The sequence below is a fragment of the Natator depressus genome, chromosome 6, assembly GCF_965152275.1.
Source record: "Natator depressus isolate rNatDep1 chromosome 6, rNatDep2.hap1, whole genome shotgun sequence".
NCBI lineage: Eukaryota > Metazoa > Chordata > Testudines > Cheloniidae > Natator > Natator depressus.
Genome location: NC_134239.1, coordinates 44,169,430 through 44,313,608, shown reverse-complemented (window position 1 = coordinate 44,313,608; position 144,179 = coordinate 44,169,430). Strand labels below are relative to the sequence as shown.

At 41.8% G+C, this 144,179-nt stretch overlaps 1 protein-coding gene across 1 annotated transcript; it reads right to left on the bottom strand.

The window, feature by feature from the left end:
• Positions 1-27,290: 27,290 nt before the first annotated feature.
• On the bottom strand, positions 27,291-143,889 carry CCDC34 (coiled-coil domain containing 34). The gene is made up of 9 exons (XM_074955167.1): positions 143,788-143,889; positions 143,100-143,338; positions 134,683-134,812; positions 130,868-130,975; positions 122,827-122,985; positions 120,245-120,386; positions 118,155-118,309; positions 116,169-116,273; positions 27,291-27,374 (listed from the first exon to the last, which is right to left on the bottom strand). The coding sequence occupies exons 2-9, from the start codon at positions 143,321-143,323 to the stop codon at positions 27,306-27,308; spliced, it is 1,092 nt and encodes a 363-aa protein (XP_074811268.1). The 5' UTR covers positions 143,324-143,338; positions 143,788-143,889; the 3' UTR covers positions 27,291-27,305.
• Positions 143,890-144,179: the final 290 nt, after the last annotated feature.

The following is a 144,179-nucleotide window of genomic DNA, read 5'->3' as shown; positions in this document are numbered from 1 at the left end:
TGGGATAATTCCACTGATTTCAGAGTCTGGCTCTATATGTTCTGGTTTTAGCAACTTATGCTACAAGACGTCACTCTTACAGTCTGTGGAAATTAATGAGACCAGCAGAGGTTCAAGCAGAGCATGTTTCTGCTGTATTGTTTTGCAAGTGATTTTGTGCCTCAGTTTCACAGTTGTATGCAGTTTCAGCTACACAAATACAAGTTGAAGCAGTGGGCAAATTACTAAGCAAACTGTACAAAGCCCTCTTCTTCATTTGGGATCTAGATATGCACCTAAAAGGTGCTGAGACCCTGAGCTGCATCTCACTACATTTCATGGACCACTTTCCTTTTTATACATAAGTTTCATGTTGTTATTATTCTATTAGGTTAGTTTATTATTTAAATATATAGTTTTGTGCTGTAGTACTACTGGAATGCCTCTGCCCATGTGATCTCTCACAGACTGTGCGTGCAAGGTCATGCTGAGCAGAGGACACCGTTTCAAGAACATGGAGTCACATGCTGAACCCTCATGTCTGTATGTGTCTCTGTTGCTGCTCCCAAGAACCAGCAGTAATGGTGATAATCCATCTACCCAGGAGCACTGGCATTAAAGCACCAGCTGGGACAAAGGATTCCTACCCAGAGCCCTGCTGAGCTTTAACCCTTTTGCATGTGACCAAAGCCCAGTTGCTCAGGCTTCTCTCACTGTTGCAGGACTGGGCCCAAGAAGAATAACGTAATTCCAGAACATGCCAGGCATCACTCTGGGGTAATTAATGACGACCAGGAAATTCAAGACAATTGGCAGAAATAGAAGCATGTTGCCTTTAGACTTCCTTATTGCATTAAAGGAGAGCTGATAGTAAACAAAAATGGACTAATTTAATTGTAACACTCCTGGGTATTAAGCATATTGACATACCTGGCTCTTCATAGAACCATTTTGGTACAAAAACATGCCAATGGACTGGAATGCTGGGAAGAGTGACACTGACGGTAGCTCCATTTTAGGGACTGGAACTGTCTCTTCCTGTCTACATGCAGCACTGAGCACAATGGAGATCCAGTCTCGGGTGGGGCCACTAGTATTGGCTGTAATAGAAATAGTAGGAGTTCCTGAGCAACTCACAAGAAAAAACAAACACAAACCAGACATGCCAAACCCATGGGGGGAAAAAAACAGAAATTGGGCTTGGTTTTGGCTTAATTGGCTTGTGAGTTGCTTGTTGGCTAGTTTTTGGCTTGTAGCTTGTTGGGCTTGTAGCTTGTTGCTTCTTCTTTTTTTTTTTTTTGATCAGCTCCTGGCAAGCAGGGGCAAGGGGGGGAGAGAGTCAAAAGTGCACAGTGGGCCCACCACAGTCCCAGACTGCACACCAAGAGGATCTAGTCACATAGAGTGTTGGGGGTCTTAGGGATTGGCTTGTTCTGGCCTTGTTTTAAAATGGAATTAGCTTGATTTTTATCTTATTGTGAAAGTCGGGGTGCTTATTTACCGCATGAAAGTTGGCAACTGTGCCACAAACATTTTAAAGGAGTTTAATTTTCATTTTCTATGCTGAAAAATATCCTCTAAATTATGCTTCATCTGAAGGACTTCCTCTAGAATCGAAGGTGCTTTGCTTCACTGATAATTGAGGGATTTAACAGACATGCAGAAATTTGAAGCTGAAGCCAGCAATTATCTTTCAAATTAGAAATCAAAACAAAATCAGTGCCCACAGAGTTTCTCAATACAAGGTCTAATCCAAAACCCAGTGGTGCCAATGAAGACTCCTATTAACCTGAATGGGTTTTGGATTAGACCCATAGTCCACAAAGAATGTTTCTTACCCAGTAAAATAGGCTTGACTGGCTTCTGTGTCCCTTGGTTATGAACTGTGCATGATGGGACAGGGCTTCCATCTAGTGGCTTATTGCAGGATATCTGTTTTTCAGGCAGCTCCATTGCCCTGCTTTATATAATATGAAATTCTGGTATTTTGAGAGCGCTGTGGTTGTGGTGCTACTGATTCCACAAAATAACCAAAACCAGATAACACAATAAAAGGCACATTGTCCACTGCAGAGCAAAGAAATGGCTGCTAAACTACTCATTCTGCTTTGATCGTACGAGTTGCATTAATGGCAAAGTTATCCATCTGAGTCTGGAAACAATTTGGCCTCCTCACTGAGTTTAAGCTTAAAATATGCACCACCTTTGGTTTAAGTAAGTCATCAGTTTCACTAAGCTACAATCACTTATATGGTAACTTGCATAGATTTGCTCACCCTGGGACAGAAGTGGGTTTATATTTCTTATGTTTAATAGCAACTTGGAATGTTTTTTGAATATTTATGGTTTGTATCTTTGCTATTTATAATCAAGGAAATAGGAACTGCCCCTCTAAAGTAGGGTAGAAGCATTTGAAGTGGGCCCTTATGGGGACCTCTCAGCTGTATCATGTTGAGAAATCTGCATCAGTTTGGGGCGGAAGGGACTCAGCCTGCAGAAAATTCCCTTTAAAAAGGGGCCTAACATTAATAATAAAGTTGTCCTTTAAGAAACTAAAGCCTGTACATTGCACTGTTACAGACATTTCATACACATGGAAGTGGAGGTCCAAATACATCCTAGTGCTCAATATTCATAAGGCATATCATCAATGACTCTGGGCTAGTGGAAAGATGGGTCACTGGTTAGGGTGCTTGCCTGGGTCTCAGAAAACCAGCGTTCAATTCTCTGCTTTCCCACCAGTTTGGCTAAACCTTCCTGTCCTTCATTTGTGAAATGGGGATAGTACTTTACCTGCTACCTCAAAGGGATGTTGTGGGGATAGAGATGATGGGGTACTCGGACACTATGTAATGGGGGTCAAATAATATTTAAGTTAGATCACTGCCAAAAGCAGTGACGCACAGCATTTCCCTTGGCAAAACTCCTTGACAAACCACCTCCTAACCAAACAAAGATACAACTCCTGGCCCTCATGGGCCTGAGCTTTCCAACCCTCTTTCACTTCCCCCTCAAGTTTGCCACCTTTTTTCAGAACAATAACTCCCAGGGCTTCCTCCCTCAAGTCTCCCCTCCTGCTGGGGAAACAAAACGCTAACCCTCCTTACTGCAACGTGTTCCTGATACCCCTCTCTCACCTACAGTCTCCCTCCTAACTGCCCTGAACGCCTTCCTTTAAGTCCTCCCTGAGCCTGGCACACCCTGTCCAGGTGCACCTAGGTGACAGTAATAGAGCCCCCACTTGCCCGTTAACTCATTAACCCCTTTCTCAGCCCAGAATTCCCTACCATGCCCCTCCTGGAGCAATCACACAGGACAGTGGACCAGTTCCCCTTAAAGGCCCAGTCAGCCTATGACAGAAGAGTAGTCTAATAAAGAGACTACAGCTCAGTGGTTAGAACACAGGACAGGCAGGCATATTTGTGACTTTGTCACTGACACTCTACATGACCTTGGGCATGTCACTTGATCTCTCAAGCTCATTTTCCGCATCTATTAAACAATGCTTTGAGGAGTCAAGTGTTTTTTGATTCTTGGACAAAAGGCATTATATACATGTAAAATATTATGTGCTGTTATGGTCTTCTCTTACCTTTTAATTTTAGCACAGACCATGGATACATATGAAGATGGTCCATTTGGCATGATCAATAGCCCAGTTCTCGTTGGCAGATGAAATAACACACAAGATAAAACAGTTGCCAAATCCTGTTTAGGTAGCTGATCTTTTGTATTTATCTAAAAAAAACCCATCTTAGCAAACATGCTGCCAATTTTGCTTTCATTACCAGGTCTGCTTTGTTAGGACATGATGAAGCATCTATGGTCCTCAAAAGCTGACCTATTGTCTTCATGCATTTTCATTTAGTCCATGAAAGATGCCACCAATAAATCTATGGTGGTGTTTTGAGCAAAGCAATGGTTCCGTCACCTTTGATGTGGTTGAGGAGCATGGTATTCTATGTTCTCCAGCAAGCAATTTTGGCACCAGTCAGTCTCTTGTTTAGGACAGGGAAAGAATGACCTCAGAGTTCCTGCTGCCATGCATGACCATCCTTGCTCATAAACACATTCTGCTCTGCTCTGCTCTTCCTGGAGGGAAAAAAGAGCTGTCTTGAAAAATGTTATACATCTAAGTAGCATGAGTTCATAGATTCTAAGACCAGAAGGGACCACTGTGATCATCTAGTCTGACCTCCTGTATAGCACAGGACATAGAACTTCCCCCAAAATAATTCCTAGATGATCTCTTTTAGAAAAACATCCAATCTTGATTTTAAAATTGACGGTGATCCACCATGACCGTTGGTAAATTGTTCCAATGATTAACTACGTTCAGCATTAAAATTACACCTTATTTCCAGGCTGAATTTGTCTAGCTCTAACTTCCAGCCATTGGATTGTGTTATATCTTTCTATGCTAGACTGGAGAACCCATTATTAAATATTTTTTCCAAGGGTAAGTACTTATCGACTGTAATGAAGTCACCTTAACCTTCTCTTCGTTAAGCTAAATAGATTGAGCTCCCTGAGTCTGTCACTACAAGGCATGTTTTCTAAACTTTTAATCATTCTTGTGGCTCTTCTCTGAACCCTCTCCAATTTAGCAACCTTCTTGTAGGCACCAGAACTGAACCCAGTATTCCAGCAGTGGTCTCACCAATGCCAAACACAGAGGTAAAATATCCTCACTACTCCTACTCGAGATTCCCCTGTTTATGTACCCCAAGATTGCATTAAATCTTGTAGCCTTTTATTTGATTTAAAAGTTAAAATGCGTATTGTTTGCTTGTGTCCAGTTTTCAAAGCGATCTAGATCACTCTGAATCTGTGACCCTTCATTATTTACCACTTCCCCGATTTTTGTGTTATCTGGAAACTTCAGTGATCAGTGATGGTTTTCTTCCAGGTCATTAATAAAGATGTTAAATAGTGTAGGGTCAAGAACCGGTCCCTGCGGGACCTTATTGGAAACAGACCCAGTCAGTGATGATTCTCTGTTTACAGTTACATTTTGAGAACTATCAGTCAGCCAGTTTTTAATCCATTTTACATCATTCTAATTTTTTAATCAAAAATGTCATGTAAAATGTAAAATGAGAGGTGGCTGATCTTATGCTGAGCCACTGAACCGAGGCTCAGGAAGCCAGGGTTCAATGTGCGGTTCACCACAGATTTCCTTGTGTGGGCAAGTCACTGAAGCCGCATTGGTGAGATGTGATGGGATTCTGATTCCTCACCCAGTCAGCACAACTCTTGGAAATCAGCTTTCCAGCACGAGTTTGAAATTGTCTGAGCACACGTATTCTCTAATATTTGCTTCAAATTAACCTATTTCAGTGAATATCCCTGCCAGCGAGCACATTTGCTAGGATATTTGTGGACAACCAAAGCAAAAGGAGCTGAAGCAAAGTCCATTTTTTTATCTGAGTGATAAATATGCCATAGTTTAAAAAACAACCCATGCAAAATGGAGAGGACTAGGTATCCTAATAAATAAAAGTGTTACATGAGTGTCCTCTCTGTAAACTTTTTAATGATGTTTTACTCATAATAATATAATGGAGGAGTTGTATTTTGGTTGCAGCAATCACATAGTTGGAGTACATCAGATTCTTTAAACTGATTCACAAATGTAACATTCCCACCATCTAGCCATCATTAATTCCCGTGACTTTTTCACCTATGCGCCCTCTTGTGTTTTCAGGCATGTTTAGCAAGTAGCTCTTTTGCCTTATCATCACTAGCTAGGACAGGAAGACAGACTTTCATTGCAGGAGACGGAGCTTTTTGAGTGTTAAATAATAATAATAAACAAGGCAAAAGGTCCCACCAAACAAGGAGTAGTAGCACACTTTACTGCAGCTTCAAAACAATTACCACTTGCATGGTGTTGTGCAATCATTAACTGACTGACCTTCACAATACCCCTGTCAGGTAGATAATCATCATTACATCCTTTGTACAGTTAGAAAACCAGAGATACAGGGAGGTTACAAAAATCAGGGTTAGGATTAAAATTCAGGTGTATATAGCACACAGTCCTGTGCTCAGACTTCTAGACTATATGTGCTTGAAGTAAGTAGGAAGAGACAGAGGCAGCAGCACAAATGAGCCATACCAGTGGAAAGAAAAATACAATCACTGGATATCCCAAGATTTACATGGTTCAGTTTTATATCTGCAGTGCAGGCATAATTTCAGACAGTGCTTACTGGGACCTGGATATGGCAATAATCTTGTACTTTTTAACCCAGTCCATCTAGATTCAGTCTAATAGCACTTGAGCCCAGTGCTTCACAGGAGGTTACTGATCTTCTGTTTGAACAAATGAATTGTGGTACTTTGTTTTGCGTGATTAACAATGTTTGATGTCATTTTCCTTGTTAAATATGGTTATCCCTGCAGGTATGTACTTTTTCGTATAAGTGAAACTGTATCAACACAAACTCATCTTTTTGTCTCTTAAGCTAAGACGTACACAACGCGCACACACAAAATGTTGACCACTGAAGTTTGAGAATATGAGTTTTGAGCTGAAAGGGCAACAGAAATTACCTTTTAATGTCCTTAACATTATTTGAATTGCGTAGAATGAACAACCTGATTTAACTTAGGTGTAAAAAAGTTAGTATTTCACATACAGTTATAACCCATAAACATAAGGACAACCTGGGGAATTACAGACAAGTCACCGTAACTTCAGTACCCCGAAAGATAATGGAGAAAATAATTAAGCAATCAATTTGCAAACATCTAGAAAACAATAAGTTGATAAATAACCATCAGCATGGATTTGTCGAGAACAAATCATGCCAAACCAACCAAATAGCTTTCTTTGATAGGGTAACAAAACCTTGTAGATAGGGGCGAAGAGGTAGATGTGGTATATAACTTGACTTTAATAAGGCTTTTGATATTGTCTCACATGGCCTTCCCATAAACTAACTAGGGAAATACAACCTAAATGGAGCTCCTATATGGTGGGTGCATGATTGGTTGGAAAACTGTTCCCAGAGAGTAGTTATCAATGGCTCACAGTCAAACTGGAAGGGCATAATGAGTGTGGTCCTACAGGGATCAGTTCTGGGTCCAGTTCTGTTCAATAGCTTCGTCAATTATTTAGATAAAGGTCTGGCTCAACTGGAGAAATGTTCTAAAGTAAATAGGATGAAATTCAATAAGGACAAATGCAAATCCCTCCACTTAGGAAGGAACAGTCAGTTGCACACATAGAAAATGGGAAATGACTGTCTAGGAAGGAGTACTGTGGAAAGGGATCTGGGGGGTCATAGTGGATCACACAGTAAATATGAGTCGATGGACACCATTGCAAAAAAAGCAAACCTCATTCTGTGATGTATTAGCAGGAGTGTTGTAAGCAAGACACGAGAAGTAATTCTTCCGCTCTGCTCCGCGCTGATTAGGCCTCAACTGAAGTATTGTGTCCAGTGGTGGGTGCCACATTTCAGGAAGGATGTGGACAAATTGGAGAAAGTCCAGAGAAGAGCAACAAAAATTATTAAAGGTCTAGAAAATATGACCTAAGAGGGAAGATTGAGAAAAAATGGATTTGTTTAGTCTGGAGAAGAGAAGACTGAGAGGGGACATGATAACAGTTTTCAAGTACATAAAAGGTTATTACAAGGAGGAGGGAGAAAAATTGTTCTCCTCAGCCACTGGGCATAGGACAAGAAGCAATGAGCTTAAAAATTGCAGCAAAGGCAGTTTTGGTTGGACATTAGGAAAAAACTTCCTAACTGTCAGTAATCATTTAAATTGATGGGGTAAATAGCTACTGGAAACAAACCTGGCAAGAAGAGAAAAATCAGCCTTTGCCTGAGAAATTCTTCTGTTACTAAATCGTTGTACTTCATAGTTCATAATATTATTCTGTATATATGCATTATTGAAGAAAGTTGCAATCATTCATTTTCTCCAAAAACTGCATTGCTGTTCACTAGATCTGAGCAACTTTTGGTATCTTTCCCAACTTTTGTTTGTTCCTCTTTAGCTTAAACAATTCATTTAACAGTTCTGTTTATTTAATAGGATGATTTGCTGTTATATTTTACTATTTAGTCACTGGACACATAGTCTTTGAAAAGAATGATTAAAATTTCTAAGTGTACATCTAAAAGGTCACTGTCTTGATACCTGGGCTGAGGACAGTGACTGAAGAGTGAAAGCAATGTTCTGGAACAATCAGATAAGTGAAGCAGTTTGACGTCCAAACTTACATCAAAACAATTCCTCTGATACTAGCACTTTGTACTTCAACAATATCAGTCACCGTCAGATTTCAAAATTAAACCTCACAATACCTTAATGAGGGTGGCACATTTAAGTATTATGCATATAATGCAGACAGTTATACTGTGGCAGTCAGTGGGATTTGGAGGTGTTTAGGCTCAGATACTCAAAGGTATTTAGGCACCTACCTCCCACTGAAGTCTGGACCCAAGTAATTTGCACCAGATACACACAGAATGTCAGTGGCAGAGTTTAAAATAGAACTCAGCCCTCTGGTGCCTAGTCACCTGCACTAACCCCCAAATCACACTCCCACCCTGTGACACAACACTGAATAATGTGAGTCCAGAAAGCACTCTTGTATAGAAGCAATATTTCCAGAGGTGACATTATAGTATCAGTTGCTGATGAGTGATCATGGGTGTAACGCCATTCCCATAGTACAGCCATTCTGTGGGGATTCCCCTTTAAAAAAAAAAATCTTTAAAGTCTTTAAAAGATTTTTTCCTTAGAAAAATGGTTTTACCTCAGTATTTACAGTATATACTTTAGATATAAGACAGTATTTGCCTATATACTTTAGATATAAGACTTAGTAGGGAATGATGCTAGTGCCGCAAATGCCGAGGCAGTGTTATTTGCTTATCTAAGAGAATTAGGAAGAGTTTAAGTGAGGCCACTGTATCTCCATGAAAAATAGAACATATGCTGTGATGAAGCCATTAAGCTAGTGAGAAAGCGAGCTGGGACTGCCAGAGGGCACTTGGGTGAGTTAGGTACATTAATGTCAATGCTCACGGAGGCGAACGTTCTTAGAACGTTGGCTGGCGCTGTTGCATCCTGGGCTGGAAAAATGTGCTCTTGTGTTTCGTTTTTAGAGACTCTTGTACAAGACTTCCAGATGTTTCAACTCTGGCCCCTCAGAGCGAAAACATGCTGGGCAGGAATCAATCCTTGGACTTGATTTCCAGCTTCCAGGCAATCAGATTATATTGATGAATAATGCGCCAGATGATTTGCTGTCAAGTCAAAAAAACCCAACAAAGCAGTGCATTGGCCTGTCAATTTGTTCAGTCACTGATCATATTCATATCCCATAAGCCAGAAATGAGCAGCTGTGTTTACATCCTCATAGTCTGTTGTCCCCATTCTAATTAATTCATGGCCTGTTGAGCACCCTCTGAATACAGTACAGTACCATTGAGAGGAGCATTGATACATGTCATTATAATTCAGATCCAGAATCCAGCACACAATGGACAATGAAAGAGTCCATGGGTCAAATTCAGCCCTCACTTTGGGCACAATGTTTCAATGGGAGTTAAGGGTTACTCACTGCCTCCTGGGGTTCTCAACAGCTTGCAACATCAAGCCCTCTCACTCCATGAAAACCCACTGAAATCAATGGGGTTGCACAGTGACACAGTTGGTGTAGAATTTGGCTCAAGGACTTGTTTGGATTGGAACGGATTACATTTATGCAGTACCCATCACCCTCATATCTAGGTAGCTAACAGCAACCAAAATTAAGCAAGGGGAGTTACCCAGTTCCACAGCCTAGCACATCATCCCATCAGCACTATGTCTACAATAGCTCTTGCAAAAATCACCCTATTTTTCTAAATTCAGGACAATTTTTGCCCCTTACAATGACCCTTTATTATATAACCAAATCTTCTTATGCTGAAAGCAAGCTTCTATCTGATGTGTGCTGAATTCTCCATGATGTTTTTAAATTAGAAAGCTGATACGGAGGATACTGCACTATGCTTATCAGTCAGGAAAAATATGCCTGTGATTCTCTCATCTGGCCACAGCATGGTGCTGCTGTTCATAAAAATTGCCCTGAAAAAAAATTCATCCAACAATTAGATGACCTTTGGAGATGGAAGGTTGTTCATGAGAGTTCTGGGTAGTTCTTGAGAGCTCTCATGTGATTGATAGTTACTATTTCCTACGTTTTAGACTGCGAGTTTGATCTCAGCTGTGCGTTAGGGCTTGTGATAAAATGTAAGAATGGAGACAACGGTCCTGGCTAATGTCACATAATAGTATTTTAGGTGAGATTATTAAAAAACTAAACAACTGATCTATGCTGTGGATGTGATTTTGGAATAATTATTGATAATAAGCAGGGTCAATTCAATTCCCTCTTCACCACTTGAGGGCATTCATTTCGATATTGCAGTTACTATTGCAGTTCAGTATCAGCTTAATTACGCCACAAAGGAATATTGTGGGTCTAATGTTGCACTACATTACAGCTGTGCACACAAACACCTTGGAATTCCTCCCTGAGGAATTAGGGCCCCAATTCAGCAAGGCATTTAAGCACATGCCTAACTGTAAATACATGAGTAGTCTCATGGAAATCAGCAGCATTACTCACTTGTTTACAGTCGGGCATGTGGTTAAGTAAATTGCTGAAGGTGCCCTAGGAAGAAAAGCAACATTTTCCTTCATCTTCCTCAAGATGATTAAATGTCAGCTTTCAAGCACATATTGTTTCTGAACTCTCATTTGAAAGATTATGTAATCCAAATATTCTGATGAGTTTTTTCTTACTTTGGCAAAACCAAGACATGCAGGAAACTGTTGCACTGGATCAGAAAAATGGAAGTTCAATTAAAAATAGTTTATGGAAAGCAGAAGCTAGAGAGTTTATTTTTTTCAGCTAGGAAAGGCAAGTTATATAGTTGTAGGCATTTCTATGGTGCTCACCACTGTGGCAGATGAGCACATGGTATATCTCATACAGTCTAGTATAAATCTAAAATGAGCAGATACCATGAGAGGAAAAATTGATTTGACTCAAATATTCAGAATCAGAGCAGCTTTGTGCTAAGTTGCTTATTGCTAGACAGGCTTTTCTGATGCGAAAGCAGACCAGCTGATCACACAGTCCTATTTCTTTGATACCTTTTCAGTATTCATTGTTACTATTATTTGTGTTGTGGGAGAGCCAGGGGATCCCAATGAGAGATGGTGCTAAGCGCTGCACTCAGAAAAAACAAAAAGGCAGTCCCTGCCCTGAGGAGCTTACAGTCTGAGTAACTAATCTAATCAATAACCTTTTCAGTGTAACAACTGTGCCATACCGCAGGCTGGGAGGAAGAGCAATGATGTCTATAAATCAGGGCTGGCACCTTAAATTTTCCTGTTAGTGTCTCAGGCCGTTGTCACACTGCAGCAGACAATTCTGCTAAGTGCCTTCTTTGCTGGGAACAGCTAATAGCATTTAGTTCATTTTAACAATTATTTCATGAAGCCGTTGGGTCTGCTCCTGCTTCCTTTGAAATCAGTGGTAAATCTCTCTTTAGTCTAAATTCTCTCCTGCACCAGGATACACGTGACACAGAATAGGGAGGGGGAGACATCTAGGAGCAAGCTACACCTCCCTGACATTCATGGTGCACGAGCATCATTCCTGTCCCATCTTTGTGTTAGAGCAGCTTAGGAGAGGCTGTTCTAATTTACGCTAAGTAGCTATGGTCTCTTTGGGGTCACATGCCAAATGAGAACTGGTGTAGCAGTGGTGCACTGTGCCCTGTCACCTCCAAGGTCCAAGGGCTTTTTAAAAATCTTTCAGTTCCCAAAATGATATTGGTTCTTTAAGGCCATAAAGCTGGGGGGGGGGGGCAGGGGAAGAACAGCTATAAATAAATCTAGCTATATGCACCCATTGCATAAGTAAAAGGAATATAGTTTTATAGCCATAATTGATATGTGAATATGTGAACCTCAGGCAGCCTGGCACAAAATTTAACTTCTGCAGTTAAGCACAAGACAGGGAAGGTGAAATAAACTACAGTAAAAGCAGTGTTATCCAGCACTTTACCAACCAGAAACTTCTAGAAAACAGCATTTCTGATATCCATTAAAAGTCTGGTTGGTGCCGGACTGGCAGGCTCCCTACCTGGTTCCGCATGGCTCCCTGGAAGTGGCGACATGTCCCAGCTGCTCCTAGGTGGAGGAACGGCCCTGGGGGCTCTGTGAGCTGCCCCCGCCCCACCCCGAGCCCTGGCTTCGCCTAGGAGCAGCAGGGACATGTCACCACTTGCAGGGAGCTGCCCAAGGTGAATGCTGTCCAGATCTGGCACACCAAAACCCTTCCCATGCCCCAACCCCGAGCCCTCTCCCACACCCAAATGCCCTCCCAGAGACCACACCCTGCAACCTCTCCCATGCCTCATCCCCCAGCCCTGAGCCCCCTCCCACACCCAAACTCCCTCCCTCCATTGGTAAGCGTAACTCTTCACAGGTGCCGACTTTCCAAAGTGCTGGGGGGTGCTCAACCCCGAGCTCTGCCTGAGGCCCCGCTCCCACTCCACCCCTTCCTCCAAGTCCCCACCCCACCTCGCATCTTCCCACCCCGACTCCACCACCCCCACCTCTTCCCGCCCCCGAGTGTGCTGCATCTTCGCTCCTCGACCCTCCCCCTCAGAGCCTCCTGAATCCCATGAAACAGCTGATCGCGGCGGGCAGGAGGTGTGGGGGGGGGGGGGGAAGGAGGGTGCTGATCTGCAGAGCCTGCCAGCAGGTGGGAGGCACTGGGAGGGGTGGGTGGGGGAGCTAATAGAGGGGCTGCCGGTGGATGCTCAGCCCCAGAGCACCCACGGAGTGAGTGCCTATGTAACACTTCATTAACTGGAATTTTTGACTTACCGGCACACACACACACACACACCCCCGCCCCATTCTCCCAACATGCTGGATAAAAAAGCTTTTACTGTATATAGCTTTACATTGCTTCAGCGGGTTTGGCAATCTGGCCCTCATAAGACTTTGCATCTCCTGAAAATAATGTGTAGGTACAATGATCATGCATCAACCTATTTGTTTTGTTTTATCCATCCATACGTGAACTTTTATCACGCTCCTCACTATGGTATCTGAGTGTCCTTTGGGACAAGCTTAGACTATATGGGGAGAGGAGGTATGGCATAAGATTCTGTACTGTCTTTATAGAGCAAGACTCCAAAAGCAAGACTTTTCAGAACTTTCAAAGTCACATGGCCAGCCTCCTGCCCTCAGTTAATGTGGGTACATGGAGGAGTGGAGTGGCACTGGTGTCACTGTAGTCCCCAAACCCATCCTTCCGGCATAGGTCAGGATGACTCAGGGCAAGCTACAGGGAATACATGGTAGAATGCATCTTGTGCTGCTCCAAAATAGAACAGTAGGCACCATGTTCTAAAATTCAGAGCTGCAAAGCCAAAAGGGACCATTGTGATCACCTGGTCTGACCTCGTATAAAACACAGGCCATAGAACTTCCCCGAAAATAATTCCTACAGCAGATCTTTTAGAAAAAAACCCATTCAGTCTTGATTTAAAAATTGCCATTGATGGGGAATCCACCACAACCCTTGGTAAATTGTTCCAGTGGTTAATTACTCTCAGCATGAAAAACGTATCCCTTAGTTCCTGTCTAAACTTGTCTAGCTTCAATTTCCAGCTATTGGATCATGTTATGACTTTCTCGACTAGATTGAAGAGCCCATTATTAAATATTTATTCCCCATGTAGATACTTACAGATTGTAATCAGGTCACCCCTTAACCTTCTCTTTGTTAAGGTCAATAGATAGAGCTCCCTGAATCTATTACCCTAAGGCAGGTTTTCTAATCCTTTAATCATTCTTGTGGCTCTTCTCTGAACCCTCTCCAGTTTATTGACAACCCTATTGAACTGTGGGCACTAAAACTAGACACAGTGGTTGCACCAGTGCCAGATAAAATATAAAATAACCTCTCTAGTCCTACATGAGATTTCCAAAATATGTACCACCTTCTGAAGCAAACACACTGTAGAGCTGGGGTCCAGGACACAGCACGTAATTAGCCAGGCACAGCTTCTCAAGGATATTGAGCAATGGTGGGCATGATGTCCACACTTCCCATGAGTATCCTTCCTTTCTACTTCTGCCCCCAGTACCCCATGGAACACAGGACAGATTTGGATTCTCTGGCCCTGTTCTGTTCCCATTGCATGACTTGGGTGGGACAAAGAGAACATTGACTGGCCACAAAATCCTAGTGACTAAACACAAATTTTCATACCTAGGCACATATAGGGTGACCAGATAGCAAGGGTGAAAAATCGGGATGGGGGTGGGGGGTAATAGGCACCTATATAAGACAAAGCCCCAAATATTGGGACTGTCCCTATAAAATCGGGACATCTGGTCACCTTAGGCACATATAGGCCAAGGTCCTAGTTTAAGAACACCTTAAGGCAGAGCAATATAAACCCCTCCCATCCCTAGCCATCCGGGAAACTTAGGGAATGACAAACTCTCTATCTCTCATAGCTTTCCTTGAAGCCTGTCTCCAGGATCATCAACCAGAAAAACATACACTGATGAGGACTAACTTGTAGTCAAAACATCTTTTCAGCTAATCACCTAGGGCTGTGTGAATAGAATGAGCTTTTGACTTAGAGAAAAAAAAATTATTTCATGATCGCTTTTTGAGACATTCCACCATCAAATGTTCCCTGACTCTTTGTTTTCAGGATCACAGTGGGAAATCATTCTGGCATCAAATGACAGAATTCTGTAAGAGTATTCATCCTCTCTGTTTTTTACAGACTTTTCTGCCTGGTATGTTGTGTAGTGTAAACTTACTTCACTAGTCAAGCTTAAGGGGCTCAGCAAACACTACCATCTTTTAGTCCTTCATCTGATGAGAAAGCAAAACTGTTAGACTCAGTCTATATTTTAGCTTTCTGTCTTTTCCCTTCAATTAAAGCAATGTGTCAAAGCATTTTAGAGAATTATTTATTCTCTTTTTGTAGGAATATTGATTAAGTGGTTTGAATGTTTTTTGCATTTCCTGAAAGGTCAAGAGACTGAAACACAATATTCTAAGTCTGCATTAGTCTGAATCTTGCTCTGTAAAACGAAGAGTGGCAGTTTGCAAATTCCAACCTAATTTGGAAGTCAGTGAGCACAAAACTGGGCCCATATTCTCAGTATGTGCCTTGTTCTGTGCTTAGTTTGCTAGTTTTATGCCTTCTCCCACTCCACTGACTGATAACTATGCCAATTGATAGTGAATTGTGTGTGTATTCAATAATATCAACTCATTATGGACTAAGTGGATTGATCTAATCAGAAGCATTCACAGCAGTACCTAGCCCTGGTTTGGAGGGGAAAGGGTATTGTTCGGAGAAATACAAGCATATCCTCTAATTCACTGGCATCTTCTCACTTGATACACAATCAACTAGATATACAGCATATTAGCATCTGAAAGTGGAGACCCTTGTGCCTTTACAATTGGGGCCTACATCTGGATCCAAAATTGTGATGGTGTTAGGCTCTGGGATTTTGAATAACTGTACTCAGTATAAATATTAGGGTCTGCAAAGGGATTTGTGTACACTGAATATGCAATCATTATGTATATACATGCGTCTACACACACAATATATCGTTGCAACCAAGGTGCAAAATTCTGTTGTAGTTCATCTTTTCAGACATAAAATGGCATGTACATAAGGTTTTAATAATGTTTGTTACATTTTGTGTGGGTTTTGAATAATTATATATGTTCTCTATCAAATGCTAATTACATTATTAAAATTCTTTTATTAAATTCAATTATATATATGTGTGTGTGTGTGTGTGTGTGCGCGCACGCACATGTGTATGCGCGCCAAACATAATTAAGTTAAATTAAACATTATTAAAATGTATTATAATTTCTCGTTGGCTATATTTAGTTTTAACTAAACTGGCAGCTGTTGTAATAATGAAGAATTTCTATTAACTTAAATGTAATAACTTGTTCCTTCTTCCCATTTCTCTGCAACTTGGTTAGGACCTATATTATATGACCTGGACAATAGCAATGTGTTCTTCTGTGTTAAGATAATTGTATCTGCCACAACATGTTTATTTCATCTTTTCTAAAGCACTGCCACCTTACTGGCACAGTTACAACGTATTGTAGGGGTGGATTGGTAGAGGCATTTAAATACATGTTTTAACTTAGATTTAATTGCTAATTTCAGGGAGGGTGCTTGATTTTTTCCCCCAAAGACTATATTTCATATGGTTTTCAAGCTGTTATGTTTTCTGAGGTTTTCATCCTTTTGCATCTAAGTGACTCTTTCCAATACATGATGATGACACCCTAAAATATGGAGGCTAATAAATAGTAATAATGTTATGTATATCAGTGATGGTCATACAGGACCCAGGCTCAATAAGAGCAAGGCCACAGAAAGACCTTGCTCTGTGACCCTGACAAAGTCATTTGACTGCTTTGTGCCTCAGTTTCCCTATCTATAAATTGAAGATAATATTATTTACTATACCTTACACATAGGGAGGCTTAACTAGACCCTGTCTCAGCAAAGCATTTGTGTGTGTATATATATATCTATATAGAGATATAGATATACACACACACACACACACACACACCAAGCTACCCTCCTTCTAGTACATCATTACCACAGGATATAGTCACACAATATAAAATAAAGACATAATTTACAGCAGTACATCATATGTTAAATGACATTGTATGACAACAAAATATACAGAAGTGCCTGAACAATGTACCTGAACACAGTATGGCTAAATGTTAGTTAGAAGTAGCATCAAACGTGAACTTTTCATAGTATTACTTTTCCATCCAGTACAGACTCAGCATGGGGCAACATACTTATATAAAGGAAAATAACTCAATACAGGACTACAACTAAGGCTTTGTCTACACTGGAACTTTGTCAACAAAACTTTTGTTGTTCAGGGGTGTTAAAAAAAAAAAAAAACACACACCCCCGAATGACAAAAGTTTTATGACGTAAAACACAGATGTGAACAGCGCTTTGTCCGTAGGAGCGCTCTCCTGCCCACAAAGCTGCTGCTGTTAGGGATGGAAGTTTTTTGTCAGCAGGAGAGCTCTCTCCGACAAACAGCAGTTATACTGTGCGCCTTTTAGTGGCATGGCTGTAGTGGCACAGCTGCATCGCCAAAAGGTGGGTAGCGTAGACAAAGCCTAAATGTAGTGAAACAAGAAGCTGGGCTCCTGGCCCCATGGCAGAGTCAGGGTTGCTGAGATGTGAACTAGGAACTAGTGACTGCTATAATTATTTTGCTCATTCTGACTGAAATATCTGATTTAAACCCCTTATAGTTTATTGTGAGTTGCAGGGTAGACTATACGTTATTGGAATGGCAATTTTCCCAAGGCCTTCTGTTTGACTTCTAAGACACATGGCATTAATGATCTCCATGAAGCTAAATATACATGCAAATAATGCTAAAGTGTTTGAATAAATTTCCTAGGATATTATTAATTTTAAAGGCTAAATTAAAACAGTAGGAGCAGACTCATTTGATTTATACAATGAGATATATTTATTTTGAATATCCTGTGTTCACATCTTCACATTTTTAACTGCACACAGTATAAGGAACTTTGAGTCAAAAACAACTTGCAGGTGAATTTTTCCTTCAGTTAGGAGCTGGATGGAATTCACACCTTGAGGTTTACTCTGAGTTTTGGTTTCCAAACACTCAAAAGTCTATCACAGCCACCCTGCTTTCAGGCACTGGCAAATCCCCACAACAAACTAAGGGTCAAGAGTGCAGCCAAAATATGAGCCAGACTAGTAGAGCTGACACCTGACACAATGACACATGAGGGAAAAATAGATAAGATAAGGTGCAAGATACTAGGGCTCTCATTCCTGTGGGTGGATGAGACTGAATGCATGACAAAGATGACATACTATTCATTCCAGGGCCAGGCCAAACATTGTACTGGGAACTCAGCACTCCTATATCTATAGGGCAAGGCTGACCCAAATCCCATTGACTTCAACTGAAGCTGCATTCAGTGTGCCTGGTTTACCCTGGTCTTTCACAAGGTCTACCCTTGTGCTTGTTGTTTTTAATCTTGATTTACAGAACTGCAAGCTGCATATGCATAGACAGATCACTTCACACAACACCAAAATTCAGCTCTCTCTGATGGACGTCATTTTTAGCAGTGCTAGTGATACTGAGCAACAGTTTAAGAACAGAAACTAAAGACTACTACCAATAACGTAAGGGGAGAATTTTGATACACAGAATATACTGGTCAGAATACTGAAGTACCAACCCTGCTTTGGAGTAAAAGTGGCAAGGAGTGTTCAGGACTGCCATTTTCCATCTCATCTCAGGGGCATAGGTTCCAGCATTACAGTGCCCGCTGTGGGGCCTGGGTTCAGTTCTAGTTATCCATGAAAAGTCTCAGCAAATGGATTAGCTGCAGCCCCTCAATTACTGAGGTGTGAATTTGAAAAGTAAAGGAGAAAATAGGACCAAATAAAATAAAGAGGAATAATTTAATGCAATAATATTTCATCACCCAAATCATCACTCTTGGAAGTCCTTCCCAGTCCTTTCATCTAAGATAGAGGTGTCTTCTACATATATGAATGCTAAATATAAATGATTAGAAAACCATTTGTAACTTCGAAGTGCTTTCTTAGTGATCTTTAGTCTTTTTGTAATGTTAAACTTTTGCATTAAATTCAAGATTTTATACCTTGGGACACCTTGCTAGGATGAAAACAACAAGCTATTTTAAAGTTTGATCAATTACTTTGGAAGGAAACTCATAAAACCAGATAAGTAAGTGTGCCCCAAAGCCACAAATAGCTTAGATTCCAAGCTAGGTTGGCTACAGTCCACATCTGTGATTGCCAAATTCTGGGCAGCCAGGGATGGGTCCGGTGCCTGTAAATTAGAAGAGCCCAGAGACTGTTCTACCTTACACCAGGCTGCCCATGGCCCAAGGGACTACACTGGCAGCCAGAAACTGCTAGGGCACCACTCAGCTACATCTTTTTTTCCCTAGTCTTGGGGCCAAGAGGAGTATTTACGGGGGTGCAAGTCTGCTCTTCTCTGGGCTTCCCCTTACACAAGAGAATATCTTATATTGTCAGTTAAGCAATCTCTATAGCTGCTTTGTGCTACCAAAGTGGTGTAGAGCTGAAGAGATGCCAGAACCTGCCTGGAAAGAGACATGCAAGAGACTCGGATTTTCAGAGCTGAAGGTTAAAATAAGCATGCTGTGTATTTGAGTTCAGAAGCGATACCACAGAAATTGCTCTACAAAAGTTGAAAATTACAATACAGATGCAATAATTTTGCTGGCTAGCCATATTGGTAAATTCAGTTTTTATGCATTCACTGACAGAGAAAAATCTATTAGGTTTGACCATATGAAATTTTAATAATGTCGTAGGTCAGAATGTAGCAAATCTGGTAAGATGTTCCCTTGGGTAGTTGAGAGATTAAAGGGCTGACTATCCTTTAATATTCTCCACTTCAACGTCCTCTCCCTCCCAGAAATGCACACCCAGAAACACAATCCTGTGCCACATCATTTAATTAAAGCTGGATTTTATTAGTTTTGTCAGCCACATTACTGAAGAGCTCAGCTTCATTTTCAAAGACCACATCAAACACCTCAAGGTTTAAAACGTTGGTTTTAAAGTAATTCGTCAAAAGGCAAATCGCTGTCTAAAACATATTTTTAGACAAATAAAAAAAAAAGGGCAAACACAAAATGAAATGACACGTGCTGGACAATTTCAACACAAAGACAACTGGAAATTCCATTTTAGGGCATTGGTTAAAAGCGTAGCACTGAAGCTAGAGACATTCCATGGTTTAAATTAAAGCTCTCTATGCCAAATGCTGTTCTCTGTTACATCAGGGTACGTGCAAAGTAACACCATTGACTTCAGCAGAGTTACTCCACTTTTACACCAGTTGAATTGGCCCTTACCCTTTCAAGAGAATGGAGATACTATCACTGCAGAATCTAAATGTACCGAGCAACAACTGTGTCTTTACACAGTGAACAACTGATGGCTAGGAGTAACGGCTCAACTTCTGAACATAAATAGGAATTAGTGAGGTGGGAAAGAACAAATAAACACATCACATCAGTGGAGTCCATGCCCACATGGGCAGCCACTGTCAGAGACCGGTTAGTAAAGACAAAGAAACTCAGGTATGCATGACTTCTCAGAGATGCAGTTTAGCACGATGGCCCTAAACTGACAAAAAACTGTATTGAAGGTAAGTTCTGTAACACAACAAACTAAGTATCTATAATTTGCCCTTTTCTTCTTAAAAACAAACAAACAAACAAAAAAACAAAACAAAAAACAAAAAAAAACCAAACACTCCTTCAGGCATTCTGAGTTTTCATTTTGTTTCACAATTTTTCAGCATCCACTTTCCCCTGATTGGTTTGGTTGGGTTTTCCTTGGGGATCTGGGAAAGTTCCTTTATGTCTTTCTTATTAATGCCTGATCCTAGATCATCAATATGCACCTAATACAAACTAGATGGCAACAACTGTGTGTGGTTTTTCACTTCCCTCATCCCTTCTTTTGTTATCAAGCAACATGACAGTTCCTCATTGAAACTTGAAACTCAGGCATTAGATTGCAGTGGGATAATTGACTAAGCAGAAATTCGGTAAGTACATTAGTGAACATCTCACTAACTCGAGCCCACCCTAGAGAATCAGCTACCTTATAGATACAGCAGGGTTACATTTTTCAATCAAAACTATTTTATGGAGAAAAATGGAGATTCAGCAACATTGAAACCTCATACAAATTTGTGTCAATTTTGTTAGTGTTCATTTGGGCGGGGGGGGGGGGGGACTGCAAAAAATTCTGAAAAAAAATCAAAATGTTTCATTTTGACATTTGCTAAACAAAATATTTTGATTTTCAGTTCAAAATAACTTTTGTATAAAGGGTTTCTTTAATTTTATTTTTAAAAATTCAAAAACTTTAAAAATACTCAAAATCAAACAAAACATTTCAGGCCAAAACAATTTTTTTGACTTGTTAGTTTTCTGAAAATGTTGAAAATTTTCATTTTTGGTTCAGCCTGAAATGAAGATATATATATTTTTTCAACGAACCAAAAAAATCTATTATTTACCCAGCTCTACTCTGGGTTCTTCTCAATGGAAATTATAGTTGGGGGTCTCCTTATGTCTCCTCTGCTATTCTGAGACTGTTTTGTATAAACTAAGATTCTGTATTAAGATAAAGAAATGGTAGCTTTACTGAGTGCCTCCAGTTTGGTAACTATCTACTACTAAGATTCCCCAGGAATAATTCTGCATGGCTTGAAGCCACTGAGATTACATGATGCATAAACCAGAGCAGAACGTGGAGTCTGGAAGGATAAACCTTTCTATCTCACCTGTTGAGCAGTATAACAGTTCAGGGCAACTGTACCTGTACTTCCCCTTAGTAGTCCACCAAGGACATCCACTCCCAAGCTTCTGGTTCCTCTGGCCATGGCCTCTCTTGAGTGGAGATGCATGTCTCTGCCTCCTGACAAAGGTGAACAATTCTTTGCCTTCACTTTGGTATTCCCAACAAAAGACAGACATCCCTGCCTGCTTTCTCTTCAGAGACTGCTAACAATGTAATTGCCCATAGTTCTAAGTTACCATACAGTTCTTTCTAAAAGTAAGTCATCCTTAGGGTAAAAGCATGATAGAGAAAACACTAAAAACAAGAAAAGAACCTATGCACATGCTAATTAGTGATCAGGAACAGTCAGCATGGATTCACCAAGGGAAGGTCATGCCTGACTAATCTAATCGCCTTTTATGATGAGATTACTGGTTCTGTGGATGAAGGGAAAGCAGTGGATGTATTGTTTCTTGACTTTAGCAAAGCTTTTGACACTGTCTCCCACAGTATTCTTGTCAGCAAGTTAAGGAAGTATGGGCTAGATGAATGCACTATAAGGTGGGTAGAAAGCTGGCTAGATTGTCGGGCTCAACGGGTAGTGATAAATGGCTCCATGTCTAGTTGGCAGCCGGTGTCAAGTGGAGTGCCCCAGGGGTCGGTCCTGGGGCCGGTTTTGTTCAATATCTTCATAAATGATCTGGAGGATGGTGTGGATTGCACTCTCAGCAAATTTGCAGATGATACTAAACTGGGAGGAGTGGTAGATACGCTGGAGGGGAGGGATAGGATACAGAAGGACCTAGACAAATTGGAGGATTGGGCCAAAAGAAATCTGATGAGGTTCAATAAGGATAAGTGCAGGGTCCTGCACTTAGGATGGAAGAATCCAATGCACCGCTACATACTAGGGACCGAATGGCTAGGCAGCAGTTCTGCGGAAAAGGACCTAGGGGTGACAGTGGACGAGAAGCTGGATATGAGTCAACAGTGTGCCCTTGTTGCCAAGAAGGCCAATGGCATTTTGGGATGTATAAGTAGGGGCATAGCGAGCAGATCGAGGGACGTGATCGTTCCCCTCTATTCGACACTGGTGAGGCCTCATCTGGAGTACTGTGTCCAGTTTTGGGCCCCCCACTACAAGAAGGATGTGGATAAATTGGAGAGAGTCCAGCGAAGGGCAACAAAAATTATTAGGGGTCTAGAGCACATGACTTATGAGGAGAGGCTGAGGGAGCTGGGATTGTTTAGTCTGCAGAAGAGAAGAATGAGGGGGGATTTGATAGCTGCTTTCAACTACCTGAAAGGGGGTTCCAAAGAGGATGGCTCTAGACTGTTCTCAATGGTAGCAGATGACAGAACGAGGAGTAATGGTCTCAAGTTGCAATGGGGGAGGTTTAGATTGGATATTAGGAAAAACTTTTTCACTAAGAGGGTGGTGAAACACTGGAATGCGTTACCTAGGGAGGTGGTAGAATCTCCTTCCTTAGAGGTTTTTAAGGTCAGGCTTGACAAAGCCCTGGCTGGGATGATTTAACTGGGAATTGGTCCTGCTTCGAGCAGGGGGTTGGACTAGATGACCTTCTGGGGTCCCTTCCAACCCTGATATTCTATGATTCTATGATTCTAATTAGTTTTTCCAGAGATCACCTCAACTCCAACATGGGCTCTAGCAGGTGATTAGTCCTTCAAACCCCACAAAGGGGTCTCTTCTGTGGTCACAAATTCATAAACGCCTCAGCTCAGAACCAGCACACTCATGAAAATTTATTCCCTCCTCCATACATTTCAAGGGTCTTGGAGCTGAAGTCTCCAGGAGCAGGTAATCAGTAGTTTTTCTCCCCAGGGTGTAGTTTCAAAAGACCTCCCAAGTACCTCCCAGGAAACCCATTTCACACCTATTGTCTCAAAAAGTTAATTGAAGTTCCTAACGTTTCACCAAGGTTTACATTAGTCAGTCTCCTAGACAAGTTACATACAATAACACACAAACATTTGCATTTTAATACAATGGATTCCCGAAGGTTTTAACTTTAATTCAATAAAATTTAATTTAATTCAGTACGGTTTATCAAGGATATTACAGGAAAATGCCTTATGTCACAAGCACCTTTTCTGAATCTACAGGGGCTGAAACAGGCTCTGCAACTGATCATCTCACCTCAGTTTTTCAGCTTTACAATCGAAACCTTCAGCTGGTATAGCCTGTCACACTTTATTTGTAATAGCTACCCAGATGTACACCTGCGGAAGGTCTAGTTCTACAATTCAAAGTCCTCTTGGAAGCTTTAATCTTACCACCCCACACAACCCCCTGCTCCATCAAGTGGAAAAAGTGAGTGAGGTGGAAGAGATCTAGCAGAATGAATAAGGAGGCAGTTTACAATATAACATTTATTCTGTTGAGCTATAGAAATCTCAGATTTCTGTTGTAAAGCCTCAGATTTTTGCTAGCTTGAACCCATGAAAGAGAGAAAACAAGGGAAATCTCATGCTAGTTTGAGTGAAAGTTCCCTGTGGGACTCGAGTCTGTTATTAGGAGTTTAGGAATGAGTTCAAACACGCTGCTGGGGAGTTCAGGCTTCCAGTCTCCCGTTCTTTGGCTGTCCAGGCTCCAAGCAACTCACCAGGTAGACTCCTGGGAGTAGGGATTCCAGGACTTCCAGGGTCCACAGCTTGGAGGTTCCCTTCCCCTCACAGAAAATTTCAAAACTTTTGGTTTTCATTCTAAATTGGAATGAAACCAAATTTTGAAATATTGAAATCCTCCACAAAATGGAATTACCTTTCTCTGCTCAGCTCAAGTGGCGGTCATCTGTTACTGGTCCACACCAGCAGCAAATGATTGCCACACCGGTTCAGCTGTGCTGGCTAGCCCATTGCTCAGTACCTGATTCAAAGGGAAGGGGAAGGCAGAACTAAGGCATACTTGCCTCTGCACACAAAGATCCACAGTCCAGCAGATCAGGTTGTCTTACTCTTTCTTATGTCTACTTACCTGTACATCTCACAACTGTTTCAACAGTTCTTTTAGGACCAAACCCTGAGATCCTTAGGCAAACTGATAACTAATGGCAGAGTTAAGAGAGAGGATTAGGCCCAAATGCATTCGCTCATATGTCTGTGTGATGCTGTTGTACAGATCAGTTAGCAATTATAGAAATGATCCTGTCTGTCATTCCAGACTCTGTAAGTTATTTACACAAATACACCAGTGCCTAATGATAACTCAGAAGTGACCATACAAAATGAGCCACAGTCTAAGTGGTTCATTATAAACATGATTGGCTTGTAAGGTGTCATGGGAAATCATTCCAGCTGGTTGGGAAATTAACATGATCCTAAACATATGTAGCCATTATTGATAACTGATAGATCTGATGACCAGCTTTAAACACAGCTATTGATTTTAGCTGAAGGCTCCTCACAATGAAATTTTCCCTATGGATGGTCTTCACAGGGTTGTTTGAGATGCTGTTCTCTGTGTACAGCAGGGTTAATGTTCACATTATCCGTTCAGACTGTTCGTTTTAATTGTTGTTTGCAGTGTTGTTGTAGCCCTGTTGGCCTCAGGGTATAAGTCATGGTCTGAATAGAGACACTGGAATTATGGTTAATTACAATAAGCATTAACCCCCCTTTTTTGTCCTGTGTCTGCAGAGGTGTTAATGGGCCACTTCACCTTGAATGGTCTCTTAGAATATATGTTAACTATTTATGCTAACCAATCTATTCTGTCTTGTATTTAGCCCGGACACTCAGAGTACCTTTCCCAGACCTGAAGAACTCTCTGTAGGTCAAAAGCTTGTCTCTTTAACCAACAGAAGCTGGTGCAATAAAAGCTACTACCTCACCCACCTTGTTCATTGTAATGGCAGTATAAGTAAATCCTAAAAATTCAACTTTTGCACGCAGTTACCACATTGTACCATATGAGTTAATACAATTATTTCCCATTCTACATTCACTTACATCCCAAAAATTACATTAGAAAAACATTAAGGCTGTAAAATCAAGCACTCAAAAATTAGGAAATGTGAGAATTAAGTTTTCCTCCGCAATCTTAATTTGTCTCATTAAATTATGACAGAATCTTTAATCACATGATCACATACTATTTTTCCCCAGGACCTCTGCCTCATTCAGTGCACAGGATGGTCAGTGCTCTGAATGGGCAACTATTCAATATTACTTTTTCATCCTCATCATATGTGGCCTCAGGCCTTATTTACTGCACACCATCCAAACTATGCACTGAATACAGAATTACTAAGTTCCTCTGGGCCACTTCTGTGATGCTCTCGCTATAGTATCTCAGTGATTTACAAACATTAATGAATTTATGTTCACAACACCCCACATGTGAAGTAGCATCATCTCCATTTTACACGTGAGGGACTGAGGTATAGAGATTAAGGCCAAAATTACCAACATTTTGTGTGCCCAATTTGAGATATTTAGGGCCTGATTTTTCACAGTGCTTAATGTTACACTGCACTTCAAATGTTCCAAGCACAGATCCTATTGACTTCAGTGCAGTGGGGAACGCTCAATACTTCTGTAAGTCAGATCTCAGGGTCTCAAGGTGGGTGCCCAGAAAATGAGGGGCACAATTATTGACCACCTCTGAAAACTCTGGTTTACATGACTTGCCCAGCATCACATAGGAGTTCTGTGGCAGAGGCAGGGTTAAAGTTTATTTCTCCAGGATGACTCAACTGCCTTAACCATTAGACAGTCCTTGCACTTCCTGCACTTCCCTGCCTGATTCAATTCATACTCCAACTTCTGCAACAAACTAGGTAGGGGTCTGTCACAGACTGGCTGGCCCTTTAAGTGGAGTTGGGCTCAGCCCAACCTGTGATGTACCACTTAACCCTCCCAAGCTGTCCCTGATCCAGTGACTTAATTACAATTAGTGATCCCAGCTGTGAAAGGGGGTCAGAGAAGACTACATTGGCAGGAAAGAAAACTCAGTGAGGAGGGAGACCTAGGAGAGAGGAGCAAGGGGAGTTCTTGCTTTCTGGGAAAGGCCTGGTGAAAGCAGGCTAGAAAGAGCCATAGGGAGCTGGTCAGGCACAAGTGGGACACCAAGAGACAGAGCCTGTAGGAAGATTCCTGACAGTATATCTACACTGCAATTAAACACTTGTGGCTGGCCTGTGCTAGCTGACTCGTGTTCATGGGGCTCAGGTGAGGGGCTGTTTAATTGCAGTCTAGATGATCGGGCTTGGGCTAGAGCCCAGGTTCTAGGACCCTGTGAGGTAGGAGAGTCCTGGAGCTTGGGCTGCAGCCCAAACCTGAATGTCTGCACCACGGTTAAACAGCTCCCAAGCCTGAACCCCAGGCGCTCAAGTCAGCTCATGCAGGCCAGCAGTGGGTGTTTAATGGCACTATAGAGATACAGTGAGAGAAGTTGCCAGAGTCCTGGAGGAGGGGAGACAGTGAGGAATCCTGCTAGGAGATGAGTCTTCAGGGAAGTGGCCATGAGAGGTAGCGCTCAGCCGAAGGAGCAAAGAAGAGGTCTGCAGTCCCCAGAAGTAAGGGTGAGGAGCAGAGACCTTCAGCAAAGACCAAGATGGGAAGAAGGATTTTCTGTTTGGAGGTTGGTGTGGATTCTTTTTGTTACCCTGGAAGGAGACAGAACTGGAAAGAAGTGCCCTGACTAGGGGGCTGAGCCATGGAAGAAGTAGACAGCAGGCCACCATGGGGCCAAGAAAGAGGTCAACATGGGGCACTAAAGATGTAGATACTTGCCATGCCGCCTTCTGATGCCATGGGGTGCTACAGCAGTGAGTGGAACCACTTATGGTTCCTACACAATAGCCTCCTTCACGACACAACCTTGGTCCATTCCCTGAGGGCCATCCACCCTGTGCCGCACTGAATAAAATAGGGACCCTGTGGAATAAATAGTATGTGATATTGTAATTAAAGTCTGTAACAAGAATGCTTACCCCAAGGGGGGTAAATTACAATTGCAAAGGCAACCTTAATTCTGACCTGTCCTAACTTCTGAGTGCAATGATGATGTTCTTTTAACACAGTTTGGGGGAAGTCATTTCCTGTTTCTTTTAAAAAGGAAACAGAAAAAGCAAATTCCATCATGTGGAATCATGCTGACTCCTCATATTGGTCATCACTAGTGCTGGAATCCTTAGATTCACAACACAGTCCTCTACCATGCAGATGGAATCTTCAGAGAATTTCTCTCTCAAATCTAACACATCTCTATTAAGCACATGCAAACTCAGATTTTTCACAGGCTTATGACTTGGACAACAGCAGGCACATGCTTGGAACCAGGATGACCTCCCTGACAAATTTCAAGTGCCTTCTCCAAAGCATGAAGATGCTAGAGCTTCTCAGTTGGAAGAATATTTTTAACATGGGCAAAACAACATCCTAAACTAATTCTTGGAAATTACTGAAACTTTTTAGCAGAATTTTTTTTTAAAAAAAGTTTAGCCCCAAGCAAACACCCAGCATGGAAAATTGCAGTCCAAATAGCTAAAGTCTGGCAAAATTATAAGTAACTAAACACAGGGTAGGACAATGGAACATGTCAGGCAACCTTAACTATAGGAGTTGCTACCTGCCTCACTTATCGTTTCTATAGAAATAATGCAGAATATCAGATTGAAAGTGTGTGAAGTGTAGGCAAATGTTGACTTTGCAGTGGTGACCACTTGTCCAATATTTGTCCTTCAGCTTTAATTTAATTCCTCTTTACTTAATTATTGTGATCTCTTAAACAGCCAATGATCTTTAAAACTGATGTTTATTTACAATGATTCTAATGTTAGGAAAAAATGTTTTCCTTTTTCTAGTAGTATTGTTGCTGATATAAAAGATGAAATCTGGAAATGAATTCAAAAGTGATATTGGGAAATTAATTATGACTCATAATAAAGTTGTCTTGTAATGTTTTAAATAGAGCACTCTTGTTGTTTTGTTCTCAATTTTGTTTCACATCTCGCAAACTTTTACAATCAGCCTAAGCATTTGTGGTTGATTTAATAAATTTTAGGATTGATGCTGGTGAGAAAAGTGTTTAAACTCACATTGCATAAGCTATATTGTTAAGTGTAAATCACAAATGGAATTTGTGGTTAAAAGGACAGAAACTAAAAACAAGCTGCCACTTTCCCTTTTAGAGGTGGCAGCTCTGCAGTGGTGGATAAAATGAGTCAGCTAATATATTACATATGCAAACTAAATATATACCAAATAGCACCCCTGGTTACCTGAGATACTCCCTGTATTCCCCTCTACTGAGCATACAAAATAGCTGTCCAATCAAATACAATATATAGCAAGCATTGACTTCTTAAGGGGAATTACTGTATAATTCGTAAAGCTTGTTAGGATGCTGCAGAGTGAAAGGGGCTATAGAAATTTAATATATTGTTATGGTATAATGAAAAATAAACAAAAACTGAAGCTTTCGAAACAATGGCTATCCTAAACAAATGAGCCACTGATACACCCAGAGACCCTTCACCATAGCAGTCATGTAAGACATGCACAGAGTATTTGCACTGCAGTAATATTGGTATATTCATTCAAGAATTTCAGTCATGAAGGAATTCCTGCTTTGGTCACCTTGCATTTTTAAAACAACTTGGTTTTGGGTAATTTAAGGTTCTTTATCTGATTTGGTTGCATGTATGTACACACACACACGCACGCACCCCACCCCATGCGCGCACAATTTTATGCACAATTTGAAAAACACATTCTTGGCACAGCTCATCAAAGATGCACTCCATTTTATCATAGCAGGGCATGTTCTAGCATAAATTAGGAGGGCTTGAGTTTAGGTGAGCTTTGATTTACATACAATTTGAATGGACAGAGTAAAAAGCATATACCTATTCTCTATATCTATGCATGTGTATATATGTTTTTGATTTAATTTGATGCTCAAAAAAAGTGGAAGCCTTCTGCCAGTCAGGGTGTATGCAGTCTGTATACAAACTCCTATGCATAGTTTTACCAATATACCGCAGTCCTGATCTGCAAACCACTACTCCTGCTATTGCAGTCATGGGCTTGTCATGAACAGAAACTGCAAATCATGATGAACTATGTCAAATTGTATGGTGGCCTAAATACCTGTGAGGATCTGGGCCCTAGTGCATTTGTCCCTATTTTATGTAATTATACAAAGTTTTTGCTGCTCTACCAGCCTTTTCAGCATGAGTAAGGCAAGGCTTGCATTGAACTGGTATTTCCTGCTTTGATTAGAGCATGGGTGGATTGTGTTGCTCTTGCAGTTCTCAAAGAATTAAGGAGGCCTTTAGTGAGTGCTTTAAGGAGGCCTTTACTGAGCCTCTTCCAGAAGGTATGTGCTTTCATTCTTAACAGCATCTGCCATGCAGGATCAGGTAACATGCAAAACATAGCAAGTGTGAATCAGCCATCTCACCCGGTTCTATTATCAGTGACCCTAAGGCCTTGCCTACATTAGCAGGACAGGCTGGTATTGCTATACTGTCCAATTCCCCTAGCAGAGACACACTTTATACTGGCAAAAGTATTATTTTCACAATATAGCTTAAAGCAGTTCCCTTGAACATAGTAAGCTATAGCTGCAAAAGGACTCTTTTGCGGTAAACAGCTGCACATACAAAACAGCATTTGCTGGCATAGCCTGTCAATCAGGGGGAGGGAAAAATCACCCCCCTGGCTGACATAGCTACGCCAGCAAAACTCAAGCGTAGAGCAGGCCTAACCGAACCAAAGCTATGGGAATGAGTTTGGGAGGAACTCTACCTAATTATCTGTTCTTCACGCTGCAACAGCATGTTGGATATTATCTGAGATTTGCCACTACCTGCTTTGGAAAGTCACTACTAGTGACTGGATCCCTTTATTCTGCCCTGTCTTTATGTGATTATATTTAAATGCACTCTTTTGAGCCTCGCTCTCAGATCCGTGAACCACTCCAGCCAGCTTCTATGGGAGCGGTAGACATGTATGTGAGGTCTGAACGTGGACTACTGCCTTGAAGCTGCTTTTTTTACAGTATTCGGCAAAGGTATCAATGGCTGACCATGAGCTGTCAAAATCCAGCTATCACAATTATAATGCCTCAAGAACCCGTTGTTCATTTTGCCCCTGATTGTCTATCTCAGAGTCATGTCTTTCACTTGGTGAAGGTGTTAAACTGACCTTGGCAGAGGGAAGATATAGAGAAAGAGAGTCACCTCCCTTCTATATAATCCCCCCTATATAGAATTTTTGGTTTCTTTGGTATTTATGACAGGTTTCAGAGTAGCAGCCGAGTTAGTCTGTATTCGCAAAAAGAAAAGGAGGACTTGTGGCACCTTAGAGACTAACCAATTTATTTGAGCATAAGCTTTCGGGAGATACAGCTCACTTCATCAGATGCATGCAGTGGAAAATACAGTGGGGAGATTTATATCCACAGAGAACATGAAACAATGGGTGTTATCATACACACTGTAAGGAGAGTGATCACTTATGATGAGCTAATACCAGCAGGAGAGGGGGCAGGGGAAGAAAATCTTTTGTAGTGATAATCAAGATGGGCCATTTCCAGCAGTTCATATTAGCTCATCTTAAGTGATCACTCTCCTTACAGTGTTTCATGTTCTCTGTGTATATAAATCTCCCCACTGTATTTTCCACTGAATGCATCCGATGAAGTGAGCTGTAGCTCATGAAAGCTCATGCTCAAATAAATTTATTAGTCTCTGAGGTGCCACAAGTACTCCTTTTCTTTTTGGTATTTATACGGCCCCCACTCCCACACCATGTGAGCACCTCACAATGGTCCCTGTGTAGTATGGAAGTGCAGTTCTCCTCTTGAGGCTCTTGCCCAGGGTCACACAGAAAGTCTACAGCTGAGGATAGAACTGAGGCCTGGGCTCCTGAGACCCAGGCTAGCACCCTCAATAGTGACCAATCCTTCATTTCTAATCTTTCTTTTTCATCCAACTAGCCATTTCCTCCCTCTCTTCTGTTACTACAGACTAAGGCTTGGTCTACACTTGGGCTGGGGGGAGGGAAATCGATCTAAGTTATGCAACTTCAGCTACATGCGGTAAGTTGACGGCTGATGCTCCCCCGTCGACTCCGCCTACGCCTCTCGCTCTGGTGGAGTACCAGAGTCGACGGGAGAGTGCTCAGCAGTTGATTTATCAAGTCTAGACTAGATGCGATAAACCGACCCCCACTGGATCGATCACTGCCCCTCGATCCAGCAGATAATGTAGACAAGCCCTAAGCTATAGTGCATTGCTGTGGGGAGAGAGTCACAACAGTAACTATATTTCACAACTTCTGTGGCATGGCATATCACATGCACATTTTCACTAATTTGCCATGCACTATTATGTTCCCTCACCCATTATATTGGTAATTTAAAAAACTGAAAATATGAATTTTTGCATGGTTTCCATGCAAAAGCCATCTTTGCTTAAAACAAGGGTAAAGGGTACTGCTTGCAGTTAATTTCATTCAGGAAAACCCTGGTTTTGCTCAAAACTTGCCCATTCTCATTGGAAAATGCGTCCCTTTCTTTGAAAAATGTGTGGGCCTAATGAACTCATTTTTGAGCCTAATTAACTATGAAAAACCTTGAATTTTAAGTAGTTTGCTTTTCCATCATATATATTTTTCATTCAGACACAGGTCCCAGACATTCATGGACCACAGATTCATTACAAGTAGTTTTGACCAGACCTTTTATGTTACGGTGAAAAATGTTCTACACATTAGATCTTTTAGATTTTAGATTTAGATTTTAGAGGACTTTTATTTACCACTAGGAGGTGCAGATGGTCTTTCCACCAGCCTGACAGCACCACTACTCTGCCTTAATTCTCCATTCTCTTCCCCACAGCCACTTTGCTCTTAGGTGGGAATGTTTTTCTTTTTCATTCACTGGCATTTATCTACTTATTTCCTTATTTCCACCCCCAAATCCCCCTTTGAATTTTATTTGTTTCAAAGCCATTTCCCAGCATACTCCTACCCCAACATGTGTTCCAGCTTCTAATCCTTGGATTTAGGTTTCTTAGAATCAGTGGTTGTGATATTTGCTGGGAGCTGACTCTGACCTGTTTCTTGCCTTTCTGCTGATGTCAGAGACAGATGGTATTACTTATAGATCTGAAAACTGCATGCATAATGCTATGCAAGTTGTGCTCTGAAACAGACTCACCCTCCATTGTATTTTTCTGGCAACGTTATCTTGCGGTCGGAGTTCTTCACTATCTCTTTTTGTACAGCTTGACCAAACCATAGCATCACTGTTGATGAGAGATGTGGCCAAGGCACAAAGATCAGATCTAAACATCCTTGGAATGCCTGGAACCTGTTTCTTAGAGGCATGAGCAACATTAAGGGTGTTCAGATCCAGAGTTTTGGGTCACATCCATCTCTGTTAGCAACAGAGTTCTGTTTTCTCCCTGTGTTGTACAGATACTGTTATGTTTCTTCTTTGGCTCTGGTAGCTCCATCTTTTGGTTTAAAACTTCACACTTTTTCCTACCGTAAAAGACTGATGGGCAGGTAAGAAGAAACTTGTTCGGCACAAAGAAGCATCCTCCTCCTCACTCAACCCCCTACTTGTTCACTCAGATCCAGGACTAAACCTTTTGGAAGGTTCTGAACTTTTTTTTTTTTTTAAATGTTGTGCGGTGTGTCAGGATGACAGGTTGTAAGAGATGCAAAGTTATTCTGCCTGCCTGTGCTACCCACCACGCAGAATGGGACTTATTAGCTCCACCTCAGGGGAATAAAACACTGCAGCAAAACACTACAACTGCTGTGGGCGATGCTGAGCTATAGGTGGCTACATGTCCACTTAGGCAACGAAGTCAGTTGGCCCCGGTTCCTCAACAGTGGACTGCCACAAGGCTCAGTGCTGATGCTTTTCAATGTTTACACGAGCAACATGCCTCCAATGAAATTGTGAAAATTTGCATACGCAGATGACCTTGCCCTGGCAACGCAAGCAGCCACCTTCAGCAACATCAAATCTACCTGGGAGGAATATTTTCAGAAATGGAAGCTGAAGCCAAATTCTCACAAAACAACAGTGACTGCCTTCCATCTTGATAACAGAAACTCTAAGTGCACACTGAAAGTGACCTTCTGTGGGAACACTGCGACATGACCCCACTCCCATCTATCTCGGAGTGAAGCTGGATCCCACGCTAACCATCCACGACCATCTGAAGAAGGTAGCTGCTGAGATGAAGACAACAGTCAACCTAGTTCAGAAACTGGCAAGCACAAGCTGGGGAGCATCAACATCAGTGTTACGGACATCAGAGATGGCCCTTGTGTACTCCGTAGCTAAGTACTGTGCACCCGTAAGGACCAGAAGTAGCCATACTTGACTTGTTGATGTCCAACTAAACACTCCAATGCACTGGAACACTGGAACTCTCAAGTTGACCCCCAACAACTTGGCTCCCCCATCCATTCGCCTTCAGGAACTCCAGAGAATCGTGGAAAATGAATGTCTTTCCATGTACCAGGACGTTAACAATGTCCTTCACCACCGCTTGAAGTCACGTGAGGCCTATTGGACCCTGATGAAGTTCATCAACCCTGATGAAGTTTGGAAAGCTGAATGGAGCTCACAAGAAATCACAAACAAACACCTTGTGAAAGACCCAGTGCTTCAGTTGATCCCTGGCTTCGGTCTCCCATGAAGCTCATGGGCAACCCTAAACCGTATCAGCGCAAACCATGGTAGATGTGGCTACTTGCTGCCCAATTAAAATTAAAGACGCTCCTTTGTATGACTGTGGTAATCCAGAACAGATCATGGAACACATAACTATTCAGTGCCCAATTCACAAATACGAAGGAGTCATCACAGCAATACACTCTGCTACTCCAGGCAATTATCTGCCTTAACCATCTAAATGTAAAATTAGAGTTATAGCTCTATATTTACATCAGCCATACAAAAAAGAAGAATGTGAATAAAAGATGGACAATCTCGAAACAGCAATAAAAACTGAGAAGGGAGCTCTTGCTCAAAACCTTAATAAGCATCAGCTCAGGGGTACGTTGAGGCAAAAGGTCAGTGTGTTGGAATAATAATCTCTGGACACTAACACTGTGTGTGTTCACAGAGGAATGGGGATTCAAACCATTTATATGCTGTATCTACACTTCTGGGGTTTAACTAGCAATGAAACTGGCCGTGCTGAGACTCCACAGGAAAGTGAAGTGAGCTGTAGCTCACGAAAGCTTATGCTCAAATAAATTTGTTAGTCTCTAAGGTGCCACAAGTACTCCTTTTCTTTTTACAAAAACAGGCGATCTCATGTGACTTCCACCCAAGATGGCAGAATTCTGAGTTGATCAAGCAAGCTGTTCACCAGAGCAGCTCACAAGGTCTCAGTGCTGTCAGATTTAAATTTGAACTACCTCCTAGTCTTAATCTGGATCCAAACATTGCCTCTACCTTTTTCTACCCATCACACACACACACACACACAGTTGTGCTTTTAACATATAAATACAAACACAGAGAGAGCTTTTACTGATTATGTTGGAACAACTTTAAACATTTGTTTTAGGCTTGATCTACATCTGAGCCTAAGTGCATTCTGGCTTGCAATGCAGCTACTGTGTTGATTTCATAAGTTTTAATTGTGCTTAGTTATATGCCAGTATGTGGGTGTGTGATGGAAAAGGAAGATTAGGGAGGTGAAATATTGCTTCAGTTCTGTATTTTCCTAGACTAGCACAAGGTTAGTCTGCCCCAAAAGAACTGTAGTCCTTCCCCCCCTCACCCCGCTATTGTGAAACTTAGACATACATTTTCTTTAATGTATATTAATTGGCTGAGCAAAATAAGGTCTAACACTCAACTCAATGGCATTTCTCTGTTTTGTCAGTCTGTCATGCATCCAATCAATTGCAACATTTCTAGGAACATTCTAGGCATCAATGGGCAAGAACCTGATAGATTTTGGTGCCAGCTGGAAAACCAGAACACTGAAAAACACTTATTTCCACACAGTGCCCATTTGGTGCTGCAGACAACATTGGGACATCAGAAGTAAATCAGCCAGTCATCACTCACTCACTCCAGGTTATTTGCATACTTCAATCCCATTGGTTAAAATGAGTCAGCAAATGAAACTATGAGTCAGGACTGAGGTGATTTGACAGAGTTCGGAGGATATGGGGGTTCAATACTGGAATAGCAGAGGCTGCTTCAGATCAAGAGCTGCTTCAGATCAAGGCTAAGTAGGGGTGAGGTTACAGATTTTCACTGTGGCTCCCTCCACATTATGCCTGGCTCAGGCAAGATCATTTACCTTTGCCCAGTCAAAACTATTTTAGTTAATCTAAACAGTGCCCACTTGGTACTTCAGGCAGAGAGAGTGAAGAGGAGAGACAGCCAAAGCAGACATCGGATTAGGGTGAGGGTTGCTGGAGGGACGTAGTGATGATGACTGATTTACCTGTGATGTCATTGTGCTTCTGTTTATCTCACAGACAGAAAGAAAAGAAATAAGAATGGGGGAGGGTCAGGGGAATAGGGGTGCACAAAGGAGCATGGGGGAACAGATGGGGACCATAAAGAGCTCTTGACATGGGGGTGAGAAGGGGCACCTTGGTATGGGGTGGGAGGGGTGCACACAAAGTTCTTAGCATGGGGGACGGTGAATGGGGGAGACAGAGCCTCTGATTCGATGGAGGGAGTGTGCAATTGCAGAGAGTCCCCAAAATAGAGGGCAATGGGAGGGTTGCACACAGGAAGCTTGTGGAGAAGAATGGAGGAATGCTTGTGTAAATGGAGTAACACTGTTGTAAAGCCAAGCCTGCTGTTACTACCACAGTTATTTTTAATAGTGAACTTGAATTACCAAAAGAACAACAGTCAAGCAGCTACATGTTAAATGCAATCGTTCACACCACGGAGTGATTGGAAACACAATGTTAGAGAACTTTTTTTTAAATGTGTCCCTTTAAGTCAAAAAACCAAGAACAATCACTTTATGGTGTTCCACTTGGAGGGAGCAAGGAAGGATCTGGAAAGCTGCTAGACTAGCAGGTTAACAAATGTCCTGGTGCCTTGTAACCTGGTTATACAGCATCATTACTAGTCAGGAGCTAGTAGAATTGCTAAGGATTTAAATCTGGAGCATCTTTTGTTATATCCCAATAGACTATGGGCAAGTCCTGGTGCCATTGAAGTCAAGGGGAGTTTTACCATTCACTCCAATGAAGAAACCACCCAGAAGTGGAGTGGAGCAGACCTGGTTCTATTAGCCCTAAGCCACCTACTCCCTCCTTTCATCTAGGGGTACATCAGTGGGAGGAAGGAACAAATGAGATGTGAGGGGGGGGCATGGTTAGAACACATGGCTTTCCAGCCCATCCTCATTCAACACTGCAGTCCCAATGAACCTGCTGCAGCTGGTGTAACTGATTCTAAGGCTTTGTCCAAGCTGGAAATTCTTCTTTTGTCATTCAGGGGTGTTAAAAAACACACACACACACTCCCCGAATGACAAAAGTTTTACCAACGAAAAACACCGTTGTGAGCAGCGCTTTGTCAGCAGGAGCACTCTCCTGCCAGCAAAGCTGCTGCCACTCGTGAGGGGAGGGAGGGAGTTTTTTGTCGGCAGGAAAGCTTTCTCTTGCCAACAGACAGCAGCTACACTGCACGCCTTTTAGCAGCACAGCTGTGGCGGCACAGCCGTGTTGCTAAAAGTGAGGTAGTGTAGACAAAGCCTAAGTTACTCTAGAGGCCAATTTGGTTCCCCACTATCCGGACAGATAGGGAATGCTTGGCACAGCTCAGGATTCACTCCTTTCTGTTAGTGTAACAATGTCTCAATGACAAAGTCAAAATGCTTTTAGCTAAAGAGTTTCCAGATCTGTGTTTAGGTTACAAATATGGAATTCCTAACGAAGTATGCATGTGTATACTTAACCAACACATCTGAGTGTGAGTGTATGTAACGGGGACCAGGGTGAGTAGAACAGAATGGATGCTTTTTAGCCAGAGCCACTTTGTTAAATGGAGCCAATTAGGAGAAACCCAGCACAAATCCCCATTTCTTCTCATAAAGTGGAAACAGTGTTGACATTTATCCTCCTTATCATGGTATAGTGATGATGTGCTCAGTTATCTGATTACATTGTCTTTACTTTGGGGGGAAAGAGGAGGAGTTAAAGATTGGTTGGAAAAATCTATTTGTTCTAGTGGTCTACCTGCTACGGGTGCTCCATTCCAAACCAGAAACCACATTAAGTCTTGGGAGCAACGCACGCATGTTCTCTGGAAGAAGACTGCAACAGCCAGAAAGAAGGGGGGTGATGCATAACCTGAAACAGACCTAGTTTTACAGAGAAATTCCAAGTTAGAAAGTTAATCCTTAGAAAAATATTGTACTAAATCCAAATATTAAAAGTGCTCAGAGACCACAAGGATGGGTGCAGTTTAAGAACCTGAATAGAATACAGTAGAATGTATTTGGTTCTTTTCATAACAAACAACATGTCTTTAATCACCAGCAGCTGATCAGTCAGTCTAAATAATTTAAACCACAAGACCAAAGATGATAAAACAGCACATTCTGCTGAGTCTTACATAGCAGAAAATGGCAATGGCTTTATGCCCTGATTAGACTCTGGGGCTCAGAGTCTCACTCGTGATCAGGCTCATTTGCTCCTTCACTCTATTGGGTTCCATAGGCCAGATTTTCAAAATAGCTCAGCACCCAATCACTCCCATTTCAGCCCCTCAATGAAGGGATCAGATATTAGAAGTGCTCAGCACCTAGCAGCTCCCATTGAGTTAGTCAGCAGTTCTGAATAGTGGGTGCTGATCTCTTTTGAACAATCAGCCCTAAGAGTGTATTTCCTATACAGGGATAATTTGGCCTCTTGGTTTTATTCTCATGATTTCTTTTCTTTTGATAAATTTTGATGGAAATGAGCATGCTGCAATATCGGTAACTGACTGCCGTGCATGTTTAGGGGAATAAATACAGTTAAATGGTTACTAATCACAACACAGAACAAAATACAGGGCCTTCTTGTAGGCTGGCAGCCTGTCTGAATTAACGCAGAATTAACATGTTACAATGTTAACAATTTTGTAAACAATGTCATACATGGAATTAAAGTACAGTAAATTCAGGTGGCTGGCTGAGGAAGACTCATCCTATTGAGTCATGTTAATGAGGGCTTTTAAGAAAAAGAAGCAGAGAGGAACACAAGTGAAACTAACACTCCCATACACACACTTATTTTGCAATAAATTGGTAGTTAAGAGAGGAGGGATAGCCCTGTGGTTAAGGCACAGGACTGAGGCTCAGGAAAGTGAGGATCATGGCCTGGGCTTTCTTTCTATGTGATCTTGTGAAAGCCGTTTCATCTCTCTGTGCCTCATTTCTCTATCTATGGGATAGTAATACTTCAACCGTCTATCTGTCCTGACTATTTAGGTGGTAAGCTCTTTATGGCAGAGCCTGTCTCATACCACATGATTGTACAGCACCTCGCACAATGAAGCTGTGACTGTGTTGGGGGCTCCAGGAGCTACTGTAATACAAGTCATAATAATTATAACTGGTTTGTTAGTGTCATTAAATTTCAAATCATACATTTTTACCTAATTTCTATATTACGCAAACACATAATTTTACTTTCAAAACAGGCACAGTAGGAGATTTGCTTATTGAATTTGACAAAGGCTAAAGGCACTCTCTTTTATCTTTTACGCCACACTTTTAAAATCAACACACACTCCCTTAGTTGATGTTGGGGGAGGAAAGTTCATAGCTAATTTGGGGATAAAATATTTTTCCTCCTAAAATGAATAGATATAATGAAGCCTGGGAAAAAGGCAGCTCCATCCAGAACCCCTAAAAATATCTGGCCTACTTTTTAAATAAAACATATATTTGCAAGATTTATAACTCAATAGTTGGTGGTGTTCTTGTTTTGCCTCAGGTTGAATAAACTGCAGGATCTATTTCTGGATTAATACTGAAGAGAATGCAACTGTTTTGTTATCTGAAAGCTACAATAAAAAAAAGAAATAGAAAATCAGTTCATTCCCATATATATCAAACCACGGCCTCTAGCCTTATCTTGTGTATACAAGTGATGTCATCATCAAAACTGGTCACAGGACAAGCCTCTGCCAAACATCACATTCTTTGTTCAGAGCTACACAGTGTCTAGTCTCTTGACAGCCTCACTTAGGCAACATGTACAGACAAGGTCCATGATTGGAGCACAAATGGTTCAACGGGAGTCAAGACTAAGGTAGCTGTTAAAAGGAGACTCATTCCTTTGGGTGTGCCATTTTCTCCACACAGACGTTATTTTCCCTGTAGATCTTTGTTTACCTAGAGACCAAATCACTTCAGGCTGATCAAAAAAAATGTGGCTGATTTTCAAATGATGGTAACCTGAGAAAGATCTTCAAAAATCTCTTAGTTAAAAAAAATCATCTGTTCTGTTGCTGAGAATTAGAAATCAAAAGAAATAAAACTAAATGAATAGTCACCTGTGAATAGCCAGCAGGGGCAAAACATGTCACACCTGAGCAGGGCAGCCTGTGGCTCCTCGCACCAGGTGTGTGTGTGGGGGGGTGCCATTTCCAGTGTGCACAGGGCCCCAGAACTCTTTAATCCAGCACTGCAGCCTCTGGGCACCCACTGAAGTCCATGGGATCACAAACTGCTCTGGTCAGCTTCCATTTAAAACTGGTGTGAGTGAGAGCAGAATCAGATCCATAAGATTTCAAGGTAGACCTGCCATACACACAATGTCACCGCTTGACTAACTGGTGCATTTATATACAGAGTTCTAAGCAGTGTGTTTAAAGGAGGCCTGATGAAAAGCAATAAGCAAACACTTTTCTGGTTATACTAGAAATGTTGTCCTACCAAAACCAGCATATACATGGTGTACATAGTGTTGCTAACCCTCTCCATTTTATTGTGAGTCTTGAGGTGCCTTTTTTAAAGCCCCAGCTACTGGATTCATGAGATAGCAGCTTTCATTTTTTTAAAAAGTAAGTTTCTAGTCCTCATGGTTGCAGAGAAAAGTTTGAAAACTGGACCCCAAAGTAACAAAGGTTCAAACACCAGAAGGTAAAGAAAAACCATTTTAAAATTTTCATTTAGGATTTTTGAATGCTTAGGCTTAGCAATAGTATGTATGGCTGGCTACTGCACCATGGATGTACAAACAAGGACGTGAACAAAACAGAGTTATGTTAGTTTCTGCTCCATAAGAAGCATAGAGAAAGGGGGAGATCAAACCTTAGCAAAAGGAAAGGATACAATTGGTAAGGAAAAAACACAAAGCCAGCTCTGTAGCTGGTGCAATTCACAGGAGCTATGCGAGTTCAGGGGTGCTGGAACAATTTTTATAGTGGGGGTGCTGATATACAGGGTTTAAAGTCTGGTTCAATGGCTATGATGGAAATCACTTGAAGTGGGGGATGTGGCAGCATCCTCAGCACCTCTAGTTCCAGCACCTATGTACCAGTTTACACCAGCTGACAATATGGCTCTGTTTTCAACTTTCTAAGGAAATAGGAAAGAACAGTGAGTAAAATTTACCCAACATTAAGCAATATCAAATGGACTTGATAGTGTCCAGTTGAATTGACAGATGCAACAAGTAACAGCATTGGAAAACACCACAAGAATTCAGCTGAAGATAGGGGCTGATGGGCTGTTTAGATCCTGAGCTTTTTTAGCACAACTTTTACTTCCCTCTATTAGTTAAATGCTCACAAGCAAAGAATGTTGAACACAAGAGCGGAGTCCTTAATTCATTCTTAGGTTAGCAGAAGGTCAGCTTCAGCAATTCACTTCAAATCTTGACTAGTGAAAAGCTAGTCTTGAAATCTGGTGGGTGGGGACATCAGGGCAGAGGGTTGGTGTATAGTCAGAAAAATTACATTTTATGGCCTTGTGGAGTAAGATTTATTATTTGCTCTTTCAAAGATGTGTTCTTGTCAGTGTCTTTTCGTGCTGCTGGTTTGGAACATGACCAATATAAATAACACGGGGCCAAATATAGGTCAAGGAGAAGTCATTGTTATACAAACATGTATTGCACTTTTTAGGGTGGTGGGATCACTAAAAGGCTCCTTCCTCACCCACCATTTCAGGCAGACTACTTTCATTCTAATAGCCTTAGTTTCCCCCTAGTTCCTTATGACACTCTATTACCACAGTATCTGAATGCCTCACAATCTGCAGTGTATTTATCTACGCAAGCCCCATGTACTTAGGTAGGGAAGCACTATTATCTCTTTTTACAGACAAGGAACTAAGACACAGAAAGACTAAGTGACTTGGCCAAGGTCACAGAGGAAGCCTGTGGCAGTAAAAAGAATTGAACCAAGGCCTTCCAAGTGCCAAATTCATATCCTAACCACCAATCAGCTTCTTTTGAGAGCCTCCAGCCATGGGCCATACAGCCTCTTTATGGCTGACTGCCAGCTAGGGTGGCCACTCCTTGGGACACAGGAAAGACACTAAGAATGCTCAGTACCTCCCTGACATCATCCCCAGCAGCCAGATTATCAACTATGCAGGTGGGCTATGCACAGTCTCAGGCTCTGGCCCTGGAAAGGTGCAGGATTTGGATAGTCTCATGCTGCTTATGCAACCACCTCTTGGAGCAGCGGCATGGAAAACTTCTCTCCTTCCAGATATGACCTGTCCATCAAGGCTACAGCACTAGACACTGTGGAGAACATCATGGCTGGAATTGGGCCCTATGTCTATTATTGCAGCACTACATACAGCAAGAGCAATAATCACTCACGCTTTCAGGTAGCTGGTCTGAAAGAAAGGCAGAGGGGGACAGCAAGCCTGAGGACAATAAGACAAACAGCCTGGAGAGCAAAAAACAACAAGGGAAGAATGGCAGCAAGGTAACAAAAAGAAGGGCTCTCTGCTAAAAAGGTAAATGGTAAGATAATCACATGTGTTTTCACTAAAGCTGCTAATTCACTCTTCACGTCTCCCATTCAAGTCATCAATCACAACATAACCTAAATAAAGCTCAGAGCACAGCTGCCTGCATGCCACTGTAAATGAACCTTCTGCCAATGGAACACTGCCCCGGCAAGCTGGCGTCACAGGAGGAAAAAACGTTGGCTGTCAAAATAAATTTTAATCAGGTACCACAAACCCTTTAAAAAAAAAAAGTATATGCTACTAAGTTTTAACTCACTCATTGCTAGTTAGCTGAGCTCAGTGTTTTTCTTTACTTAAAAGCACCAGAACAGGTACCAGTCTGAGCTAGATGGAGCTCTAGTGCTCTGCATAATTTGGTCAGAAATCTCATGAGAAGTCCAGCATTTCTTTAAGGGCCATGTAGGGAGAATAGTTTCTTTCTAGGTATGTCAGTACTCATGCAGGAAAACCAACAGAGGATGAGGAAATATGTTATATAACTTTTCAATCAAACCTCAGAATAGGGTCAGCTCAGGTCTCCAAACCATTCTGCCCACACCTTAGGATGATTTTTACAGATCTAATGCAAGATCTTCTTAATACCACAGTTAAGAGGCTACATAGCCTGGTGGGCTAAGCACAGGACTGGGAGCCAGGATGTTCTGATTTGTGACCCTAACTCTGCCACTGACTTGTTCTGTAACCTCAGGCAAGTTGCTTAACCTGCATCATAGAGCTAAAATTCTGACTTGGATTTTCCTTACAAACAAAAGAATAAGACTTCCCTTTACATATATACATGGGCTATCAGGCCCTTGGTGCATAGGAACAATTCTCTCACTTACTCCCTCCCCAGAACTGATGGGGCATGGATTGGTTGGGATATAGTCAGAGTGTTGCCTCCAACTCAATAAGTAAGCATAGAGGGGAACAGTAATTAGCTGCTGACATAGGCAAACAGTAAACTACCCTCACAGGAAGAACCAGGGGAGGGATAGTGACACAGAGGTGTGTGTAAAAACAGCGAGGAGTCCTTGTGGCACCTTAGAGACTAACACGTTTATTTGGGCATAAGCTTTCGTGGGCTAAAACCCACTTCATCAGATGCATGGAGTGGAAAATACAGTAGAGAGATATAAATACACAGCATATGAAAAGATGGGAGTTGCCTTACCAAGTTGGGGTCAGTGCTAATGAGCCAATTCAATTAAGGTGGAAGTGGGCTATTTTCAACAGTGGATAAGAAGGGAGGAAAAATTACTTTTGTAGTGCTAATGAGTTCAATGTAATCTAGGTGGCCCATTTCAAACAGTTGACAAGAAGGTGTGAGTAACAGCAGGGGGAAAAGTTAGTTATTGTAGTGACCCATCCACTCCCAGTCTTTATTCAGGCCTAATTTGATGGTGTCCAGTTTGCAAATTAATTCCAGTTCTGCAGTTTCTCATTGGAATCTGTTTTTGAAAGTTTTTTGTTGATGAATGTCCACTTTTAAGTCTGTTTTTGAGTGTACAGGGAGATTGAAGTGCTCTCCTACTACTTTTTGAATGTTATAATTCTTGATATCAGATTTGTGTCCATTTATTCTTTTGCGTAGAGACTGTCTGGTCTGGCCAATGTACATAGCAGAGGGGCATTGTTGGCACATGATGGTATATATCACATTGGTAGATGTGCAGGTGAATGAGCCCCTGATGGTGTAGCTGATGTGGTTAGGTCTTATGATGGTGTCCCTTGACTAGATATGCAGACAGAGCTGGCACTGGAGTTTGTTGCAGGGTTTGGTTCCTGGGTTAGTGTTCTTGTTAACTTCTTGTCAAACTGTTTGAAATGAGCCACCTAGATTACATTGAACTCATTAGCACTACTACAAAAGTGATTTTTCTTCCCTTCTTGTCAACTGTTGAGAATAGCCCACTTCCACCTTAATTGAATTGGCTCGTTAGGACTGACCCCCCACTTGGTAAGGCAACTCCCATCTTTTCATATAAGCTGTGTATTTATACCTCCCTACTGTATGTTCCACTCCATGCATCTGATGAAGCTTATGTTAGTCTCTAAGGCGCCACAAGGACTCCTCACTGTTTTTGCTGATACAGATTAACACGGCTACCACTCTGAGAGGGCTGTGTGTGATTCACAATGACTCCCAGCATCACCCCTGGGGTGCTACAGTTTAGTTACCAGCCCTTGCACAATTTAGCTCTCAGGTGTCAGACAGACATCTACCATTTAGGCAACTAGCCAGAGAATTTTATCTTGTTGTTAACTAAAAATATAAAGTCCTCTGTTAGGACAAGGAAATAGTTTAAACAAAGTAATTCAGTGACCACATATTTCTGGTGGGGGAGCCTGAATTCTATATCTTACTACCGTGTTTTGATTGCTGTCTGTAATGTATTTCAGAAATATGAAAAAATGTGATTCTTTTTAAAAATCAGCGGGTAAACAAAAGAACTTTTACTGTCAACATACTGCTTAAAGAAAGAGATCCTGGAACAGAAAAGAAGTAACCAGCATATAAGTTGGTTCCGACACTAAATAGGAGTGTGGAGGCCAACTAGTCAAACGGTACCATGGGTGAAATTTAGCATTAGTATAAGTAGTGTGATTCCTCCAAAGTTAATGGAGAGTTGCATTCACTTTACAACCAGGGCTAAAGCTGACTTGCTACCGTGCTTTTTCTTTTTCCTAGAATGCCGCGGAATGTGTATTAAAATAGCCAAATGCAGAAGCTATGCTTATGTTTATAGCCATATTGCAAATTATGGAAATTCCTCATTTCTGCCCCCCAAAATTCCTATTTGGAAGTCAGAATGAGTTCTAGGTACATGAGGAATGCAGACTTTAGAATTATGCACACATTTTCTGCCCAGATTGAGTTACCATAGTTTTGCCCAGTAAGAAGCACTACCTACCACTTATTATTATATATATTTTATATGCCTTCCCACACTTAACCCTTCATTTAATGGTAATGCTGATCACACCTTACAGGGTTTCAGATATGTTCAGGACTTCATCAACTAACTCTGGCCAGCATGATGAAGTCCTTTGATCCACAGTAGCTCTGGATCTGCAGCTTATGACTGTGGCATAGAACAGAGGGTGCTAAGCGACTCTGCCTTTCACAGAACTTTGGACTGGCACTTTGGGTATTTGAATGCAAAACCAAAACTGGCACACAGTTTTTGCATATCAGTTGAGAGATTGCTGAGATCCAAGAGTTAAAGAGGAGCAATGTAGTCCAGTGGATAGGGCCTGGGACTAGGGCATGAAAGACCTGGTTTCTATTTCCAGCTTGACCACTATCCTGCTCCAGGAAAGCAATCTGGTTTCCTTTCCGCCCTTTGGCTGTCTTGCCTATTCAGATTTCAAGCTATTCAGGGACTGTTTCTTACTATGTGTACTTATGGTGCCTAACCAATGGGGCCTCTATCTCATTTGGGGTCCCTAGGCACTACTGCAATATAAATAATAAAAGACAGCAACAGTTATTGCAATTTAGATAGAAGATGTGTTTCCCCTTGCAAAGTCAACAAACAAAAAGTAAAAGGAATGAGATTCCTAAAATACAGGTTTGGAAGTAATAGCATTTAGATAAGAAGCAAGCCTTATAAACTCTGAGTTACTTGAGCTGTAGATAGTATTAGGCAGGTCCCCACGCTCTACAGATGCACAATCTGAGAAGGTGGAAGCATTCTATTTGGAGTTGAGTAATTTCCCATATGCACCCATCAGAAACAAGTCCAATAAAAAAATGAGGGAAAACAGGACAACAACAACAACGCTTGCGGCTAAAGGATGCCCCCTAAGTTTATTGTCTGCATGAACAAGATCTCATGCCAAAGGCAATGCTTGTAGCTAATCCTATAGGAAACTAACTACGGATTTATTAACTCATTTCTTTTTCCTAGTTATTTACAGGTTAAAGCAGGCAACATGTATACACAAAAAAGTAACAGTCTAGGGTTCCAAAAGCTGACACAATTGTAGTAATCTGTCAGCACTGAATGTCTTTTAGGGCTAACCCATGTTGACCCTGAGGATCTCTGCTTTTGTTTCCTAGCTCCAGTGCTGTGAGAGTTCAAACACCAGATTGATGAAGGGCCCCAGGGACACGCTGGCCGCCACTTCTCACAGCTCCCATTGGCTAGGAATGGCAAACCGCAGCCACTGGGATCTGCGGGCGGCTATGCCTGAGGATGGTCAACGTAAACAAACTGTCTCATTCATGGCCCGCAGGTTGCCCACCACTGCTATAGAGTCTAAACACTAAAAACATCTTTACAAGTTTAACACCTATCTTGAACAATACTAACATACAGGTGATCAGGTCCAGTTTTCAGCTGTGAATTTGTAAGTGCTCAGCTGATGCCTGCAGCCTTGGCAAGATCTGGCATGCGGTCCACCAGTGCCACAGATGGTTCATATCTGGGTTCCAATTTTATACAAATGGGATGTCCTCATAAATGTTTCAGGTTTGAACCTATCTGTCTTTAAAAAGAAATAAGCTAAAAATTAGGATGATTTTTTACAAAATATCACTAGCTGGGATCTTGTTTTGCAGAATCAAAAGCCGTGGCAGTGTGGATCCAGGTTCTCCTCATTTGCCAAAAGGCATTTGGATAAATAGCATGCATAATAGTTTGACACATACCACGGACAATGAACAACAAATATCTAGTGATAACGTCAACCACTGGGGGGGAAAACTCACTGGTCAAGCTTAATAAAAAACCTCTCAAGGGAACAGATTCATTCAAAATGTGAAAAAAGTGTTTCTTTAAACCTTGACACCATCAATGAAAAGACATAATGAAGCTGAAACATATGCTTCTAAAAAAAGGAACAAAAATCACAGGGAAAGAGTAATGGATTATTGTAGTTGCCTATTTTAGCTATGAATATGGCATAGACTGTCCTAGCAGTTCTATTTTATGACACAGAAGAAGTTAATCATATAGCCATGACTGTACATACTGTCATTAACTATGTGGTGGGTTCTGTGTGGTAGATCTGTGCGGTAAGATACAAAATGTAAATCCCAAAGAAATGTATAAGTTAGCAAAAACAAAGGCGAATACCTTTCGTGCACACACAAAAAAGCAGTATTCCTTTTTTTGTACAATGCATGTTACAATATTTCTGATTCTGCTGTAGCAGGATACAACATATGATGGGATTGCACAAACTATTATTATAAAGGATCATCTATGAGTTTGTAAAATCATAATGCTATCAAAGGAGAGAAGGGAGGATAAATTTGAGAGGGGTCTGAATCAAAACACTAGATCTAAACAAACAAACCTCAAAATTTGGGGGGAGGAGAGCATGTAGGACAGTGAAGCATCAAAATCTGGATCTCGATTTTGCACCTCAAGCCCATGTCGAATATAAATTCAAATGCACGTAGTTTAAATATTTTTGTCATGTATTTTTGTCAGTCAAATGATGCCTTACTAAACTTCACAGTTAAACCAAGTTATAAAGGGTGAAATCCTGGCCCCGCTGGAGTCAACAGGAAAGTTCCCATTGACTTCAGTGGAGCCAGGATTTTGCCATTTAAGTCAATGGGACATAAGCTAAATTCCCTCTAAGCTGAGCAGCCATGCAGCAGCCTATTAATTGCCAGCTGGCGCTCAGGGCTGCGGCAGGGAGAGATGTGTCTCCCTCAGCCCCACACCTGCCACGGCGGGGAGAGGCATCCCGGCCCCAACCCAGCCTGGTCCAGACCTGCTGTGGACAGGGGAGAGCACTCCTCCCCTGGCCCCAGCCCTAGCCCCGGACCTGCCGCAGCCAGGGGAGTGGCGCCCCTCCTCCAGCTCCAACCCAGCCGAGCCCTGGATCTGCCATGGACAGGGAAGAGGTGCCCCAACCCAGGCCCGGCCTGGCCCTACCGCAGACGGGGAAGAGGCACCTATCCCGCAGCCCCAGCCCTGGAGCTGCGGCAGGAAGAGAGAGCTGGGGAGAGTCCTCTCTCCCCACCATAGCCCCAGGGCAGCCTGCACCCCAAACCCCTCATCCCTGGCCCTACCCCAGAGCCTGCACCCCCAGCCAGAGCCCTCACCACCCCACTGCAACCCTCATCCCCAGCCCCACCCCAGAGCCTGCACCCCCAGCTGGAGTCTCACTCCACCCCAACCCTCTGCCCCCTGAGCCCTCATCTCCGGCCGTATGCCAGAGCCCTCACCCCCCACAGACACCAACTCTCTGCCCCCAGCCCTGAGGCCCCTCCCACACTCCAAACCCCTTGGCTCCACCCCTGCCACATGAATTTTGTTATGTGCACCTCCATATTGCTGCACATAACAAAATTCATTCCATACATGCGTGGGAAAAATTAGAGGGAATACTGCATGTAAGTACATGCTTAAAGTACCATACCTGTAAAGTACAGTACATGCCCTTATATAAATCCATGGTACGCCCACATCTTGAATACTGCGTACAGATGTGGTCCCCTTATCTCAAAAAAGATCTACTGGCATTAGAAAAGGTTCAGAGAAGGGAAACTAAAATGATTAGGGGTTTGGAATGGGTCCCATATGAGGAGAGATTAAAGAGGCTAGGACTTTTCAGCTTGGAAAAGGGGGGATATGATAGAGGTATATAAAATCATGAGTGGTGTGGAGAAAGTGAATAAGGAAAAGTTATTTACTTCTTCCCATAATACAAGAACTAGGGGCCACCAAATGAAATTAACAGGCAGCAGGTTTAAAACAAATAAAAGGAAGTTCTTCACTCAGCGCATAGTCAACCTGTGGAACTCCTTGCCTGAGGAGGTTGTGATGGCTAGGACTATAACAGGGTTTAAAAGAGAACTGGATAAATTCATGGAGGTTAAGTCCATTAATGGCTATTAGCCAGGATGGGTAAGGAATGGTGTCCCTAGCCTCTGTCTGTCAGAGGGTGGAGATGGATGGCAGGAGAGAGATCACTAGATCATTACCTGTTAGGTTCACTCCCTCTGGGGCATTGGCCACTGTCAGTAGACAGGATACTGGGCTGGATGGACCTTTGGTCTGACCCAGTATGACCATTCTTATGTGCCTTCTTGAATCAAGGCCTTTAGTAGGGGGCTTGTCTGATGAGTAGGGCCCTACCAAATTCAAGGTCCATTTTGATCAATTTCACGGTGATAGGATTTTAAAAATCATAAATTTAATCACTTCAGCTATTTAAATCTGAAATTTCACGGTGTTGTAATTGTAAGGGTCCTGACCTAAAAATGAGTTGGGGGGGGGGGGGGTTAGCAAGGTTACTGTAGGGCAGGGGCTGCTACCCTTACTTCTGTGCTGCTACTGATGGCAGCGCTGCCTTCGGAGCCGGGCAGCTGGAGAGTGGTGGCTTCCAGCCAGAAGCCCAGTTCTGACGGCAGAGCTGCTGCCAGCAGCAGCACAGAAGTAAGGAGGGCATGGTATGGCATTGCCACACTTCCTTCTGCGCTGCTGCCTGGGCCCTCCGTCAGCAGCCACCATTCTCCAGCCACCGCTCTCTGGCCACCCAGCTCTGAAGGCAGCACAGACGTAAGGGGGCAATACCGTCACACACACACACACCCCAAATAACCTTGTGCCACCCCGCCCCCCACCCCCCCCGCAACTCCCTTTTGGGTCAGGCCTCCCAATTTGAGAATTGCTGGTCTTCCCCATGAAATCTGTAGAGCATAGGGTGGAAGCACACAAAAGACCAGATTTCATAGAATCATAGAATATCAGGGTTGGAAGGGACCTCAGGAGGTCATCTAGTCCAACCCCCTGCTCAAAGCAGGACCAATCCCCAACTAAATCATCCCATCCAAGGATTTCATGATGGGAGACCAGATTTTCATGGCCATGAATTTGGTAGGGCCCTACTGATGGTTTTGCCCACATTGAAGAACCCTGGAATGCATCACTCACAGTGAGCACATTGAACCTGTTCTCACTGAGACCCATGGGTGGCGTGTGAGGCCCCTTTGGGGTGGTTAGCCCGGCAGCCATGCTCCCTCCCCTCCCTGCGGCCAGAAAAGCCCCGGTCAAATATCCCCGGGCTGCCCACTGGCCCCAGCCACCTGCTGGCCTCCAGCCAAAGCTGAGCTGCTGCCGGCTTAGGGGAGAGGGCCAGTGTGAGTGGGGCCTGGACTTGGTTTAGGGGAGGCTTAGCCTCCCTTGGCCTATTATATCCACCGCCCATGTTGAGACCCCTGTAAATCAGGAATAATGCCCCTGAAATTAATGAAGTTATACCAGTGCAAAACGATGTAAGTGACAGTAGAATCAGGCCCTTTCATTCACAAATCTAGTTTCAATCATACAGTGTGCTGTTTCCAAGGCCAGGGGAAAATTAATCCCATACTTGTATGCCTTGATGGATGAACTGCAGGAGTCCAACCATCCTTAAAGTTGCTGAACAGATGTCTGTTCTGACAGATGAAATCTCACAACTACAAGGAATTGGAAAGTGCTCACATTCCACCTTCCTCCATTGTTACAATGCTCCCACATTTCCCTGAATGACAAGCCCCCTCAATTCTCCCTATTGCCAGATGCATCCACCCTCAGAGAGACTATGTGGGTTATGGAAGTCGGCCAAAGGCCTTGCATATCTTACTGAATCCAAGAGCCACATTGGCAAGTGCAAAGCCTCCCCAACATCACGTCATATTGCAGTATCCACTGTAATGAGGCATTAGGTGCTTTGCAATGCTCAGGCACTAACTGGAGCCTGCTGCGTCAACCTTGTCCTTCCTTGGGCTCTTTTCTGTCTGCTCCCTTGCTTTGTATGTTTAATTTCCTTTGTTTTGTCAGTGACAGGGTAATTTCCATTGACAAAGTTTTGCATTGACATTGTAATGAGGTCACCACAATACTGTGTGATGCACAGGGCAGAGAGATCTCGCTAACCTAGAGGATGTCACATTCCAGATAAAAGACAGCTTTGTGTGAAGTAGTTTTATCCAGCTGTTTTTAAGAAGTGTATGAACGAGAGTATATATTAGCTGAAGATCATATGCTGCTGGGGTGATGGTGTCTCATGATTAGGAAGCTAACTGTTCTCTTGGCTCATGAGGAATTGCAGGTTCTGGAGGATCTTGTGACACCAAGAGAATGGAATTCTGGCTATCGGAAAGATATTCACCCCAAGATGTCTATGTTCCACTCCTCCCCTACCTTGCACATGCAATATGCTCTGATTCCATTGCTGTGTCCCACCATTACCTTCAGGCCAGGATCCAGCAGTGAAGAGTTGGCACCTATCTAGAAGTCAAGCCCAAGGCAGAGAGTAGCTTCCACAGAGCCCTAGCTTCAGTAGCTTGGCTTCAGTATCTGTTAGTGAATCACTATCTTGCACTTTCTTTTTTTAAATTGGGCTCACAGATGACAGATAGTGATTATTCGCTCCTGGGTGTTTCCATCGACTTCCATTTAAATTGCTTCATGTGGAAATGGCATCCTAACAGGAGCTGTACCAACTAACACTGAAATCTTCCTTAGAGTAAAAATGGCAAAGTTAATGCCTATTTCAGTGCATTTGGAACTTAAAAAATTGCTTATGGCAAGTACCTACCGCAATGTATGAGGGAGTTCCTGGTGGTTGTTTTTTAGATCACTTACACACTAGTTCTTTGTCTTGTAGATGCCTTAATTCCACAGCCTAACACACTGTTCCCTCTTCCCATGAGTCAACCAGTCCACTTCTCTATTACAGACTATGAAGCTCAATCTTTCTAATTGTCTTATAATTATGGTTATGACTTTGCCATGACAAAAAAAAAAAATCATCACGGGAAAGTCAAAGTGAAAATAGCAAAAGTTACAAAAATATAGTGAATAAAATAATAATCCCAGGCCCTATTTGGACTTTGGTGGAAATTGTAGGTAATCAGCACCTCGCAAGCCCCAAAATAAACTTTATTTTTTGCTATTTTTAATGAAAACCGTAGTTAAGAGCTGTCCACCTCTTTACAGATATTGGGTGGGACTTATCAGGATCTAGTAGCAAGAATCACTTATAAAGGAAAGTGTTAGGCAACCTTAATATAAGAGTGACTGCCAGCCCCCCCCCCCCCGGTTTCTTATGAAATGTAAGCAATAAAACAGGAGGAAATTAAAAGTTACAATAGGGGCACTGTACCTTTATGAAAACAGGATGGAGGTCTGCTCCAAGAGCCCAACAATGCAAAATAGTGAGCACACCCAACTCCTCTTGAAACCTGTGGGTGTGGGAGTTTTAAGCAATCAGCACCTCACAGGATCAGTCCTCAAGTGAGTACTCTTTATCTTTTGTAACATGCCCTTCTCCCTGCTCCCTGGAGGTGTCAACATAACTAATGTGAGCAACAATAACTCATCTAGAGGGACAGATCAGCTAAACAAAGAAATGAAGCAAAGGGAAAAGAATAAATAGAGCATTGCAGCCCAAAATTGAAATCTTGTAGGTATTTATTTTATACAGACCACCCTGCAGAAGATTGTGACTTTTGGAGTTGGGATAAAACTAAAAATTCACTGCATCTGTTCCCGCTCCCTCCCCCGGACAAACCCTGAGTCCCACTTGTAACAAACAGGTAAATGCACGTTATGATACAAACCTCTCACCTCCCTAACTTGTATTTCAGATTCCTGGCATATTCCCAGCAAAAATAGACAGTTTCCTTTCATGGTTACAACAAGGGATGGCAATGCTTAAATGGAACTAATTATAGGCAGAGTCTGTAATACTGCTAAAGTTGCCCAACACTTCCCATTGTAAGGGCCTGTTTTCAGTTGCTTATAACTTTGCTGAACTTTATCTGTCTGGGCTGATATTTCCCATGGCAGGTGTCCACCTCATGCTGAATTTTTTATTTTGTTTTGTTTTTTGTTGAATGATTAAGCTAAAATTGTTCAGCCAATTCTGAGAACAAGCTGAGGGAAAAATACATTGTTCAGCTCATGTTAAAAAAAATCTTACAATCATTTCATTGAGACGCTCTAGCATCTACTCTTTGGATTTGGAATTTGGCAGAAGGTCACTTTGGTATCAAGGCTAATGACTTGCTGTTGCCATGAAAATTTGCCCAAATTTGGCTAAGTAAAAAACTTCTGAATAAAATCAGTTTGCAAAGCTCAGTAGAGACTTGTTCAACCTTTGCAGAAATTCTCCAAAGATTTCATCTGCACTCGGCATGCTCCGGCCCACAGCTGCATGGGGTGAGTGGGGTTTTCCCTGCAATTATTCTTTATGATAAGCAGAAGCTGCTGTTGGGCTGTTTACAGGCACTGAGAGTAGTGAGAGTCTCTCTCCTGTGCACTCAATGCCTCCCCTCCAGTGGAGCTCAGGCTGCAAGGAAAAAGAAAAAGCACCCTGATTAATGCAGAGGGATGAGGAGGAAGAAGGGCTGGGGGAGATGTGCCAAGTGGGAGCTGAGTGGGTTGCAGGACCCAGAGAGTGGGGAGGAGCAAAAGCGGATGAAAGGCAGGTGCTTATGGGGGCTAGGCAAGGACTGGAGCAGAGTGAAGGGTGGGGAGGAAGGCAGTGGGAGCCTATGTAGGCACAGAAGTGAATGAGGTGGATAGAAACAGAGGGGGAAGGGGACAGAAGCCCAGGGGTGGAGGTGGTGGATAGGAAGAGAGGGACGCAGGAGATGAGGAGGATTGGATTGGAACAGAAGGACAGGGAGGCCAGAGTTCAGTGGGACATACAGGACTGGATAGCAGCAGGGCAGGAGAGATGGGATCCAAAGTGGGAGGGCTGGATAGAAGCGGGGGTCGGGGGATGAAGGCTGGTTAGACGGGGGTGAGGGCTAGATAGAAGCGGGGAAGGAGGCAAGAGCCAGAGGTGAGGGCTGGATAGCAACAGAGGTTGTGGGGGCAGGAACTATGGGGGAGGGCTGGATAGGAGCAGAAGAGGGCAAAAGCCTAGGGGTAAGGGTGGTTGGGGTAAAGTGGGAGGAGGGCAGAAGTCAGGGACAGGGTGGTGGGCAGAACCAGGTGGTGAAGTGGGCAGGAGCTGGGCCATGAGAGGTTGTATGTTCATTTTGTGGTTCCCAACATGATCTTGAAATACCTGGGACCAGATTTGCAAGAGTGCCGAGCACTATCACTGCAACTGACGTTGATTGAAGTTGTTCTTTGAACATATAATACACTATAAAAATGCTAAGTACTTTGGAAAATCAGGCATGAGATGTTTAAAGTTACGGATCCAAAATTAGTGGTCACTTTAGGCAATTTCAGCCTTAATTTCTCTGAGCCTCAGTTCCTCATCTGTAAAATGGGGATGAGAATAATAATTTCATTTTACCTCACAGGGTTATTGTGAAGATAGATTAATTCATGTTTGTGAAGCACTCAGTTACTATTGTGATGAGCACCATAAAACTACCTATGAGAATATTAATAATTCTATATTCAGTGAAGGGTTTGAATGGTGTGCTGGAAATAAGGTCTAGAGCCGCATGTTAAATGAGGAGGATAAAGGGAAAGAGTGAATAACTACCCCTTCACTAAATGAGGTAGGGGTCTTGTGGAAAAATAGTATTTGATCACGTAATGAAAGACTGTATCATAATGCGCACTCACAAGGGAATTGGATTAAAGTTGCAGGGACAGCCTTACTTCTGGCATATGCTAACTGTTGGGTGCTTGGTTTTGCAACCTTAATTAACTGTTCGGACGTAATAGTGATATAGAGTGTATTCCATATATAGACACACGCACAGTCACACAGATAAAAAGTGTGGGTGGATGTATAAAGGATTGCATGTGCACAAGGGTGGCTGTGATTTTTCTGAAGGGGATAATAAGCCTGCTGTGAATAAATACACTAGTCTTTTGAGTGGCATCTCTGAAAACTGCCAAAACCTGGGATACACATTAAATGTATCTCACCTGTCTCAGACATATTGCACTGTAGTCCCAATCTACTGGTTTAGAAAGTGCCTTTGGGAATGACTAAAACAGTTTTATGCCTCTATATGTGAAAACATAGCATGTTGCCACAGATGGTCATCAGTAAATACCTGAAATTTGACTTACAAAATGCCATCCGCATTCCCTAACGTCCCAGTTCTGGGTATGTTGTGCATGAGGGGGATATCTAAATAATCACAACCACGCTTTCAGTTTTTCCTTCTAACTAAAATTAAGCAAAGTCTTGTTTAAAACTGAGATCACAATGTCCACAAAGACTCTTGCGTGTGTTCTTTGATTGGCCTATTGATAATTTGCAGGTCCTTAGATATTGGGGGCAACATACATACTCACAACAGAGCTATCCTACTACTTTAATCATTCAGCAATCTCTGTGTATGGAGGGCCTTATTCTACCATAGCTATAGATACCTCTCACTCACCTTCTGCCATTCCATGTGCATTGGGGAGCAACCTTGATTACAAATGTCTTGAAAATTATTCTAGACAAAATTAAACTCCACCACTGGGATAAAACATGAGATCATGAACCAGACCAATCTTTCTAATGAACTGACTTAATTCCTTGCTAAACTCTGATTCTTATAGAGTCGAGAACTGCTGTTTTCCAGGTTAGACTTGAGAGAAGTAGGAACTTGACTTTGTTTTTGGAAGTGAATGCTGTTGGCATGGCATTTCCATCATTATTCTAAAAATAGAATCTACACGTGGGTAGCTAACCAAGATATTTTTCCCCCAAAACAAAATAATAATGTTTGGTTTGGACTCAATACACTTTTGAATGCAGAGCATATATTGATTCCAACTCATACTCTAAATTCATCCCTGTATGTTGTTAGCAGAACTGATACATAACTATGCACAAAAGGTGGTAGTATTTGCCCCTTCTCTCAAAATGAAATTAGCAACATAAAAAAAAAGTTGGGTAATTTTCAAAAATTCCTGTCTTATATGAGAGAGAAAGTTTCAGTAATTTCTGGAACTTGCTATGGACAGTTCATGAAACAATGCCAACAGATTTTGCACTGGCTTGGTTGCAATTTGCAGTCACACTAAATGTGATGGCCCGGGTGCAGATATGCTAATTTTCTGCTTGGCTTTTTACTTGGTTAGAGAGTCCATGTCATCTATTTTTGTCCTCTTTCTTTTTCTTTCTTGATACCCTTTCCCATTTACGTGGGGTCAGAGGTATCCACAATCCTTCACTACAGATTCATAGATCTTGGAGTTCCAGTCCTTTTCTCTTCAAACTTCTGTTGACGGAGTTGTTCCATCGTATCCTCAGTCTTCCACAGCCTTTTTTTGCTATCCTTTTTCCTCCCATGCTTTCTTTGCTGGTCATTGTTCTCCCATTCTTATCACATGTCCAACCTACCTCAAACATGCACTCTTCCTGCCTATTTATCACAGAGAGCCCCAAGTTCATCTCACCCCTAATTTCTTCCATGCACACCCTGTCTACCCTCTGCTTGCCTGTTATTCTCCTCAGTATATTATTTTCTAATACCTGTATTTTCTTTTCTTCCATCACCTTAAGACCCACTGTTTCTAAACCACAAAGCAAGTGGGGACAAACATATACAGCATGTATTTTTCCTTTCAGTGTGTTACTTACTTGCCAGTCCCACAGTACTCCTGTCACCATTTTCACTGCTGCCCATGCAGCACTGGCTTCTTCTTTTCATTTCTCCAAATCTCTCTCTGATGGCACTAAGGATACTTCCCAAGTACACAAATATTTTCTTCTGTTTCAGCTTCTCACCTGAAACTTCAATCAATAGCTCTTCTTCCACCTTTCCTATTTGCATAACTTCAGTTTTCTTTGTTTTTACCTTCAAACCATGGTCTTTAAACACAGAACCCCATTCTGATACCATATTTACCTGTTCCTCTTTGCTGTCAGCTAAAAGGCCCAGATCATCAGCATACCTTAGTTCTCTCTGTCTCTCCACAGGCTTAGTTCTCTTACTAATTAACTCCATAACTAGGATGAAGAGAAGTGGACTCAACACACTGCCTTGTCTCAATCTCACTGTCACCTCAAAACTCTCTGAAATTCCATATATTGTCATCATCTTAGCTCTTCAGCCTCAATACAGATCCTTTATCATCTCCACTTCTTGAAGTCCCCTCCCATCCATCTCACTACTCCAAACACCAGCTCCCACACAACCAAGTTATATGCTTTCTCAAGATCAGTAAATGCTAAAAGACAATTATGCCCTCCATTTATCATTCTTTCAAACTTCTGTCTCATTACAATTATTGCATCTATAGTACTCCTCTTCTCAAAGCCATGTTGCTCCTCTCCTATATTTTTGTTCATCTTGCAATTCAGTCTTGCCTCCAAAACTTTCTCAAGGACTTTGAGAGGCTGATTTAACTGGGTGATGCTCTGATAGGTGTTTTGGATCATTTGCATCACCCTTATCCTTCCAAAGAAGCACACTCAATCCCACTCTCCAGTCATCTTGTATGTTCGCTTGATCCCAGCAAACACACAGTAATCTATGAAGCCACTTTATCCCACTATCTCCAAGTGCCTTGATCATACGAACAGTTATCTCATCTTCACCAGCTACTTTACTATTCTTCATCTTATTTGATGCTTATTCTGCCTCCTCTACTGAGATTGATACCTTTTGAGGCTTCCCCATAATTGCTGGCAGTGCTTATACCCACAACTCTCTTCTCATTTAACAGCACTTGAAAATATTTTTTCCATACTTCCACCACCTCTTAAGGGTTAGTCACCACACTGTTCTCATCCTTCACACAAAGATTTTCTTCATAACTTGTGTTTCATTGCTCCTCTCTTTTGCCAACCCAAAAACCAATTTCCTACCATCCTCTTCCTTCAGCCTTCTGTATATTCCTCTTCACCCTGTACTCTTGCCTTAGCAACTGTCTTCTGGGCCTTTTTTTTTTTGGTTTGGTTTTTTTTTTTTTTGCCTCTTTGTATGAATTTTTGATTGTCTCATTATTATGACATGCTTTCTAAAACTCTTTGAATAATTCTTTATTTCTTTTTAACTTCTCTTGTACATCAGACTTTTACCACCAGCAGCTTGTTCTCCAAAAGCATCCCATCTTACCATTCTGTCTGCCACATTTTCTCCACTGCCTTAATAAAACATTCTTTAAACTTCCACCATTCTTCCGCTATTGCCTTCACTGTTGTTGGCAAAGCATGAAAGCCTTCCTTTACTTTTTGGCCGAACTCTTCCTTTTTTTCCCCTTTTCATAGCCACCACTGCAATTTCTTCCTCAATTTCATGTTCTTTCCTGTTTTCTCAGGTTGCAGTCAGATTTTAGCTATTAATACCTTATGTAGCTCTCTCATATTCACTCGGTACAACCTTTACATCTTTCACCATTTTCATATGTTCTCGTCTTACCAAAATATAATCCACCTGGGCTTTACTTTCCCACTGTAGCATGTCATGAAGTAAGGTTTCTCTTTTTTCAAATACACCACTGGAAACCCATTGAACAACCACCACTCAACCCACATCTCTCTGTCTTGTCTCTTAGTGTAGCCCAGAAGTTATTGGGATGGAGCCAAGGGCTTCTGCACAAATAACCTGAGCCTTCAGTGAGTTCTGCAGCATTCATGAGTTTTAGGGGAATAGCTGCTTTCTGTGTTCTGAATGGCCAGGGCTAACTCTTGCAACAAAACTCTGAAGAAATCTCTGAATATGATTCCTCTGCCCAGAGCCCCCTCCTACAGGTACTTTCATGGAGTGGAGTATAGGAAGGGAGTGATCTGGACCATATTAAATAGAGATTGAAAGGTCTTTCAAATAATATTGTCCATCCCTCTTCTAGAGTAGGGTGATGACCCTAGCCTAAGGTTTTCCTGTGCTTTAGTTTTGTCCCATTGTTTATAGCTGTATCTCGGTAGACTCTCTCAAACAATCACTCTCCCTTTTTTACTTTACTTCCAAGTTCCTCAGATACTTGGGGAGTGTTCTCAGTAGTCCTTTAGCCAAGCTATTCACAATGAATTATTTTCTCATAATTACTCCTCTGATACCAGTCCTCTTAGTCATATTTATTGCCCATCTCTGAATTCCCTCCACATTTGCCAACATTTTTCTGAGCTGCACAGAGGTAGAATCATAGAATATCAGGGTTGGAAGGGACCTCAGGAGGTCATCTACTCCAACCCCCTGCTCTAAGCAGGACCAATCCCCAATTAAATCATCCTAGCCAGGGCTTTGTCAAGCCTGACCTTAAAAACTTCTAAGGAAGGTGATTCTACCACCTCCCTAGGTAACGCATTCCAGTGTTTCACCACCCTCCTAGTGAAAAAGTTTTTCCTAATATCCAACCTAAACCTCCCCCACTGCAACTTGAGACCATTACTCCTTGTCCTGTCCTCTTCTACCACTGAGAATAGTCTAGAACCATCCTCTCTGGAACCACCTCTCAGGTAGTTGAAAGCAGCTATCAAATCCCCCCTCATTCTTCTCTTCTGCAGACTAAACAATCCCAGTTCCCTCAGCCTCTCCTCATAAGTCATGTGTTCCAGACCCCTAATCATTTTAGTTGCCCTTCGCTGGACTCTCTCCAATTTATCCACATCCTTCTTGTAGTGTGGGGCTCAAAACTGGACACAGTACTCCAGATGAGGCCTCACCAATGTCGAATAGAGGGGGACGATCATGTCCCTCGATCTGCTCGCTATGCCCCTACTTATACATCCCAAAATGCCATTGGCCTTCTTGGCAACAAGGGCACACTGCTGACTCATATCCAGCTTCTCGTCCACTGTCACCCCTAGGTCCTTTTCTGCAGAACTGCTGCCTAGCCATTCGGTCCCTAGTCTGTAGCTGTGCATTGGGTTCTTCCATCCTAAGTGCAGGACCCTGCACTTATCCTTATTGAACCTCATCAGATTTCTTTTGGCCCAATCCTCCAATTTGTCTAGGTCCCTCTGTATCCTATCCCTGCCCTCCAGCGTATCTACCACTCCTCCTAGTTTAGTATCATCCACAAATTTGCTGAAAGTGCAATCCACACCCTCCTCCAGATCATTAATGAAGATATTGAACAAAACCGGCCCCAGGACCGACCCCTGGGGCACTCCACTTGACACCGGCTGCCAACTAGACATGGAGCCATTGATCACTACCCGTTGAGCCCGACAATCTAGCCAACTTTCTACCCATCTTATAGTGCATTCATCCAGCTCATACTCCTTTAACTTGCTGACAAGAATACTGTGGGAGACAGTGTCAAAAGCTTTGCTAAAGTCAAGAAACAATACATCCACTGCTTTCCCTTCATCCACAGAACCAGTAAAGGCAAAGGCAGCATAAAGGGTGTGGACTCACCAGTCAAAAACAAAGGGAATAGCTCAGCGGCATGGCATGCTTCTGGATTAGCAGCCCAGTTGTGCACTGCAAGCTTGTATCTAATGTGTTGATAGCCATGACATGTTGGTGACTTTCAGCATTACTGCTTTTCAAATCTCTCCCCTACCTAGTGAATACTTCTGCTTCAGGCCATTTTCTCCCCTTCCTCAGATGTATTAAGTTTTCATTCTTCCATATTTAATCATGCTTTCTTGCTTCTTGCCCATAATTTTTAACCTGTTAGGTAACTTTATATCATTCCTTTGTTTTCACAACTTCCCAGTTTGGTATTAACTGAGAATTTAATTAACATACCGTTTACCCTCTTTTTCCAGATGAATAATAAATACGAGAGAGGGCCTAATACAAATCTCTATAGCTCTATATACACCTTCCCACAGCTCTATATATTGCTATATAGCATTAGCCTTATTTCACTTTTCTTCAACTACTCTAATCCATGTGACTACAGTCCTAAGCCAATTTGATTTAGGTTTTCAAGGCACATTTCATGAGGTCATATATCAAATGCTTAACTAAAATGCAGATATTCTGTATGACTTCTACCACATTCCTGTAGTCCACTGATAATACCATCCAGTATGGGCTACTGGAATTTCCTGGTGCTTTAGTTCCCTGGACAGTTCTAATAGATTGGGCCTGAGCAAAGCAGCATCTATTCAAAGTTAGAGAATTGGAAAAATTCAGTCTCCAGTGTTTTAGAATGAGTATTAAGGGAAAAGTACATCTGATTTTTAAGAATAAGTATTTGCCACATGCTTCTGAGGACACCAGAGCCATGAGCCACTGTGTTACCTCTCTGCCTCAGTGAGAGTTAGCTTTGCTAGTGATTAGACTGTGTACCAGCTCCCTACCACACCAGTCTGTCTTCTCCACCAGCAAATTCTTCAAGGGTCTCCCTGAAGGTAACAATCACTGATCTCCAGCCCCTGAGCTCTTCTGGGATGTTTCTCTGCAATGCACTGCACCTCTCACTGTTTGTTTACTGAAGATATTAAGTGTTACATTACTGTTCATTCACACATCCTTCCCTTCAAACACAGCACTGAATTGGTTTATATTAAAAGTAAAACAGACTTATTAAACAAAAGATGTAGGTTAAGTAAAACCAAGTAAAAAGGATAAAGATAGAAATGGGTACATGCAAATAAAAGTGAAAATACACATTTAAGAAGAGTAAAACTTAATCTAGCAATATGCAATCTTTGTTCAAGATGGTTTCTCTCACCCACAGTCTCCTCTCCAGCTGTCCACTGGCCGGGACCCATCACAGAGATCAAATCACTTGGTTTCTTTATCTCCTTAATGTAAAGGATAAAGATGGAGTGTCTCTGTGTCTCTTATATTCCCAAAGGAATTTTCTTTGCCTTACCAGTCAGGAAGTCCTCCTGGGGATTCAGTCTACTGTATCTCTCTGGGGCACAGGAGCCATGTTAATTCTCTGTCTCTCAAGTTCAGGTTCAGGATAACCCCCACTGGTTTAGCTTAATGGCTTTGTTTTCTGCTAATATATAATTTGAGGTAAACCCACATTCCTCTGTCTAGGACAGACCTATTTATTACCTTTACCTAGGCTAGGCTGTCTGGTCTTAAACATGTTCTAGTAACATCATACAGAGGGAATTCATAACTTCACATATAAGGTAAACATTTGCATTTTGCAATGATATTAATAACCAGCATGTTATTAGCTTTCACATGATAGCTCACAGGGCATATTATGTACAGATATTATTGCAGTAATGTGTAGGGTGTGAATACAGGGTACCTAGGGTCACAGTATTCTACTAGCAAAGACCGTATTAAAAAAAACCAAACCACTGAGGACCCAATTCTGATGTCATACTTTGCCTTTGACAGTTACTCCTGATTTACACAAGACTCTGACATCAGTATCTGATCCAAAATTCCTTAAACTCCTTTCTTAAAGCTTCTGTTTTCAAAATCAGTTATCCTGGTAAACAGGCCTTTCTTTTTTTAAAGCCATGCCTTAGCTACAGTGGGTATTGCTGGTTTGGCATGGAGCCAAACAGCAAACTTTCCTCCTATTGTTCCACCTTATATCCCTAAGGGTGGAGTTACCATCTCTAACAAACAATTTTTCAGCCATCCATCACTGGGGTGCTGGAGCAAAGCGCCTTTTCAGTTACTGCACCCAACACAAGACCTTGTCTTCATTGTTTGGAAAATTCCAGTTCATGATCTGTACTTTACATAAGTAGAAGTTCAACAAAGAACTCTCCGTTTTCTGCTGATCACTGAAAATAGAGATGGAAAGGAAAAAGCCAAGCAAAGGAACCCCAAAATACCATTTTAAAAGACAATATCCACAGGACACAAACATTTCTGATCCCTATATCATTTTATTCATCTTGTTTTACTGGAACAGATGTTTACAAGTTACACCACTATTCTTTTCTTTTTGAAGGATGATTTTTATTTGGTAAGGTACTTATCTAATATTGTTTGTGTTTTAGTCAGATACTTTTTGCGGGGCCATATCTTTAGCTAATGTAAATCTGCATAACTCCATTGACTTAATGGAGCTGTGCGAATTTACACCAGCTGAGAATCTAGCCCATTGTTCTTGGCCGGGAAGGTGGGGGAAAAGGAGGGTGTTTAAAATGTTTTGCTTCAAACCATAAAAATAGTGCTGCATGATGTAGGAGTATATTTTAGCATATGATATGGAACAGTTGGAACAACTACAACCAGTGGAGACCCCCCTCTTTATTTAATACATATATTTGGATATTTCCCACGATTCTGCTACTTTTTCAGACTTCCATCTAAACCAAAATGCATTTGACTTTCCAAACATCAGCTGTCTAGTTTGGGCTTGTTCCCATTACTTCATTTTCTTTTGCACATATAATATATCAACTATGTTAAACAATGAAGACATCCAAGGCTAAGAGGCTTGCTTGCAGGTTATTAAATGGCCATTAATCATTTCCTTACTTTTTGTAAGCTCCATAAATATCTCTCCTGCTGGCTTGAGTCTGAGCAATAGCCAGTTACAGATATGGATGTGAGAGCTGCAATGAAGAGAAAGACTGGAGTGATAATCAAGAGAGTGTGACACTGGCCAATCAGAAAGATATTCACATAATGCCAGTGGCAGCCCTACATAGCCTGCTGGAATATATATATTAGGGTAACCTAATTATTTTATATTCCTTTGTCTTATATTTAATGGATAGACAATGACAGAAAGCCAAATAATAGAACGGAAACATGTACACAGAGAAGGATTACAGGCAAAGGAGCGGTGTAAAAGAGTCGACAGATAGACAGACCTCTGAGCTAGGTGATCAGATAAGAAGACCACTATAGAGAAAATGTATGTCAGTCCACTGACCTTAAGGACTGAGGATGATCCTATAAATGAGGATGATCTTTCCAACCTAGGAATATAAAAATACACACTACAGAGAAACAAAGATGCTTTATACTCTAAGGACCAGATTCTCCCTGGTGTGAATCAGTGCAGTCCCATTGACTCCAAGGGAAGCTGAGGATCTGATCCTTAATGCTAGGTATGTACAGACTTCACCATGATTAATTACACATCCAGCTATTAATAATATTATGGGTCCAATTCCACAGTCCTTATATTCATGAGGGACAACTGCAAGCTCAGGCCCCAAGTCACAATTTCAGAAAAGAGTTTTTTAGGCTACTATTTAAATGCTCCGCTTTATTCCCCATTTTTAATTTTTACATCTTTATCTCTGTGGGCCTGATCCTGCTTCCACTGAAGTCAATGACAAAACTCCCATTAACTCCAAGGAGGGAAGGATTGGACACTCTTTTTGCATTTGCTTATCCTACCATTAGCTTCTAGCAGTACCTAACAATGGAAGCTCTCAAACACTTACTCCTTTTGTTTCTAGAACAGTGTCAGGAAGAAGTAATGAGTGTGAAACAAAACTACAAAACATACCAGAGATGAGATGTTGCAAATTAAAAAAGCGGTTATTAAAAAAATAAGTGAGTTTCAACACCACCTAAGGGTTTAGATGCACAGTTCCCATGTTCTTCTTCATTTGCTTTGATAAAATGTTGTGTATGTTATTGTGAACTGTCAAATAGCTGCTGCATTCCATCAGGAGGTGTTTGTATTTCAGTGATAGATAAAGTGATTCCTGTATCTATTTTTTAAGAAGAGAATCTAGGGTGAAATCTTGGCTACTCTGAATTCTATGCAAGTTTTGCCACTGACTTAAAAGGGACCAGCATTTTACCCCAGGTTTGTAAAGTGCATTGGCATCCTTTGCAATGAATTATGTTACAAAATTACCACATGAATGCAAGGTATTGTTCATGAAGAGCATTTTCTTCAAATGCACTTTATAACTGAAGTTCATCTTGGCTTGATTTAAAGTACAAGGGCTTGATCCTGCTTTCGTTAAGTGCCAATAAACCATGTTGTTTTATTATTATCTCTTGCAGGACACACTATCCCGATCAAGAGTCGCATCCATACTGTAGCAGGACCCAGAAAGTTGACCAGATGTAGGAGTGTGATGAAAACAAGTCCAAATCATTTTAAAGCAGAGTGGCTTCCTCCCATTTCAAGCTTTAAGAATACAGTTAACGTAGTATTCCTTAAAGGAATTGTTTTGATTTGGGATAGTTAACTCCTTGGAAAGTTGGAGAGACAATGCGGATGAGGTAATATCATTTACTGGACCAACTTCTGTTAATGAGAGAGACAAGCTTTCAAGCTTACACACCACCTCCTGGGGAAAGTTGATGGTTACCACAGGATCAGTCAATTTAGATTCCTGGAAAACTAAAAATATATCTGGTTCAAGAACTTATGGTGGAGAGAGCAATATATGAGAGCTAAACATATGGGGTTAGGGACAGGTTGACCAGGTGTAAAAGAATATGGAGCTCCTTTTTAAACACAAAACTATAATAAAATCCTCATTTTCTGTATATTAAGTGGACCCATATGTTCAGGGGTCAAGAAGTGCCAGGAAATAATACTGAGCCCTTGGAGTTTAAACTATATTTATGAAGATCAGCCGGTGTGTACAGGGAATTTCTTAACAGAGCACTTCTCAGCTGCATAGTAAATGTGGACAATATGCATTCCCTTTAATGGGCTTTGTACTCTGCGGCACTTAAGTCAAAAACAAACTGACCAGCTGAGCTGGTTGAGAACTGAAATTGTCGTGTTGTGGGAAACACAGATGTTTTGACATTTGTTTTTATCCTAAATTGAATTGGAATGTCAAAATATTGAGATTTTTCATCCAACAGAAAGTTTTAGATTTTAAAATTTAGATTTTGAAATGTTGAAATGTTTAATTTTGTGTCAGTTTGACACTGGACGTGTCCACTTGAGCTGCCACAGTGCCTCACTGGAGTTGTAGTCTGGGTGCCTCAGGACCATTATCCTCTAGGGCAGGGCTCCTTGGCCAGACTACATCTCCCATGATGCATCAGAAGGCATCATATGGCCCAAAGTGTGGGGTAACTGTATTGCATCATGGGAGATGTAGTCTGGCCAGGAAGCCCAGCCCACTGAGGCACCCAAACTTAAAACTCCTTTAGGGCACGATAACAGCTCAGGTGTACACAGATTAATGTCAAACTGACCTGGAATGAAACATTTTTATTTGATTCAAGATGACCCACCCCAAAAAGGCACATTGGTGAATATTTTCACCAAAATCAAAATTTGAAAGTTTTCAAAGTTTTCATGAAGTTTTTAAGGTCATATTTCCACATGAAAACTTTGATTTTGTGTAAACTGCACTTTCAGTTAAAAAAAAGAAAGAAAAAAAGAAAAAAAAAGAGTGACAGAAAATTCCTGACCAACCATTTAAAATAACATAAGAGGCAATATTCTGATCCAGCATCTTCTCAACCATAAAGTGTTTTATGCGATAAACTTGTCAACTTTTAAGTGACAGCTGGAGGTGGGCTAAGCTAGTATTTGAATGGGAGACATCCAAGAATCACTTCAGTGGTGGTGTTCATCAGTAGGTGGTGATTTTCTAAGGTCCCAGTCCTGCAAGGAGCTCTGCCCAGTTAGATCTCTGGCTACAAAATAAATCCAAATATTCAGAAATGGAAAAATACTACACAAGCATCTTTTTATGATGCTTTTCACTTGCAGATCATGAAAATATCATTGCTTTGACTTTACTGAAGCATGCAGCGTCTACATGTAGTTCCTGGTGTAGTCAGGGAGCAAATCAGTATTGATTATAATGCCATCAGGAGATCACTGATGACTCAGTGTGGTGGTTGGAGTCACTGTGCTGCTGGAGAAGATATGAGTCCATAGTCCATTTTGAAAGAAAATCTTAGGTTAGATGTTCAGGCCAAATTCAAGCTTTGGTAACTACCTTCTTCCAACCTAAATCATCCCTGGAGTTGGATAAACTCTTCTTCACTTGCTTTGGTAAAATGTTGGGTTGGGTTGCTGTGAGCTGTTAAACAGCTGCTGCAGTCCATCAGGAGGTGGCTGCATTTCAGTGGTGGATAAAGTGATTCTTGTAAGTGGAAGGAAGGAAGGAAGGAAGGAAGGAAGGAAGGAAATCCTGGCTTTATTGCTGTCTATGGAGTTTTGCCATTGACCTCAAACGGGTCAGGATTTCACTCTAGGTTTCTAAAGTGAAACCTTTGCAATAAAAAATTGTTGCAAATTTTCCACATGAATGTAAGGTGTTGTAAATGAAGAGCACTTTCTTCAAAAGCACTTTAGAACTGAAGTTCATCATGGGTTAGTTTACAGTACAAGGGCTTGATCAGTACAGTTTGACAGTTTGACCGAGTGCTTGATTGGTAGTTTGAAAAGTGTGAATTGGGAGTGCTTTGTTCCAGGTGAGCCTTGAGGGGGGCCTGACTGTTATAAAAAGCCAGTCAGCTGCGAACCAGCTGAGCGGCAAACAGCAGAGAGGCTAACAGAGGGAGTTTGCCTGGGAGTTCGCCCGGGGAGAGCCCACTGAGGCTTACATCTTGCCGGCTTCTCTGAGTAGTTACTACAACTCCTGAGGAAGCTCGTAGAAGGAAGGTAATATGGATGGGGAGCATTCAGCTGTTGTGACCTGCACTGGATGTGCCATGTTTGTCTTTCTTCCACAGGACAGAAGCGACTTTGTCTGTACAAAGTGCAAGCTGGTCTCCATATTGGAAGAGAAGGTTCAAGGTCTGGAGAAACAAGTATCGACCCTGCGTTGCATAAAAGAAACTGAAGATATCCTGGACTGATGTCAGGATATGCTTCTACGGGCACAATGTTCTGAAGATTCAGAGCAGGCTGCGCAGCGGGGACAGGAGGACGGTGAAGAAATTTGGCAGCATGTGACCTCCAGAAGAAGAAAGGGGAGCGTCCATATACCAGCAGCGCAGATACAGGTAAGCAACCGTTTTCATGTTCTCTCCACAGGTACTAATGTGGAGAGTGGACTAGATGATACATCTGAGGGAAGGGAACAGAAGGAGAGTCCGCCAATTGGAAGGCATGAGATGCACTGTCCTAGGGATGGGGGTTCCACGACCACCGCTCCCAAGAGGAGGAGTGGTGGTGGTCGGGGACTCTCTCCTCAGGGGGACTGAGTCATCTATCTGCCGCCCTGATCGGGAAAACCAAGAAGTCTGCTGCTTGCCAGGAGCTAGGATTCACGATGGGATGGAGAGACTGCCGAGACTCATCAAGCTCTCAGATCGCTACCCCTTCCTGCTTCTCCACGTGGGCACCAATGATTCTGCCAAGAATGACCTTGAGTGGATCACTGTGGAGTACGTGGCTCTGGGAAGAAGGATAAAGGAGTTTGAGGCACAAGTGGTGTTCTCGTCCATCCTCCCCGTGGAAGGAAAAGGCCTGGGTAAAGACCGTCAAATCGTGGAAGTCAACGAATGGCTATACAGGTGGTGTCAGAGAGAAGGCTTTGGATTCTTTGACCATGGGACAGTGTTCCAAGAAGGAGGAGTGCTAGGCAGAGACAAGCTCCACCTAACGAAGAGAGGGAAGAGCATCTTCGCAAGCAGGCTGGCTAACCTAGTGAGGAGGGCTTTAAACTAGGTTCACCGGGGGAAGGAGACCAAAGCCCTGGGGGAAGTGGGATACCGGGAGGAAGCACGAGCAGGAGAGTGCGAGGGGAGGGCTCCTGCCTCATACTGAGAAAGAGGGACGATCAGCGAGTTATCTCAGGTGTCTATACACAAATGCAAGAAGCCTGGGAAACAAGCAGGGAGAACTGGAAGTCCTGGCACAGTCAAGGAATTATGATGTGATTGGAATAACGGAGACTTGGTGGGATAACTCACATGACTGGAGTACTGTCATGGATGGATATAAACTGTTCAGGAAGGACAGGCAGGGCAGAAAAGGTGGGGGAGTTGCATTGTATGTAAGAGAGCAGTATGACTGCTCAGAGCTCCGATATGAAACTGCAGAAAAACCTGAGTGTCTCTGGATTAAGTTTAGAAGCGTGAGCAACAAGGTTGATGTCGTGGTGGGAGTCTGCTATAGACCACCGGATCAGGGGATGAGGTGGACGAGGCTTTCTTCCAGCAACTAACGGAATTTACTAGATCGCAGGCCCTGGTTCTTATGGGAGACTTCAATCACCCTGATATCTGCTGGGAGAGCAATACAGCAGTGCACAGACAATCCAGGAAGTTTTTGGGAAGTGTAGGGGACAATTTCCTGGTGCAAGTGCTGGAGGAACCAACTAGGAGCAGAGCTCTTCTTGACCTGCTGCTCACAAACTGGGAAGAATTAGTAGGGGAAGCAAAAGTGGATGGGAACCTGGGAGGCACTGACCATGAGATGGTTGAGTTCAGGATACTGACACAGGGAAGAAAGGAGAGCAGCAGAATACGGACCCTGGACTTCACAAAAGCAGACTTTTACAACCTGAGGGAACTGATGGGCAGGATCCCCTGGGAGTATAACATGAGGGGGAAAGGAGTCCAGGAGAGCTGGCTGTATTTTAAAGAATCCTTATTGAGGTTACAGGGACAAACCATCCCGATGTGTGGAAAGAATAGTAAATATGGCAGGCGACCAGCTTGGCTTAACAGTGAAATCCTTGCTGATCTTAAACACAAAAAGCAGCTTACAAGAAGTGGAAGATTGGACAAATGATCAGGGAAAAGTATAAAAATATTGCTCAGGCATGCAGGAGTGAAATCAGGAAGGCCAAATCACAGCTGGAGTTGCAGCTAGCAAGAGATGTTAAGAGTAACAAGAAGGGTTTCTTCAGGTATGTTAGCAACAAGAAGAAAGTCAAGGAAAGTGTGGGCCCCTTACTGAATGAGGGAGGCAACCTAGTGACAGAGGATGTGGAAAAAGCTAATGTACTCAATGCTTTTTTTGCCTCTGTCTTCATGAACAAGGTCAGCTCCCAGACTACTGCACTGGGCAGCACAGCATGGGGAGGAAGTGACCAGCCCTCTGTGAAGAAAGAAGTGGTTCGGAACTATTTAGAAAAGCTGGATGAGCACAAGTCCATGGGGCAGATGCGCTGCATCCGAGAGTGCTAAAGGTGTTGGCGGATGTGATTGCAGAGCCATTGGCCATTATCTTTGAAAACTCATGGCAATCGGGGGTGGTCCCAGATGACTGGAAAAAGGCTAATGTAGTGCCCATCTTTAAAAAAGGGAAGAAGGAAGATCCTGGGAACTACAGGCCAGTCAGCCTCACCTCAGTCGCTGGAAAAATCATGGAGCAGGTCCTCAAGGAATCAATTCTGAAGCACTTAGAGGAGAGGAAAGTGATCAGGAACAGTCAGCATGAATTCACCAAGGGCAAGTCATGCCTGACTAATCTAATTGCCTTCTATGATGAGATAACTGGCTCTGTGGATGAGGGGAAAGCAGTGGACGTGTTGTTCCTTGACTTTAGCAAAGCTTTTGACACAGTCTCCCACAGTATTCTTGCCAGCAAGTTAAAGAAGTATGGGCTGGATGAATGGACTATAAGGTGGATAGAAAGCTGGCTAGATTGTCAGGCTCAACGGGTAGTGATCAATGGCTCCATGTCTAGTTGGCAGCCGGTATCAAGTGGAGTGCCCCAAGGGTCGGTCCTGGGGCCGGTTTTGTTCAATATCTTCATTAATGATCTGGAGGATGGTGTGGATTGCACCCTCAGCAAGTTTGCAGATGACACTAAACTGGGAGGAGAGGTAGATATGCTGGAGGGTAGGGATAGGATACAGATGGCCCGAGACAAATTAGAGGATTGGGCCAAAAGAAATCTGATGAGGACCAACAAGGACAAATGCAGAGTCCTGCACTTAGGACGGAAGAATCCCATGCACAGCTACAGACCAGGGACCGAATGGCTAGACAGCAGTTCTGCAGAAAAGGACCTAGGGGTTACAGTGGACGAGAACCTGGATATGAGTCAACAGTGTGCCCTTGTTGCCAAGAAGGCCAATGGCATTTTGGGATATATAAGTAGGGGCAATGCCAGCAGATCGAGGGACGTGATCGTTCCCCTCTATTCGACATTGGTGAGGCCTCATCTGAAGTACTGTGTCCAGTTTTGAGCCCCACACTACAAGAAGGATGTGGAAAAATTGGAAAACGTCCAGTGGAGGGCAACAAAAATGATTAGGGGACTGGAACACATGACTTATGAAGAGAGGCTGAGGGAACTGGGATTGTTTAATCTGCAGAAGAGAAGAATGAGGGGGGATTTGATAGCTGCTTTCAACTACCTGAAAGGGGGTTCCAAAGAGGATGGATCTAGACTGTTCTCAGTGGTAGCAGATGACAGAACAAGGAGTAATGGTCTCAAGTTGCAGTGGGGGAGGTTTAGGTTGGATATTAGGAAAAACTTTTTCACTAGGAGGGTGGTGAAACACTGGAATGTGTTACCTAGGGAGGTGGTGGAATCTCCTTCCTTAGAAGTTTTTAAGGTCAGGCTTGACAAAGCCCTGGCTGGGATGATTTAGTTGGGGATTGGTCCTGCTTTGAGCAGAGGGTTGGAGTAGATGACCTCCTGTGGTCCCTTCCAACGCTGATATTCTATGATCCTGCTCCCACTGAAGTCCATGGCAAAATTCCCATAGACTTTAATGGAAACAGAAACTTGTCTTAAATGTGCCCTTTTAAAAAAATTAACACAAAACTAGCTTCTACTGTATTTAGCTCTGTATTCATAATGCATTCATGGCTATGGTATCAAAGTGCCTAAAGCTTTATTTTGAAGGCTTCCACTTAATTTTTAGTATGGGTGAACTAGAATGGTATCTAGTATTTACCCAAAAAAAGAGAGTTTGGGAGGTAAATACGTTGCTTTGAGGCAGTTTGGAATTTAACATTTTATACTAGTTGAAGGATAGTTGGTACTGGATTAATTCTCTACCATGTGATATTTAGTAACACAACTGAGAAAAAACTAAGTAATTAAACATTTCCTTTGCCTGGAGAAGTGAAGCATACACTGTACATTTAAGCCAAAATTTTCAAACTTGGGTGCCTACATTTAGACTCTTAAGTCTATATTTAAGTGGCTAAAAATAAGTGGTCTGATTTTCAGAAGTGCTGAGAACCCACAAACCCCTCTGACATCAGTGGGAGCGGCAGGTGCCCAACAACATTGAAAATGAGGTCACTTTTATTTAGATGCCTATATAGGAACTTAGGAGCCTAACTTTAGCCACCCACATTGGGCAATCTTGGCCTAAACGTACAAAGCTACCTGATACTTCTAGAGTAAGTAAATTTATTTGCCTCTTTGTCTTACTGCAGGCCTGATCCAACACCTACTGAAATCAATGACAATCTTTCCACTGGCAATGAAGGAGACCCTGTAAGTGCATAACACTCATTGACATGGGTGAAAATTATACACAAGCAACACAGGGAGAATAAACCTCAAAGTGTTTCAGTGAATCATTGTTAGAAACCCTAAGAGGACGTCGTATTAAAACATTGCCTTTGGAAAACAGTGAATAAGAAATCAAACAATGCAACTATCTCCCTTTTAAAATCAAATCTCCAAAGGGTTAATTACAGATCTGGTATAAGACTAACAAAATAAAACAGAAGCATGTGGAAGGCATCAAGCTTACAATTTTCAACATGAGCAGCACTAATAGACCTTTTCTAGTGCCAGGCACAACCCCTGTAATTCTACAAATTAGGCTGAGCCCCGGGGAAATGTGTGCCTGCAGCTGCTACACAGATGTGTGGATGAAAAATGAGGCAGATTCATCCAAATAAAACTGGATGGTTTTGCAGTTAATAAAATTACCACTAATCTAGTGTTAACTGACTGGAGTCCCACATAAAAAAGCCATGCATTTCTTTTTAAGGCAAAACATATACAAGGTTGAAAGGCAACGTAGCATGAATGGGAAGAGAATTCAATTCTTCTAATTTCCATCTTCTAATTATTGATTCGCTGCTTAACTCCTCTCCTTTGGGAAAGTAAGGAAAGCTGCTGCTTATCATGCTCTTTGGGAATCATGGCCACTTTATAGAAATCCAACTCCTAGCCAGGCAGTGCATGTCTAGTAAGATAAATGCAAACACTTTCCTGAAGTAATTTATTCAAGATCCAAACACAAACATAGATAGAGTAGCACTCTTTATCCATGTGTGCTGAACAGAATGTCCCCTGCCAGCCTATGCTGCTAGCTAAGCATAAAGGCCAGTCATTATGCTTTTGATAATGGAAATGATTGCTATACTTTACTGACCAACAGGCAAGGGTTTTGTTTTGTTTTTTCTTATAAATTCTGAGCTTTTCACTGGTACACAAGACAAAGCCTTGATCCTGCAGTGCGTGTGCGCGCGCGCACACACACACACACACACACACACACAGGCTGGGATTTTCAAAGGAGCCATAGGCATCCAAAACCCATTAAATTTGAATAGAATTTCAGTGTCTTTTAGGCTCTTTTGAAGAACCCAGTCATGAGGACTGCAGCATGTGACTGTTACATGTACACATTTTTAGCAAGGATTCAAGATAGTGAGTAATCATAGCATCTTTTATTCAGATGGATCCCAAAACAGCTCTCCACACTCTACCAATTGAAAGTGTATATAGGTCAGATAAATGTATACACTGCTGAGGTCCAGGCATCACTAAGATAGAACTAAGAGTTTAGGACATCACGTGAAGAAGACTCCAGTATCCAGTTGTATCTGGAATACTTAGCCCATTCAAATAGCTTATGTTTGAAATTCCCAAACTGAATAGAACATCCCTTCCCTGCTGTAAAGAAGGTAGAATCAAACTAAGACAAGGCAGAAAAAAAACAAGACCGGACAATAGTTTAGAAGAAGCAGGGTGGGGATTAAGTTGAGGATGGAGGGGGTAAAGTGATGAGTTCAGAGGTAGCAAGGGAGTTGGAGGACAAATGGAGCTAGACAGGAGATGAAGTAATGTCTTCTCACTCCCTTTGAAGCATCTGGCACTGGTCACTGTCAGAAGACAGGATGCGGGCCAGATGGACTATTGGTCTGACCAAGTATGGCTATTCTTATGCTCCTCTTAAGAAAGAGGGTGTGGGTATGATTATTTTAATTTTGTTTTCACCTTCACTGAATACACTGATCTATTCTGTTGAATCAAATCTGATCTTATTTGCATGCCTTGGAGCTTCACCAACATGACTGGTCAAAACAAGCCTCACATGTGTACGTCTACACAGCCCAGGACAGTGACTCTCAGTGCCCAGGGCAGCAGACTCAGGTTCACGTTACTGTCCTAAAAATAGCTTCGTAGACATTGTTTTGGGCCCTGAAGCCCACCTCCCTCCCTAGGTGTCAGAGCCCAAGCTGCAATGTCTACACAGCTATTTTTTTAACTCAGTAGTGTGAGCCCAAGTCTGTCCACCCAGGCTCTGAGATTCACTGCCACTCATTGAATGGACATATCCTTAAAGCTCAAAAGCTATTATCTAGAAGGCTCACTCTTGGTCTTGAAATAATTCTAATGGCTGCAGACTTATGTTAGGTTGGGATCTTATTAGCGGTCATGAATTAAGCAGTGTCATGCCTGGTATATAGCTGGATGGAAACCTCCAAGAATACCCCAGGGGCTGCAGGGAGAGAGATGGGTGTTTCTGTAGTTGGCACTCCTCCCTGTGAGTTGGTACTGAGTTAATGCTCCTTCAAGCAGTTGGGGGACACTTCTTCTTTCGTATGGCTTGGGTAGGTAGCAACAACTACAAATTTATATCTAAGTTTGATAGCCAGCACATTGCCGCAGCAGTGAGCTGGTGAATGTCCTTCAGGCCCCCGGCAAAAGAACAAAGGAAACATTCAGATATGATGTGCTCTATCGTTTGTGACTGGTGACCACAGTTGCATACAGGTGTTTTCCTCATTTTCCATTTAAAGAGGTTGTGACAGATTTGTCACAGAGACCCCCTTGGGACTGTCACCTGAAGTGCTGAAACTACCTCTGAGCCTGTTTTCCTTATCTGCTTGGCACTCCAGAACCCTGTCTTATTGAGCCAGACACACAAGCCTGCTGGAACACAAACCCAAGGTCTAAACCATGTCCCCAAAGCTGCAGGCTTTAACTGAAAACAGCTTAGCAGGTACTCCTGTCTCCAGCATCCAGACACCCAGCTCCCAATGGGATCCAAACCCCCAGATAAATCCGTTTTAGTCTGTATAAAGCTTATACAAGGAAAACTCAAATTGTCCGCCCTTTAAAACACTGATAGAGAGTTATGCACAGCTGTTTGCTCCCGCTGGTATTAATTACTTACTCTGGGATAATTAATACGAAAAGTGATTTTAATAAGTATAAAAAGTAGGATTGAAGTGGTTCCAAGTAATAACAGACAGAACAAAGTAAGTTATTTAGATTATTAAGATAATCAAAATCAAACAAAACACGCAAGTCTAAGCCGAATACATTAAGAAACTGAACTCTGAGATGTTCCAATAAGCTTATTTCACAGACTGGACTCCTTCCTAGTGTGGACCCAATCCTTTTCAGACCAAAGTTATAGTTTATGGCCTGGGTCCAGCAATCATTCACACCTCCATAGTTACTGTCCTTTGTTCCAGTTCCTTTCAGGCATCTCTTTGGGGTGGAGAGACCATCTCTTGAGCCAGCTGAAGACAAAAAGGAGACGCTTCCAGGGCCTTTTAATTCTCTCTCTTGTGGGCGGAAACCCCTTTGTTCTTCTGTGAAAAATCACAGCAACAGGATGGAGTTTGTAGCCACCTGGGCAAGTCACATATCCGTGAATGATTCAGCTTTTTGCAGGCCAACACCATTGTTTACATGTTAGTTTGAATGTTCCCAGGAAAGCTCAGATGTGGATTGGCATCTCCCAAAGTCCATTGTCAGCTGTTTTCTTGATTGGGCACTTACTCAGAATAGTCCTTTTTCAAGAAGCTGACCAAATGCTTCACTGATGCTACTTAGAATCAAACACACTGAGATACAAGTACATAGCCAATATTCCATAACTTAAAATACAAAAATGATACACACATACAGACAGCATAATCATAACCAGCAAACTACAACCTTTCCATATACACCTTACTTGACCTCCTTTGTACAAGATTTGGTGCAACTATAGAACCTTGGTTGCAACAATGATCTATACGGTCACAGTTCATGTCAATATCATCATAGAGGGTTTGTACACATCTCCCATGAGGTATCCTGATGTGATTCAATCTGCACCAGTCTTTCTAACATAAATCAAAACCCGGTGGTTCCTCAACAGGATCAACGATGTGCTGCTTGTTTTGAGCAGTCAAAGTGCTCCATGTGACTCTCCATTGAGCCTCAGCATCAAAGTTGGGTGTAAGGATCTTCATATGGTTCCATAGAGGGTTGCAAGATTTTAATCTCGTCTTTGGCAGGTTCTGCAGGTCATGGTTCAGTGGGATCCTTGTATTTGCATTGACATGTTTAAGAAAGCAAGATGTCTGAGCAGCATTTCTAATCTGTGGAGGCCGGATGTGTGGTAGGACCAGGAGCCAGTCATCTGGAGTAGATTTGAGCATTCCCAACACTATGCACATAGCATTATTGAGTTGAATGTCAAGGAGTTCAGCGTGACTGCTATGAGACCACACTGGTGCAAAATATTCAGCTGCAGAATATACCAAGGCAATCGTTGTGGTTCATAAGGTCCGTGGACTGGAGCTCCAAGATGTTCCGATTTTCTGATAAGCGCGACACAAGACCTGACCTTATGACACGTGTTCTCGAGGTGTTGTCTAAAGGTCAAACTCCAGTCCAGTGTAACACCAAGATACTTTGGAGTAGCTTCGTGGCTGAAGTTCTCACCACAGAACTGCTCATCAAGTTTGGTATTAGCCATTTTATTGTTCAGATGCAAAGCAGTTACCACGTTTGTTTGGTTTTTTTTACTAAGCCTAAGTTTCCAGCATTGGAAATAATCAGCCATTGTGCTAGGATCTCAGGTTCGGGTGCAGCTGATGGTATGGAGCTGATGGTAAGCTGAACAGCTAGGGCAATATCATCCGCATAGATGAATTTCCTTGACTCTGTCACTGGTATATCCGTGGTGTATAAATTAAAAAGTATTGGGGCCAGGACAGAGCCCTGAGGGTTGCCTGAGTTAAGAGTTCTTGGTCTACTGATCTGGCCATGAAGATATACCTTAAAGTGGTAGTCCCCAGTCATCTCCACCAAGAGGCGGATCTTTGCCGGCACTGAATGATGCGGAAGACCTTGAAGTGGAGGCCCTGTCTCCAGACTGTGTCATATGCTGAGGACAGATCAACAAGGGTGATTCCTGTCTTCAACTTACATTGGAATCCTGCCTCAATGTGGCTGGTAAGTGAAGCTACTTGGTCACAGTAGTTCCTCTTCAGGCGAATCCTGCCTGCTCCACTGGAAGGATGTCTTCAATAATATCAGACAGATGGTGGAGCAGCGCCCATTCCATAAGCTTGCTAGTGGTTGAGAAGAGAGAGATGGGGCGGTAGCTGGTTGTGTCCTCTGGGGGTTTCCCAGGCTTCAGTAGGGCAACCACTTTTGCCTGTCGCCAGCTTGTTGGCACTTTTCCGGTTCTATGCACGGCAGTAAAAAGCACCGCCAGCCATTCCCGTTCCCATCTCCCCAGATTCTTGAGAAACTCTGGAGGAGTGTCATCAACCCCTGCAGCTTTCCGACTTTTGGTTTCCAACAGTGCAACATTGATCTCCTCAACAGAAAATGGGGAAGAGAGTGGGGATTCCTCTGGGCATTGTTGAAGGTTTCTGTGGAGTTCCCGCTGGACCTCTTGGCATGTAATCTTGTCTGTCGGCATCTTGCTGTTAGAAAGATGAGAGGCAACAGCATTTGCTTTCACCTTTGCTTAGCATTGTGTTAATGGTTGGGATAATTCCAAGTTGCCACAAAAGGGCCCATGCCTTACAGCTCGAATGGGTGAAATCAAGGCTTTCAAACGGTCTCTTTCCACCTTTCCAGGTGCACTGAATTCAAGGACTCAAGCAGCGCAGTGGCTTTATCTGGGTTGCCGCTCTTTTCATATTCCCTCAGGAGAGGCTCGGATTCTTTTGTCCAGCAGGGGGTGAAAGTCTTGTGGTGACCACGTGGGATGTACTTCTTAGCGGACGATTTTAGTATGTTTGTAAAATGACCGAAGTTTCTAGGTATCGGTTCGAGCCATGGGATCAGAGATTCTGTTTCTGAAGTGTAGGCGGGCCAGTCAGCCTTGCGGAAACTCCAACGCGGCTTTGGCACAGACTGCAGAAGAGGCACTTCCAGGGCAATCTGGAGGATGATTGGGCGATGTTGGCTATGCGGGAAGTGGCTTAGGATGGTTCTGGTTGTGGCCAGTGGGACACCTGCACTATTACGGGTCACAAAACACAGGTCAGAGTTGTGATCCATTGTCCACCTCGCAGACCAAAAAGATCCAGATTGCTTCGGATCATAGAGCAGGTGGAGGTCTTCAAGGGAGGCCCATTCTGTGATATGCATCCCGGCTGTCTCATTTGAGCAGTATCCTCAGTCTTCATGATGACTGTTAAAGTCACCTATGTAGATGGCCAGTTGAGGAACGGAAGGGAAGATGGGATCAGGCCACATGATGTTAGGTGGCTTGTATATGTTTACTATAATGATGTCTCTAAATCTAACCATGTTGATCTCTCTTCCACTGGTTGAGAATTCTTCCAAAACTTCCACATCCTCTAATCCATTTCGCATGTACTCTGCTAGCCCATGTTTTGGATGGTTGACAGCAGCAATTTTGGTATAGCCATAGATTTTATGTCTGTCAGCTTTATCTTCTTCTTTCATGTGTCTTTCTTGGTGGGCCATAATGTCAATGTGATGGTCTTTGAGGGTCCTCGAGAGATCATCTGCTTTTTCCCTGGACATCCCTTCTACATTAAGTTGGTATATTCAGAGGACTGGCCCAACTGTTCTCTTTTGGTCCTGGAAAGGGCGATTTGAGGAAGTATAATCATTGCTACGTTCACTGGGAGGTTGGTAAAATGACATCCAGTGGTCAATTGACAACACTGGTATGTTGGTGGATTTGCACAAAACAAAGCACAAAAAAATCAGCACTTAACAGAAGCACCACGTAAAGATTGTCGCCTTGCTCCCTTGGGGGACACTGGGATGCTAAATGTGACTGCCTTGGGGCTTAGTTGCATGAGTGTAGCTATCCTAACATAGCTACACCACTGCAAGCCCCTAGCATGGTTGCACTGCACCAGAGTGAAATGACCCGCACTAGTACAGGCTTATCCTGGTTTCAGAGATCCCATAGCACCTTTTACTAGTGTAAGATTTTAACTGTGGTGTCCTGGCCACCTCCAAATTTGTATAATTAAATCCTTCCTACCTTCAGTTCCCTGTATTAAGCTGCTGTTGTGCACTGGCATATTCTATCCCAGAGGGGCCACATTCGTTCCATTGATGGGTGAAAGGCAGAGGTGAAAGTAAGCCGGCTGGAGCCCCAGGCCCTTTAAATTGCCTCCAGAGCCCCGCTGCTGGAGCCCTGGGGTGCAGGGCTCCGGCAGCTATTTAAAGGGCCTGGGGCTTCCCTGCTTCTACCTCCCGGGCCCTTTAAATAGCCACTGGAGCCCCACCGCCGCTACTCCTGCACTCCGGCGGCTATTTAAAGGACCAGGGCAGTAGAAGCAGGGGAGCCACGGGCCCTTTAAATAGCCCCCAGAGCCCTGGGGTAGCGGGGGCTCCAGGGGCTATTTAAAGGGCTGGGGCTCCAGCTGCCTCTGCCGGCCCAGTCCTTTAAATAGCAGCTGGAGCCCTGCTGCTTCCTCAGGGCTCCCGCGGCTATTTAAAGGGCCAGGGCAGTAGAAGGGGGAGCCCCGGGCCCTTTAAATAGCCCCTGGAGCCCCGGGCTGCTGCTGCTACCCGGGGGGGAGGGCACTTACCTTACAGGGTGGGCTGTGGCTGGCTCTGACCCCCTCAACTCCACCCCTTCCACCCTAGGCCCCGCCCCTTCCAGGAGCCAGAGCTGGCCCCAGAGTACCGGTAAGTCACTCGACTTACTTTCACCAGGGGTGAAAGTATTCGTATATCACATGTTGGTTGTAAAGCTCTCTGGAATAAATAGAAGACGGGATAATTAATTATTAAACTCTCAAGGAAAGCAAGCCTGAAACCAAAACATTACAAATTCTGACACCTAGCTCATGGGAAATGCATGCACAGCTGAAACCTAAGGCAGTGTTCAGAATTATATTGTAAGAGATGATGCTGTTGCTAACCTGAGCCCTGGAGACCACCACAGACACATGTGTATCTGCTTCTGTATGCTCTCCACAGCAGGCTTAGGTTTGAAGGAACCTATTATTGTGCTTGTTACCCTACTTTTTATGGCAGAGACTTTGGCTTTAAGCTTAGGCCTGGCTGCCACTCCCACTTCTTCTATTTCCTCTCCACAGAAACCACAATCACTAGGCTGACCCAGGCATAAATATGACTCCAAAACACATGGTGCAGCTGTTGATTCTCCACACGCCCAATCCCAGCAGTGCAGGAAGAATGTTGTAGTAGCCACTGCTGGTGTTTCGGCGCTGTCTGCCTCTTTTACGAGAGGAAAGTCTGGAAGGCTAGATGACTTGGGGAAATGGTAATAGGATATAAAACACTGTCTCAAAATCACTTTTCTACATGCTTCTAACTGAGCTTCCCTCTTCCCTTGACATCAGTCCAGGGCTGCAATAATTGCAGAACAAGGCTGGCTGCTTTATTATTATTTGCTTGTAATGTAGTAACATCTAGAAGCCCCAGCCAAAACCAGGACCCAATTGTGGTGGTCACAGTTTTAATACATATTAAGAGACAGCCTCTGCCACCAAAAACTGATCATCGAAATAGAGAAGACTGATGGTGAGATTAAAAATAGAGATAATTTCCTATTATCGGAAATAAGAAACTTGCCCAACATCAGACAAGGAGTCTGTGGAAAAGCCAGGATTTGAATCTGTATCTCCTGCATCCCAGTCCCATGCGTTCATCACAAGCCCCTCCTTCCTTTCAAACCGTTGTATTATGACCTCTACCACAGGTGTCCAGTAGGGTTTGAACCCAAGAACTTCAGCACGAAAACATAGGCCTCAAACACTTACACTGAAGAAGTGACTTCATTAACTTGCAGCAGTAGTGGACTCTTATCCTCTGTGCAAACTAGCCATAGCACAGGGCATATGCTTCATTGGTGCTTCAGCTGAGTGATTTGAGTTAGTTCAATTCCTAAGGTAGCGATATCCACATCACACCTGGCACTCTTATTGGAAGTTTCAGCAAAGACTGAAACTGCATTGGGGCCCAGCCAAAAAATGCAGAGACAGCAGAGCTCAGGTGCAGTCATGAATCAGGCCCTCTATGTCTACACAAGATCCCTAGACAGGACAGAAGGTAACAGCTAAAAACATCATGCCATTTTCTGAGCCAATTCCCCATCAGAATACCCAGTACCACCTTACCAGAATACCAGTCCCAGGGAAAACCCACCAATAGGCTCAACGTCCCAGGGTTATAACACACACTGGGCCAAATTCTGAGAGGCGGTGAGTACTTGTAGCACCTATTGATTTCAATATGGGTGCTCAGCGCAAAGTTAAGAGAAAGCTCCAACAAAGACATTTATTTTTTTACCACTCCCTAAACAAGACAATACTGCACTCTAAACAGGTCCCTCTCAAGAGTTCATTCCTACGGTCAGTGCCTTCTCTAGAGAACTCACACAACTCTCTTCCTAGCCCATATTAAATCAGAGGACCTGACAGCCACAGGGTCCCATTAATCACAACTCCTATGGTATGTAATCTAAAGCAAATCTACACTCCCTTCATTTTAGAGTTTAAGCAAAATCATTAGATATCTGTGCTTCTTTCTAGAAACTGAGAAGAAAGAATGGAATTCCTCCCCCCCCCCTTTTTTTTTCTTTTGAAGGTTAAGAAGAGCCATATCATTTCTTTTACAGTCAATAGGAAGTGATGTCATTTTGCAACAAATGCTGAAGAAAAACTAGGTTGAGTTCTCAGATCTTTCATATAGTCAAGCAGCTCAGGATCATGGTGCAGATGTTATAAAACGAGGACAGTGCTACTTTTGCATCCCAGTTCCCCCTGGAGCCTTGTACATTCTTTTCAGTTTTGTCGAAGATATACTAAATAATAGCTTTCCTCCCATTAGCTACACTGTCTCCCCCCATGTAACTGATTCTGTCCAACAAGTCTGGCCCTTAGTGTACAATAGCTCATTTACTGCCGAGCCCAGGCAGTGGCCTGCTGAAAGCACGTAGCAAAATATTTCTTCTGCTCTCTTCCCGGACTTCTTAAACTCTAGGTGACCCAGAGTAAAATCCATTTTAATGGGGCCTCAGTTAAACTACTCAACTGAGTCCTTGTTGAACTGGGCAACATCATGCAGAAATTAAAAGCACACATCTTTGTTTTCTCCTTAGAGTCTGGATTCTTAACTTTACCTTCCTTAGACAGCTAGGAAAGAGGAAATAATTTTATCACCTCTAATCCTCACTTCATAATAGAGCTGCCCAAAGATTATTCAAATAATAATGCTGTTATTCATTAAATAGTATTGCCATTAAATAATGGTTAGTTGTCAGCTTGTCTCATATTCAGTATTCAGCCTGTGTCATAGCTGGTCAGATCCTGTTAGTCAACTGACTAAATTATTCAACAAATTCCTGTGATATTGGCTGAATAATTTATTTAATGAATAATTTATTCTGATATTGAACCAAATCCAGGTGGCAGCAACTGGGGTTGAGAGATTATTAAACCCTCTCTTCACTCTCGTTTGAACACCAATCATAGCATATTTTAATGTTGTTTTATTACAATGGCTTTCATGCAAGCCGTATCCCAACATGCGTCACAGAGGTGAATGATTCAGTCACAAAGTTAAAGAATATCAGAGAGAGAGAGAAATTCAGAAGTACAAGCAAGGGGGAAGAGATGTTTTAAGCTGAGATGCAGTTTAGAATCAATGAGGAATCTGGGTGGTTGTTCCAGAGAGCAGGAGCCAAGGGGAAGTCACACTGCTGGTGAGGCTGAGGCCTTGTCTACACTAGAAAGTTTTCCAGCTTTAACTACACTGGTGTAGTTAAATAAAATTATCCTAATGCATATGCTGTTACATTGCTATAAAAGTGCTTATAGCAGTCTAGCTTATGATGGCCTGAAAAACAACAAAACTATGTCAATCTAAGGCACAGTTATACCAATAAAAAGAAAAGGAGTACTTGTGGCACCCTAGAGACTAGCAAATTTATTTGACCATAAGCTTTCATGAGCTACAGCTCACTTCATCGGATGCATGCAGTGGAAAATACAGTGGGGAGATTTATATACACAGGGAACATGAAACAATGGGTGTTACCATACACACTGTAACGAGAGTGATCAGGTAAGGTGAGCTATTACCAGCAGGAGAGCTGGGGGTGGGGGGAGGGGGAACCTTTTGTAGTGATAATCAAGGTGGGCCATTTCCAGCAGTTGACAAGAACCTCTGAGGAACAGTGTGTGTGTGTGTGTGGGGATGGCATTGTGTTCTGCACGGCTGAGGTTATGGGGCAAGTGATGCTGCTTTTCCACAATTTCAGCCCATGCACGTCGGCGGAAGCACTCTGTGTAGAAGTCCACTCTGTTGTTTCGACCTTCAGGAGGAGTCCACCCAGAATCCTTCTTTTTGTAGTCTTGGTAGGAAGGTCTCTGTGGGTTAGTATGTTGTTCAGAGGTGTGTTGGAAATACTCCTTGAGTCGGAGACGTCGAAAATAGGATTCTAGGTCACCACAGAACTGTTTCATGTTCGTGGGGGTGGAGGGGCAGAAGGAGAGGCCCCGAGATAGGACAGATTCTTCTGCTGGGCTCAGAGTATAGTTGGATAGATTAACAATATTGCTGGGTGAGTTAAGTGAACCACTGTTGTGGCCCCTTGTGGCATGTAGTAGTTTAGATAGTTTAGTGTCCTTTTTCTTTTGTAGAGAAGCAAAGTGTGTGTTGTAAATGGCTTGTCTAGTTTTAGTAAAGTCCAGCCATGAGGAAGTTTGTGTGGAAGGTTGTTTTTTTATGAGAGTATCCAGTTTTGAGAGCTCATTCTTAATCTTTCCCTGTTTGGTGTAGAGGATGTTGATCAGGTGATTCCGCAGTTTCTTTGAGAGCGTGTGGCACAGGCTGTCAGCATAGTCTGTGTGGTATGTAGATTGTAATGGATTTTTTACCTTCAGTCCTTTTGGTATGATGTCCATCTGTTTGCATTTGGAAAGGAAGATGATGTCTGTCTGTATCTGTACGAGTTTTTTCATGAAGTTGATAAATTTCCACTCCATACGGCTAAATTCAGTGCCTTGCATAATGACAGGTTTCAGAGTAGCAGCCGTGTCAGCCTGTATCCACAAAAAGAAAAGGAGGACTTGTGGCACCTTAGAGACTAACACATTTATTTGATCATAAGCTTTTGTGAGCTACAGCTCACTTCATCGGATGCATGCAGTGGAAAATACACATCTACCAATGTGATATATGCCATCATGTGCCAGCAATGCCCCTCTGCCATGTACATTGGTCAAACTGGACACTCTCTACGTAAAAGAATAAATGGACACAAATCAGACGTCAAGAATTATAACATTCAAAAAACAGTCAGAGAACACTTCAGTCTCTTTGGTCACTTGATTACAGACCTAAAAGTGGCAATTCTTCAACAAAAAAACTTCAAAAACAGACTCCAACGAGAGACTGCTGAATTGGAATTAATTTGCAAATTGGATACAATTAACTTAGGCTTGAATAAAGATTGGGAGTGGATGTGTCATTACACAAAGTAAAACTATTTCCCCCCTCCCACACACACACACACAGTTTCTCAGAGGTTCTTGTCAACTGCTGGAAATGGCCCACCTTGATTATCACTACAAAAGGTTTCTCCCCCCACCCCTTGCTCTCCTGCTGGTAATAGCTCACCTTACCTGATCACTCTTGTTACAGTGTGTATGGTAACACCCATTGTTTCATGTTCTCTGTGTATATAAATCTCCCCACTGTATTTTCCACTGCATGCATCCGACGAAGCGAGCTGCAGCTCACAAAAGCTTATGCTCAAATAAAGCTGTTAGTCTCTAAGGTGCCACAAGTCCTCCTTCTCTTTTTGCGGATATAGGCTAACACGGCTGCTACTCTGAAACCTGTCATTATGCAAGGCACTGAATTTAGCCGTATGGAGTGGAAATTTATCAACTTCATGAAAAAACTCATACAGATACAGACAGACATCTTCCTTTCCAAATGCAAACAGATGGACATCATACCAAAAGGACTGAAGGTAAAAAATCCATTACAATCTACATACCACACAGACTATGCTGACAGTTTGTGCCACACGCTCTCAAAGAAACTGCGGAATCACCTGATCAACATCCTCTACAATAGGGCTTATGCCAGTATATCATTTGGGGGGGGAAGGATAGCTCAGTGGTTTGAGGACTGGCCTGCTAAACCCAGGGTTGTGAGCTCAATCCTTAAGGGGGCCATTTCGGGATATGGGGCAAAAATTGGGGATTGGTCCTGCTCTGAGCAGCGGGTTGGACTAGATGACCTCCTGAGGTCCCTTCCAACCCTGAGATTCTATGATTCTATATCATCTGTACTGATAAAAAAATTACCCTCTAATGACATAGCTATATTGATACAGCTTTTCTGAGTGAAGAGACAGTGAAAGGACTAGAAAGACAAGTTCCACGAGGTCAGTTGGAGGACATCCATGAGGATTTTTAAAAACAGGAAGGTCAACATTTAACTGTATTCTCTAATGCGCAGGGATCACCAATTTTCCACAGATTACTGTGAGCTTCATGTTCTATCCATGACCCTTGTGACCCTCCACAGATAGTTAAAGGAGAAAATCTCTCTTCCTGAAAACACAAGAGAGCCTTAACCAGTTCCTCACCCCTTACTTAGACTCAAATCCAATGGGTTTTGTCCATATGATGATAACAAGCATGTCCAAGTTGTTCTTAATACCAGTGGAAAGTAGAAGTTCTCTCTCTGTGCACAGAAGTCCCAGCATCTTTTATTTAATCTCTTATTTCAGCCTGATGTTTTGCTGAGACAAACCAGAGATATTACAGTAGATTAATTTATTGTTTTGTCTAAACTGTGTTTTCCCTGGGCAACTGAGCTAAATCCTGCTCAACCATATTGCTGATCTAGTAAGTTTGAGGCCAAGCTGTGGAATGAATGTATGTGGGATAGATAAATCCTCTTCAGAAATCTGTAGCATTATTAGGATCATGAGGTCTATCTTCCACAATCAGCTTCCTGTGACTGTGGGGTGTGTAGTACATTGGTGAAAAGCTCTCCTTCCCCTCATCATCTTCTGTAGCTTCTATGAAAATTCTTCAGCCTTTCATCAGTTATTAGACATATTCACATGAGGGGGGTAGATTTGCATGATTGGACTTTAGAACTTCTGTAGACACTAGTCTGTCAGTGGAGTATGAAGAGATTAAATCACTTCTTTTCTATTCATTAGCATGGTCTTTCTTCCAGGGCACCACACCCAATTGCTTACAGAAGGCTGTAGAATTATGGGGTTTAAAGTAATAAATTGCATTGTATGCTGACCAGTCATGCCATGTGGCCCCCCACTCATCTCCTGTGTTTCAAGGAAAGATTAGCAGGTAGATTATGTACCAATTCACAGCTACATAAAACATACTTCCTTTATTCTAAAATGCATATATTTGGCCCCATTTTCAAAAGAATCCAGCTTCCACATAGGCATCTAAATGAAGTGGCCAGATTTTCAAAAGTGCCCAGCAACTTAGTTTTGAAAATCTGACCACTTTGTTTAGGTGCCTAAATGTCAGGTCAGCTCTTCTGAAAATTTGGCTGCTCTGCATAAGCCCTCAGGCAAATTTTCTATGTATGGACAACAGACACAGAGCTCCCTTTAATAGGACTTGTGAATTTAAACCACCATATATGTTGCTGAAATTTAGTCCTGCTTGGTATCTTTACTGTATCCCCCTGGAGCCGCGATCTTAATCACCTTTTACACAGTTATTCTAGATTTGCTGTACAGATTTTACCTAGGGGTTAGAAACTACTTCATAACAACCACCCCAGCAACAAGACAAACACCATTTTGAATGATGAGCTTTAATTGGGGCTTGAAGGGTCAGCATTTTCACCAACAAGGACTCCTTTTCACACTCCTTGTATTTATTTATCAAACTAATTACTGGACTTTGCTTCAACAAAGGGCACTGTGTTCCCCCACTCCTGCCTGTGTTTTGAATCCTGGCCACTATGAAATTTGATGTCATACAGAAACAACTGGCTCCACTTAAGAAAATGCAGGGTTACTGCAACACTAGCTGGGCTGTGTTTTCTGTTTCTTCCCCCCTCTCCACCCCCGCATAACTTAGATTTATTATATTTAGGTTAAACAGCCACAGTCCTTAAAATAAAATAAGACGCTTGTCTCCTTCTACATGCTTTGTCTAAAACTGATCACAGTCCTCCATCTTTGTGAACTTTACAACTTGTTGGATTTTTCTTGAAATGTGTCTTTCTATTCTTAAAAGCCAAAGCCATGAAAAAATAACTGAAACCAAATGCCATGTCATCGGGGCCAACCATAACACATGGGAGCCCTAAAACAACAGGAGAGATACTGCGGTAATGCCTGACCTTCTGAACTGTACATATGGGTTGAAGCAGAACAGCCTATATTCATTTCTTAAATGGGGCATACTAATAGTTTATTTGTAATGCAGAAGAACCCAGTTTACAGAGTCATGATTTTAAAACGGCAGGGACTTGCTTTAGGTGCCAGAAATGACATCACCTTTTGGAATAAACTTAAACAGGGTCACAGTTGAACTTTATTAACTTATATGGTCAGAAAGCAAACCTCTTCAGCAATATGGCAGGCATGTTTAATGGTTCCACTCATCCCCTCTTCCTTCTCTCACATTTTTGCTTCAGAAAGGAAGGTGTATTGACTGACTTGCAACTCTGACCATCTTTGAAAAATGGAGTCATTTTGGCCAGCCTGACTCTACCTGTTCTAGGCTTCCATTTAAACCCACATAAGCAACCCAGTTCCAGCAAGAAATGTCTTCTGCCCTCAACTGTGCTCAATGCTGTGGACCTAATCCTTACTAGGGAAAACTCCTATTGTTTAAGGGTCTGATCCTCCAGATGGGAGGCAGGTGACTATATCAGGCCAGATGTGTCAATTTGCTTCCAGTGGCTTAAGCAGGAAAATGATATTATTGTTATTGGCAAAGATCACGGTAGCCTTCATTACAGCATGCAAATGATAAAGCAATTAGAAAGCTTACTGATGTGAAACAATGAGGATACAGTAAGAAGGAATGTTGTTGACAAAAATCAACAATTTTAGCCAACAAAAGAATGACAATGTGTCAAAACAATGATCATGGCTATTTTTTTGGAAACAGGGAATCAGGCTATGAATTAGATCAATAATAAGGCTCAATAAATGTTACTATAGACTAACAATACTGGGTATGAACACAACCAACAGCTTTCCTTTACACTAAGCACTCAGGGTGAAATTTTGACCCAACTGAAGTCAATAAGAGTTTTGCTATTTTCTTTACCGGGGTTATGATTTCACTCCTTATATAGGATTTGCATCATTATATATTAATTGCTTAAGAGTTTGATACAAAAATCAAACTATGGAAAGTATTCTCTTCACCCAGCACACACACACACACAATTGGGCAGATTTGAACCAGCAGAAGCTGACAGACTCGAAAAGTCAATGGCTGAAAGACTTCCAAAGGTGCTCACAACATCTCTGCTACCAGCCAGTCTGCAGCTGAGCATGGGTCTCAGAAGTGAGTGGTGTTGACAGGAGAGAAGATATGACTAGGGCAGCCAAGGGGCAAACTAAGTGCATCTTCCCTGCAGCCTCTGTTGGCAAGGCTCTCAGTCCTAAAATGCCACCTGTAGAAACCCATCTGCCATTCCCGAGAAAGTGAGAGGGCAAGTCCCCTGTGCAGCACTGCAGGCCACACTGACTCAGGAAAGTGCAGCTGAAACCCCACTGTACCAGCACATATAAGTCTGGCCCCAAACATTTCCCATATTCCATCCACACCCTTTTGCTCTGTAGGTAATGGGTCACTTGTAAATTATACACAGAGGGCCTGATTCCCTTTTACACTAAGGTCCTTTACATCACTCAAAGTATAAAGGGGCCTTAACGTGGAGGACCCTTTACACTGCCAGGCTGTATAAAGGGGCCTTAGTGTAAATGAAAATCAACCCAAGAAAGAACACCAAAAAGTTCAAAGGGAGCAAAAAGAAAGGAAGAAGGGTAAAAAAAAAACCCTAATAGGTGCAGGAGTAAAAATGGAAGCACTGTGTATAGGTCAGTGCAGCTAAAGGGCGACAGGAATTTATACAATTCTTCTCTACAGAATATAACAGCTTTCTTTGGCTTGGGATTTTACTTCAACGTACTATTTCCTTCAGCGCCTGGGTGTTGAGGGTCACCGCCAGCCTTAAGTCAAATTACTAGATGGGAGTCAGAGCAACCACCTGACCAGAATAGCCTAGCACAAGAAACCTTTCAAATTGAACTGCAGGCCCCAAGTTTGATTACAGGCTCCATGGGTCTCCTGTGTGGAAGTGAAAGAAATCTCACATGTCACTATGGTTTTGTCAGATACTCATGTTGAGAGGGCCTGATACAAAACTCACTGAAGTCAAGGACAGGATTCCCATTGACTTGAATGGGCTTTGGATCAGGGCTGTACTGATCAAGCTTTCATTATAAATATACTTTTGCTTTGTTTCATTTTTACTTTCTGGCATCACCATTCGGTAATTTTCATTCTTTTCTTCTGTCTTTTGGGCAAAACCCCTGAAGAATTATGGTCAAAACTCACAGCCAACAGCCTGGTTCAGTCTGAAAAGTGGAGTGCTTTTCTACCTCCTAGTACAAATAAGCTGTATGACAGAAAAATATTAACGGGATGATTTCTCTCTTCTAGGCTTTCAAGCATTCTCTGTACCTTATGCCAAACTCTCCTATTCACAGTGCTCCTAATGCATTCAGTATGACTCTGTAAAAGAGAGGAATGACTCAGCAGCAAGAAAAAAAAAAACAGAGACAGGTGAAAGGTCTCTTCCTTTAGGGTCTGTGATTATAACAATAAAGTGAAATTATTTAATATGACCAAAAGACAAAGGAGAAATCCTCCAGCTTTGGGGGTCTGCCCAATCCTATGAAGCTGTGTGTGGAGCTTGATCTTCACAAAAGCATATTCTCTCCCAGCCCCAATCTGTTTGAGCCATTCCCCTAAGTACTTGTACAATAGAAACAGAAAAGGTGATAAAGTTGAGGTGATATTAACCTCTTGTTCACTGGGCACCAAATAATCCCCCTACATCCTGTCATATATTTTTATAAATATATGTAATAAAATAGCTACTTAATTCTTACCAATTATATGTAGTCTATAGCTTCATTCAAAATAACTAGAGTGACTAAGGCCTCTGACTTCAGACTTTCTCATTGTCACCTGCACAAGATTTAAAGATTTCCTTATTTCTAATTTCAACCAAATCTTTTAGTGTGCCTGTATCCCATATCCCTCTTGTCTCTAGGAACAGCTTCAACTCAGTGCCTCAGAGGTCAGTCACAGAAACAGGGGTGGTTCTGAAAATGTTTCACCTCCTGACCTCACCGCACTCTGAGTCCTTTCTGGTGCTGGAATAGTGCTCAGACAATGGTGAAATTCCTCTTTATGCCCCCAGCATGGTACATCATTACAGATTTTCCACTTTAGAGCACCCATGGTATCTTTGGCTACAGCAGTGTCCTATACTGCAAGATATAATGTACACCAGAGTGGTTCAAAGCAGCCTTAGCAAGGACCAGAATGTGACCCTCTATGTTTAAAATAGCTCATCAAGCCCTTTCCCATCACATACTGTACCTACCAGGATGGAAGTTAGTATTAAAAAATTATTTATACTTGGTACCTGATCCTGCTGAATACCCTTGCAGCATCATGTCCACCTTTTCTTTTGTTAACTATGCTTCAAGAAATAAACAGGTACCTTAAGAGACTATTAAAAATAGTCTGGGATCATAATAGCTCATGTGTATGCCAGTGGTATTAGCAATTTTTAGTAAGCTCCTTTTTAAAGCTAGCTCTGCCTGCCTGGTTGACATGTCCATATTTCATGTGGGTTGGCAGAGTTGGCTGTCTATTCTGACCAAAATCAGTGGGTTTTTTTTTCTGTAGTTTGTTATTAAACTTCTCAAGAATGGAGCCCAAGCGGGAAACCTACAACAAATAGCCCCACTAAGAGAGGCTGCTGCAGAGCATCTGGTTCTCATAAAATGCAGAGAAGGAGCAAAAGTCTCCTGGCCCTCCCTTACCTGCATCCTACTGGCTCACTAACATAATTTATTCTCAACAAGTCTGTCTTTGTTCCTTGTGAAGAGATTGAGTTGGAGAAATTATTGACAGCTCAGTAATTGGAGATTTTTTTAATCACTCTGTAGAAGTTAAAACATCCCCCCAAGTTTGATACATTAAATGGTGAGAAAGAGGCACTGCTTCCTATCGCTCTTTATATATGTTCAGTAGTGGAGGAGCTATTGTCTGGTCTCTGAGTATCAGGAGTCGGGACTCCTGTCCTGGGTTCTATTTCTGATTCTTCCATTTAGTTGCTGTTTGACAGTGGGCCAGTGCAAATTTTCAAAAGTTTCCATTAATTTTGGGTCCCCAACCTGAGATAGTTGGGAACCTAAAGTTAGACACCTATCTCCATATCTAGGCTCCTGAATAAAAGTAATAAGTCCCTACAACTCAAGTTGATGGGAGTTGCCAGTTTTCAACATCTTTAAAAAACAGGTCAAGTCCCAAAGTGTGGATTTAAGAACCTGCACGCATATGCCCAAGTTTGAATCTGTATACTTGGTCTTTGGCTATAAAAGTAAAATGTTCAGATATGAGATTAGACATTTTCATAGGCATTATATAGATTATATTTCCATATATAACATTTTATCTTATTTAAATTTGGAAAACAAAGCAGGCTTCCTTGCCAGCTACTGAACTCATCTGCTTTTAATTTGTGATACCTCTTTAAAATGTGCAGATGAGCTGTTTTGTACAGTACTGTATCCTAGCACCAATATTCAGAACTGCAATGGAAACAAAGGACACTGAGATCAACTCCCCTTTCTTTCTTTTTTTCCTTTCAGCAACAGTTCAAGTTCTTTCAGCATTCAATAAAATATTTTTACCACTGAAAATCTAACGTCTGGGACTCTAATTGGGCAGCGAGCCTTTTGGTCCCCTGCTGTTCACGTAGCGCTAGGTTAAATCAACGAGATCCATCTTTGTGCTAGTGATGAAAAGAAACACAAATGCAAAATTGCAGTGTTTGCCTTATTGCTCTGGTAGGTTCAGAGTGTTCAGATATTTTACATATGTCAGTGATACCACCCTCCAATATTGAACATAGCTTAAAAAATACTGCATGACTGTCCAATCTCATGTATGATTTTCATATGTTATAGATATGTATTAAATTGTTTGTTTGATAAATCTGGATAAATGTCTGGATAAATCTAGACTATGAATTCTTTTGGCCAGGGCCACTCAGTTTTGTACCTTGCTTAGGACGCTGATGACTCACCTCAAACAATGTATAAATAAGATATTTAGACCTGTTGAAACACAACTACTGCAAATTCGTGAGTCCAGGGCTAGATACCACACAGTGAGGTTAATTCACAGATACTCCTCTGTGTGGGCTAAGTGTGTTCCTTATACCCAACCCCGCCCTGCTCTGCTGTGTGGTAACACAGCTGGGGTCACTCTCTGAGCCTTAGTCACTAGGATCAGTGGAGTTGGGAGGGGGTTAGAATAAGCTCCTCAGGATAAGTGCTGGAAGGCATGCAAACTGGTGCACTTTAAAGGCAAAACATTTGCTCTTCAAAGTATAGTCAGGAGGCAAAGATAAACATCACCACTGACAGAAGATTTTAGAAAGGAATAAGCTTCCCCACATACAGGGAAATCCCACTCATTCCCATCATCACCTTAAGTCCAAACCAATTGTATGAGGAATAAATAAGTTTGGAGCCTTCATTTTCCTATTACATGTTTTCATTTTTATTTTCAATTGACTCATGTGTTTTGGAAACACTTTACAAGACAATATCGATATAAATCAGCTTCAAAATGTACAATATATTCACTTCTTCACACTCATGAGCAAAAAGCTATCCATTTTATCCACAGAACATCACCTCTTTTCAGATCATGCACTGACAGATCTTTGAAAAGGATCACACAAAACACTCACGTTACCTTCTCCAGACCTCGAGCAGAGCTCCATCTAGTTGGAAAACTTGTCCCTTCCACCAACAGAAGTTGGTCCAATAAAGATGTTACCTCGTCTACCTTGTCTCTTTCATATCCTGGGACCAACACAGCTAAAACAACACTGCAAACAACTAAATATCTACCAACATGAGAAGAGTTAAACCAAAGCAAGAAAGCAATAACCATAGGAGATCATTGGGAGCCTATTCCCAGGCATTTTATCACTCGCTCATGAACACTTGGTGCCAACTACAGTATGTTTTTAAGAGGAACAAATCTAAAGCCATTTTCTTAGTCAATGATATTTCTAGCCATGTTTTCTCAGATTGAAAAAGACGAAAAATATGTAGCACAATAACCCAATCTAAATATTAGACAATATTAGACTTTTGCTTCCACTTTGTATGACAAATGGGATACATTTTGCAAAATCTTCATCAATAACTAGCAACTACTGCTTCATATTTTCACCAAAAACAGTGCAATTTCTTATAACAATTTTCAGATTCAAAGTATTCCAAAACCCTGTTAGAAATGCAACATTAGCATAGGTGGTAGGTGCCAGGTGGAATTCCAGTCATCCTTAAACAGGAGGCATTTATTAGGAGGAAACAATGAAACTATACATAACAACCGTGTTGCCTACTGTCATGATTTTATTGTGCATCTTGAGACATTTGATGTTTTTCTTAAAGCCCTAGCTTCTGGAAGCATTTGACTAGGTGAGAATCTCAGCACCTATTCTCTCACTCTCTTTTTTCATTATTATTATTATTTATAGAGAAATAGTCATAGAGAAAAGCTAGCCCTCATAATGACTCAAAAACCAGAAGGCAAAAAAAAAAATCATGATTTTTAAGCCAATGTTTTTTTGAAGCCTGATTCCTGAATGCTTGGGGTTCGCATTATTTATTGTAATAAACAAATAGGCTTCCACACAACTTGTGTTTCAGTTTTGTCTTCCCTTTTTACCAAGAGCCACACACAGTCTACCAGGAACTGCCCATTGTCTGGAATGGAACATACCACAGAGTTATCTAGTTGCAGAATAATATACTGCAAGTACACAGATCATTGCAATATGTAAATAAACCTAAGTATGATTGTAGCTGAGCACTGGGGTCTAGAATACTATGGTTACACAATATTCTTTTCAAATTGCACCATGCAATCCTTAGCTTTCATGTGGACAAGAAATAGGCAACAAGGACTTGTGCTGAAAGGGACCACGGCTGGATCTCTAGCACTGTAATTCATGCTAGCACTGTATTTCAGGCTCAGCGCTAGATGTAAAGCCCAAATTCTGCTACAGAAGATAACCATTAACTGGGCACTAATGACATGCTTCTGCAGAATAGTCTTCTCCTACAGCTTGCCTGAAATGGCTACTCCATTCTTCAGTGTCTCTGAATTTTGTTGCATGCCTCGGTCAGGAATGTTCTTTCACTTGGCTTTTTGTTTATATATTCTTCTTGTTGTTTAGCTGAACCTGGCTTCCTTCAAGCCCCTGCTGCTCAAGGATTCAGAGCAATGGTGTTCATTTATGTGTAAGTCAGTACACGAGTATTAAATAGATGATTAGAGGCCCCATCCTCATAGCCTAGATTTGTTTAAACTGAACACAAAAATTAACGTTCAGACAGGGTGGCAATATACCCGACACAGGGCACCTAAAGCCTCCATTCCTCGCAGGAAAGAAGTGTTTTCCCAGCCTCAATGGTCATAAAGAGACAGCAAAAATCCAGACTTTGGGCTTCATTATGATGAAAAGATCAAATTCACTAGTTTCATGTTGGGTCTGTCACACACAGTTCACGCAAGCTACACACTTCAGCCACAGATACACCAAACCATCAGCCACATCAAGGTGCCAATAAAATATTCAACATGCAACAGGATAATTAATCCACAGGTCATAGAAACAGCATCCTCTGTGCACTACAAGCAAGACTAGAGGAACAGGAAGGATTCATGTTAAATCTGCAACGATTAAATATAACCGAATATTGCCAACCCCACATGTTCAAAAATCACGAGGATTTTTTTAAATGATAATTTTTGGGTTCTTTCTTTTTGTTTCTGAGCTTTTGAGGGGCACTCAGGTACGTTTTCAAGCTTTCCTCTGTAACTATGAGGGCTAGAAACTTACCTTTTTAAAAAAATGAAAGCTGAGATTCTCATGTAACCGCTTGACTCCAGGAGATGGGGCTTTATGAAAAACACCAAATATTGCAAAGTTCACAATAAAATCACAACACTGGCAACCACTGAGAATCATCCAAGCTCTCCATTATTGAAAATTGGGTTATATTCTCCGATTTACATTATTTGCACAGACAAGTCCCTCTTTTATCTATTTATCCCAGTAAATTCCACCTTCCTGTTCAGGTACATAGGAATTTTTCTGTAGATGGCTTCCATGTAGAAAGCTTATCCTTTGGCCACAAAACTGTTTCGAAAATATTTTTCCCCAAGGACAAAAAAACTTGAAGCAACATCTTTAAATCTTTCCACTCCACTGGATACCAAACCCTGGTTAACGTTCAGAACAAGCAATCCCAGGAAGGACTTTGTGGGGATCTCTGCCTTATCAGGACTCCCTGATGGGAGAACCCTTCCCTGCTCATTCCTGCACATCAGGCAAAAAGGTCTAGCAGTGCTCAGTTGAGGTGAAGCCTGCCCCCTCACAGCAATGGCCTGAGCCTTGGTTCAGCAATAGGGGTTTGTGACATTCCCCAGGATGCAACCTGGACTGTGTCCCCTTAGATTACTACTCTGGGATGCTTTTTACACAGCTTTGCTAGTGAACTGGTGCTCAGCACTTTCTGAAAACCAGGCCCCTTTAAGATGTGTCAAGCTGGGCACCCAGAAATGGAGGCACTCACAACCCCTAGCTATGTTTGAAAACATTGATTGGTATGGCCAATGCTAGATGTTGCACAAAGCAACTGCCTTGAAATCCAGGACATGGACTTCACTTTACATTAGTTTTTCATCCTTCCCCTCCCTCTGCCAGTAGCAGGAAGAACTTGCCTTTCCAAAAAAGCTGGATTTTAAACTACGCCTCAGGTTGCAGTGAGTCAGGTTTTCATACTGTGTTGGTGGTGTTAGGTTTTGTTTGTTTGTTGTTTTTTTCCTCTTTCCCTGTCTTGTGGTTTCTTTTCTTTTTGATTTCCTTATGGGATTTTTTTTTGGAATTTAAAACAGACAAGTTATCACGATTTTCTCTGGAGTGGGGAGAGCGTGTGGGTAGGAAACTTGAATAAATAATACCTCCATACATACTACATGTTTGTGCAGAAATTATACTTTACAATTGGTTATGGTTTGCCTTGTAATGCCAAAGATTCTTTTTAAAAAAAAAAAAAAAAAAAAAAAGAGAGAGGAGACAAGCCCTTTTGGCTTAGAGCACCAGTTCCAAACATTCCTTGGCCTGTTTATGCTCAACAATGAATCAGAAATATCTTTCCCTATATGTTGTTTCAGTCTTTTAAAAGCCTTGATTGCCAAAGACAAACTAGCTACCTAGCAATATGTCTCTTAAAACTTATTTTTCTTGGAATTATGAACACAGATTTCACAGCAAAAGTTAGAAACACAATTAAAGTTCAACCGTGGAGAAGCATTCAATGATCTGGTGTCAGAAATATAAAGGGAAGGGTAACCACCTTTCTGTATACAGTGCTATAAAATCCCTCCTGGCCAGAGGCAACATCCTGTTACCTGTAAAGGGTTAAGAAGCTCAGCTAACCTGGCTGGCACCTGACCCAAAGGACCAATAAGGAGACAAGATACTTTCAAATCTTGGGAAGGGGGGGGGGGGAAGGTTTTTGTTTGTGCTCTTTGTTTAGGTGGTTGATCTCTCTTGGTACTGAGAGAGGCCAGCCAGAAATCCATCTTCTCCAACCCATCCTAATCCAAGTCTCCAATATTGCAACCAGCATAGGTAACCCAGCAAGGTGGATTAGTTTATCTTTTGTTTTATGTGAATTTTCCCTGTGTTAAGAGGAAGGTTTATTCCTGTTTTCTGTAACTTTAAGATTTTGCCCAGAGGAGGATCCTCTGTGTTTTGAATCTGAACACCATGTAAAGTATTTTCCATCCTGAATTTACAGAGATGATTTTTAGCTTTGTTTAAAAAAAAAAAATTAAAAAAAATAAAATCCTTCTTTTAAGAACCTGACTGATTTTTCCATTGTTCCAAGATCCAGGGGTTTGGGTCTTTGATGATTTTGTAACAAATTGGTTAGGATATTATTCTCAAGCCTCCCCAGGAAAGGGCAACGGATATTTTGGGGGAAGATATCTCCAAATGGTCTCTTTCCCTGTTTTGTTTAAAACGCTTGGTGGTGGCAGCATACTGTTCAAGGACAAGGCAAAGTTTGTACCTTTGGGAAGTTTTTAACCTAAGCTGGTAAGAATAAGCTTAGGGGGTCTTTCATGCGGGTCCCCACATCTGTACCCTAGAGTTCAGAGTGGGGAAGGAACCCTGACATCTGGTTACTACTAATAATCTGTAATGGCATCTGTGTAAATGTGAGAGTGTACTTCTCACGGTAACATCACTGGAGTTGAAGCAGGTAAGGGAACTCTCTAGGTTACAAGAAACCTAACAAATTGGCCTTTATATTTGAAATTCTCCCTCATCACTCTACTGTTTAACATTCTGAACCCATTATCTGCTCTATCCACTGTGTGGCTTATGTAGTAACCAAAAAAGTGTAGATTTATAAAAGCCACCATCTTTCAGAAATAACTAGGTTCCAGTATCAGCAGCCAATGAGAGCTTGTTTTGTTGATTCAATGCTTCTGTCTTGTATTTCACTGGTTGAATTCCTAATCGGTCTATCATCTGACAGTGTGTAGTTCCTGAATTAGCAGGAACTTTCACATTCTATCTTGCTCTCGTAGTTCATAATTTTTTCTTATGAAAGAGATGTTTTTAATTCATTATTCCAAACACACACTTCCAATCAATGAAGAGTAAAATTCTAGAGCTATGGTTAATTTATTCAGTTCTGTATTTTTATTGATATTGGATTTTGCATTAAAGCCACTCTATTTATTATGAGAAAAGAAAATATTAATGCCATTAGAATACTCTGAACTAAAATAGTCCCTTTCATGATAACAAAGCACCTGACAAATATTCAGCCCTAATATCTGGAAGCAAATCCAATTTGTTTCTTCTGTTTTGTGGGCACAAGTTTCTATTGGCACATTTTACAATGTTTAAACTATTTAAACTACCAAATTGTGTGAAATTGGTTTTTAAAAAATAGGTTTGTAGCTCATAGGAAGCCAAGTTGTGCATAGTAGATCTGTGGACTGTTTGCATACCAATTATATGTCGGTGCAAAACCTCAGAGATGAAGCTGGAAATCCTTCTGGAAACCATTGCTTAAGTCTTAGAATATCTCTGTAATAGGCGTTATTATTCTTCTCACTTAAAAAATGGGTCAGCTTTGGCACAGGGAGTTTAGGTGACCTGTCCAGTGGCAGAGCTGAAAATACAAGCCAGGAATTCTAGAGCCAAGGTCCATGATTTAATCACAAGACAACATTCTTTACCAATTACATTCTTCTCTGGAAGTTAATTAAAAAGTACATTCTGTAGTGCAGCAGATTTCGCTTCACAAGCACAAAGCCCAGACACAAGAGTTATTTCTTGAGATGGTCACGCAAACAAGTTTCATAACCACATGCAGTGCTCATGCTTCTTTATTTTCCTCCCCATTTGTTCTGTTTGAGAAACAGAAGCAACATTAAAGCATTGCCAACTGTTTTATTAAAATATATTTTTAGACATTTTTTAAAACTCCTGGAAAAGTAATGTTCCTAGTGTTTACACAATAAAAATTCAGAGTCACATGCACCCTTCAAAAAGGTCATTAAATAAACCAAAACCAAGTGTGTCCTGGTACTAGGGGCAGGGGAGAGAAACCTTGATAAACTTTGTTGTAGGCCCAGCTGTTAGAAGAGTCTTTTCTCTATGGTTTGGTTAGGGATTTTTTTGAAGGTTGAGCAGTTCAATATTTTAACATTGTCAATTAGGGCTGCCCAGAGATGTATGTTTGTGTTTAGCGAAAAATGTTGAGGTTTTGAGATTTGTTTCTGTTCAAAACTGCATTAATGCAGGACTCACCAGTGACTGCCTGTAGTCCTTCCTTTACCCTAGCCACCTATCCTGCAACACAGCCAACCAGAAGGCCCCAATCCCTCAAAACCCACCCACTTTGTACACAATTAGCAGTCAATTCAAATTCCACACCTCACCACCAGCATGCACAAAATCTGAAACTGATCATTCCAACCACCTTGCAGAAAGGGCGCCAGACATGATGGACCCTGGTCATGCTCTTTTAAAGACATAAATAACTTTTTCTCCTCCTGCTAGTAGCCCAATGTGCAGCAAAGCACCCGATGGACTAAGGTCTAAGGTAAGGCTGCAGTGGAAGGTTCTCCATTGTGCTGTTGCATTCTTACAACTGCACCATATTGTTTCTTTGTAAATCAGTCAGATTTAATTTAGATAATGGTGTGATCGCTCTAGCAACTGTTAACACTCTGACATTGCTGAGTTACTCATTAATGCAGTGTTTACATTAATCCTAGGACACACAAACTTACATTGTTTAAATTCATTACTTATGAAAGCCAAACATCACCTTCTATTGAATGCACACACAATAGCAACTAGTACTATAACTTTCCAGCTGTAGTAACCACTAATCATAATTTGGCACTAATGATGCTGCAGTCATTCTGGCTGTGACTTCAATCCGAGAGAAAAATCAAGGTATCAGTTCATGTAATTATATCCCCATCATTAACTTAATTCAGTCTTCCATTGATTTGACACCACAGTGTATAAATTCTGAAATTTAAAATCTGTAAGTCTCCCACCTTTTTGAGTCATCCATCTTGTAAATTTGACATATTCATGTATTTGCTTACAATCCAATGTGCAAACTTTTGCTTGACTTGCTGCTTTGTTATATCTTCAAGTGAACATTTAAGTCCAAATATGAAAAAAAAATTATATAAATAGGGGAAATTTTGCAAATGCAAACGTTTACAATTACATAGGATGGTAGATGTCTAACTCCTATTTCAAAGCAGAATTAATTACAATCGCAAAAAATGTGGGCACAATTTATATGTACAAAACAGAGGCCATTCTAGCAGCAAATCTGTCCCAAAGCCAGCAAAGCAGGAGCGTACCCATAGTCCCATTGAAGTCAATGAGACTATTCATGTGCTTAAGTGATTTACTAGATCAGGGCCTTAGTTTCCATTTTCTTTAATTGGCATAACACTCATTATTTTGCTCAAGGGAACTCAGACTTGGATTCTCACTTATATTTTGTCCAGCCTCCTGTAATTATATAAAGCATGGAATCATCCATATTTACAAAGAAGAATCTCTTCCTTCAAGTGTATTCAGGACCAAATTTGCTTTAATAAGTTGACTGATTACATACAGAAATTCATACACAATTATTAAACATTACTCGTTAAGGGCCGGAATCTTATAGACACTGAATGAAATTGTGGCTCCACTGAAGTCAACAGCAAAACTCCCATTGATTTCAACAAGGCCGGGATGTCAAGTATCTTGTATTGCCTTTCTCTGCCTTTTGTGGGACTACTCCCAGGATTAGGATGTCGTAGCCTGCCTGCAAGTTTGGCTTATGAATAATACTTTGTTCTTCTATAGCATTTTTCAAAGTACTTTACAAGAGTTGGACTTATTCAACCTTCAGGCAACCGGATGAAACTCCATTATTAAAGACCCTTGTGCAGTCATGCTACCATATTCTGCAGCTAATGAGCAATTTTCAAGAGTAACCAAATAAAAGACAGAGTAATGCATTGGCTTCAGTGGTGTTTGTACCCACTTACAGCAGGATTGAATGTGAGCCCCGTAATTAGGTATCCCCATTTCACAGATACGGAAAAAAAAAAAAGAGAAATAACAGGACTTGGCCAAGGACACAAAGAGTCAGTGTCCAACATCTTGAAAATTATATATGACCTTAAAAAGAAAAGGAGTACTTGTGGCACCTTAGAGACTAACCAATTTATTTGAGCATAAGCTTTCATGAGCTACAGCTCACTTCATCGGATGCATACTGTGGAAAATATAGAAGATCTTATTATATACACACAAAAAGCATGAAAAAATACCTCCTCCCACCCCACTCTCCTGCTGGTAATAGCTTATCTAAAGTGACCACTCTCCTTACAATGTGTATGATAATCAAGGTGGGCCATTTCCAGCACAAATCCAGGTTCTCTCACCCCCCCCCTCCCCACACACACACAAACTCACTCTCCTGCTGTTGTCATATGACCTTAAACTTAACGTCAGCAATTCTAGACAAACAAGTAGGTGGGAAAGAGTAAAGGAAGAAGAGGCCTCACATATGGTTATTTTAGTAGCATGTAAATGAAGATGCACACTCCCAGGTTGAGCGAGTGCTTCTAAGGGTTCTGCACAATATCTTGCTATGAGATTCCAGGAGCAGAGAACTTTGGAGGGCTGTTAATGAGAAAACACACAACATTCTTTAAAATTATACCAGAGTTTTCTGATTTTATCTTTTTAAAACTTGAGAAAAATATAGTGAAAAAAAATTATTTTTCACAGCAGCATGAAATTATAGCTTTCTTCAGTGTACAATCTTAAATTATGCTACAAGGCCAAAGCGTTTTTCTCTGTGGTTTGTATCCTGTTGGAATCAATCCAAGCAATACTTTTCTTCTCAGCTCAGCAAAACCATTATGTTGATTGAATTGAAGCCAACATGCACACTCATGACCTATCTTGCCATAACCTTATTCATAATTTAGTTGGAACAGAACTGAATTTATAACAATATTGATAAACTAGTGCAAGGGCTTTACTTGTAAAACTTCTATTTTCAGGGATTTATAAACCCATTTAAAGTTGTCTCTTTCCAGATTAAACATGTTGTGCGGATTCTTAAAAAATGATAAATTTTCACCCAGAAAATTTGGGGGAGGAAAAACTATATTAAGTCAAACCCTTGTGGTGGGAGAGAAGAGAAAATAAATGTAATGGCTTTTTGATTTTTTTGCATATTGATAAAACCAGAAAGCTGCCAGGTCTTTTAAGGCCTACTTTTCAGCTCAATTATTTCAGCTGAGGAATCTGTTTCCAAAGGGTTCAGAATAGCAGCCGTGTTAGTCTGTATTCGCAAAAAGAAAAGGAGTACTTGTGGCACCTTAAAGACTGACCAATTTATTTGAGCATAAGCTTTCATGAGCTGTAGCTCACGAAAGCTTATGCTCAAATAAATTGGTCAGTCTCTAAGGTGCCACAAGTACTCCTTTTCTTTTTTCCAAAGGGTGCTACTGTACACTTCAACAATCTCTGGTGTATTGAACGAGATCGGCCTGTACCAAAATCTCCTACCCATACACATTCAAATTTCATACATCTCTTCCACTCATGTACACTCTAGAATTGCCTGGATCCAGGATACAACTCCATTTATATTAGTGGAAGAACCCAAAGGAGCAATTTGTTCCATGTTATGTCAATAGGAATTTTGCCATTGACTTCAATGAGAGCAGGATTGAACCCTGAATCTGTTTAGGGAACTGCTAACATATTTCCTATCAACCCATATTCCTGCTTCAGTATATGAGCGATGATGTACTCCTACAGAAGAATAAACAGTATAGTGAATGCAAGATATTTCTTACAATGTTACAGAAGAATTCAAACACATTGGAACAGATTGTTTTACTAACATCCAGGTGCTATTTCCATAAAATTGCATGGAGAAAAAGCTGCCATTTGGGGTGTATCCCACAGAGTTACATCAATGTCCTAATCAAGATCTGTCTATTAATACAGTTTCAACATCGACTTCAGTGTAAATACAACCTCTTCCCTTAATATGAACGGGGCAGAATTCTACTAGGCCATACAGATGGCAAACAATGTAGCACAGAGACAGTTCTTCCACAAGGTATCTTAGGGGTGAGGAGACACCATTATATCAATGAGTACACTGATCCACCAGCTATCCCTCATAAGGGTGCAGTCTAGTGCAGCCCTGAAACTTCATGCAGAGTTTCCTTCTGCCAAGCTCACCTACTCATGCTTGTTAAAAAGAACAAGCACTGACCCTTAATGCATATGTGTGGAATGCAGATTTCTCCTAACTCTTTATAGCCAAACTAACGTCAGATACACAGCAGGGAATTTTTCAAGACACGAGAGAAGAATCTGGCTTTATAAAACTCACTCGCAACGAACCAAAAATTTCTCACACCTAAAAATATGAAAACCTACACAAAACATTAAGAGAACATTCTAACAGGTCAGGTCAGTGACATTGTTAGGGCTCCTTACTCCCTTGCAGGAGACCTGGGTTAGACCCCTCAATTTATTTTTAAATGTTAGTGTGGGTTGCAAAGGAAAGTCTTAATCAGCATTATGTAAAAAGCCTAGCAATTCTCACCCTATGGGTTCTATAACATACATTAAAAAGGCAGAGGGTTGTATTTGCTCAACAGACAAACATTCATTAACACATGGATTAAATACACACCCACACACACATTAATTAATTTTAGCCGATTTGTTCTGTTTAGTACAGTGGTGTCTATGGGCCAACAGGGAACAGTGCCTTCTGGTGAGAGTATGGCCCATATAACCCAATTACAGTAAACATGAAACGTATCAGAGCAACCTGTGTGCACAGACTATATCATCAGCTAGTGTACGTACATATATACTTTGCTCATACAAAACAGAGAGGAGCTCAGAGGGAGATGATTGCACTTCCCAGATTCAGGGCTACTTGGCCCCGCAGGAGTATCCCTAATTTATGTCACCTTTCCCCTGGAACGCCGACACAATGCCCTTTCCTCCCCTTTTGCTGGAGATGAAGATGGGAAAGATGCAGAGGAGGTAGTAGAGCAGTCTCTGCCAGCTTTACACCTGGGGAGAGCTCCCCTGTCGGGGAGACATTCTCCACTGGCTGGCTCTGAGGCCACTTTGCACCACACCTCAGTGAACTGGCAAATGCAGCCCGGCAGTGAAATGGTTATTCTACTTCCTAACGTTAGAAAGTTGTAATTGTTAGCCTTTATAAATGCACAGGGCCAAATTCAGAGAGAAGAATCAGAAGTGAGCACACATGCCTGCAGTGAGAGCTCCATGTTTGTAAATGCATGTGTAGATAAGTAGTTCATCTGTCCCTATAACAACCTGTGAGGTAGTGAGTGTGTGCACCCAACTGCAGGTAGATGTCAGCATTTAAAAAAAAGTGTCACCGTTGTATTTAGGGTGCATACTATTAGAGTTGGCATTTGTAACAGTGATATACTTTGTACCATATCCCGATTAAAATTAGGTGAGATTTAAAATAGTAAAGGAATTATATTTTACAAATAGTAAGAGGAAGAAAGCGATTAGCAACTAGGATCGTTGCTTGAGGATTACACAAGTTTAAGAACAGATCATATCTGACTGAATACAAAGACCACATAAGGGGTTTTTACTTCATTCTCCCCCAGACTAATAGGTTTAAATTATATCTTGAGCATAAGTATAGTGCCATGTATCTAATCCCATTAATATCACTAATTGCAATATTTAGTGTGGCTTTTTTATTTCATATAAGGTGCTTTATGGGAGGCAGAGGTGTTAGATTGTTAGTGACTACCTTCCTTTTGATTCTCGTCTTTCTTTCCATTATAGATTAAGTGTGACACTCTGTACCTCAGAATGGCACCCTGGAATTCCCATATTCACCACTGTTACATGAACATGATACGTTGTGTACAAAGTATGCCTTGTAAGATATCATTTTAAAGTCTTAACCTGTTGAACACGAATATCCTGTTGGATTGTATGTGCAACAGCCACCCCAGAAGACTTCTTGGAGAGAACACATTGACGATAGAGACTACTTAACCAATGGGGACTGCCTGATCCCCAAATCGAAAGATCTTTCCAGCAAGCTGGAAGAAACTATACAATAGAGGAAGTGACATCATGACTTGGCCTCTCCCCCCAAACCTCAACACCTTAAAACGCATCTGGAGGACAAAGACTTTGAACTGGGGAGGGTGTTCTCAACTGGAAAAAGAGTCCCAGTCTGTGTACTGAGGAACTATACCATCTGTCAGGGAAAGATATTGCAGGATTCAAATCCTGTTTAGTTTGTAGAACTCAGACAAGAAATAAAAGTAAATTTGTAAAGTAACCAACTTTGATCTCTACATTTGCTACTTATAACCACAAATTATCTTTTGAACTGCTGCCGAGCCATTCGGTCCCTAGTCTGTAGCGGTGCATGGGATTCTTCCATCCTAAGTGCAGGACTCTGCACTTGTCCTTGTTGAACCTCATCAGATTTCTTTTGGCCCAATCCTCTAATTTGTCTAGTGTCCTCTGTATCCTATCCCTACCCTCCAGCATATCTACTTCTCCTCCCAGTTTAGTGTCATCTGCAAACTTGCTGAGGGTGCAATCCACACCATCCTCCAGATCATTAATGAAGATATTGAACAAAACCGGCCTCAGGACCGACCCTTGGGGCACTCCACTTGATACCGGCTGCCAACTAGACATGGAGCCTTGATCACTACCCGTTGAGCCCGACAATCTAGCCAGCTTTCTATCCACCTTATAGTCCATTCATCCAGCTCATATTTCTTTAACTTGCTGGCAAGAATACTGTGGGAGACCGTGTCAAAAGCTTTGCTAAAGTCAAGGAACAACACGTCCACTGCTTTCCCCTCATCCACAGAGCCAGTTATCTTGTCATAGAAGGCAATTAGATTAGTCAGGCATGACTTGCCCTTGGTGAATCCATGCTGACTGTTCCTGATCACTTTCCTCTCCGGCCTAATGGACTTGTGCTCGTCCAGCTTTTTTAAATAGTCCCAAACCACTTCTTTCTCCACAGAGGGCTGGTCACCATGGCATAAAGGGGTAGACTGCATCCCCAAGGATAACTATAGGCATTTCAACATCCCCAACGGTTATTTTCTGGTCTGGAAAGTAAGTCCCTTGCTGAAACTGTTGAAACAGACCAGAGTTCCTGAAGATGCAAGCGTCATGTACTTTTCCTGGTCATTTCACGTTGATGTTGGTGAAACGTCCCTTGTGATCCACCAGTGCTTGCAGCACCATTGAAAAGTACCCCTTTCGGTTTATGTACTTGCTGCCTTGGTGCTCCGGTGCCAAGATAGGGATATGGGTTCCGTCTATCGCCCCACCACAGTTAGGGAATCTCATTGCAGCAAAGCCATCCACTATGACCTGCACATTTCCCAGAGTCACTACCCTTGCTATCAGCAGCTCAGTGATAGCACTGGCTACTTGCATCACAGCAGCCCCACAGAAGATTTGCCCACTCCAAATCGATTCCCGACTTACCGGTAGCTGTCTGGCGTTTCAAGCTTCCACAGGGCTATCGCCACTCACTTCTCAACTGTGAGGGCTGCTCTCATCTTGGTATTCTTGCGCTTCAGGACAAGGGAAAGCAAGTCACAAAGTTCCATGAAAGTGCCCTTACGCATGTGAAAGTTTCGCAGCCACTGGGAATCATCCCAGACCTGCAACACTATGTGGTCCCACCACTCTGTACTTGTTTCCCGGGCCCAGAATCGGCATTCCACTCCATGAACCTGACCAATTGACACTATGATGTGCACATTGCAGGGGCCCGTACTTTGTGAGAAGTCTACGTCCATGTCCTCATCACTCTCGTCACCACGCTGCAGTCACCTCCTCCTCGCTTGGTTTCGCTTTTCTTGCAGGTTATGGTTCTGCATATCCTGCTGGATAACGTGTGCGGTGTTTACAGTGCTCATAATTGCCGCAGTGATCTGAGCAGGCTCCATGTTCCCAGTGCTATGGCGTCTGCGCTGAAAAAAGGCGCGAAACGATTGTCTGCCATTGCTCTGACAGAGGGAGGGGCGACTGACAACATGGCTTACAGGGAATTAAAGTCAACAAAGGGGGTGGTTTTGCATCAAGGAGAAACAGAATGGCCCCCTCAAGGATAGAACTCAAAACCCTGGGTTTAGCAGGCTGTTGATTTCATGGAGGGAGGGAGGGAGGGAGGAGAAAATGAATACAAAACAAATCTGGTCTATTTCTTGTTTTGAGCCACTTCATCTATCTTTATACACCTTGCTGGCAGCAGACGGTGCAGTACGACTGCTGGCCATCGTCATCTCCTGGGTGCTCATTAGAAGACAGTGCAGTAGGACTGCCAGCAGGACTGAGTCGCCATGAGATGAAACTTAAAAGGGAAATGACCTGGCTGAGTCACTCCCATGTTTGCCCAAGCGCCCCTAACCCTAACCTCACCGAGGTCGGCTAAAAGAGCACCCTGGAGTACGGCAACGATGGCTACCAGTCATACCACACTGTCGGCTGCCAAAAGGCAATGACCTTCTGCTGTGTAGCAATGCAGTACTGCGTCTACCAGTACCCAGGAGACATACGGTGACGGTGAGCTGAGCAGGCTCCATGCTTGCTGTGGTATGGTGTCTGCACGGGTAACCCAGGAAAAAAGGCACGAAATGATTGTCTGCCATTGCTTTCACGGAGGGAGGGAGGGAGGGAGGGAAGGAAGGAAGGGGGTGCCTGACGATATGTACCCAGAACCACGGGCGACAATGTTTTTGCCCCATCAGGCATTGGGATTTCTACCCAGAATTCAAAGGGTGGCGGAGACTGCAGGATAGCTACCCACAGTACAACGCTCAGGAAGTCAACGGTTGCCTCGGTACTGTGGACGCACTCCGCCGACTAAATGCACTTAGAGCATTTGTGTGGGGACACACACAATCGACTGTATAAAAATGCTTTCTACAAAACCGACTTCTATAAATTCGACCTAATTTCATAGTGTAGACATAGCCTTAGACAGCTCTTTACTTACAAGAAGTGTTTCTCACCTGGGCAGATCTGAGCCTTGAGTAGGAGATCAACTAATGCAACTAGCACATGTATCTTACCCAAGGGACAAGAAGTCTTAGAAATGTAGATATCATGAGACTCGTCTCACCTCAACTTTTCCTTAATTGTAACCACAGAAGATAAGACACAGCACAATAGGCTACTCCAGTGTTTTTGTAAGAGAAGCAGACTGCCTGTCCATAGGGGAGGCACTGATTATCTTCATCAATGTTAGGCCCAGCACCTCCTGGCTGCCTTGGGAGCTGAACTCCCCATTGAAACACTTTTTATAGCACAAATTAATAAGCATTAATTAACTACAACATATGAACTTGCATTTTTCAGTCTGAACAATGAGTCAAGAGCATTTCTATTCACATGATTTTTTTTTTTTTTAAAAGCCATACAGCCCAAACTGATAGTTGAGCCAAGTTTCAAGTTCACACGAAATCCATAAAATGCAGTTCCACTTATACAACATTCCTTATATTCAAGCAGGATTAGCAGTGCATAACTATAAATTCAAAAACTTTGGGTTTTTTTTTTAAAGCACTCAGATTGGTCCTAAATCTGCACCTATTAAAATCAATGGGAGTTTTGGGAACAAAGTTAGGCCAGTGCTGACTGAGTGCTTTTGAAAAATTCCATCCTTCAGTTAAAATTGAAAGCAAAACAATCATGTTTCTTGACTTCCCTGGGCTAATTTTATTCTTCATAAGGGGGTTCATTTTGTTTGCTTGGCATTTTTTAATATTTCTTTGTGCATATGAACACATCAAATCATACGAGCATAAGACACTACATAAGCACATTTTAACATGGCATATAAAGAAATAAACTGCATATGAAATCTGAAACTCAGTTTTACAGAACTCCCATATATTATCCCTGATTCACCTCTCACACTAGTTTTGCACTAGTCTAACACCATTGACTTCTGTGGACTTACACACTTATAATTGGAAAATCAGGCCCAATGTGCTCACAAGCTGGCCTGTTGAGAAAGAGGAGGTTACTCACCTTGTGCAGTAACTGACGTTCTTCGAGAGGGGTGTCCCTGTGGGTGCTCCACTTCAGGTCAAGGTGTGTCCCAGAGCCTTTGATTGGAGATTTCTACAGCAGCACCCCTACGGGCTGTGCACGCGCTGTGCCTGCCTCTCGAGCAGTCAGTGTTCTAATAGCGCGTGCACAGCCCGCGCTCCTAAGTTCCTTCTCTACAACGGAGTGTTACAAATTCTGAAGTAGAGGGGAGGAGGGCAGGCAGTGGAGCGTCCACAGGGACACTCATCTCTAAGAATGTCAGTTACTGCACCGGGTGAGTAACCTCCTCTTCTTTGAGAGAGATATCCCTGTGGGTGCTCCACTCCAGGTGACTGAAAAGCTGTATCCCTTAGGGTGGTAGGGACTTCGGATGAGGCAAGAAGGCTGTTGACAAGACGGCTCTACCCAATCTGGTGTCAGACGCTGCAGTGTGATTGGCAAAGGTAAGGTTCGATGCCCAGGTAGCTGCTTTGCATATGTCAGACAGTGGGACACTATGGAGAAAGGCCGTGGAGGTGGAGACAGCTCTGGTAGAGTGTGTTCTAATTGATGTAGGAGGGTGTATTTGCCTGAGTTCGTAACAAAGGCGTATGCAGTCAGCAATCCATTTGGAAAGCCTCTGTGTAGAGATAGCGCTCACAAGGAAATGCTGAGTAGAAGAAACAAAGTCTGGGGTTTTTTTGAAATGGTTTTGTTCTATCCAGGTAAAAGGATAATGCTCTGTGAACATCAAGAGTGTGCACTGCTGTTTCAAAGGCGTTAGCATGAGGTTTTGGGAAAAATGTTGGGAGGTGTATAGGCTCATTGAGATGAAAGTGTATCTTAGGTAAGAATTTTGGATGCGTGTGGAGTGTGACCTTGTCTCAGAAGAACGTGGTATATGGAGGGTCCACCATAAGCGCCCCCATTTCTCCTACTTGTCTGGCAGACATGATTGCTATGAGGAAGGCGGTCTTCATGGATAGGTGAAGAAGGGAGCAGGTAGCCATCGGTTCAAAGGGTTTATCCATCAGGGCTTTGAGGACTAGGTGTAAATCGCAAGGTGCAGCAGGCGGTATCACATCTGGGTATAATGTCTGGATACCCTTCAGGAACCTTTTGGTGATTGGATGGGCAAAGACCGTAACGTTGTCAATCTTATGGTGGAAGGCAGTGATTGCCGCGAGGTGGACCTTGAGTGAGCTCATAGAGAGACCAGATGTTTTAAGGTGTAACAGGTAATCCAGTATCAGTGGGAGTGAAGCAGAAACTGGAGAGGTCTGTTTGCCAGCGCACCAAGATGTGAACTATTTCCATTTATGCAGGTAGGTAGTGCACGTGTTGTGCGTTCTCCTGTGTAGCGAGATAGTGCGCACTCAGTCCGAACATGTTAATGCCTCATTACAGAGCCATTAATCAGCCAGACCCTCAGGTGGAGACGTCGTATGTCGGGGTGAAATAGTTGTCCCCGGCATTGATAGGAGGTTGCTGAGTGGGGGAAGGGGAATGGGTGGCTTGACCGACAGGCGCAGGAGGAAGGGGTACCACAGTTGTCTTGGCCATGCTGGGGCTATGAGAATGATGTTGGCTCTGTCTGTTCGTATCTTCTGAATGACTGTGTAATAGAGGCATTGGTGGGAAGGCATACGTAAGAGTTTCAGTCCAAGAGAGCATAAAGGCGTCTCCCCCTGAGTGTTTTCCCAGGCCTCCTCTGGAGCAGAATGTCGGGCATTTTTTGTTTGTTGCTGGGGCAAACATATCCAGTTGGGGATAACCCCAGGTCTGGAAAATGTTGGAAAGAATGGTGTCGTTGAGTTCCCACTTGTGCTGTATGGGGAAGGATCGGCTGAGCTTGTCTGCGGTGGTATTCTGAGAACCTGGCAGGTATGAGGCAGAGATATGTATATTGTATTGAAGGCACCAGTTCCAAAGTTTTACTGCCTCTGTGCGGAGGGAGTGGGACCGGGCTCCCCCATGTCTATTGACATAAAACATGCACGCGATGTTGTCGGTCATGATTTGAATTCAACGGTTTTGGATGATGGGAAGGAAATGGAGGCAGGCATTGCATACGGCCCTGAGCTCTAGCAAATTTATGTCAAGCTTGGTTGCCGAAGCAGACCAGAGTGTTTCTGAAGCGGTCTTGAGTGGCCCATGTGTGCTTCCCATCCTGCAAGGGATGCATCTGTGGTGATGGTAATTGAAGGGGGATCTTGTCAGAAGGGAATCCCTGTGCAGAGGTTGATGGGAGAGGTCCACCACAGAAGTGAGTCCTTGACTTTCTGGGGCATAGTTAGTAACTTGTTTAGCCTGTGCTTGTTTGGTTTGTATACCGTGGCTAGCCAACCCTGAAGGCATTGCATGTACAGGTGAGCATTTGCGACCACAAATGTGCAAGTGGCCATATGTCCTAAGAGCTGCAGGGAGTCTCTGACTATAGTCTGTGGGCTGGCACATAACGGGGTAATAAGGTGGCCCATTGTGTGGAATCTGTCCTGGGGAAGAGATGCAAGACCAGTGGTGGAATCGAGGTGGGCGCCGATGAAGTCGATTTGTTGGGTAGGTTGTAAGGTAGATTTGTTTTTGTTTATTTGCAGGCGCAAGGTGCGGAAGCAGTGAAGGGTTGCAAGAGTTGCATGGTTCACTTCTAACTGAGTGGGAGACTTGAAGAGACAATCATCCAGTAAGGAAATATGAGGATCCCTTTTTTTCTGAGCTGTGCTATTACAACTGCTAGCACCTTGGAGAAGACACGTGGTATGGTGGAGAGGCCAAATGGGAGTACTCTGTATTGGTAGTGGTGCGCTCCAACAGCAAACATTAGGAAACGTCGATGGGCAGGGTGGATAGAGACATGAAAATATGCATCTTGGAGATCAAGGGTTGAAAAACCACTCTCCTTGCTCCAGCATCGGAATTATTATTGGGAGAGTAACCATCCGGAATTTCTGTTTCTTGATGAACTTGTTCAAACAAACATCGAAGATAGGGCGCCAACCGCCATTTTTCTTTTCCATCAAGAAGTAGTGGGAGTAAAACCCTTTCCCTCTGCGTTGAGGGGGTACCTCCTCTATTACTCCGAGATGTAGGAGATGTACCTCCTGACAGAGCAGTTGTTCGTGAGGGGGGTCCCTGAAGAGGGACGGTGTGGGAGGGAGGCAAGGAGAGGAAGGGGATGGCATAACCCAATCTGATAATTTCCAGGACCCATCTGTCCAGGGTGATGGTTTTCCAGTTGGCTGGGAACAGATGCAAACGGTGTCCAAAGAAATGGTTGGTTGGAATTGGCACTGGAGAGGGTGCGAGGTTTTCTATACCCTGGACCAAGACTTCAAATTGTTTATTTGGGTTAGGAGGGTGGGTCGCCGTTGCTTGCAGAGGGCGAAGTCATCGGTTCCTGGGCCTATGTCGCTGTTGTTGTTGCGTCTCACATGGTCTTAAATGTAGATGTTGCGCAAAGGTATGGTAACATGGTCATTGGCATGGCTGATATCTATATTGTCTTTTCTTTGAGGCAGGTGTTTGGATGCTTAAAGATTGGAGTGTGGCCTGGGAGTCCTTTATGGAGTGAAGGACCTCATTGGTCGTAGAGGCAAAGAGCTTGTCTCCATCGAAGGGAAGATCTTCGACCGTATTCTGTATCTCCTTTGGAAAGGAGGAAGTAGTAAACCATGAGGCCCACCGCATGACAATGGCCGTGGCTGTGGATCTGGCCACTGCGTCCGCAGCATCGAGGGTGGCTTGAAGAGCTGTCCTGGAGATCAATTGGCCCTCGAACACTACTGCTTTAAACTGTTGTCGTTTATTGTCCGACATCATCAATAAATTGCTTTACCTTAGCATAATTTTTGTGGTCATATTTTGCTAAGAGCGCCGCATAGTTCGCTACTCTAAATTGCAAAGTGGAAGAAGAATACACTTCACGGCCCAAGGAGTCCAGTCTCTTGTTATCTTTGTCCGATGGAGTGGACCGGAAGTGCTAATATTTGTTTTTCTGATTGGCCACGTTGACCACTAGCGAATTAGGTGAGGGGTGCATAAATAGAAACTCAGAATCCTTAGATGGGACAAAATATTTGCAGTCCAGTCTCTTGTTAGTGGGGGTTATTGTGGGTTGGGTCTGCCAAATAGTTTTAGCAGGTTCCATAATGGCCTCATTAATTGGTAGGGCTATTTTGGAGGAGATCGTAGCTTGCAGGATGTCCTTAAGCTCGTGGTGTATTTCAGGTACCTCCTCCAGGGTAATCTTGAGCTCCTCTACTACTCTCAAACAACTCTTGAAAGTGAGTGAGCTCATCAGTAGTGGGCAGCGGTGGTGGGGGTACCATGGCGTCTTGTGCTGTTATGGCCGTAGAGGTGTGCGGTGCAGTATCCTCTGCAGGGGTGGCGACCACTTCAGGTCTTATCTGGGTTTCAGTGTAAACCGGCAGTGTGGAGGGTCTGACAGCTTTCCTCCCGGGAGCCCACAGAACACCTGAGTATGGTGTGTTGTAGGTCCATGAGCCCCAGTGTGGCCATTGCCCTGGCGGGGTGGTGGTGGGGGCATAGGTAGTCCCATCCAGGGATTGCCATACCAGTGTGGATAGCCATGAGGATATGGAGATCATGCTGTAATGCATCTCCCAGTTGCAGGTAACTGAATCTGGGGAGAGTATTGAGAGGAAAGCATCTGTTCATCGTATTCCTCTTCCTCCCACACTTCACTGGAGGGCCTTGAAGTAGTAGAGGAGTACTGAAGGTAGGATGCTAAAGGTCTCGGTGAGAGACTGGCGCTGAGGAGAGTCAGGAGCATGAGTCACCCTTAATTCCTCTGGCTGTAAAAACTGTGGTGGAGTTGACTGACCAGGAGTCAGTGCCGGTGTAGGAGCCCCGGAGGTAGGCACAGCAAGGGAGGCTGGAGAGCTCAGGGCGGTTGGTGCTGAGAGCAGCTGCTGGAAAAGTGGAGCCACAAGATCAGAGGATGGTGCAGCAGCCGCCACTTGTACTGTCAGCACCGTAGTAACAGAGGTGGCCGAAGGAGAGCTGAAGAGGCGGGCAACTGGAAGCCCTGAGCCTCGGCACTGTGTAGTGGGGCAGTCGACTCATGGTCGGCACTCGAGATGCCTGCCACATTGAAGGTGCTGAGCCAGAGTTAGCAGAGACCGGACAGCCAGTTTTAATTTTTTCCCCGAGGAACGGCTGCTGAGGGGAGAGGAAGCTAGCTGTTTTTTTGCTTTCTCTTTGCCTCTGGAGGGTGTCACAGAGGTTTGCTGGCCAGGGTCAAACGCAGGTCTGAGGGAGTTTTCCAGGAGCAACATTTTAAGTCTGAGCTCCCTGTCCTTGAGAGTTCGCGCTTTCAATTTGTTACAGTGGACACATTTTGGGGGTACATGAGACTCCCCCAAACAGCGTACACACTGTGAATGCCCATCCAAGATGGGGGTGGCATCCTTACAGGAGATGCTTCTCTTGAAGCCTGGGGAACCAGGCATGTCCGAAACCACGGAGGGTCGTCCCCCACCCCCACAAATAAATAAATGTAACAGTTAATGTAACTTATCTAAGTAGTAACTCGAATGATAAACTATCTAACTAAACTGAGAAAGAAACAAACTAGCTAATCTCAGAGAGCACTGCTGAACTCCGTCTCTAGCCAGGGACGGTAGAGAAGGAACTTAGGAGCGCGTGCACAGCCTGCGCTCCTAGAACACTGACAGCTCGAGAGGCAGGCACAGCGCATGCACAGCCCGTAGGGGTACTGCTGTAGAAATCTCCAGTCGAAGGCACTGGGATGCACCTTGACCTGAAGTGGAGCACCCACAGAGACATCTCTCGAAGAAGAATACTAAGTTTAGTCATAGATCTGTATTGATATTATTAATAATGCTGTTACACAAGGGAAACAGAATTTTTAAAATCTTAGAGGCATGTTCTTTTTAGCTGCCTGGTTAAAAATGGAGTTGGTAAAATAAACCACTGCTGATTTATCAGAAGGAAATATTTTATTTTTAGAAAAATTATTGGGAGGCAGGATAGTCTAGTGCAGAGGTTTCCAAACTTTTCTTATTGTGTATCCCCTTCTGGATCTATCAGATGCCTGGGTAACCTTACCCTTCTCATCACAGATACTTTGTGTGTGTGTTCTTCTTAACACTACCTTCTTAACACCATCTGTTCATATTTCACAGTTACATACAGATGTAGTTATAGTGTGATGTATACAAGCGAAAAAACCACATAAGTTCTGAGCTCAGTTAAACTGGACAGCTGGTGGGCAACTGAACCTGCTCTATATGGTGATTGTACGTGAGGGCTCTAGTCAGCATCTCTGTGTTCTCATTGGTACATCTTAAAGTAAATTAACCACCATATTTTATATAACAGAGTTTTAAAGCTTTGTCTGAGTAGCCTATTACGAAAATGCAATAAATAATAAATAAAATCCACCATTTTACACTTCCTCCCACATACCCCTCAGAGGTACACGTACCACAGTTTGGGAGCCCCTGGTCTAGTGGGCAGAGGTCTGGGCTGGGAGTCAGTCCTGTCTCAGTCTCTGTCTGACTTTGGATAAATCACTTCACCTTCTCTGAGCCTTTGTTTCCTTTCTTTTATCTGGTTTGTCAATTTAGATGATAAACCTCAGGGCAAGGACAGGCTCTTACCATGTGTACAGTGCCTAGCACAAGGTGGCCCCCCAATCCTCCAGATGCCACGGTAATACAAATATATGTTTCCAGTGTTGTTGTAGCCATGTTGGTCCCAGGATACTAGAGAGACAAGGTAATATCTTTTATTGGACACAATCTAATCCTCAGTTGCCCATTTCATTTCAAATGACCGCCTACAACATGCATTACCCATTATCCTTAACGATCCGTCCCAACATGTATTTAGCTCAGATACTCTGATTTCTTTCCCCAGACTTGAAGAACTCTGTGAAGCTCAATAAAAGGTATTACCCTTACCCATCTTGTCTCTCCCATACAAAAAACAGCATTTATTCCCTAAAATAAAAAAGTCATTGCACTCTATAGTAATTCATTTTTAAAATTTTGATTTTTTGTAAAGAAAAACTTATGTCCACGATTCTATTTAAGTTTCACAGACAAATTAAATGGGTTTTCAGGAAAACTTTCCACACTGTTTAAAAAACAAATGAACAAGAAGTAGTTTGTGAACATTTGTTTTAGACATCATACAAAGAAACAAGTTTACACATGTTAAATCATTTGACAAACTGTAACAAAATATCTATTTGCTCTAGCAACAGCTTACTGTCCTAAAGCATGTATCTTTCACAAAGCCATCAGACACCACTCTTTAAGGCTATGGCCACACTAGAAAGCTTACAGTGGTGCAGCTGCACTGCTGTAAGCCCTGTAGTGCAGCCACTCAAAGCCAACAGGAGAGAGCTCTCCTGTCAACTTAATTAATCCACTCCCAATGAGTGGCAGGACTCTCCTGCCGACATAGTGCTGTCCACACCAGCGCTTAGTCGATGTAACTTATGTCACTGGGGGGCAGGGCACTATTCACACCCCTGAGCACCGTAAGCTATACCGATATAAGTGGCAGTGTAGACATTGCCGACAGCGGAATGCAGCATCTTAGGCTGTTGGCATTATCTAGAAAATATTATCTTACAAGTATACTGTATAAACTAATTTCTTTAAAAGGCAAAAAAACCCAAAACCTCTCAGTTCATTGTAAACTACAACTTGTGTGTTCTCCAAATAAAAGTTTAACAAAGCTTTCTTTCCCTCCATCAGCTAGAAAGGAGCTGAAGTTGACTACTATTCTTACAATTACTATCCACAAAGAATAATTTTACTTTAAAAGAAGCAGAATTATGTGGGGGTAGCGCAATCGTTTTATTTTTGGCAATCAAAGAGTCTAGATAAGTATAACTCATAATACATTTACTGGTTAACACAACACTGAATTTGTAATGTGTGTAATGGGTCCCATGTTGGTTCTGTAATACTTACTGTTTAGTTTGTAAGTAAGTACTGGTATATTTCCTACTGTAGCATAAAGTTTTTGAGTCTGGGAAATGAAGTTTCGTTCCATTCCCCCTTATCTCCCCCCCCCCCCCCCCCCCCCGCCTACTCCTCCCCCAATAAACCACCTGTCAAAATTTGCTGCACCTGGCATGTTTAAAACAATGAGCATAATAGCCCAACTAACCACTGAAAACACATTTAAAAAAAACAAAAAAACAAAAAAACCACCCCACCACACCCTCTATGAAGACTCTCAAAAACTAATCACTAATGTTTTATTGATATCAAAGAGTGGTTTCAATATAACTGGCTACATATATATTTTTTAAAAATAAACTAAAAAAACTGGTTCACAAATTTTTTAAAGATAGTTTTCTAAGTGTTAAAATAACTGAGTTTAAAAGTCTTTGGAAAAGATATTCCTTAGCTAACATTAAATGATCATAACTATTAAAAGATGATAAAAATTTTGTCTTTCAACACTGTATTTTTAACATTTAAAGAAACACTTAACCAAGAAATAACTTTTGTACTTTAAAACCTAGTTAAATCAAGCTAATAAACAAAGTTATTTTGCTTCCTACACTATCTTTGTTTTCTGTGCAATGATCCAATACAAAGATTGTTCTTGGACTTATGGATTACCATAGATGAGGATCTATATGACTGACTGGATATAGGTCTCTTAGATTTTTTCACTGTAACATTCTTGTCTTCCTTAGGAGGTGGCACATGAATTGGTTTCCAGGGAATAGGGTTACAATAGGCTGGAGCTGGATATGAATTTCCATCAGGGTATCCTAAAATATTTAGAAAACACAAACAATTAGAAAAAGAAGAAATATTTATACTGAAAACACAATAAAAAATTGAAGTGTACTGGATAACTTTTGGATTAACCAGAGGCATTTCCTGACTAGCAATTCTTTCTTGGGCTAAATTAAATAACTTGATTATAAACAGTATCATTTAGAATAGCTTTAAGATCTTTAATGGAACATGGCATGTAACAGTTTAGCACAATTTATCAGTCTCTACTGATGGCTATCAGTCATCCACTCCTGAATTCACCCAGTCAGTACATCCTCCGTTTGTATTTTTAAAGAACAGCAACATAAATATGTCAAATACTGTATAACGAGAACAATGCTTGTCAAGGCAAACATTAAAGGAGCATGTACACGGTTAGGAAGTTACCATTTGGTATTATTTTCAAACTTATAAATTAAGCGTTTCCCACAGCCTTGTCTCTGGAATTCACCTTTCTATTTCAATCTTTGCTTAATTGTTACCCTTCTTCAAACAAGTGAAAAAAACATTCACTAGCTGCAATTAATAATCTATGTGCCAAACCATGAAGCCTGAACCATGACAACAGGAATGTATTACCCTTGCAATGGCAAGCCACTTTGTCTGCAATGAAATTTCAACACATACTTCACCAGGGTGGTCAAAACAAAGTCTGGAACATGTTCTATTGTGTGAACTAAACTCGGTATAGAATTATTTTTAATAAATCACTTAGACAAGGGATGGCAGCTGTCAGCAAGTTATGAGGTTCCAACACAAAGCTTGAAAGCAGTATGTATTACCATCTAAAAATCAGACTTAGCCAAAAGAGCAACTGGTTGTGTGTCTGGTGTGTGAGCTGTTTTGTGTTCAGATCTTAGAGACCGGTAGTCTCCCTGTCAAAAAATATTTTAAGTTTTAAAATATATCATCAGTGATTTATAATTTAAGGAAAAAAGCACACAATTAAGAAAAAGGAAGTATATATTCAATATCCATTAAGGCCTCACATTTATAATACAACATGCCCATTTGTAACAGTTTTCCATTTTGTCCTTCCTCCTTCCCCCACAACCCCACAGAAACTGAAGACAGAGGCCCAGGAAACTCCATGTTGTGATCATCATGGACATTCCTCTTATACTTCCCTCAGAGCAGGAAGACAATGAAGAATAGGGCTGTGGAGGTGGACAAGAGCATGGGCTCCATGTGGATCTCCGGACTTGGAAAGAAGGGCTGGCTCTGCATGGGGATGACCTGCCAGGTTTCTGCCAGACCTCCTTTAGGAGTTATACTCCCACTGGCTCCACCACCTCCACAAAACACCCTTCTCTGAGAAGACTGCATATGCAGTGAGAACATTAAGCTGCTTTTTGCACCATTAACTTTGGGAGGTTGTCCACATAGGATATCTGCCCAGCAGAGCATGCTGGACTGTGGTGATGCCACTCAATGCCTCACAGTCCATCTAGGAACCATGAAGTGGGCACAAAGGGGTACCATCAGGAAGGTTCTCTCAATAAGAAGCCTCAAACTTTTCCTTTTCTGATTTTCATCCCATTACCCTTAATTGTGTCCCACTCTTTTCTCCTTTCTCCATCTCTCATGACATCACTGAATTCCACTATCCAAAGTGGATGAAAATGCACAGTAAACAAAAACAAAACAAAAAACCCCACAAGATCCTTGTTGTCTAATAATTCTGAATGAGTATAAAATGCATATTTCAATACAGCCCTCATAGTGCAAAAAGGTATTACATTTGCAATATATCTGTAATATACTGCATCTGTTATCTACTCACTAATGTGACAATATTAGATTCAGGATGAGAATGTCAAATTAAACTTTCATTTAAATAAACTGGAAAAAAGACACTATGAAGCCTGACATTGCCACAATATTTAAATAGACATCATGGTATGTGTCTAGTACCAAGTACAAACCTGAAAGTTTCCCATTGGTATAGCCATAACTGTGTAAAACTGGGCGGGGTTTATTTCTGGCATGCTGTAGCCACTCTCTAAAGATCTTCTCCGATTTCTCTTTTTTCTCCTGTAATTCAGCTACCCTTTTTTGTTCCTTTTCCTAAAAGTGAAGAAAAATAAAATGTCCAGAGACAGAATTCTGTAGAAAATATGCAAAAGTTCTTTACTACTACAAGTCATTTCCCTACAACCAAACTTCTATCATAATGTCCAGCAGCTACTCGTAACAGATCACTTCACTTTTAAAAGGTTTCAAGTTTTTTGGCTAATGAAGTTATGTATTTTGTCATGATTTGCAACAGCATCAGTATTTGCTACTTAGTCACATTCAGGATAAAACTGTCGTCGTTGTGTAGAAAGATATCTGTTGTGTATTCATTTGCCGTAGCACAGTCAACAAGCAAATACCCTAAGGTTCAGAGACTGAAAAAAAATGATAATTTCCCAAATGATATGGCCAATGTTAAGTAGCTTTTGTGCAAGTTAAATACTTGTGCGAGTGAAACCTATAGAACATGTCCGCTTTATGACTGTTGTCCAAAAATAAACTCGATCATTGAATGAATATGCACATACACACAAACACTACTATTTCTATGCAGCTGCTAATAAATCATTGTCCCATGGATATCATTTGGGGTGGGCAAGTACAAAGGAGGAAAATATGCCATCCAACAAGGCTCACTGTGGTAGAAAGACTAATTTGCTCCATCATTCAGCTGCATAAAATAATTTAACATGAGACCTAGGCCTTGTACTCCCATCCAATTAGAAGTCTCTAATATTTAAAATGATTTAGTATCAAATTACTATTCAGTCTGGGTTCACCGATGACCAAGATACAACAGTAAACATAGCAGTACTGCAAATGGATTGACTGTATTTGTCCACCCCAAAGACAATGAGCAAGTCTTTACTCTAACACGTTAAAGAATGGAAATATTTACCATCAAGTGAGCCAGGGTGAGATCCTTACCTTCCTTCAACTCCTTTACACTGGGTAAAAGGGTTCAGCAGTGTAAAGAGATCTTAAAAGCCCATAAGCAGCTGGGGGAGGATTTCCCCCAACGTAGAAGAATTGTAGAAGAAATTGTAGAAGAAAGCCATAAACTACCTTCTCAGGACCTTTTTACAAACCCTAGTGTAGTGGGGCATAACTCACAGCACCACAGATATTCTGGATAGTACTGCAGCCCAGAGAGGCTCCCAAACTTAGATCAGTCCCCAGCAATATTTAAATTACTCCAAGGTACTCTCTAACACCTGGAGAAGTCCAGGATTAGGACAGTGCAAAGATGGCTTGCTACAAGTTCCATGCTGTGCCTCTGTGCTAAGCCGCTAAGAATCTCACCCACAGCTGCATAGGTTGCTGCCATAAATAGGTCTAGAAGAAATTACTTGGTAGGCAGAGGGTTTACAAGTTTGTTATAATAAAAAAACCCACCACACTCATTAAGTCAAGTGCCTTTTGTTTAAGTATAAATCAAATTTTTATAAACAAATTATTTTTCTCCTTCTTGCTATGAGCTCTCAGTTTTCTCAAGTATCTCTGACATCCATCCTGCAAATCACTAAAAGATTAACTGGAATGTTACAAGTTTTCAAAAGTACTTGGCTCTGAAATAGTTGTAAAAATCTCCCCCAAAAATACAAAGCATATCAGTGGATCACACTAGATAGCTATTTGCTGGTATTTGCAGTCTGTAGCTTTGCACCTTATTAAAAATGACAGAACCACAAAGCTCTGCCAGCCTTAAGATGTACTCAAGGAGACGGTTATCCCTGAAAGTAAGGGTGACACTACCTTCCTTGAAGGTAGCTTGACTTCATTCCTGCTGGGAACAACTGGAGATGGTGGCCATTTCAAAGAGGGCCCTTTTTTTGTTTGTTTTTTGTTGTTGCTGTTTTTCTAATAAAGATAGTGACAGCTCAGTTGCATTGTTCCCAGTGAGAATAATAGGAAATTGCTGACATTTGGAAGAGGGCATTTCTTTGTGGAATTTTCTGTAGAACAACATTTATCAGGCCCTGCTGAAGGAGAAATTTTCAGTTACAAAGAGTGGCAAGAAAATGACCATTTATCCTTAAAAAAAAAAAAAAAAGTCTTGAAACTTTGCCAATGCACAAGATTTCAATGAGTTTTAATTATGTGGGAAGTTGGACGGGGCTGCATTATTAGGATCATTCAGGTCATAAAAGTGCTCTGACACAGGCTGTAAAATTTCTTAAAGAACCAATTTTTTAAATTAAGTCAACTAATTAACAGCTTTATTTATAAATTCTCAGAAAATTCATTCAGTGCCAAAGACTAAGTGTTGTAATTTCAAGAATATGTTGTATTAAAGTAGTTAAATTCCTGCTTTAAACTGAAACTCATCTCAGTCTTAAGTATGGAACCACAAGAAGGGCTTCCATAGTGTGTGTATGCGCATATATACATATGCGCATAAATTTTTTTACTAATGTTAATTTAATCAAAACAAGGCCACTCCATGTGTAACAGGCTTAACAAGCTGGTATCAAAGATGAATGATTTCTACCTCCTCTTTCTTCTTCTTCTCAGACTCTTCAGCTCTTTTCTTCTTTAGCCATTCTTTATACTTTCCTTTAGCTTTTTCCTGCAATTGGATTCTCTCTAGATCTCTCACTGCTTTTTCTGCCATCTTTTTGATGAGCTTTCGTTCCTTTTCCCTTCTTTCCTACATGAAACAGGTCAAAGAAACAGTCTTTTCAGTATTTTCAAAAGGTCATTATTGGCTCCTCATTATAATGAAAAGGGGTTAGCTAACTGTATAGGAATTAACTCCAAGTAGAATTGGTACAAGCTGGAGAAATCACTGTTGCAACAGTTTAGAATTTTGGTTTGAGAAAAGCAGCTGGACATCACCTTTTGGAGATAAAATAATGTTAAAGCATAAGGCCGGCATAAAATATAAGTGAAATCCAACTTCAACACTCACTGTAATATTTTATGTTTACTATAAAAGAAAACTAAACAAATAAGACACACATTCCAAACATAACATTACACTGAATAATAAATAAAGAATAAATGGCACATTAAAACTGTATAATAGTTATTAATGAAGTAGCAATTTTATCAGTGAATCTCCTAGACCCAAATCTTTACCATTTTGACTTGGAGCCACAGAGATTTGTGGTTTGTTTGAACCCGAAATGCCAGAGTGTGAACTGATGTGGAAATCTAATTTCTTTTTTAAAGAACATGGCTCTAATGAGAACAGACTGATATTTCATGACACTTCATGATTTTTCATATGCAAAATTTACTTGTGAACCAGACTGACAATTGATAAGAAATCTATATTCCTTCTAAGGGATCATGAGTTTAAAGAGAGAGAGAGAGGCATTCTTTGGTCTGTAAACTGAAGATCAGATTGATCAATGTTAAAAGTATCCATGTATGAAATAGTGAAGGGAAATTTACTTCCCTTGTAATGCTCCTTCTCTGGAGAGCCTTTTACTGGATTCTTACTCCCTTCCCACCTCCCCTTAAAGTTTGCAGATTTGGGAGGTTAACACTGATGGGTGATTGTCAGAAATATAAAGGGAAGGGTAACCACCTTTAAATCCCTCCTGGCCAGAGGAAAAACCCTTTCACCTGTAAAGGGTTAAGAAGCTAAGATAACCTCACTGGCACCTGACCAAAATGACCAATGGGGAGACAAGATACTTTCAAAGCTGGAGGGGGGGGACAAAGGGTCTGTCTGTCTGTGTGATGCTTTTGCCGGGAACAGAGCAGGAATGCAGGTCAGAACTCCTGTAAAAAGTTAGTAAGTAATCTAGCTAGAAATGCGTTAGATTTCCTTTTGTTTAATGGCTGGTAAAATAGGCTGTGCTAAACGGAATGTATATTCCTGTTTTTGTGTCTTTTTGTAACTAAAGGTTTTGCCTAGAGGGATTCTCTATGTTTTGAATCTGATTACCCTGTAAGCTATTTACCATCCTGATTTTACAGAGGTGATTCTTTTACCTTTTCTTTCATTAAAATTCTTCTTCTAAGAACCTGATTGCTTTTTCATTGTTCTTAAGATCCAAGGGTTTGGGTCTGTGTTCACCTGTACCAGTTGGTGAGGATTTTTATCAAACCTTCCACAGGAAAGGGGGCGTAGTGCTTGGGGGGGTATATTGGGGGAAGACTTCTTCAAGTGGGCTCTTTCCCTGTTCTTTGTTTAACACGCTTGGTGGTGGCAGCATAGGGGTCAAGGATAAGACAAAAAGTTTGTACCTTGGGGAAGTTTTTAACCTAAGCTGGTAAGAATAAGCTTAGGGGTTCTTTCATGCAGGTCCCCACATCTGTACCCTAGAGTTCAGAGTGGGGAAGGAACCTTAACAGTGATAAAGAAATAATTAGGAAACTGCATGCTAAAGAGGTCATGAGCCATTGAACAAGATTTAACAGGTCTCCCCATTAAAAATGAATGCAAAGTGCCACAAAGGCAGTACCAGCCTCCAAACTCTTCAGTGGCTGACTTCATATAATCAGCTTTACACATGAAGCACTAGGCCCAAGGATAAGCCATCTACTTTCCCTATCTTATTGCCGTAAACATTGACTCTCACTCATCCGAGAGGAGTACTGCGCAAGATGGCATAAAGTTAACTAATGAAAGCATATCAATTACTGAACACTTTATGTTGCATAAGTATCTGATTAAACATCTGATTAAAAGTGTGCTGCTGTGAGTCAATATTCATCAACAAAGTCTAGGTCCAATGTATTTAAATGTAAATGAAAAGTTTAAGTTAAATACAGAGTATGATGGGAAACAGAGAGAATATATAACTTGTTCATACTTGGTGTTGTCAGATTCCTGTCACAGTTTCCTTGGATTCAGGTTCGTGATCAGATTGTGTCTGTTCAAACTGCTGGGGGGGGGGGGGGGGGGGAGAGGAGGAGGGGCATGAAAGGTATTTGGTGTGGGTGTCAGACTCAAAATCCCAGGGGGGTAGGTGCATTTCTTAAATCCCTTCCTCTGCTCCTCGATGAGCACCATCATAACAGAGTCCCCATAAAACCTAGCATATCACACACACCTTAAACCCTTCCTCCACCCAAAAATGATGAATATCAAAAAACTAACTAAAAACTATCCTAACACTAAAAATGAACACCATTAGAAATTAATTAAAATCTATCTAGAGATAAAGTCTGACCAATTCAGACCTGAGTACTGCCTGCAGTTATTACACTGTCTATGGAAGTAAGAAAGGAACTGAAGTGGTTAGGGCTGCATCTCTCTTATGTAACAATAAGGACTGGAAAGTTCAGTGTTACAAAACAATAATGCTGCCCCCGCAAGAGATACTGCTTTGTAAAATGTTCTAGAAACACACCATTGATCCCAGTGGGAATATGCAGAGGCCACCTCAAAGAAGTTAAAAACTATTTAAAATATCACTTCTTATACATAAATCAGAAAGTAAAACAAAGAGGAAAAGTGTGTGTTACACACACAGAGATCATGCTCTCAGGTGCTAATTTATGCTTGGTCATAGCAGAATTGATTTGAGAATCTAATCCTTTTGGACAATTTCTGAACATAGTTTTCTCCTCATATTATAAAAAGATGGTTAGCTATGAATGAGAACTTACTCACTAAGTCTTTGTTGATGCACATGAACTCCCCAACACAGGCTGGTACTCTCATCTCTGTTGACAGAACAAGATCCCTGGAAGGAACTATCCACCAAAGGAGGTGTTCTTGAACTTTCTGAAGCAGTGCCAACCCTATTTGCAGGATACCCCTCCCATAACTGTTAGTTAATCAAGTCTGCGCCTGGTAAGTCACAAACGCAAAATGCCATCTTCTATGCAAGTCACAAAGAAGAATGGAGTCTCTGCATTTATGGAGTGCTTTTCATCTTCAACACACAAATCACTAAAGTGGGTTCATTAATCCTCCAAATAGTCCTGACAGGTAGAACAACAATGGAAATAAACAGTGTACATAGTTGTTAGATCACTACAAGCTATTTAAAGAATCTAAAAGTTGGATGTTGGACAGTGACTTCTTAATACATTATATCGACTGTTACAATTTAAGTGAGGGTTGATATAAGAACAGCGGCATAAACTTGAATGAAAAAAGCTGACAATTATTATAGCAATTTAGAAGCCAATACAATTTACACACACACACACACACTTTATATAAGGTTTACCATATCCTTGCTTGAAACTAAATTGAGTCCTAAATTCACTTCATAAAACATGCCTTACTTCTGCAAGTTTTAATAATTTCCTTATATGGATGGTGCAATACGTTCTGAACAAACAGTGGTCTGAGCTACATTGGTTTCAAGCCAAAATAAATTATTCTCTATGCCAGCAAACTTTACCCTTTTAAAAGTTGTTAGAATTTATCAGAAAGAATAAAGTTAATAGATTCATAACCTTTAAGATTAAGGAGTACTTGTGGCACCTTAGAGACTAACCAGTTTATTTGAGCATGAGCTTTCGTGAGCTACAGCTCACTTCATCGGATGCATAGCATATCGTGGAAACTGCAGAAGACATTATATACACACAGAGACCATGAAACAAAACTTCCTCCCACCCCACTGTCCTGCTGCTAACAGCTTATCTAAAGTGATCATCAAGGAGGGCCATTTCCAGCACAAATCCAGGTTCTCTCACCCTTGAAAGCTCATGCTCAAATAAACTGGTTAGTCTCTAAGGTGCCACAAGTACCCCTTTTCTTTTTTCTTTTTACGAATACAGACTAACACGGCTGTTACTCTGAAACCTGTCATTATTTAAGATTAAGGAAATTTTTTTTAATAAAAGGGAATTTAAGACCCATGAAAAGGGCCCAACTCAAGTTCTCTATTTACAAAAACAAATTAGATAAAACACAAATAACTGTACAGCAAGGCAAGTTTCCCCACAAATTAACTCTGACCAGGAGAGATAAGACAGTAGTTTGTTTTCCCACACCCTGTCAAGTCTTAGGCCTCTCTAATGAGACGGCAAACAAGATGTCTTTAAAAAATGCACATGTCCACTAAGTACCGCCTTCAGAGAGCTCCATGTGAGACTGGGGGTTATATACAGTACTGGACTTGACAAACGCATACCTAACATAAACCAGAAAGAAACTGTAGCAAAAAGTGCTCTCTAATTACCTGCATCAGATTTTAATGGCTCTGTTAACCTATTTCCAATTCCTGTGCCATTCAGTTCCCCCTAAAGTAAAGGCTATTTTAACACTGAAATGGCTTGTTGAGTGTGTACAATCATAACTAATCTGCTTATACATGGAAATCCACAATACCTTATGGTATTTTTATAAATAAATCAGAAAGTAAAACAAGAGGAAAAGTGTGTCTGTTACACACACAGAGATCATGCTATTCTCCATTTCAATCAAATGTTTCCACTGGATTCAAAATAGTATTCTGTTGGTTTTTGAGGCTAGTGTTTTTTGATCTGTGTTCTTTTGACTTTGTAAGCAGTAGAGACATACTACAGCTTAACCAACACAAGTTAAATAGATAATCTGTCTGCCCACAAATGACTCAGTACTAACTTGACAGAAAAACAAGTCTCCATTTTAGCTCGATGGAGAGTTTTAGACCCACCCCCTGGCCAAGCCCAGAGGGGATCTCAAAGCCCAGGCTCCAGCCCAAGCATTTATACTGCAATTTTATAGCCCAGAAAGCCCCAGTCACCTGACCGACACCAGCCATGGCCAAGCCGCAGGTCTTTTATCACAGTATCCTACGAGTACTGTATACTAAGCATTTGTTCCTACTGAAATACAAAATTTCATGTCAATATAAATATCTTTCACAACCGAACACAGTGCTTTTTGACAGCTCAGTGCCATAAAGCGTTATTTTTAAACCCACAAACTACCTCTAAAAATTGCAAATTATGTTTACACAGAAGCATGCCAACTGGTGAAGTTAACTTTATTTATTTTCCTATAGTAATTTAAACAAGATGACTAAGAATGTATAGAAGTCTCCATTGAGTAAGGTATTATATATCATTTTAAAACAGGAAAAAAAAATCCCTCACTGCCAGCTAGCAAAAGCCTCCAAATTTCACCTTCTAGCCATTTCACCAGAGTGCTACATTTCACACCTGGGACATCATAACTGATATTTAATATATATGTATTGTATATTAAAATGCAAGAATAAAAACAAACTGTGGTTCTTCGAGATGTGTTATATACATGTATTCCACTTCTGGAGTGTATGTGCTCCATGTGCCTGAGATCAGAATCTTTTGTCCAGCAGTGTCCATTGGGGCGACGCATATGCCACAAGTCCTTCATGCCCAGTACTGAGGGCACAAAGCGGGAGACCAGGCCCAACTAGTTCCTTCACCAACACAAAATTCAGATGTTCTAGGATTCCATGGTAGCAGGAAAGGAGGACAGGTATTGGAATGTACGTTGACAACACATATTAGAGAGCCACAGTTACAGTAAGGTAAGTAAGTTTTCTTCTAGTCATTGTCAACATGTATTCTACTTCTGGTGACTCACAAGCACTAACCGGATGTGAAGTAGGTGGGTGTTTGAAGTCTATTTAAAAGATTTCAGGACAGAGGCATCAGACCTCAGTGCCTCACAAAGATATAGACCAAGGGTAGGCACCGATGGCATGCGTGCCAAAGACAGCACACGAGCTGATTTTCAGTGGCACTCACACTGCCCGGGTCCTGGCCATTGGTCCTGGGGCTCTGCATTTTAATTTAAATTTTAAATGAAGCTTCTTAAACATTTTAAAAACCTTATTTAATGTACATACAATAGTTTAGTTATATATTATAGACTTATAGAAAGAGACCTTCTAAAAATGTTAAAATGTATTACTGGCACACGAAACCTGAAATTAGAGAGAATAAATGAAGACTCGACACACCACTTCTGAAAAGTTGCCGACCCCTGATATAGACCAAGCCCCACACAGAGCTTTCTCATGCATGACACAGAAGCTGCCTGAGCCCTTGTGGAGTAAACCCTAATCTGTGCTGGGGAATCTAAACTGGCCTGCTTATAACAGAACTTGATGCAGTTAGACATCAACTTAGTCTCTGGGTTTTAAAAAAAAAAAAACAAAAACCAATCTGACACTTTAACCTGTCTGTAAATGCCACAATCTTGAAGAGTCTCTAAGTAGAAAGGACATCTAGAGAATGTAGTCTAGCCTCTCCTTGACTGGAGTGTAATATAGGAAAAAAGTTTGACAAATGAATCATCTAAATGAAAATCAGACTACTTTTAGTAAAAATCTGGGTGGGGGCTTAAGGGTGACTTTATATCCTTAGGTAATACGGCCACAAGTGCTTATATTTCCCCTCTTCTCCAGGATGATGTGACTGCCACCAAAAAAGCCATTTTCATGGATAAGTGATGAAAGGAGCGAGTTGCCAAGAACTCAAGAGTGTGTCCCTCATTAAAAGCACCAGGACTACATTAAAGGTCCCCATGTAGGAGCAGGCTGGGGGAAGAATGCTTCTGGCAGCCTACTTATTGTTGCTTGGGGAGGTGAAGTTCTGACAGCAATAGAAAAACCCCTCTGTTGCTGTAGTCCGCGTCCATGCTATGCGCGTTAAACGGCTATGCCGCTGTAGTAGTGTAGACAAGCCATAAATCCTGGTACTGCGGAAAGTTTACTCCCGGAGTCAGAGAAAAAAAAAATTACACTTAAAATTGCCAACAGGTACACTATACTACACATTACTAATCCTAACATTATTTACCTAAAAAACGTATACACAAAAGTTTTGGAAACATGTTGAAACATGGACATTGCAGTGGCGCCGTCTTGCAGCCATGGGCAGCGAGAAGGGACTGTGGGATGGATGGGCCCGATCTGCCCTTTATACCTTCTGTACGGGGCCTCTGGACATAAGCACATCCACAATGGATGCTGAAGACAATTTAATGGACAAAGACAAAAATATATTTTTAAACTCAGCACTGGCCATACCTGTGGATACCCAGAAGTCCAGAAAAATAAAGTTTAATTACTGGTCACTGGACAAGCTAATGACTCCATCACAAATGGACTTACTGTTGATTCACTTCAAGATTCAGGTCAGGTATAAGTGGCCTCCTATAAATTCCTATAAATTCCACGAGGCAGAACAAACATATGATTTGCCTGGTTGCCCTGATACTTATCTAAATCTTTCTTGGCTCTACTCTACTAGCTGCACCATATATTGCATATAATTAACGCATATGCTCTCCCGAAGTTCTTTTGTAATGGGGTCCTAGGCACTCAGCAAGTGAGACACTTCACCAAAAAAACAAAACACAGGGACATAGCAGGGTAATGTGCCAGAACAGTCAGGTTAGCCATTAATCTTCTGAGTTTTCAAATACAAGTTTCCCTTATCAATTACAGCAAGAGTGAGCCACAGAACATTTTGGGATACAGTCTTGAACTTCAGGGGGTGTGGCTTTTTTAAGTTTCCTATTAAAATGTGTGCTCACTTAGAGAAAGAAATATGGATGCTTGAAGAGTCTGAGAAAAAAGGACCGATTTAATTAAATTACTGGATATTGGAGTATTTTGAATTAATGCAGTATTTACCTCTTCATTCTTTTGCTGCACCCATTCCTTGTGTTTCTCTTCAGCAATCTTTTTTTTCCTTTCAAGCTCCTGCTTTTCTTTTCTTTTCTCCAGTTGTAAATTCATTTCCTAATTAAAACAAATTTACATACATAAGTTATTTTCAAATATAAGCCAAAGTCATTTGAAATGTATAAAATTCGGATTTAACAAAATCATTAAGCTCCAGTGATTCCCAGAACTAGCTTATCATAAAGAATCTCAGTTCCTTTTATATAATATATAAATTTAAAGTGACAAGCAATTCTTTAAAAAAAAAGAAGAATTTTTTTTTTTTAAGGAGGTGCAGAAAATAATTTTTCAGATATGCACATTACTGGTTGACAATAAGACACTAGTCACTGCTAAGCACCACTTTCTGAAATCAATTCTTTCATATGTATGCCTTGGCACCATTGAAAGTCATTGGTACCAGTTCAAGAGTTCTAGTGATTTTTTCCCCAGTAGAAACTGCTTCAAATTTCTTGCAGTTACAAAGGCTGTCAAATATATAAAATTTCTACATGACCAATTCCGTAATGTTTACAGAAGACATAGGGCCAATGTAAATCTGCACAAAAATGCACCAGCAGTGGATGGCCTAACGCAGACAGGGTGCTGGTTGATGCTAACATTTTAAACATCATTTCAGTTACAGCTGTTCTGAGCAGAATTAGGTGGGTTAGAATTTAAAACAGCCATGACAGCCCATTTACACTAGCACTTTCAAAGCTGCTAATGTTGGTGGTGTTAAATATGGTAGGAAATTCCTGAAAGTTTTCCATAGTTCAGAGAGGGTTAAAAGTCAGGGAGGAGGGAGAGCAAGCAAAGAAGGAAAAATCCTTGAGGAATATTTCAGTTCCTATGAGCTGAAAATGTTTCCATTAATTTAGAGTCAAACAGCAAAATGAACTCTGCTATCTCAGCTTATTTAAATGCATCTTCACCCATCTGCACACATTGTGGCAGTACTTTCCTACATAAAAAGGAACATACATGGTAAACCTAACTGCAAAAACCAAGGCCATTCAGAGGTAGATGGCATGTCGCTCAGCAGTTGTGCATTTCTATCAGTGATAGCATTACAGGAATGTAAGGGCCTCATGGAAGCCCAAAGCTCACTGAAGTTACTGGAAGGATTTGTTCATTTCAATAGGCTTTGGATCAAGCCCATACTCATGCGGAAGTAGGTGTTCTGAGTCTCTCTCCTCAGGACACAAGTTGGTGGTAGTTACTCATATCCTGCCAGGAGGGCTGAGTAGGAGTAGTGTGGGGACAGGTTGGAGGTGGAAAAGGAGATTTATAATCAAGTCCAAAGAGTTTATTCTGCAGTCAGATTGCAACAAGTCAGATCAGGAGGTGTGAACAAGATTTCAGTGTAAATTTGTCAAGTCTATTGTCATCGCCAGAAAGGCTAGAATGAAACTTCATGTTTTTAAATGAATTGTTTATATTATGGAAAATATAACAGAGTCTGTATTATTCTTTCAATATAGTTATTTCCCCAACACAAATTTTTATGGTCCATATATTACAATCAATTTTCAAGTGAGAATTTCAATTTCCAGTGGCAATTCTTGGGTTTGAAGTTAATACAGATAAAAAATAATTTGCCCTTAACTTTTGTAAGAGCCCCAAAGAAAAAACACAATATAGTCATTGTTTAAAAAAATTAATTAGCGATGTATTTTAACAAGAGCTAGGCAATTACCACCTCATTAAGGACCCGAGGAATCTGCGCTGCAGGCATGTTCCTCTGTTAGAGTGATACCCAAAAGAGTCCTTGGACAGCAGTTATCAACCAGGGGTCCACACAGCCCCTGGGGGAGCCATAAGGCCACTTGGCTGAAGCCCAGCTCCCTGCGGGACTAAAGCCCTGAACCCTGGTGCCCCCCCGGGGGTCCTGGAGTTTTTATATCATGCTGGGGGGGCCTCAGAAAGAAAAAGGCTGAGAACCTCTGTCCTAGAAGATATATGCTGAAAGAAACATCCATTCCAAATCACTTTCTACATATTCCCTTTGTTTAGGATAGTTTTAATGTAACTCATTCTAGAAAAGAAAAAAAAAAAAAACACGGAAGCTTCTCAGGATCTTAGTCTAACACTATTAAAAAAATCTAATGTGAGATTTTAAAAACAGATGTGCTTTTCTCTTCTTACAAAGAAGTTTTTAAGTTCTTATCAAAATCATTGCAAGTGTCAGGAAAGTGAAGGTTCCTAATGTCTAATATTTATAGAACTATTTTAAATTAATTAAATTCAGAATTTTGTTTTTTCCCGTGCTATTGTTTTCTTTGTTGCTATGTACTATTTTTACCAGGTCACTAATTTTTAAAATCCATTTAAAACACAGTGAGACATTCCAAGTTGTGTACTATATAAACATTCCATTGTTTCAAGCATATAGAAGTAAACTACTTTGGTTCTGATCCAGTCTTGATGAGTAAAGGTTATATATGAATCACAGTTTTCCCACATACTACCAGAAATTAGCTTGGATCAAAAAAATTTTTGGGGGGTGGGGTGGGGTGGGGGAAATGGAGTGGGGAGAAGAGATGAGTGCCAACTTAAAAATCTAAAAGGAAGTCCAAAATATGTGCTGAATGTTAGGGAAGTTAGAACACATTCCTGGAGTTTACCAAGTGATTTTAGGTTTCCATTGACCTTTAACACAACATAAAACATAGAACACTTCTCTAGAGCTTTCCAGCTGAAGACTGCAAGTACTTCACAAACACCAATGAGTTAAGCCACAAAAAACCATCTGTGGTGAATGTTATACTCATTTTACAAAAAGAAAAGGAGTACTTGTGGCACCTTTGAGACTAACCAATTTATTTAAGCATAAGCTTTCGTGAGCTACAGCTCACTTCATCAGATGCATACTTTCCACAGTATGCATCCGATGAAGTGAGCTGTAGCTCACGAAAGCTTATGCTCAAATAAATTGGTTAGTCTCTAAGGTGCCACAAGTACTCCTTTTCTTTTTGAGAATACAGACTAACACGGGTGTTAGTCTGAAACCACTCATTTTACAGATGGAGAAAATGTAGCACAGAGAGGTTGACATTTGCTCAAGGTACGTGACTAGCCAGTGGCACAGGTTAGAAATGAACCCAGTGATCCAGCTTTGATTCTGTTGCTTTAACCATTATGATATGCTTCCCCAACGTGATTGTAAATGCTAATAAAGCTTAACCAACAGGACTGCACACACACCAATTAGGAAAAGGTGGCTCACTTAATTCTGCCACAGTCCTACTATTCAGGAGTAGGTTATTTATAAGAAAACAACAGATGGATAAAGGAAAAGAAATTCTGGGGTGGGAAGCACTTATTGTGAATATTCTGGGAAGAGGTATCAAACAGTTGTATAACAACGTACCTAGGTGGCTGTCAACAACATGCCTCATGTCTAACCATGTACCTTGGCGTTCCTATACACAACACACGCCCTGTCGTGTTTTATTGCTTAAATGCAGGCATATGTAACCATGAGGAAAATCAAAGTACCAATTACACAGATATGTTTTAATCCTTTAAACCTGAACCATTACCAGTTGGATAAGCAAAATATATACACCACATTTCCAATTAAGCATAACATTTAGCAAAAGAGAAATGCATGGGACATGAATCAATCTGGTTTACCCAAACACAAAAGCTAAGCATGTCTAAAGACATTAAAGATAAAGAACAAATGTATCTTGTTTTCACAATAAATAGAAAAAAACCCTGCAATTCAGTGTCTGTTAATCTGCTGTCAAATCTAAGGGAAAATAGTCAGAAATATTCACCTCTAAAGCTCTGGCTTGTAAGCGGACACGTAGCTCTTTCTCTTTGCAAATGAACCATTCTTCCCATGGTGAGAGATTATCTGTCAGAGGTGACTGCTTTTTCTTTTCTGTTACATTACAGCTTTCAGCACTGCAGAATTACAAATGAGAAATATAAAGGGAAGAATGTTTGGTGGATACTATTTTCAAATCAAATTGATTTCAAAATTAACCAGTGCAACTGACATTAAATAACGACATGTATTTATACCGTGGGTATTCATGACAACCATGAAATAAACTCCTTTACTTCCGCAACTCTGTGATAACCTGTAGACCCAAGTGATAAATTGTATTTTTTGGCACTTTTGATTATCTCACTTTACTCTGCCTATTAGCCCATCTTCTTAAGGACTAATTTTAATGTTCCAAACTATGGTGCAGATTCAAACAGCTACCATTTAACAATAAAACAAAAAACCTGTTCAAGTGTTTCCTTCCTTCTCCTGAAGTAGGGAAAAGCAGGGAGTTAAAATTACATTTGGTATATTCCATCAGTAACAAGTCCAGTATCTCACATCGCTTCACAGCTAGTAACAGATTTTCATGTCCCTTCAAATCCTGGTTTCATAGTACCAAGGCACCTGAACTTTGAGGAGACACACAAACAGTCCTAATAAGGATTTTTTTTAAAAAAAAATCCTTTCTAAAACCTTTAATAGTTTATTAGAACGTATTTGGGATGCTTCATATAACTCACTCATGTTTACTTCCCCACTCATGAGTAAGGTAGCCACCCCAACCTCATGCCAATAAAACCTTTATGATAATACCACCATATACACACGCTAGCTCATGTGTGAAAATATATGTATGTTAGGTTCCATTTTGATCAAAACTAACTTATAAAATACCAGTGGGCTCATCTGTGAGTTTTCTACATATTTTTCTAATTAATGTGACTGATCCTCAGCTGGTGTCAATCAGTCTAGCTCTGTTGAAGTCAGTGGAGCATGTTTATTTACAACAGCTGATGATCTAGCCCTCTCTTTGGATTCACATTTACTTTGTTTCTAGCATGAAACATGGGAGAATAAAGGCAGAATTACATAAACTAGGATGCATAAATATTGAATAGTACAAGAATGCAAAAAAGTGATCATATAATCATAGAATGTTAGTTCAATAGTACCGGTGCTTTAAACCAACTGAATACTTCTCAAAATGTCTCTTCCATTCATACATACAAGTCTCTTCCGCACATTTGAAAACTTACAGTAACACAATAAGTTTATAAAGAGCTTTGTGTTTTTTTATAAAATAGAAAATATGTAACTGTCTCCCAATTTTACAAAACCTTTTCTTTCAGCCAATAAAAAGGGAAAATACCCCTCCCCCCAGCAATTTATGCCAGATTTCTTCGGTGTCTTGCAGTCACTTACCTATATTCTTAACATTACTACTGTGAGCAGTCCCACTGATTTTTTAGAATGGACATCCAGAAATGCATGCTATAGTAACATTATAAAATAAATTTACTTTATTTAAATAAAGTATAAACATAGCATTTCCCCCCCCCCCAATATAAAACGCACTGAAGGTTCAGCTACTTCACTACTTGTTCTTCATATCTAACAGAATCCTGCCTCATTTATCATCATTAATAATCAAATGGTAAACATAAATATCATTCATAGACAATACTAAACTGAGAATTGTTGTAAACATTAGTGAAAGCAGAGAAATATTATAAAGGGAACAGAGTGATTAAACATACGGGTAGAAAATAATGAGAGATTTAACTTGAAAAATGCAAGCTAATACAATTGGAAGAAAATCTAAAATTTAACTATTCAGTTGAGGGTGGCAACCTGAGGAGTCATAGTGAAAGAGACCAGGATAATAGTGGCTGTCATTTGATATAGCAGGAAGAGAGTCCAACAAAATTCTGTGCAGACACATTCTGTGGAAGGTGGCAGGGACAATTCTTCAATATAGGACTCTGGTTAGACTGCACCTGCATTATTGCACTCAATATCAGAAAAAGACTGAAAAATTAGAGGAAGTTTAGAGAGGAGCTACAAAACTGAGGTGTCATTAGAGGAGGTTTTAGAACAAATTAATAAACTAAATAGTAATAAGTCACCAAGACCAGATGTTATTCACCCAAGAGTTCTGAATGAACTCAAATGTGAAATTGCAGAACTACTAACTGTAGTTTATAACCTATCATTTAAATCAGCTTCTGTACCAAATGACTGGAGAATAGCTTATGTAACACCAATTTTTGAAAGGGGCTCCAGAGGTGATCCCAGCAATTACAGGTGGTAAGCCTGACTTCAGTACCAGGCAAACTGGTTGAAACTATAGTAAAGAACAAAATTGTCAGACACATAGATGAACATAAATTGTTGGCGGAAGAGTCAACATGCTTTTTGTAAAAGGGAAATCATGCCTCATCAACCTACTAGAATTCTTTGAGGGGGTCAACAAACATGTGGACAAGGGGGATCCAGTGGATATAGTGTACTTAGATTTTCAGAAAGCCTTTGACAAGATCCCTCACCAAAGGGTCTTAAGTAAAGTAAGCTGCCATGGGATAAGAGGGAAGGTGCTCTCATGGATTGGTAACTGGTTGAAAGACAGGAAACAAAGGGTAGGAATAAATGGTCAGTTTTCAGAATGGAAAGAGGTAAATAGTGGTGTCCCCAAAGGGTCTGTACCGGGCCCAGTTCTATTCAACACATTCATAAATGATCTGGAAAAAGGAGTAAACAATGAAGTGGCAAAATTTGCAGATGATACAAAACTACTCAAGATAGTTAAGTCCCAAGCAGACTGCGAAGAGCTACAAAGGAATCTCACAAAACTGGGTGACTGGCCAACAAAATGGCAAATGAAATTCAATGTTGATAAACGCAAAGTAATGCATTGGAAAACATAATCCCAACTATACATATAAAATGATGGGGTCTAAATTAGCTGTTACCACTCAAGAAAAATCTTGGAGTCATTGTGGATAGTTCTCTGAAAACATCCACTCAATATGCAACAGCAATCAAAAAAGCGAACAGAATGTTGGGAATCATTAAGAAAGGGATAGATAGATAAAGATAATAAGTCAGAAAATATCATATTGCCTCTATATAAATCCATGGTACACCCACATCTTGAATACTGAGTGCAGATGTGGTCGCCTCATCTCAGAAACGATATATTGAAAGTGTAAGAGATTCAGAAAAGGACAACAAAAATGCGTAAGGCTATGGAAAAGCTGCCGTAACAGGAGAGATAAATAAGACTGGGACTTTTCAGCTTGGAAAAGAGACGACTAAGGGGGGGATATGATAGAGGTCTAGAAAATCATGACTGATGTAGAGAAAGTAAATAAGGAAGTGTTATTTACTCATTCTCATAACACAAAAACTAGGGGTCACCAAATAAAATTAATAGGCAGCAGGTTTAAAAACCAAACAAAAGGAAGTGTTTTTTCACACAACACAGTGTCAACCTGTGGAACTCCTTGCCAGAGGATGTTGTGAAGGCCAAGACTATAACAGGATTCAAAAAAGAACTAGATAAGTTCATGGTCCATCAATGGCTATTAGCCAGGATGGGCAAGGAGAGCGTCCCTAGCCTCTGTTTGACAGAAGCTGGGATTACCTGTTCTGTTCATTCCCTCTGGGGCACGTGGCATTGGCCACTGTCGGAAGAAAGGATACTGAGCTAGATGGACCTTTGGTCTGACCCAGTATGGCCGTTCTTATGTTACAGGAAAAGTAACATGAAGGAAAGATATAGCTTTTGTGAATTAAGGAAATAGATATAAGTATTTAAAGGGTGTAAAAACCAAAACAAAAATTATTTAGGGTGGTAAAAGGGAGACTAACTATGAGTAAATCAGATCAAGTTAAGCACAGGAAAATATAGGCTGAATATGATCATGAGCCATTATACTGGTAGAATAGGACTTTCAAAAGATCTCAAAGGCATTAGCCTAATTCTACTCCTATTGACTTCAACCCCCCGTAGTCTCCCAGGAGATGGGGTGGAAGCCATATCTGGGATATTAAGACTATTATAGACCGGATAAAAGATATTGGCTGAAAGAAGGGAAGTTTCTCTATACCCTAGAAAAATACGTAGAAAACTCACAGATGAACCCACTGGAATTTTATAAGTTAGTTTTGATCATAAGCAAGAATAGTTTGGCAAGCACTTTTGCACTGGCAAGGACAGAGTCTTTTCCATCTTTTAGATTCACAAACAAAGAATTCCCAAAACTTCAGCCACCAATGTATCAAATCCAGAGCAATTTTGGGTAGTGTATTTTGTTAAATCACAGAGCTTTTGCCTGAAAACATCAGGCTCATCTTACAAAAACACCCTTTGTAACAAAACAAATTGTTGTAATGGAATCTGAAACAGGGATGCGGTAATCTTAAAATTCAATGATTTTTATTTTATATTGCCACCTAAACATGCTGTACTCTGTACTGTCTACCAGTTGCGATTCATTATCGGCTAATGATTTTGTGATACGGATGAGCTGAATACTGCTTGCCAATGTCTGAATAACGTAAACGTTTGGTAGAAAGTCATAGGCCCACTTTCTGAAGTAACAGAACAGTGGTTTTCAACCTGTGGTCTGCAGGCCTATGGGGGTCGGCAGAATTATGTGAAAGGGGTATGCGAACGGTGATTATGAATTAAGTCTCAGATCCCAGAAAAGGCATTCCATTTTCTCTGATCAAAAGTATGTGAATATCCCCACCTATAGGTCAAAACCTGGAAATGTTGTCGTTACTATAAAAGTCCATAGTTTAGCGCCTTTTCTCACACTGCATCAAATGTCATGCTGAGCATGTGCAACTTTTATAGTTGAATTCTATTCAGCCAGTTTTCAGTGTAAGAGTTCTATGGTTGGGGTCCATGGACCACAGGTTGAATTTCCAAAATTTATATTAGATTAATTCCCTAACTCAAGTTATATGTATTGAGTCAGAAGAACTGAAATTTGATTAAATAAAAGTCATTAAGCTTTCTATAACAGTACATTCACTAAGTCAGTATATCAGAGTAAATCTATCAAGATGCATGCAGAGTGTAAGTGGCCCAGGATCATAGGTGGAGCTAGCATTAACACCTATAACTAAGGTTGCCTAATATTTTCCATTATAAGACCATTTTCAGTTGTTTAGAAAACTTTGCCAAGCTTTAATTGTTTCAGCTGAAATTTCCAATGATGAGTGTCTGCCCCCCTTTTTTTAAAAAAAATTCAAAACAAAGATTCACCTGTTAAAGAAATTGAGATTAGAGAAAAATACATTGTTTTACCAATGTTTAAAGATTCTTAAACGTTTCATCCAGAAGTTCCAGAGCCACCATGCTTTGAAGCAGAGATTTGAAATTTGGCCAAGTTGGCAGGAGGCTAAAGAGGTGCCTTTTGCAGTTCCTGTGATAATACACCCAAATTTCGTGGAGTTGTAAGTGTCTGAAAATTGTCATATATACATGCTCAGTAGAGGTATGTTAGAGTTTGGCAGCAAAATTATCCAAAAGTTCTGTCAGTAGCAAGTATACTCTATCCCCAGGGAGCTAACCAAGCATATTCCAGAATGGGACTGAACAGGGACTGTGATGGGATGTCTCTGCCCCACACTAACAAGCAGAGGTTGAGGACACAGACAGACCCTTTGTGGCAATAAGAGGGTTAAAGAAGCTTGTGGATCCAGCTGACCCCACCCTGCTATATTTGCAGCTATCAGGCATGGAAAGAGGAACTAAAAGAGGGAGAGCTAGGCCACTCCAGGGCTGACCAGGAAGGAGAGAAGAACTATGCTACTTCTTTGACAAGGGAAGCCTGGGTCCAGCCAAGAGCCTAAGGCAGCTTGCTTCCTGGGTGAACCATTTGGTGGATAGGATGACTAAGATCAGGAAGACCAATCAAAAGGGATTAGATACTGTCATAAATATAAAGGGAAGGGTAAACACCTTTCAATCTCTCCTGGCCAGAGTAATGCTCCTTCTCTGGAGAGACTTTTACTGGATTCTTACTCCCTTCCCACCTCCCCTTAAAGTTTGCAGATTTGGGAGGTTAATCACTGATGGGTGATTGTCAGAAATATAAAGGAAAGGGTAACCACCTTTAAATCCCTCCTGGCCAGAGGAAAAACCCTTTCACCTGTAAAGGGTTAAGAAGCTAAGATAACCTCACTGGCACCTGACCAAAATGACCAATGGGGAGACAAGATACTTTCAAAGCTGGAGGGGGGGAACAAAGGGTCTGTCTGTCTGTGTGATGCTTTTGCCGGGAACAGAGCAGGAATGCAGGTCAGAACTCCTGTAAAAAGTTAGTAAGTAATCTAGCTAGAAATGCGTTAGATTTCCTTTTGTTTAATGGCTGGTAAAATAGGCTGTGCTGAACGGAATGTATATTCCTGTTTTTGTGTCTTTTTGTAACTAAAGGTTTTGCCTAGAGGGATTCTCTATGTTTTGAATCTGATTACCCTGTAAGCTATTTACCATCCTGATTTTACAGAGGTGATTCTTTTACCTTTTCTTTCATTAAAATTCTTCTTCTAAGAACCTGATTGCTTTTTCATTGTTCTTAAGATCCAAGGGTTTGGGTCTGTGTTCACCTACACAAATTGGTGAGGATTTTTATCAAGCCTTCCCCAGGAAAGGGGGTGTAGGGCTTGGGGGGATTTTGGGGGGAAAGACGTTTCCAAGTGGGCTTTTTCCCCATTATTTTTGTTAGACACTTGGTGGTGGCAGCAATAAGGTCCAGGGACAAAAGGTAAAATAGTTTGTACCTTGGGGAAGTTTTAACCTAAGATGGTAAAAATAAGCCTAGGGGGTTTTTCATGCAGGTCCCCACATTTGTACCCTAGAGTTCAGAGTGGGGAAGGAACCTTGACAGATGCCCAGAAACAAGGTCTGAAGCAGACAAGCAAGAGTCCTTTCAAAAAACCTACAGATGACACTGATTCTGAAGCTTAGGGGTTCTTAAGTTTTTGGACTCTGACACCCTAGAAGGGGCAAGAGCATGCCACAACCAGAGAGCTAAGGGGCACCAAGCTCCATAATCTGCAAGGGGTGACACACAGGGACCCACAGTGGGGTGAGTCATGCTCTGACCAGCCACAAAAGGGTGCTGCTCAGACAACGTGGTTACAAGGACTTTTTCTGCATCGGCATTCACAGCTACCAGGGATTGCTGTAGTAATGGAGCATCAGAACTGAGACCTATAAAACGGTTTCTTTTGCGCTCTCAGTATTCCTCCAGCTGGTATTCAGGCAGCATGGAGGAAGAGAAAGTAGCTTGACATGAAGGCTGAGGAACAGAGTCCTTGGACAAGCTGGTGGGTGGGTAGTGAAAAGAGGAACAAGGACAGGAGTAAAGTGAAACAGGGACCTGACAACTTCCCTCAGGGCTCTAAAGATGCCTGGAAGGGGGACTGGGCCAAGCTTTATCAAGTAAAGTGCTATGTTTACCATTCTTTTTGGCTCAGTCCTCTTGAACCTGGAGAAGTTTTCCTGGAGTCATCATCTTATAGATAAAGCAGGATGAAAGTTCTATGCAGAAATTCATAATAATGAGATGTTTAATGCTTCCTTGCCAAGTACTTTATATTTTCATCTCTCAAGTGGAAATGCTTATTGGTATCCAAGCAAGCTTTTGAGACCCAAGCATAAGAGCTGAAGAGACTCATTTATTTGAAAGAGAGTCCCAAATTTTACAGAAGCATGATGTCTAGCACACACATTTTGACTAGTGTCTTGCTAACTGTGCCTATTCTTAGCCAAGGTGTAGATATGGTATGCTTTTCATGGAAAGTGTCCTGGCTGCTAGGTCTTCTCAGCCACCTTTTGAGGAATGCATCAGATTATTCAACACAACCCTGTTCCCAACCATTGGAGTGGGGAGAGGAAAGAAAAACAGATGGGGAGGGAAGAATTATTTGAAGAAAGGGAGCAATTAAAGAACGAGAAATGGGAAGTCCAAAACCCTGGAAGCCAACGCTGGTACAATTAATACACCTTAAATCCCTATGTTGAAGTAATTTTATGTATTTGAGAGAAAATAACTTCTAACCCTCAACGCACATTTGAAAAGTAGGCAAGTATTATCGTTCCCTTTTAACAGAGAAGGAAACTGAGGCACATAGAGATTAACAACATTTTCAAATCTTGGATGTTTACAGTCCCAAATCCCTTGTCTAGGCACCTACAGTAGTGATCTGATATTCAGAGATGAAAAACCGAGGACCCGAGACTCCCATTGACCTGAACAAAATGGAAATTATAACTTCTCACTACCTCAAAGTTAGATTGTCTTCATTAGGTGACCACATAAGTATTTAGCTGTCTAACTACCTACTGGGCCCTTCTATTTTAGCAAAGACAGCCAGGGAATGGGAGTACATGAAGATTACCTATTGTGTTTATTCCTCTTGAAGGTTCTTTTCCCCCTAGCTGATGGTGCCGCTTCCTCCCTATCCTCCTCCTCCTCATTGCAGCTCTGGAAGCTCTGATGGTAAATGGGGGAGAGCAAGGAATAAGTGGAGGAGCTCAAAGGCTGCTCATCCTCAGAGGTGGTTGGGGACGAAGGGGTGGAGCAGGCCACCCTACTCCTACTCCTGGGCCAAGCACTGAGCATGGAGGCAGTAAGTACCTGTCAGGAGAAATTAATAGGATAAGGGCAGTACCCTTTCATAGGTTTCTCACCAATGCATCTTACCCTCAAGCTACGCCCCCACCATTAGCCAAAATCCTCAGCCCTTCCATCCTCATCTCCTACTCTGCCAAGCCACAGGCCCCCGCCCCCAGCTTCCAACCCACAGGCCCCCACCACCCTCTTCCCCCAGATTCCAACCCACAGGCCCCCCCACAACCCCTTAGCCCCCAGACCCCGCCCCCAGCTTCCAACCCACAGGCCACCCCCCCCTAATCCCCATACCCAGCCCCCCCTTCTAGGCCCGCCCCCAGCTTCCAACCCACAGGCCTTCGCCATCCCCGGCCTCTCAAACCACCCCCCAGCCCATACTCCTGCCTCCAGTCCCATCAGCGCCCTCCCCGAGCCCCGCCATAGGCGCGAGGGGAAGACAGGGCCGCTCTACCTACTTGCCGCTTTGAAACTCGCAGCGTCGGCTCCGCGCTCCCATGGGCCCCCGGGGCACCGCCCGCTCCGCCAATCACCGCCCGCAGCGGGTTCCATGGCAACAGGGACGCTTTGACCCTGCGCGACGTCTCCTGCTGCCCTACCTCCCGCCAGCCAATCCCCTTCTCCCGCAGCTCCCCTCCCTTCCGCCCCCCCCCGCGCTGCCTCCTCCCAGCCGTGGTGCCTCCCGGGTGGGCACTGACCCGTGCCAGCGGCAGCCCCCCCGTCCCCATGCGCGTAGGGGCAGGTCGCTCTGTCACGGCGGGGCTGGGTTAGTGGGGACGGAGGCTGGGGCGTGACTGAGCGGGACCAGACACCAGAAGGGCTCAGCATCGTTGCCAGCCCCGCTGGGCGA

Excerpts from the sequence above, each read along its gene's own strand:
- CCDC34 (XM_074955167.1), bottom strand. The coding sequence starts at position 143,323 with ATGCTCAGTGCTTGGCCCAGGAGTAGGAGTAGGGTGGCCTGCTCCACC. Across the intron at positions 134,813-143,099 it reads AAGAGGAATAAACACAATAG|TGCTGAAAGCTGTAATGTAA; the intron begins GTAATCTTCATG and ends GTAATTCTGCAG. Across the intron at positions 118,310-120,244 it reads TACCAATGGGAAACTTTCAG|GATACCCTGATGGAAATTCA; the intron begins GTTTGTACTTGG and ends TAAATATTTTAG.